The sequence below is a fragment of the Ammodytes marinus genome, assembly GCF_949987685.1.
Source record: "Ammodytes marinus genome assembly, chromosome: 9".
Taxonomy (NCBI): Eukaryota; Metazoa; Chordata; class Actinopteri; order Uranoscopiformes; family Ammodytidae; genus Ammodytes; species Ammodytes marinus.
This window is the reverse complement of record NC_137213.1, coordinates 8,435,524-8,579,702: the sequence shown is the minus strand read 5'-3', so window position 1 is coordinate 8,579,702 and position 144,179 is coordinate 8,435,524. Positions and strand designations below refer to the sequence as shown.

The window sequence follows — 144,179 nt, the reverse complement described above, 5'->3', positions numbered from 1 at the left end:
CTATAGAATTTGTCTATGTACTCCTGTATTAATTGTTTATTTCTGTTTTTGTTTTCTAATAATGATACATCTACTGTAGCATCTGGCAAAATCCACAGTGGAATTATAGGCATCGGTACTGTAGGAACTGCGTTTAATTGATCTATTCTAAATTGTACTGCTCTCTGGTTCGCTGTCCAACCAAAACTTTTTGTTTCCCTTCTCCCCTTTTCCCAACACGGTTTTAAAGTGCTTTGTGCTGGATGATCCTGACTATGGCCCGTATAGTACAGGCATTTTGTGAGAAAATATGGGTGGACCTCTCAAAAATTGCAACAGAAACCATTTCAACTGCTTTTGACTCATGAATATGTAATTAATAACATACTAAAAGTCTTAAGGAATCCAAGTGGTGGAAAGTTATTTTCTAAGGGGTTTCTTAACCATACCTTTATGTCAATTTTCGGCTTCCTAAAGTACTGTTTTATGGTAGAGGGGATATGTGCAAAATTGTTAACCTTTTCAGAAAAGCTTGAAACTTGGTACACTTATACAGTTTGGGGCTCTGAACATTTTCAGATATTAAGCCATTGCAAAATTTAATCATGGTTGCCATGGAGACCATTTTACTTTCCGCCATAGCCTAATTATGCATTTTTCATCATAACTCCTGAACCAAACATAATACCACATAACTAGTGATGTCTAACCCTATGTTTTCATGGTCAGGGATTACTATGATACCACATACAACATCATAAACAGTTAAGGTCAATAGTTAAGGGTGAATCCAATGTTAATTTTTATTTATTTATACATTCTTTTCTGATATCCACACAAATCGTTCATTACTGTCCATATCAACCGACAACTTTGTTTAACAAGAGATATGGTGCAATGCATGTGCAAATAAATGATTAATTATGAAGTCATAATATTCATTTGATTTAATTTTCTTGCCATAAATGTATTAAATGTTTTCAAGATAACAATGTCAAGTTATTTTTGGGTAATTTTTGCCTTTATTAGTTAGAGAGAGAGATCAGAACCATATGACCCGACAGCAGACCTGGAACTCATATGGAAAACTGCCATCCTGTTTGTCTCACAAAGGCCAGCATGGTCTAGTATGATGCAATTTGCACAGCATGGCAATCACCCGGGGTAAACATCCTTTGTGTTTACCCCATTGGTTGATATTAGACGTAGTGACCCTACATGCATCTACTCCGCATGTAAGTTCCTATGTGAACATGCCCACTGCCACAATTCCACCCCAATCATCAAATGTTATCAACCACTGGTGGAAGGCATTTTCTTATGAAAGTAGCTGAGCCAGAGGTTAGTGACTTGGGGGCTTCCACACTGATATGAGTTGTTGGGGTCCATTGGGCATGTTATGGTTGATGCTGGGAAGAGGAAGTGATAATGATTTTCTATGCAGCCGTTGTGCACATTATGACAGGGAAGATGTTTGGATGGGATTTGCATTGAAAGAGTCCTTAATTGCCTGATTCTGCCTGATGCACTTGTTGTAACTCCCCATTAGCTGCAAGGAGATCCAAAATACTATGATGAAGAGATGTCATCAGCAGATGATACCTGCTGGAGATCGGTTATAAAACTCTGGTGTCAATTAAGTTGCTGCAATATATGCAAAGCTGATAGACGATGTCTGCAGAGAAGGCTTGCCATTCTGATGTGATTCTCAGAATAAGATGACTTCTCAAATGCAAAACTGAATCCTTAAAATCCATTGGTAGACATATTTTGCAAGTTTCTGAGAATTGGGAACTTCACCTTGAAACAATATCAGAAATGCTTCCTTTCATGGCAGTATCAGGGCATAATCTCTACACAAAATCAGCTCACATCTACAGTATGTGCAGACAGGGCTGCCCATAAGGGGTAGAAAGTGTGAAAGCTTTCTAGGGCCCAGCCACTTGGGGGGCCCATGGTCTTTGGAAGCCAAGCACCTACCTAGATAACCTTTATTTTTAGATTTTTAGATATTTATGTCAATATCTATTCAAAGTTGGGTGTTTACACAGAGCCGCGGCTTCGCTTAAGGCCATTTAAAAAGCAGTAGAAAAGCTACTTGTGTCTGGGTGTGGATGTGAAAAGTATTTGGACCCCATGAAAAAACAGGTTGGGTACCTTTTGTAGTTCTTCTACATTCTTATAAACAGGACAGGCTAGTTACTCTGTCATTGTCCTGAGTCTACAAACAGGTTTAAATTATCTCTCCCCATAACGTACATTTTTGTGAAAAAGAATTTCCCTTTGGGGACTATAACTTCTAAAGGCTTTGAGGTTGACACGGCCAGCCAGGTCTGACCAGTTTTTCAGAAACCTGGCCAATTGACCAACCAGCCGAGTGATACCACAATGAAGCTGACGAGCAACATCATCCTGTTTTAATCATTGTAACCACCAAGATCCTGCTTTCTGTATTGTTTCTAAAAATAAAAAATGAAAATAGACCTTAAAAAGTTCTTAATGCAAAGAAAGATACAAGGCACAAAGAAGTTGGAAATAACTGAAGGAACAGATTTGTGTTCAAAGATTAAGACATTTTTTGTAATGATTTCAGTAATGTTTTCAGTAATTTTGCAGTGATGAGAGCAGAATGAACTAAGCCTAAATGTTGCAACCAAATATAGGCCAACTTTATAGTTTTGAAGGGTAGGTTGGTTTGGTTATTCATGTAGAGAACCGCCTTTTTTCTTTTTTGTGAAGAATTTGTTGTTGATGTTAATTTTTAACCGTTATTTATTTCAACAATACCACCAAAATATTTCAAATGCTTTATTGTCATGTGCAGAAATACAAAAGAGTGCAATATTTGGTGCAGTCAATTAGTGTACATGTATCTTATACCAGAAACTAGTAGCATAGAAAACGTGCAAATTGTGAAAAAACTTTTAGATTGCTTTAGTGGATACTAAAGAAGAACAATGTCTCTGTGTGAACTGATTATTTTGTAGAGATCTGCTGATCTGTTAAACAATTGTGTGAGTGGGTATTCAAAATAAATTGGTAGGTATGCTGGGCTTAGTCAGAAATGTACGTGCTACTATTGTAAAATAATAAGCCCTTGCTGCCCCAACTGTCCCTGCAAATCCCTGGTTGATAAGATAGTTATTCTCTCTACAAATACATGTATGTGTTTTTTTTTAAGATATTTTTTGGGCATTGTTATGCTTTATTGATAGTGCAGAGAGACAGAGGTGAAATGGGGCAGAGAGGGGAGTGACATGCAGAGACCGACCGCGGGCGGGAATCGAACCAGGATCTGCTGCTGGGCCCGGCCCGGGGGGGGGGACGCCCTACCAACTGAGCTAAGGGCGCCCAACCTTAACTGTTTCTGATGTTGTATGTGGTATCATAGTAATCCCTGACCATGAAAACATAGGGTTAGACATCACTAGTTATGTGGTATTATGTTTGGTACAGGAGTTATGATGAAAAATGCATAATTAGGCTATGGCGGAAAGTAAAATGGTCGCCATGGCAACCATGATTAAATTTTGCAATGGCTTAATATCTGAAAATGTTCAGAGCCCCAAACTATATAAGTGTACCAAGTTTCAAGCTTTTCTGAAAAGGTTAACAATTTTGCACATATCCCCTCTACCATAAAACAGTACTTTAGGAAGCTGAAAATTGACATAAAGGTATGGTTAAGAAACCCCTTAGAAAATAACTTTCCACCACTTGGATTCCTTAAGACTTTTAGTATGTTATTTATTACATATTCATGAGTCAAAAACAGTTGGAATGGTTTCTGTTGCAATTTTTGAGAGGTCAGGTTATATAATGCCTGGACTAGTAGGTTAATCCAGTAGTTCAAGGACAGCTCTACTCTTCTCAACTCTAGAGGCATCTCCCCCATTTCTACCTGTAGTGCTGCTGTTGGGGTTGTTTTTATTGCACCTGTACATACCCTCAAAGCCTGATACTGTATTTTATCTATTTTAAGAGATGTATTTGCAGCTGACCCATACACTACACACCCATAGTCTAACACAGATCTGACTAACCCAGTGTATATAGCCTTTAACACTATTATGTCTGCCCCCCACTCATACCCAACTAAACACCTCATTACATTAAGTGTTTTTTGCACCTGTCCACAACCTTCTTAATAGTCATACAGCAAGACTCTATCCCCGGCTTGGCCCGTCTTAGCTGCGGAGAAGTGGACGGCTAGCTCTATTCGTGCTGGGCTAGCTGCTAGCGGACAGGAGCCAAACTTTTAGCTGACGACGGGATGCCACCGAAGACTCGTCAGGCGGGCCAGCCTGACGAGGCAGAGGATATAATAAGATCGCTTGATTTCTTGTCAGCTGAGGTGACAAAAATCTCTGAGCAACAAACAAAGATCATGAATCTGATGGGTGAAATCCACACACTCAAGTTGAAAAACATGGAAAAGGACACAAAAATCGCGCTACTGGAGAACCGAGTGGACGATCTCGAGCAGTACTCCCGCATGAATGATTTGATCATCAGCGGTCTGAGGACCAAACACCGAAGCTACGCCAGGGCTGCTGCGGCCTCCGAAGACACCGCCGCCGGGAGGCAAGGGACCGACGCTTCCGAGGACGAACGCGAGTCAACAGGTCCTTTGCTTTTTGGAAAGCAAGGGCATCTCTGTTGGTAGTGGAGACATCGAGGCCTGTCATACCCTGCACAGTAAAAACAAAACGGTCGTGCCTGCAATAATAATCCGGTTTACCAACAGAAAGAACACACAAGCAATCATCAGACAAGGAAGGAAACTAAAAGGAACCGACGTCTACATCAACGAACACCTCACCAAGAAGAACGCGGACATCGCAAGGAAAGCACGCATCCTAAGAAAACAAAACAAGATTCAAGCAACATGGACTTCCAACTGCAAAGTATTCATCAAACTGAATGGAAACACTCCTGAATCAGCGAAAGTGCTCCTCGTCAGAGACGTCACCGAGCTGGACAAGTTCGAGGTATGAAAGAAAAAACAAAAGGTAACTGAATATTCACTGAAGTAAACACACCTAGAACACCCATGACAAGTTCGGACTATAACCAATCAACAGAATATGAAAAACTGGACTTGAAATGTTTTGAATACACAGAACACAAATCACAAGACATTGAAAATGACATCGATCCTGAAAACAATTTTTTTTATAATAACACACACAGCCATTGTGAATATTATACAGAAGAACAATTCAGAAAAAGTGTAATAATGGACGGGTCAATATCCATCATACATTTTAATAGCAGGAGCCTTAACTCAAACTTATCAAAAATCAAACACTGTTTAAGGCAACTGGACAAAAAATTCACCATAATTGCAATAACTGAAACATGGCTTAGTGAAGAAACAAGTAACATGGTGGATATTGAGGGATATGAAATGTTTTTTCTTAACAGGACTCAATCGAAGGGTGGTGGTGTTGCACTATATATTGATACCAGCTACAAAAGTAAATATGCCAGTAAAATGACATTTGCATTGGACAACATCATGGAATGCGTTACTGTTGAAATTGAGATGGAAAAATCTAAAAATATTCTGATAAGCTGTGTGTACAGAAAACCTGGTTCTTGTGTTGACACATTTAAGGAAAAGTTAGCTGAACTATATCACAACATAAATAACAAGAAAATTGTGTTTGTCTGTGGAGACTTTAACATTGATTTATTAAACCCGCAAGAACACAATTCAACAGCAGAATTTATTGATTCAATGTATAGCAACAGCTTATATCCTACAATCACACGTCCAACCAGAATTACAACCAGAGCCGGCCCGAGGCATAAGCGAACTAAGCGGCCGCTTAGGGCCCCCGACTGCCTGGGGGGCCCCCTAAAAAAAAAAAAAAAAAAAAATTTTTTTTTTTTTTTTTTTTTTTTTTTTAGTTTGTGTGTTTGATATTAACATCATACTATGCAAATGTGAGTTGTCATACAAAAAAAGGAATAAAATGTTTTGGTCTAGATAATTAATAGCCTAAAAATGTAATCAGTTCATCTGGGAGGAAATCCGAAATTATCTGATCATGTCACGTTCACATCCATGCACAGTGTGTATTGAGTTTATTTAAAAACAATTGGAAATGGGGCTGCCCTCAGTTGCCCATACACTGTGTATAGTCTAAAGCCTATTTCAGCCTTGTCTGTGGAAAAAAAGATACAGTAGCTGGACAACAGAGTTCTTCTGCTTCGTTCCTCACACTGCATTTAAATGCATTCACTATATTACAGAGAAATATGTCCCGTAAAAGAAAAAGAGCTCCAAGCCCAACCCATAATATTTTATTTTATATTAATATTTTTATGGAAAATCCATGTGTCCTTCTTCAATAGCTTCTAATTCATCTGACCCAGTGTCTCCAAATTATTTGTTCAAACAAAATTTCTCAGATTTAGCCTCTTAATTTTCCTCTCAAAGTGCACCAGATTCATGCATTTCACTTTAAAAAGGTTAAAAAAATCTCCCGGGGGGGCATACCCCCGGACCCCCCTAGGAGGGTCTGAATCTCGGCTGTCTAATATTTTTGCACAGCCGCTCAGTGGAGGCACTAGCGGAAAACACTGGGTGTGTGAATGATATTTAACAAAGATCTATAGTTTCAGCAGCGCTAACATTGGAGAGGGGCCCCCTAATCATATTTCGCTTAGGGCCCCCTGAAGGCTTGGGCCGGCTCTGATTACAACACACAGTGCTACACTAATTGACAACATATTCACAAATGTCTGGGATAGGAAAGTTCACAGTGGTCTAGTAATAAATGACACAAGCGATCACCTGCCAGTTTTCGCAACCATACAGAGCTGTACGAGGATAAAAAAAGACACCACAACGGTCAAAATAACCAGACATAAAACACAAAATGCTATTAATTCCCTTAAAGAAGACCTACTGAGACAAGACTGGAACAAGGTATATGTTAAAGGTGCAAATGAAGCCTAAGAATCATTTCTGGAAATTGTAGCAGAACTGTATGAAAAAAATTGTCCTCTAGTAAAGAAAATAGTGAAACCAAAATATGCTGAGAAACCATGGATAACTAAAGGAATATCAAAATCATGTAAAAAGAAAAATTCATTATATAAAGATTTTTTAAAGAAAAGAACAACAGAAGCTGAACAAAAATATAAGACATATAAGAATAAACTAACAAAAATTATGAGACACAGCTAAATGGATCACTATAGCAAGTTACTGGAGGACAACAAAAACAATATTAAAAATACATGGAATATATTAAATGCTATTATCAAAAAACGAAGTGGAAAGGCAGAATATCCCAACTCTTTCATGTCTCCAAATAACAAAACAATCACTGATATGGCTTCAGCTGCAGAAGAATTTAATAAATTCTTTGTTGGGGTTGGTCCTGGTTTGGCCGGGGAAATTCCAAAGACTGGTATTAGTGATGGTGTAGAAAGTAAAGACATATATGTTGATGAAACAATGTTTCTAAGAGGGACTGAGGAAAAAGAAATTATTGACACTGTTAAAAAACTTAAGAGCAAAAAGTCCACAGACTGTCATGATATTGATATGTGCACTGTCAAAAATGTAATTGAATGTATAGCAAGGCCTCTAACCCACATTTGCAATCAGTCTCTTCAAACTGGTGTATTTCCAAACAATATGAAAACAGCTAAAGTCATGCCATTACATAAAACTGGAGACAAACATATACTCTCAAACGACAGACCGATTTCATTGCTTCCCCAGTTCTCCAAAATACTGGAAAAAATATTCTATACAAGAATTAATGAATTCATCACCAAACATAACATACTGTATGAACAACAATATGGTTTTAGAGCAAAGAGAACTACTTCATTTGCAATCATAGAATTTGTAGACAAAATCACCAAGGGAATAGAAAATAAAGAATATGCTGTGGGGATATTTCTGGATTTAAAAAAAGCATTCGACACTGTTGATCATGAGCTGTTAATAAAAAAACTACAAAGATATGGCATTAGAGGCATTGCACTGGCATGGTTATCCAGCTACCTACAGAACAGGAAACAATATGTCGAAATTCAAAATCATAAATCACAATTGCAACAGGTTACATGTGGGGTGCCCCAGGGCTCAGTGTTAGGGCCATTATTATTCAATCTGTACATCAATAATATATGTGAAGTATCAAAAACTGTCAACACTGTTCTTTTTGCTGATGACACAAATTTACTCTGCTGTGGAGATAACTTGGAACAGCTTCTGGATACTATGGAAAAGGAATTAAACAGGTTGAAGATCTGGTTTGATGAAAATAAACTCACATTGAATCTAAGTAAAACTAAATTTATAATTTTTGGGAATAGACCAACCAACACAGAAAAGAAACTCATGATAAATGGCATAGAACTAGAAAGAGTATCTGAAATAAAGTTTCTGGGAGTATTAATTGACAACAAATTAAGTTGGAAACCTCACATAAATTATATTAAAGCTAAAATATCTAAATCAATAGCAATACTCAATAAAACCAAATACCTACTAAATAAAACCTCCCTGTATACATTGTACTGCTCCTTCATACTTCCTTACATGACATACTGTGTGGAGATATGGGGGAACACATACAAAACAAACATACATCCGATCTTCATCCTTCAAAAAAGAGCTATACGAATTATACATAAAACCGCTTACAGAGAACCAACAAATCCATTATTTGTTGAACTAAAAACTCTTAAATTTCTAGATTTGATCGACTATAAAACTATTCAAATAATGTTTAAAGCAAATAATCACCAATTGCCTCGTGGCATCCAGGAGTTGTTCCAACTGAGAGAGAGCAAATACAATTGAAGAGGAACCTGTATATTTAACAAACCATCTATAAGGACCAATACAAAACTGCACTGTATAACCACAAAGGCTGTAAAATGATGAGCTGAAAAACTGTACAACAATATCAAAACTAAAAAAGCTTTTCAGAAACAAAACACTGAATTGTTATGAGCTGGAGCAGTGAATTTCTGTTTTGCTGTTTTCAATTTCATGGTTTTTGTTCATCTGTTCCTTTATTTTATTATTCTATTTTTTTTCCTTTATTTTATTTTATACTTATTGAAGATTTATTTTGTATTTATTTATTTTATTTTATTTTGTAAACAATTATATAAAAAAAGAGGGGGTAGGACCAGAAAAGTTTTTTTTTAACTTCTTCCTATCCCTACATGAACTATATTATTTGAGTTATGTATTTGTTGTTTAGGATCTCATTTGTTTGTTTTTTTTAATTTATTATTCTCCTTTTTTATTGCTCAATTGTTTTATTTATGTTTGTATTATTATTTGTTTAACCATGTTCAATAAAGACTAATAAAAAAAAAAAATATGTACAGCCCATGTAATCCTCTCATCAAACCATAACCTAAGCATTTGTATTGTTTTACTCTCTCCAACTCCTGGTTGTATATTTTTAATTCAACCTCACTCCGAATTCTTCCTAGTAAAAAACATTATCTTTGTCTTTCCCACAGAAAATTTGAAACCCCATTTATATGACCACTCTTCCACCTTTGTTACAGCCCTCTGCAATCTCTGCACTATGAAGCTCACATTTCTTCCCCTTTTCCATAATGCTCCATCATCTGCAAAAAGTGAAACTCCCATCTCATTTACTATCTCTACATATACATCATTTATCATTAAAGAGTAGGGCCCGACCGATATTGATTTTGGAGTGCCGATGCCGATTATTTTCATTAAAAAATAAAAAATAAAATCCCCAAAATATATATTGACAAAATTTACTTTTTTGAACCTTTATATATATATATATATATATATATATATATACCTTTTACTGTTGAAAATATGTACAGGAACATTTTCTTTATTGCAATACACATTGTCTAAAACACATTATGTGTAACAAATATGTCTAAATTCAGACATTATGCATTTTATCTTACTGCACCCAACCCTCTGGAACAACCTCCCCCCAAACATCAGCATCTCAGACTCAATAAACTCATTCAAAAGTCAACTCAAAACTCACCTCTTTGAGGAAGCATAATGACACCTGACTCCAATTTAATTTCTGTATTTTGTTTTCTTTTTCTACATGTATGACTCTATGATGTAAAGTGTCTTTGAATGACCTCCAAAAAAGCACCACATAAATTCTATAAATTATTATTATTATTAACAGTCAATCGATGACCAATGCCTCTGCTATTGGTTGCAGGGTGAACTGTCAAGTGTAAATTAATCCAATGTATTACAACACACCTGCTGCTGCTGTAAATAGACTATAGAATTAATGCTATTCATTTAGGCTACCTCCAGGGCAGCAATACATTTCACACATGATTGCTTGAAGAAAAAAAAAAAAAAAAAAAAACGGCCGATGCCGATAATTCCGAAATATGCGATAATCGGCTGATATAATCGGCCGGCCGATAAAACGGCCGGGCCCTATTAAAGAGAATAATAGAGGACTTATAATACTCCCTTGAGGTGTTCCATTTTCAATACCAAATTTTCCTGAGAATTGATTCTGTCATGGTCTGGGTTTGTCTTGTTTTGGTGTTATCCGTGTTTCCTGTTTTATTTTGGTCTGTTTTGTTCCTCCCCATGTCCTGTCAAGTTTCCCTCCTGTGTGATTGCTGCTCCCTCCCCAAATGTGTTACACCTGTGTCTCGTTGTGTCTTGTGTATATATATACTCCTTGTGTTCCTTGTCTGTGCATGATGGTTTGTTTCGTGTCAGTGTCGGTGAGTCCGTGTCCTTTGTGTTCCCTGCGTACATGTGTTTTCTTGTGCTCCTGGTGTTGAGATAGGCAAGAATATTGCAACTTTTCATTGTACATATCTTATTCTTAGGAGAATGTGAAATGTATATTTCTTGTTTTCGTAGGGAAAAGTATGATATTTTTAATAAGACAGGCAAGGTAACAAGTGACCTTTTAATATTAAGGTAGAATCACTAAAAGTGTTGTATTCAAGTTATTATCCTGAAATATATACATAATTGTGAATTCCTAAGGCCTCTCTGAAAAGGCATGCCTGGGCTTGTCCTGGGACAGGTCAGGGGTGAGAGAGACAAGGGGGGCAGTGGGTCCTTGAGCTGGACACACACACACCCTCATCTTCCCCCCTCCCTCTCTCCTCCTAATACACACACCCACTCTCTCTGTCTTCAGACTATATAAAGCCAGGGTTTTGAGCAAGAAGTTGAGTTTTTTGGGGAAGCTGCTGCTGCTGGGGGTTTTTGGGGAAGTTGACTGTTCCACTTTTTTGTTCTTTTAGCATGGACGAAAAACTTAGAAGAAAAACTCGAAAGAAACACTCTGAATCTTTTTGAGTGCAAAATACTTAGAAAAATTGGGGGGGTTATTTTTTCTTTTCAAAAAGGGGAAGAGGCTCGGAACCAATTCTTCCTTTTCTATTCTGAGAAGTTTGGTAAGGGACCATTTGGGTTATTGATGGGAACTAATCGATGAACCAGGTTGTAGAATAGCATGGAGTTGAGGTTGAAAAACTGTTGAACCAACTTTTCCTGATTGTTGTGTCGCAAAATCAAGCTTGTCATAGCATTTGAAGATATTCAAATATATATGACAAGATTGAAAGAGTCGGCCAACACCCAGAACTATTGAAGTTGTGTAGACAGTGGACAAACTTTTACTCCTGATCTCTTGTGGATCAACCAAATAAACTGTTGAACCAACTTTTCCTGATTGTTGTGTCGCAAAATCAAGCTTGTCATAGCATTTGAAGATATTCAAATATATATGACAAGATTGAAAGAGTCGGCCAACACCCAGAACTATTGAAGTTGTGTAGACAGTAAAGCTTTAAAAAACCTGAAGATGAGAATACTCCTGATCTCTTGTGGATTGGAAATAGGAGAACTCATGAACTAAATTCAATGTGAACACAAGACATACAACACATAAGTTAAGTCTTATACTTCTCTACATATATTAACCACTTAAATGGGAGTGTAGGTACTTATTTTCCTTCCTTTTATTTTATTTTTATTTTTTTTATTTTTATATTGTGAAAGTATAATCTTTTTGTATTGGTTAAATAAAATTTCTTGAAAAGGCTATAACTCTTGAGTCTGAATCTTTAGTTTAGAGTTGGGAACAAGGACCTAATTAGGGTTTTTCTTTAAAGAGACCGCGGCGCCTCTGAGGTAAGCAATTCAAACCTACACTACGGCTACACTACTGATAACAAAGAATACACATCCCATAAACACACTCCTTGAATTAGGAGGGAATTGCATTTATCTATTGGCCTAAGCTCATCCAGGTGTATGGACTTAGTGAGGACTTAACGGTAGTCTTTTGAAGCTAGGGGTAAATGTGAGGTATTCATCCACCAGAAAACTTAAAAACCTATTATCTAATCTCCTCCTTTCTAAACACTTATCAAGGATAAAGGTCTGAAATCTGGACTTAACCTAGGATAAAATTAGAAGAGACAATTGTAAGGGTCGTTAGGGGATCAACACAGGGGGAGATTTGTAGATAGGCAGGGGTCAAAGGGTAACATGCTTTAAAACCAGAGCCTTTAAGGTAATATATGGTGTGAAGGTTTTTGGTGAAAAGTAAAACCTTTTGGGAATTGTGTAAATCAGCTTTTGGTCTTTGTTTGCCATAAATAAAGAGCAGGGGTCGATGAACACATAAACTTTATAGTGGAACAGGTTCAAACCAGGAACAAACGAACCTGGCAGGCTATATATACACACAAACGTCCTGATATTAATTTAGGGGTGTTTAAATCTGGTGAAGGGAATACCGGCATAATCTTTATGGCGCCCAGGCACGTGGGGCTGATAAGATAAATAGACCCATAATCACTGTTTACTTATATTAAAGATACAACAGGGAGGAGAGGGCAACTATTATTCTTTTCGGCTTAAAATACAAAGATCCACAACCCTTAGTGAGGGTCTTTTTCAACCAGCGAAATCAAGCTGAGAGAGTATTCGAAATCTGCCAGGAAGTATAAACGGGGCAAAATATCCTTAAGATGTGTTAAAGTTTCCTTTAATAAAATCAGAACGCATGTACCGGCAAAACTAGGATTGAGTGTTTATTACTTCCTGCTTTATTTAAACTAGGCTAAGACCTTTGGCAAAGGCTTATAAAACTCACCTCTAAAAACTCTGGTCACCCTTTTCACTGGAGGAGGGATTGTCTGTTTAAAAAGGGAGAGCAAAATTGCCATAGGGATAACATTTGGCTAGTTGAGTAAAAAAATCACTCTAAACTAAACGTACTTCAAGGGAGGGCATTTAGGGTAGTTAGTGGATTTTGATTATTTTTGCGTATCAGCTATTCACCAGGGTTTTCTAAATTGTCAAAAATCTAAATTTCTAGACTCAGAGTACAGTGCGACAGTTTTGATCACATTTGCCATTAGAATAAATGATATGCAAAGATAAAAACAAGTTTGCTTGCACTTGTTGCTAGTGATGAGAGTTAGATACATGGTGAAAATAGAAGACAGAAAGTTTGTCATTCTCAAATAGGATACTTGTAGACTCTGTGCTGACGCTAAGAGCTTCTTAAACGTTAGTGGGAGCTGCCAGTCATTTCAGCTGCAAAGAACCGATACATGTGATGTCACTGAAGTTTTTGGTGCTAGTCCAGAGTATATGAATAGGTTTGAAATGAGCCACCATATAGCTACCCCAAAACATCCACAAACAACCAATTTCAATTAGCCCTCATATGTAAACTAATCTATTTAATATAGGTTTAATGTTTTATTGTTAAGTTTTCAATAAAAGAACAAAATGTTCTAAAATGCTTGTTGAAGCAGGTATTTAGAATATAGATATTGTGGTAACACAGAAATAGTAGAAATGGCCCAAGCCAGGCCGGAAATGGCTAAACATCTCTTTGTTATTCCATCAGATAAACACAAAGAAAATCGCACACCTCAGTTATACTTGAGAAAGCCTCTTTAAGTAATTACTGCAGGTGCACACATGAAGGGCCAGGTTGGACACATATTATTTATGTCTCTAAAGAGAACCTGGTTCTCATGCCTAAAATGCACTTACAACACAACTGAGGTCAGAGGTCAACAGGGTGCTATGGTTGATGGGTTAAAGAAACAACTGAAACTACTCTGTAAAGAAACTAAACTAAATTGAGTCACCTTATCCCATTTTTACCTGGTCCTGCTGTTGAATCCCTATGACCTCTATCTACATAACACAAGCCGTGTGGGTATTGTCTTCCTCGGGGGCGCTTTTTGTTTGAAATGTGTAAATACATTTGCATTCAATTGTTTTTTTTTTCAGAGTGCAAAGATCAGTCAAGTGGGTAGAGAGGGATGCCAGTTGTACACTTGCCATTTCTCACTGGCCTAGGCCTGTGACCTTTAACCCTTTTGGGACTGATAACAGCAAGGATGGACAGTCTCTAGTGTGGGTGTCTCCATTGGAGACATCTCATTTTTAACTAATGGCCTTAATTTACGACGTTCACCTCTACCACCTGCACTTGGTGTAACTCTATATTTAGCTTTTACTTTATACTACTTTAGTGTATTTTTTCTTTTCTCTTTTATCTTTTCACATATTCTCAGTCTTCTCGATCATAGAAGATGTTGTTCTCCCAGCACATTCTTTTTTTGTTTGTTTTCCTAGCTGAGGGTAAAACTAAAATCACCAATAGAATGACTTCAAATTTTATTTGATGTTGCTACGGAAGGATGGGACTGGTAACACTGTTTTTCGCGGCTTTATTTGAAGTTTAGCTACTTGTAGGCAGTGTAGAGTCTCTGGTCCGACGGCCCATTGTGTGGTTGGCCAGAGCACCCTTTAATTTTATTTTGCCAGCCCACCCAACCTTTTCCTATATTAGGGTTTTGGGGAAAGTAAATCATATTTTTTATTTATCTTAGTGGCCAAAACGTAATTATGGAGTAGCAGCTTCTAGTTTGTATGCATTGCATGTCTGGAATAGACTCCCAGAAACTATAGGTCTGCTGCGACTCTCAGCTCTTTTAAAACAAAATTTGAAGACTTTTCTACTTGCCTTTTAACCTGTGAATTTTATTCTTTGTTTTATTTTAAAATAAATAAATAAACATGAGTGCTTAACACCAGTATAACCACACTTTTCATAGATTTTTATCTTTATCATATTAAGTTACTACTGAATTTTTGAATGATTTGCTATATTTTTACTCCTGTAATAGGATTTATTTTTCTTTTTGTTTTGCTTACCTGATATTATGTCAGTACCCGGAAAAAAATCAAAATAACCAATAGAAGCATAACACCAGTAAAGACACCTTTGCTACCTTTATTTTATTGATGGATTACTACAGTTTTTGGTTTCATTTGCTACTTTTTTATTGTTTTTCAATCATGAGATATTTTTCCTCTCATGGACAAGAGGGCTCCTTTGCCTGTTCACTAAACATTAAGCTCTATGTTCTACCAAGAATCTACAGGATCCTTTCTATAAATCCCAGATATAGCTTTAGCAGCTTTAGCTGTTGACATGCATTTTTTCTTTAACATGGAATACTATATCACAACCGCTTGGAGACTTTTTTGTCTGCAGAAGAAGCTGACAGGCTTCTGGGGCCTACTAGACCTCTGACTCACAGGCGTCCCCTGACAGCTACATCTTCAGCTGTGACACCTCCAACTCTGATCAACTCCTGGTACATCCTGTTAAACAACACCATGCTTCCTGAAGCTGCAGAATCATCCACTGCTGGGTGAGGTGAACCATTGCACCTCCATCAGTTGCTGTAGGTCGGCAACTCTATCCTGCTGGGGCATCAACTCTACCTTGTCCTGCAGTGGGCCTTTCTTCATCTGCCCATGTTCCTGCTCTCACTACTGGGCAACTGCAGATGTTCTACGATGTAGGCTCGAGACCACACCCCCCCCACGCACCCACACACACACCCCCTTGCACACACACAATGCCAATGTGATGCCAACAGAAGATAAGTAAAGTCACTAAACTGGACCACTGCTTCATGTGACTTATGGGGTTCTAACCGACGCCACCTATACAGCACAGTCCCCTTAATCCAAGCTATACAGTCCACTACAGTCCACTGGTCCTCACCAACATATATGCTATAAACTTGGAGGAGATTATAACAAGGTGTATGCCTGGGACAAACCTTATGTGTAAGCAGACACTCAGATATTGACTCATCTACATGCTCTGTGTTTGAAAAAGAGCCTCAACAGGCTGAAGAAAATGGACTCTGTCTTTATGATTGAATCGTCGTGGGACTGAATTGTTGTTTTTGGACATTGCAAAAGCTTAATAACTTTTGACTATACTGTCTGACGTACTCATTACTCTGAATTTGGTCAAGATGTTGTGATTTTTCTACATGGGTACTCATTTGTATTCTGCTTGAGGAATTTCCATGTCTACTTATCTCAGGGTGGTGTTTTATTGAGACTATATGATTTAGGGGACTCTTTTCATATTATTGATTTGAACTTTGAGGTTGCTTATATAATCCTTTTATTTCTATAAATTAGGTTTTTGGTAATCCATCACTTATTTTTTACAGTTAATTTTTTTTTTGATCTGGTGTTGTGTTTTTGCTCTCTGAATTGGGTTTTACCTTAATATTATGGTATACTGGGTTTATGCTTTTCTTTATTTGTAGTTTCGTATTATGGATACTGTATCCTACTGTTTTGTGGATGTGATATATTGCTATGTTTTGTGGATCAGGTTAAAAGAAAAAAAAAAAAATTATTATTATTTTTTTTAATTTTTTTTTATGATTTTTATTGCAAAAGGCAATTATTGTCTTGATGATGGTTGAATATGTCAATTATGAAGTTGCAAGAGAGGGTGTTGAGATAGGCAAGAATATTGCAACTTTTCATTGTACATATCTTATTCTTAGGAGAATGTGAAATGTATATTTCTTGTTTTCGTAGGGAAAAGTATGATATTTTTAATAAGACAGGCAAGGTAACAAGTGACCTTTTAATATTAAGGTAGAATCACTAAAAGTGTTGTATTCAAGTTATTATCCTGAAATATATACATAATTGTGAATTCCTAAGGCCTCTCTGAAAAGGCATGCCTGGGCTTGTCCTGGGACAGGTCAGGGGTGAGAGAGACAAGGGGGGCAGTGGGTCCTTGAGCTGGACACACACACACCCTCATCTTCCCCCCTCCCTCTCTCCTCCTAATACACACACCCACTCTCTCTGTCTTCAGACTATATAAAGCCAGGGTTTTGAGCAAGAAGTTGAGTTTTTTGGGGAAGCTGCTGCTGCTGGGGGTTTTTGGGGAAGTTGACTGTTCCACTTTTTTGTTCTTTTAGCATGGACGAAAAACTTAGAAGAAAAACTCGAAAGAAACACTCTGAATCTTTTTGAGTGCAAAATACTTAGAAAAATTGGGGGGGTTATTTTTTCTTTTCAAAAAGGGGAAGAGGCTCGGAACCAATTCTTCCTTTTCTATTCTGAGAAGTTTGGTAAGGGACCATTTGGGTTATTGATGGGAACTAATCGATGAACCAGGTTGTAGAATAGCATGGAGTTGAGGTTGAAAAACTGTTGAACCAACTTTTCCTGATTGTTGTGTCGCAAAATCAAGCTTGTCATAGCATTTGAAGATATTCAAATATATATGACAAGATTGAAAGAGTCGGCCAACACCCAGAACTATTGAAGTTGTGTAGACAGTGGACAAACTTTTACTCCTGATCTCTTGTGGATCAACCAAATAAACTGTTGAACCAACTTTTCCTGATTGTTGTGTCGCAAAATCAAGCTTGTCATAGCATTTGAAGATATTCAAATATATATGACAAGATTGAAAGAGTCGGCCAACACCCAGAACTATTGAAGTTGTGTAGACAGTAAAGCTTTAAAAAACCTGAAGATGAGAATACTCCTGATCTCTTGTGGATTGGAAATAGGAGAACTCATGAACTAAATTCAATGTGAACACAAGACATACAACACATAAGTTAAGTCTTATACTTCTCTACATATATTAACCACTTAAATGGGAGTGTAGGTACTTATTTTCCTTCCTTTTATTTTATTTTTATTTTTTTTATTTTTATATTGTGAAAGTATAATCTTTTTGTATTGGTTAAATAAAATTTCTTGAAAAGGCTATAACTCTTGAGTCTGAATCTTTAGTTTAGAGTTGGGAACAAGGACCTAATTAGGGTTTTTCTTTAAAGAGACCGCGGCGCCTCTGAGGTAAGCAATTCAAACCTACACTACGGCTACACTACTGATAACAAAGAATACACATCCCATAAACACACTCCTTGAATTAGGAGGGAATTGCATTTATCTATTGGCCTAAGCTCATCCAGGTGTATGGACTTAGTGAGGACTTAACGGTAGTCTTTTGAAGCTAGGGGTAAATGTGAGGTATTCATCCACCAGAAAACTTAAAAACCTATTATCTAATCTCCTCCTTTCTAAACACTTATCAAGGATAAAGGTCTGAAATCTGGACTTAACCTAGGATAAAATTAGAAGAGACAATTGTAAGGGTCGTTAGGGGATCAACACAGGGGGAGATTTGTAGATAGGCAGGGGTCAAAGGGTAACATGCTTTAAAACCAGAGCCTTTAAGGTAATATATGGTGTGAAGGTTTTTGGTGAAAAGTAAAACCTTTTGGGAATTGTGTAAATCAGCTTTTGGTCTTTGTTTGCCATAAATAAAGAGCAGGGGTCGATGAACACATAAACTTTATAGTGGAACAGGTTCAAACCAGGAACAAACGAACCTGGCAGGCTATATATACACACAAACGTCCTGATATTAATTTAGGGGTGTTTAAATCTGGTGAAGGGAATACCGGCATAATCATTACTGGTCCTGGACCTTTTTTGCCTGTTGGCCTTTTTTGAGCTTAATAAATTATTCTTTTGCTACGACGTCTTGCGTTTGGGTCCTGCTTGCCTGCCTGTCTGCCACACCGTAACAGATTCCCCACTCGCATCTGTATTACCCTGCCAAACAGACATGGGGGACTCGAGTCACATGACTTGACTCGAGTCAGACTCGAGTCGCAAATTTGAGGACTTGAGACTTGCTTGACTAACACTGATAAAAGACTCGACTTGACTTTGACTTGGTCTTCATGACTTGAGACTTGACTTAGACTTGAGACGGATGACTCGAAATGACTTGAATTTTTAAAAGTTAGATTACGTTAGAAATTATGTTTTATTTTGAAACATGATCGGGTCATTTTACAGTGCAATGCATGCAGCGCGCTGCACGGACAAACAGCGTCAGCAGGTCAACACAGGAGCAGCAGTCATGGAGGCGGCTAGACCTTTCTTTATATGTCCATGGGCTAGACCAAGAGTAATTCACGTGAGCCTCCCACACGCTTATCACAGTAAATATGTAGCGCCTTCTTCCCTTCCCTTTTCACGTTGTAACGGCCCCGGGAAGTCTTGTAAAAGAAAACGAAAATAACGAGCGTTTCCTGCAGCGCTGCTGCCTTGATAACGCACGCTTCCTTATCGAGCGCCCTACCTCCACGGACTGTAGGCTTTATATAAGCATCTCTGTGAGACAAAACAGCGGTTATTAATATGGTGCAGTTCAACCTTCCACGTTCACCGGCTCCTTCCGACAGCTCACAGCCGCCGCACCCGCACCGACAGCACAGCAAACTGCCCGTTATGACAGTTCGCCCCCCAGTATGAAAAATTAATTAATCGGGATAAATCAAAATGTGATCCTGCCATAAAATAAAAGGTGATATGATATTTTTGCCATAGCGCAGATCCTTGCCCTGTTTTATTCTAAATGCATTATGGGGATTAAAGGTGCAGTGTGTAATATGACATCATCAAGAAAGTTCTAGAAAGTTCTAGAATGCAACGCTCCCTGGGTAACCCCAACCCTTTCGAATAATAACAGAAGCTACAGTGGCCTTCAAGGACAAGAACAATTCTAAATTTTAAACAATGCACCTGATGACATTCCAACTATGACACTTTCAAGATGGCGGCACTAGGCCTTGGTCCAAAATATGCAGAAATATGGACATATATGAGACCCTTTCTAAGAGAAAAATAAATAATTCAAAACATTTTTTTCAGCTATTATGCACTAAATTAAATGTACTTATGGATATTATAATTACTTTCTACAAAATCTGCTAGGAAATAAAACCCAAAATTCTACACACTGCAGGTTTAAGTGTCTGTTTTGTGTAGCCTAAGTAGTAGGCTATCTGTTACTATTTGCCTTTCTTGTTTTCCATGTTAAAAGTAAGCTACTTGAAAATTGAAAGTAGCCTAAATGTGGTTGAAAGAAAAGGAAATGTGCGGTGTTGATCATATGTGATAGATAAGGGGTCGCTATTGGATGCAGACATTATGAGATTCGGACCTTTGCTGTAAGAAAATGTTGTCAACTGGACCCATTTCAATTTTAGTTGAAGACCCCTCGGTCAGACCAAGAATAATTCAATTGTAGTTCAAGGATGATGTTGTCGATGACGGTATGAAGAAGAGAACTGTGAAATGCAGGTCTTTTAAATGTAGAAACTGGGTTAGATAATATGATTTTTGTATGACTTGACTTGTGACTTGCTTGACCTGAGCAATGACTTGACTTGTGACTTGCTTGATTCTCACCACAGTGACTTGGACTTGCTTGAGACTTGAAGGTTATGACTTGAGACTTGCTTGTGACTTGCACATTAGTGACTTACCCCCATCTCTGCTGCCAAATAAAACATCCTTAATCCATTTATACATTCAACCTTTAATTCCCAATTTCTCCCCACATCATGTCATACGCTTCTCAATATCGAAAAACACAGCCACTATACTTTCTCTGTTTGTTTGTGCCATCCTTATTAGTCCAGGCAATATATAACCTGACCTCTCAAAAATTGCAACATAAACCATTCCAACTGTTTTTGACTCATGAATATGTAATACATAACATACTAAAAGGCGGTTCTCTACATGAATAACCAAACCAACCTACCCTTCAAAACTATAAAGTTGGCCTATATTTGGTTGCAACATTTAGGCTTAGTTCATTCTGCTCTCATCACTGCAAAATTACTGAAAACATTACTGAAATCATTACAAAAAAGTTCTTAATCTTTGAACACAAATCTGTTCCTTCAGCTATTTCCAACTTCTTTGTGCCTTGTATCTTTCTTTGCATTAAGAACTTTTTAAGGTCTATTTTCATTTTTTATTTTTAGAAACAATACAGAAAGCAGGATCTTGGTGGTTACAATGATTAAAACAGGATGATGTTGCTCGTCAGCTTCATTGTGGTATCACTCGGCTGGTTGGTCAATTGGCCAGGTTTCTGAAAAACTGGTCAGACCTGGCTGGCCGTGTCAACCTCAAAGCCTTTAGAAGTTATAGTCCCCAAAGGGGAATTCTTTTTCACAAAAATGTACGTTATGGGGAGAGAGAATTTAAACCTGTTTGTAGACTCAGGACAATGACAGAGTAACTAGCCTGTCCTGTTTATAAGAATGTAGAAGAACTACAAAAGGTACCCAACCTGTTTTTTCATGGGGTCCAAATACTTTTCACATCCACACCCATACACAAGTAGCTTTTCTACTGCTTTTTAAATGGCCTTAAGCGGAGCCGCGGTTCTGTGTAAACACCCAACTTTGAATAGATATTGACATAAATATCTAAAAATCTAAAAATAAAGGTTATCTAGGTAGGTGCTTGGCTTCCAAAGACCATGGGCCCCCCAAGTGGCTGGGCCCTAGAAAGCTTTCACACTTTCTACCCCTTATGGGCGGCCCTGTCTGCACATACTGTAGATGTGAGCTGATTTTGTGTAGAGATTATGCCCTGATACTGCCATGAAAGGAAGCATTTATGATATTGTTTCAAGGTGAAGTTCCCAATTCTCAGAAACTTGCAAAATATGTCTACCAATGGATTTTAAGGATTCAGTTTTGCATTTGAGAAGTCATCTTATTCTGAGAATCACATCAGAATGGCAAGCCTTCTCTGCAGACATCGTCTATCAGCTTTGCATATATTGCAGCAACTTAATTGACACCAGAGTTTTATAACCGATCTCCAGCAGGTATCATCTGCTGATGACATCTCTTCATCATAGTATTTCGGATCTCCTTGCAGCTAATGGGGAGTTAAAACAAGTGCATCAGGCAGAATCAGGCAATTAAGGACTCTTTCAATGCAAATCCTATCCAAACATGTATGATGAAAAATTGACTACAACAAGCGCACGTTTGATCCATGCGTTCTTTTCATATTGATTTTAATCAGGTTGTCGCCAACAGAGTGAGAATCACTCCCATATATCCCAATTCACATGTGGAATAAAAAGAGGCTACACTAATGTTGATGTTGTAATGAACTGCCCCCAGTAACTTCATTAAATGAAGTTGGTATTTTATTTTATTATGGTGTAAATTATGTGCTACGAAAATAACTATTATGATGTTGGTCTTTTATGAGTTCTTTATTATCTTAATGGGGGAGGGGAGGGGGGTATTTTGTTTTAGCCGAGTTAAATCTTCCTCTCTTCTCTTCTCCTCTCCTCTCTTCTGTTTTACCTCTCGTTCGTATTCGTGTAGAGTCGGTAAACTCCGGCGGTGGCCTGTTGCTTTAAATCTTGCCGCCGTAAAGGATTATGGGATACCACTATCTCCCTTCCTTTAGCATAGGTTGGTCGCAGTGGTGTAGTGGTGCCTGGAGAAGTGGGTATACTCTAAGTTGTACTGCGAGCGCATCCGCTTTTGCCGGTCCTATATTTCCCATAATTTCCCACACAGCCACTCCTGAGTAGTGGTCCAACACAGGCCTAATGCATGAATAGCCTATAAGATATTAGAGAGCGTAGCTGGCAGAACGGCTATATGTTTAGCCTCCGTGTCCGCTCCATTTACAGCCATTAGTGCGAGTGGGAGGGGGGGGGGGGGGTTCACTGTCCTGACAGCTGACTGCCGCTACGGTCTGCCGGACCATCACTGTTTGCACAGTAGGCTAAATAGGGAGACGTAGGTGGGGACCCTGGACCTTCTAGGGGGGTCCGGGGGAATGCTCCCCCGGAAGAAAAAAATGCAACCTTTTAAAGTAAAATTCATCAATCTGGTGCACTTTGAGAAGAAAACTGCATGCAACCAGGCCCAGGGGCCCAAGGGCTCAGGGGGGCCCTAAGCCAGAGATACTGATAGTAACTTTACATGTCGCATTGTCAAAGAGCTCAGTCACTCATGTCAATAACAGCCTAGGGTCCAAAAAGGAATAGGAAATAAATCATCATGGCCCCTAGCAGGTGAAAAATAGAAAAGCAAGTGCAAAACAAAAGCATTATTAGCTCTGTCTTATGGGCTTCATGAGGGGCCTCTAAGGCCCCCACACACATACAGGAATAAGCTTTATACGTGTAAATTCTATACTGTTCATAAAAAGTAGCTTTCCATCCTGTATCTGTTGTAATGGGCCCCTCCATCATATAACATGGATCTGCAGACCAATCTACTGAAATGTTTTTACAGTTGCAGAGTAAAGAGTGCTGCCTGTTTAAGAAAAATAATGTTCCTTCTGCAGCTCAAGATTTGATTTAAATCTAAATTTTCCTCTGAAAGTGCATCAGATTGATGCATTTTACTTTAAATCTCATAATCCGTCTATGAACCAACTGGTTTCCACAATCTTTTTTATTTTTGCGGGGAGCATGCACAAGCATTATTCATAGAAAAAAAAATGTGGGGGCCCCCCACAGGGTCTTGAAACGGGCCCCGAGATCGTTAAGACCGCCCCTGCACGCTTGCCGCCTTCTCTCTGCCCGCTCGCCTCTCTATTGAGAATGCATTAGTGGGCGAAACAAACGCCTCGGCCCGTGTGAAAAGGCCTGAACTACTGAACGAAGGAAATCAAATGAGGTTCTGGCATTTTCCCCAAAAAACGGGACAAATTGTGTCCCGGGAGAGATTTTTCTTTTCCCGGGACAGCTGGTGAAAAAAAGAGAACAATTTCGGGGAAAACCGGACGGGTGGCAACAAGTCCCGCAGTCGCGGCCGTTAGAAGTGGGTATACGCAATGTCGACTGAAAAATAAGTGGGTATACGCCGTATACCTGCGTATACCCCCCACTACACCACTGGTTGGTCGGGAGTAACCTATGCTAAAGGAGGGTTAAAGGATGAATCGAGGCTCCTTTCCTATACCTTTCCTAAGCATTTTGAGAATTCGGATCACCTATCCGCCGAGTACTTCCGGTTCATCTCGATAGGAAAGGAAATTTCCTATGCAAAAAATACTTTTCGGATAGGCCCTACGTCTCATATCAACCAATGGGGTAAACACAAAGGATGTTTTCCCCGGGTGATTGCCATATGACCCGACAGCAGGCCTTTGTGAGACAACCAGGATGGCAGTTTTCCATATGAGTTCCAGGTCTGCTGTCGGGTCATATGGTTCTGATCTCTCTCTCTAACTAATAAAGGCAAAAATTACCCAAAAATAACTTGACATTGTTATCTTGAAAACATTTAATACATTTATGGCAAGAAAATTAAATCAAATGAATATTATGACTTCATAGTTAATAATTTATTTGCACATGCATTGTACCATATCTCTTGTTAAACAAAGTTGTCGGTTGATATGGACAGTAATGAACGATTTGTGTGGATATCAGAAAAGAATGTATAAATAAATAAAAATTAACATTGGATTCACCCTTAACTATTGACCTTAACTGTTTATGATGTTGTATGTGGTATCATAGTAATCCCTGACCATGAAAACATAGAGTTAGACATCACTAGTTATGTGGTATTATGTTTGGTTCAGGAGTTATGATGAAAAATGCATAATTAGGCTATGGCGGAAAGTAAAATGGTCTCCATGGCAACCATGATTAAATTTTGCAATGGCTTAATATCTGAAAATGTTCAGAGCCCCAAACTGTATAAGTGTACCAAGTTTCAAGCTTTTCTGAAAAGGTTAACAATTTTGCACATATCCCCTCTACCATAAAACAGTACTTTAGGAAGCCGAAAATTGACAAAAAAGGTGTGGTTAAGAAACCCCTTAGAAAATAACTTTCCACCACTTGGATTCCTTAAGACTTTTAGTATGTTATTAATTACATATTCATGAGTCAAAAACAGTTGAAATGGTTTCTGTTGCAATTTTTGAGAGGTCCACCCATATTTTCTCACAACATGCCTGTACTATATATCATCTTCTAAACATACTGCTGGATCCATTGTGTTTCTACCCTTCCTAAAACCACTCTGGTACTTACATAAATATCCTTTGCTTTCTACATAATATGTTAACCTTTCATTAACCATTTTTTCCATTATTTTACACATGTTGGATGTTAAAGCAATAGGTCTATAATTCCCTGGATTTGTCAAGTCCTTCCCTGGATTCCCTATTGGAATTACTAATGCCTCCTTCCAGTTTAGTGGTAGTTTTCCACCCTCCCATACTTTATTAAATAATTTCAAAAGAATCTCTTTATCTGATTCACTTAGATGCTTTAACATGATGTAACATATTTGATCTTTACCTGGCGCTGACATCTTGGTTTTATTAAGAGATCGGTTCAATTCTATCTTTGTAAATGGTTTATTAAGTAAATCACTAATATTTTCCTCCTGTTCTAAGAACTCTTCATTCTCTGCAATTGTAGTTTCCCTTCCTATCCTTGCCATTTTACTAATATTATCTGAACTGTGAATTTTAACAAAAGTGTTTGCCAACATTTCTGCTTTCTCTTCATCTTTCACTGCTGTATTTTCCCCATTAGATAAGATTGGATATACATATTCTCTTTTGATGCCTTCATTTTCCTAATCATTCACTCGTTTTTCATTAAAAAAATACATTTTCAAACTTTTTAAAAAAATGTTTCACCACTTCATTACTTTTGAAAGGCCAACATTACTCTATAAACCAGGCCCTAATATCACAGTGTATGAAATGCTGGTGGCATTCAGAGGTCGCTGCCCATTAAGGCAATACATGCCTTCCAAACCAGCTAAATATGGGATAAAAATCCAGGCAGCATATGATGCAAACACTAGCTATGCATTGAACATACAGGTTTACACTGAAAAGCCGGTTGGAGGAGCCCCAGAGAAGAAGAATAATGCATAATGTGCCTGGGTTAGTGGAAGCTGCTCTACCCATTTGTCCCACACTGTCCCAACAGCTGCCAGCTTGTCTCTCTCCCATATACCAGCCCTTGTCTCTCGATTATCAAATCTGATTACTCTGGACAAAATGTGAAAAGTTTCAAGAGACATTGTGCCTTGAAATATAGCCCTGCTGTCTCTGCATCCCACAGACTGGCTGTCGATTCATCATTCGACTTATAGACCCCAGCCAGGATGAGGAGCCCCAAATACGCATCTAAATGTGTTTTGTCCAGCTCCTTCCACTTCTCCCCAAAAACAGACCTCCCTTCTAGATTAATCATTTCCAGAATGATTTTCTGTATTGAATCTGGCATGACCAGCTCAAAAGCTGACATGTCAGTCACACGAGTCACTGCCATCCTAGTGGGCCCTGGCACTGTCTGTTTTCTGCAGACAATTTTGCCTGACGCATATTTGGGGATGAAGACCACTGTATTTCACCATTTTGACATGAATGTCTTGCTTGTAGGAATAGGAATAGCAATTCCCTCATCTGGTTCAAAATCAGAATCATTAGAATCAGAATTTAGCTCAAGATGCATCCTCCTCTATTTCACTGTCATGATCAGTGATGACTTCCAGAGCCCCCTGGACTGTTATCCTTTTGCTTCTGCTGCTCATTTTGTAAAGGTCTGCCTGACAGAGTGTAATGTTGTTAGGACTCCCATGCAGATCATCTTTTATATGTGTTGCCCCTCCCCTGTTGAGTGCCCACTGAATGTGGGTGGAGTGTTCCCGCGAGAACGTAAGGGTTCCCGTCAAAAGTCATAACACTTGCACCTGTGTGTGTGTGTGTGTGTGTGTGTGTGATTGGGGTGAAATATGTCTCACAGTTATATAGTAGTTAAATAGTCTGACATTTCTGACACCCTTTTATCTCCAATTTTACTGCTGGGTCAAATTGACCCGAACAGTATCTATGTTTTATTTATTTTATTTTTTTGGTAAACAATAAATACAGTAAAAAATAAGAGGGGGTAGGACCAGAAAAGTTTTTTTTTAACTTCTTCCTATCCCTTTTGAACATGAACTATATTATTTGACTTATGTATTTGTTGTTTAGGATCCCATTTGTTTGTTTTTTTAATTTATTTCTTTCCTTTTTTTATTGCTCAATTGTTTTATTTTTGTCTGTATTATTTTTTTATTTTTTTAATCATGTTCAATAAAGACTTAAAACAAAATGTGATATAAACATGCAGGGGGTGGTTGTAAATATGTGAGATGAATTATTTTAATATTATATGTTGATTACACTAATTAAGGCAAGCAGAAGAAGTTTCATACTGAAAAAATAATTTTAACAATTTTTCCTAGATCTTCAAACTTTAAAACGAGTCAATTTGACCCGGAACATAACAGGAGGGTCATGTGTACGCTCAGCCAGGAACTACAGCTGGCATAGTAAAAACACAGTAAAAAAAATTAAGATATTTTTTTGGCATTTTTATGCTTTATTGATAGTGTAGAGACAGAGTTGAAATGGGGCAGAGAGGGGAATGCAGAGAACGACCGCGGGCTGGAATCGAACCCGGGTCCGCTGCTGGCCGAGGCCCATGGGGGGGACGCCCTAACAACTGAGCTAAGGGCCAGTGTTAATTTTGGCAGCAAATTCTGATTTAGTCTTAGTCTTTTGAATATCACACCATTTAGTCTTAGTCCTATTCTAGTCATCTGAAATCTTTTAGTCTTAGTCTAGTCTTAGTCAACTAAATATAAGCAGATTTTAGTTGACTAAATTTACAGCGGACTTAGTCGACTAAGTGTTTCTTTCTTCATTGAATGGTATTAAGTTTTGAATATGCAATACAGACACAGATCTAATGGTTGCAATACAAAACATGTATTCTATTTCATTCGTAATAATCTCACATAAAATCAGTGTACCTGACTGGATGGGGGGAGGGGGGGCTTTAAGAGCCTGTGCCCGGGGGCCCATTATCTCATGATCTGTCTATGAACCAACTCGATTCCACAATTTTTTTTCTTTTTGCGAGGAGCATGCACAAGCATTATTTATAAAAAAAAAGAAAATAAAGAAAATATTTAAAAAAAAGTGGGGGGCCCCACACTAGGTCTTGAAACGGGCCCCGAGATGGTTAAGGCCGCCCCTGGGCAGCAGCACGCAGTTGAGATGCTGATAAAACTGAGCAACTGCGCTTTCCTTTAAGCAACACTGCTGCCGCTGTGTGTTCGGACTTCTTTTGCATCAAAGCCTTTTTGATAATAAAATGAGAGTTTTTAATTGAACGCTGTCCATGCGTCGGAGTTGATTGTAACTTACTCGGGTGAAAACAGAAACTAACTGAGGGAGGCGGCTGGTTCACAGTTCATTTCCTATATAGGCCTAGTTTCGCAGTCAGTTTGGGGACATGTCGCGGAACTTAGCCGTTCCCCTAGACAACGTTAACGGGCAGGATATCCCTGACAATCATTTTTGTCCATCAAACCGCAGAGTGTTTCTGCACAGCGGCTCACTCCACCCGCTCACACTGGCGCGGTCTCCCGTTGATTTTCACCGACACAGGGGTTGCGTTCCGAATCGCATACTTTCTACTATATAGTATGTAGAAAAAAGATTTAGGATGTCCCGATTCTTGTGGCCAGATTTAGGATGGTTAGAAGTACCCGGATGTCCTACTTCATGCGGCCAAGATTGTTAGTGTTGAAAACTGCATCCTATTTGGGCGATTCTGACCCACAATCCAGTGCGCACGTGAAGTGACGTTACATCGACGAAGCCTCCATATGAAAACAAACAGGGATGCGACGGATATAAAAGCAAGAGGCAAGATCAAGGCGCAGTGTTATGATGAAATAAAAGAGTAAAGTATGTCCCAATAGTATGCCTACTGCATCCTAACTAGATTATTTTTATCGTCGGATGTAGTATGTAGAATAGAAAAAAGAAAGAGTATGTGATTCGGAACGCAACCCAAGTTGCATTTAGCCTGGCTCCGCCCGCCCGCCTACTTCCGGCCAAATTTAATTTTCCCTTCAGTAGTCAGTCTGGGGGTAGTCTCGCAAAGCCAGACCAAACTACAGCAAGTAGTAGGGTCTGGAAGCACTCTGTTTAGAGCCGTCTATTCGGGTGGGGAAACCGGGGAAACTGGGCTAGCCTGTTTGTATTTGTTTAAACCAATCACAATCATCTAGGGCGGGGCTAACCCCGGGAAGCAGCAGCGGTGTCCTGCAAAATAGTGCCGGGGGGGGACTTATTTTGATGGAACGTCTTTACGTCCAGAGACTGTCAGAGAAATGGCTAAACCCGCAAACGCCACACAAAAACTATTAAAGACAAAAGGAATATACATAGTGTGTTGCTTTCTAACCAGCATGTCAAGACACCATACACTTTAGCCCCCGAGGAGCTCACGGGATAACTTAACCGGAGTTAACTAGCCACCCACGTAGTGTTATCTCTGGTAACATTATCATCGGCGGTTGAGAGGACGGCTACGGCGGTCGAGTAGAATTTTTAGCATTCGAGAACTTATGTCACCACCTCCTATCGCTGTAGTCAGAGCCGTAGTCCGTCTGTTTACAGGCAGAACAGGGTTTTGACGTTGTGAGCGCTACACCAACTGCAGCAAGTAGCCGTAAGAGTTGCTAGGTGATAGTGGAAGCCGTTGGAATCTTTCCCCGTCGCTAAAACACCGCTGCATAGTCCCTAATTCACCAAAGAAAGGGAACGGCGGATCTTAATCTAGCTGGTTATAAGGTCCGGTGCTCAATTCAAACCCCCACGCTTCATTTTCCAGAGTTTATGAGGGTATTTCTGCCCGGGGGTAGTTGTACAATGAAGTTGGACAGCTAGGCTAAGCTAGGATGCATCCCGGACCGCCGCCGCCAATATTATTATCCCGAAGTATCGCCACACTTTATATCTGTCTACAGTAATGTGACTTCTCACACCCTGTGTGTGTGTGTGTGTGTGTGTGAGAGAGAGAGCGCTGCACATAAGCACACGGGTTGACTGAGCGAATTGTTTCCGAATTTGAGGGGGATCACAATAGGGGAAAGCCAGCAACCGGGGGCTGCGTAGCTTTTCGACGCAAGCGAATAGACGCTGGCGGAAGTGGTCATGCCAGACTAGTCTGGGGGTGAATCTCAATACAGGGGTTGCGGTCTACGAAGGCTGCATTTGAAGACCGATTGCGTCATAGCGGCGCGCAAAGGTTGTTCCATTTGCTGTTGAGTGAGGTGACCTTGATGCAACTTATTACTTGTGCATATCTTGTGACATTTGTATATCTTTTTGTCATAGGTAAAAGTAGGATAATTTTAATGAAACAGAATAGAGTGTGACTGCTCATCAGGGTAAAAGCTGACCAGAGGAAGAGGAAGGACCTTATATGGCCATACAGTAGGATAAAGTAGAGGGAGGGGGCTACCGGGGTTCACCCGTGCAGGTGTTCTGGGATCATAGGAAGGAGTAGAGGAAGGGGGGAGGATTATATGGCCATAGGAAGGGGGCTACCTGGTTCCCCCATGCAGCTGTGCCTTTTTCACTCCTCCCTCTCTTCCAAGTCTCATTGGTCCTCAGATTACTATATAACAGCTCGTTCTGAGCAGGACAAGGCCTTTTTGGGCCGCTTTTTGCAGGTACTACTATATACTCTATAGTTAGTCACGCTCTGTTCCAGCACACTCTATCTGTCCCTTTAACCATGGAGGCAGAAGAAAAACTTAGAAAAACTTTGTGAGTCCAAAATACTCTGAAAGAATTTTGACTTCGAAGAACTTAGAGGCAGAGTCTTTTAAAACACTTCTTTAAAACTCTTGAAACACAGATGACTTGGTAAAAATCTCTAAAACTTTAGATGGGGATTATTAGAACAGGGGTCTGATAGAATGGTGATTGGAATTAATGGAGATTGGGTTGAGACAAGATCTCCCATTTACTGACTGGTGTCGTTAACAATCTTCCTTAAGTCCTTATCATTTTTACAGATTCAGTGGGATGTTAGATAGGGCTAGAGCGCAAGTTTAAAATCGGAATGCATGCAAAAACTCTGATCTTGGGCTTTAACAAATTGTGAAAAATACCAAGTTAACATCTACTAGGGGATAATGAGCAAATACTCCGTTTTGATGAGTTTATAGGCATATAAACCTCTTTTCATTTCCTTTCTTGTCCATTTTATGTAATATTTCTATACTCTCTTGTATTTTGTAAATAAAATCCCTTAAATGTTGTAAAGCCTCAGTTTGAATTAGTTTATATCTGGAACAGAAGGACCTTAGGTATAGGTTTTTTCTACAAAGAGATCGTTTCCCCCCCGGGGAGGTAAGTACATTGACTCCACACTACGGCACATTACTGATTTAAAACAAACACAACCTCATAACAAATACCTTTTTTTTCCAAAAAAGAATTGTTTTTAATAACTTCCCAGGTTTAACGCGTGTAGTTGAATGCTGAAAATAGTATATCTGTTCTATTTTATAGGAGGTGGAATTAATAAGCATCGGGTACATAAAAATACAGTAAATAACTTGTGAAAGATATCCTTTGCCTAAAATAGGGGAGTGATCATCAGGAGCAAATAGAAAGTGTTACATTTCACACCTAAACGGGATTCATGAAATAGAACAATACGTTTAGAAGAAGTGAAACGCTGAACACAGTGGATTTAAGTAGGACACTTTTATTTATTTAAGAGAATCCCAAGGCAGTCTAGTAGTTAAGATCCCGCGCGCTCACCGCCTGGAGCCCGGGTGAGACGCTCAGCAGAAGCCGTGAGAGTAGGGGAGCTCTTTGATGGTAATAAGGGTTGTAGTTAAAGCATTGTGTTACAGGTTAGTTAATGCAGGTTTAATAGGACATAACTAATAAACTTAGATACTAGCTTTTCATTACAGATCAGACTTTGGAAGTCGAGATCGTAACATTGCAAGGCTCCTTGCAAGGCTCCTCATATGCGGCCGAGAAATGCAGCCTTCGTTTCACGGTTTTGAAGGCTGCATCAGATGTATCCTTCGCAGCCCAACATATCCCATGATTCATTGCGTTTTTTTCAGAGATAACATACAATAAAATAAAAAATAACAAAACAGCAACGTGTTGCTCCATCTTCTTAACTTTTATCTTCCTTTCTTTTTTTCTTGTACTTTTTTTTCTTTTCGTCTGGTAGGCAACTTCTTTTTCTTTTTTCCTCTGTTGACAAGGCTGTTTCCGTTGGCAGCAATCAGGGTTGCTAGGCAGCACAGGAGCGGCGAGTCGTCACGCAAGGTAACGGCTTGTTACGCAAACCGGAAATGCTCGTAAACGGAGACCTGCGGAGACCGTCCCGTTTAACAACGCTCATTCGTCCAATCAGCGAACAGAGCGAGTGGCTGAGAACGATGACGTCGAAGTCGTGCTCCAGTTTCAGTTGAATGCTGCGTTCCTTTATACTCGGAAGAAGGAGATTTCCGACTTGGTAGTTCCGAGTTCCGACCTGTCTGTGTTCCAGTGCATCTGCTCGCGAAAGTATGGACGCCTAAAACCTTTCTCATCCAAATAACTAAACGTTAGGCTCTAACAAGTTACTGTTGCCAGGTACCGGTAGATTCATAGACTACAATATGTAGTGAAGTCGGAAATTTCCGAGTTCCCTGTCCAACTGGAACGCACCGTCAAAAGCCGGCTCATGACACACGTGACGACCAAACGTGATGCAATTGGTTGGCTAATCCAGAGTGGCACTGGGCAGATCCAATAGTTTTAAACTTCGACAGACACCCGCCTCCAAGTGAGTGAACATTTGCCAATTACAGCACTTCCAGACCTTCTGTACAAATGAAATTAAGTATGATGGTCTGGTTGGACCAGGCTAGGTTGCATTCGCTGCTTTGCACTGACTGGAGGGGCAAGAATGATCACAAACTGAAAGTTCCTCGGAGCACCTTTAACCAAACCAAACACCTATCATCGCCCTACTTCCAATGAGCAAAATGTCTTATGTCCTTAACTTATCAAAAATTGTTCCACGGGAAAATGGCTCCTGGGATATGAGAGCAGTCTTTAATTTTACATTTAGAAAAAAATGTATATTAGCAATGTCTATCACTGTAACTAGGCTAGACAGTGTTTTTTCTCTCGTGTTTATGTACAATATTGACTTCTAAAAACCAGTCCTCCCACCCAGGGCCGACGGACTGGGTAGAAAAGCGATACAGTCGTGGGGGGGCCCAAGGCAGAGGGGGGCCCATAAAAAAAAAAAATTTTTTTTTACAAGCTAAATGTGTGGCCCCGATCTTTGAAGGCCCTGAACAATGCCATTCCAAAAAAAGAAATAATTGACTGGCTCGTGATAGGCCCCTGACCCTTGCAAGGAGATCAGGGGCCTGCGCATGACTAAGCCATGTATGCGGGAGAGTAAGCAGGAGCAAGCCAACATTGAATTGAACTGGTGGCGAAAATAAACGCAGCGATGTTTCTATGGGGATATTTAGCTGTACAGAAATAAGTGCTGGCAAAGCTAGGACAGTTTAAGACTCCACATCACTGTGGCAACACAACCTATCTATCAGCTCAGACAGCGCAAAGAAAAGTCTGATGAATACATGAGAGTGATGGCCCCTGCAAGTTTCAGTAAGTTTAAAGAAGTGCCACACTGTTACTGCCTTTGAAATGCATTTCGACATTTTAAGGGGAAAACACATTGTATTTATTATTTCAACTATTGAGTTATTTGTAGAACAGCATGCTAGTGTAGGCCAACAAGATTGATTTTCTGAATTTTCAATGCTGCTTTATTTTTATGTTTTAAATTGGGAAAGACATGTTCCAAAACAACCTGTATTTAAAAAGAAATCAAGCAAGTAGGCTAATAATAACCATTAATTAATTATAGGCTATCGCATCACAGTAGGCCTATTGTCCACAATAATCACAGCCCCCCATCCATAAAGGAACTTTAAAAAGTTTAATTTGCACTTGATGTGCCTACACAAGTGTATGGTCTATTATTTGTATTTAGTGTGTCTGCATAGTATTGCACAAAAACAGTAGAAGTTTTCTTTAATTGTGTTTTGTACTGTCTGTAAAATTATACTTGCACATAGCAAACAAAATTGCACATCTGTATTCAAATAAACAGTTGTTTATTTCTATAGTGCGCATTGGCATCTTTGAGCAAAATACCCCCAAAATTTTCGCCTCCTGTGACCCTGCCCAGTGACCACCTTGACTAAGACATATTATGGGGGAAACACCGGTAAAAGTAATGATTTGGTCATTCATCAGATTAAATATTGTGGAGTTGTCTGGCTCAGAGAGACATGTGTATTGTAAGACCGCTTTTCAGGGGGCCCATCAGGACTTTTTGTATAGGGGCCCAGAATTTGGTGCTACGCCCCTGCTCCCACCACTGGAAGGACTGTTTGTGTGGAGGCTGCAGGGTCACACAGTGTTTGTAGCATGGCATACTGTAGGCTATATAAATGATTGATTTCCAGGCAATCTCATTCCTGCAGATTTGTTGTATTTTTTCAATTGTTTTATTTTGTATTTTCTCCCATGTTCCTATAATGGTCATGGTGTTATCCACAGTCGTGAAGAGCGTTAATTCTGAGGACATGTGTAGATGTTGTGTTCAACCAACTCATTCTGGACAGTTACGCCTACAATGTTTTTTTTTACCGCCCTCCTCTCCTCTCACCTCATCATCCTCTGTTCGTACGCCTGTCTCCTTCCCCTCTCCTCTCCAGCCCTACAACCTGGTCGCTCCCGAAACAAGGTAAAACCTGCTGCGTCTGTTAATGCCAAACACACCGGCTCGCCATCACCCATCCCTCTGCTGCATGTGTCATCCTTCACACATGTAGGCCGATCTGTTCTGTTATGTGTGGACGCCCCGAAGCTTTTTTATCAATGTATCACGCGCTATACCACACCACACCTGTCTAGAGGCGCGTCGCATCAATTGACTCATTATTAGACTATAGCCTACCCTGGCCTTGATTGGGTTGTTCGTCAATTGAATTCGCGAAACCCGCTGTCGTCAACAAGCACTCGGATGTGCATGTCGGATGCAATCATATCTGATTCGCATGACACACACACACACACACACACACACGCACACATACACACACACACACACACACACACACACACACACACACACACACACACACACACACACACACACACACACCTCCAAGGCAAAATCACAAAGGGTTTATGTGAGGAGTCGATGCCGCACACTGTTCTGTTGTTCTGACAAAGAGATTGAGCAACACGTGCGTTCATTCATTCACTGAACGTGTGTAGGCATATGGCATTACAGGGAACTTGGCAAAATAAAAATGTTTTTTTTTTTTTTTGTCGAGAAAGGAAGTGACTGCACGCTTCACAATGCTCTGCTCCATCACCACCATCTGAATCATTCTAATTGTAGGCTATCGATCTGTCTGTGGCACTGAAGTTAAGTTTTAGTCATGTTAATCAAGGCAGGCCAAATTAAATAATAGATCTCTGTATACGTTTTTGGAACATAAGTGGATGGATCACATCCTGATGGCAAAAATCCAACAGGGCGCTGACAGCGAGTCAAACTGGTGCAGCAGCCCTGGGCAACCAACCGGTGCCAGTGACAGGTCGTGTGCGTGTGCGTGTGTGTGTGTGTGAGTGCACTCATGTCGCTGCCCAACGCCTATTTTGGAATGGAGGGAGGGGCCTACCGATAAGTAGTTTGTTGGGGGCGACTGTGGCTGAAGAGAGACATCCCTACAAACATTGACGTGCAGCTCACCTCCACGGTAAGACAGCGCATGCATATAGGGCGGAGAGAGAGAGTGTAAAGTTATGTGTTTAACCCTAACCCATGGCCTCATTATAAAAACCGGAGGGGGAAGGCTAAGTGGTCAATTGGATTAATATGAAAGAGTAACTTTTTTGTGTTGAAAGATTACCTAGCTACCAGGAAGGAGATTTAAAAAACATTCAACACGTGTCCCTGAACAGAAGCGTCATAGTAGTAAGATGTAGTAGTAGGCTAGTTAATAATTTAATGTAGGATGACGGAAGCTGTTTAAGCGATGCATGGGGAAACACGTGGCACCGCTCGTTGAGGCTCAACTCAAAGGAGGAAGGGGGCGGGGCGACTAAAGGGGTCCGTATGTTTCAATGTTTACATTCTTCCGCCTGGGGCTTGTATATAGCCTACTTACTGACCTTTTTAGTTATATTACAAGCGTTTATTGACAATCTTTCAAATGATAGCAATAATGTCGGTCTAAAAGCCAGAAATGTTGCTGTTATAGACTAATGAAATCGATATAAGACACAGTGCGACTTTTTACACTTGTTTATGGGCCTATCATCACGAAACTTTGGCAGTTGTTTACTTAGCCCACATTAAAACAATTACTTTTTGTGTATAAATGTTTTTAATAACAAGACTGTATCAAAAATCAGACAATTAACAACATGTGATAAAGGAATTCTGTAATGACCGGACTGTAATATTCAGAATATTGAATCACTATCATAAAAGAATGATAGTGAGCAAATGTAGGGTGAATTTGGGTAATCTGGGACGTTTTTCGCAATTTTGACTTTAGCGACCTATTGCGATATCTATCTAAGACATAATATACATAGGCCTATATATTATAAATTTCTGAAATCCCTAAAACACCAGAAGAAGAAATAAATAGATATGATACCATAGTTGATGTCAGAGCTTTGAAAGTGTATAAAGAAAGTCTGATGAGTAGACCGTGGCCAACATACATTTTTTAAACATTAACACATACCAACTGGAGTAGGGATGAATTAATCTGCCATTTGCCATTTATATTTGCCATTTGCAAATATACTGTGTGTCTGATACCAGTATTTTGTTTGTTTTCTCTCTTTTCCATTCATAAATGAAAAATGAACAAACATGTCTTTATCACACAACAACAAGTGCACAGCATTTACAACAAACAGGCTGCAAATAGATCACAACACAATGAAAGTGTTTCCAGGTGACAATTATAATGACATCACCATGAGTAACGCACCACAGCAACATGCATTCCAAATACTTTTTATTTTTATTATACCACACATACTGAAGAATGCTGATTTGCATACTGAAAAATACAATTGGATGTTGTAGGGTATCTGGCTCTTTTTGGCAAACTGCATTTGACATGCAAATATTGGGACACCTTAAATATTTTTCTGGCATACTACATACCATGGAAGAAGTATTGGAATGCAGTGCAAGTTAGTACGGACATGTGCATTACTTTTTAGTGTCCTCTGGAGACATTCCCGCCAGTTGTGATCTTTTTGTAGTGCTTGTTGTGGTATGTGCAGCATGTTTCCTAAATGCTGTGCCTGTGTTGTCGAAGTTTTCTTAATTTGCAGTGCATGGAGCTCTCAGGGCAGCCGTATTTATCAGGGCAGTCAAAAAATCTGACTGATTACTTCAATAAATAACAATATAATAGTTGAACTTTTCACCTCTTCCTTATCAACATGAATAGATGTTTATACAGCAGCATAACAGTTATATATGTATATATACAGTTCAGTAAATGTAGTTGTATATACTTTAGAAGCGTAATACATTTGTATAAGTTAGTATCTAATGTGATTCTTCATCCGGCCAATATCTTATCGGATTGCTAAAAAAAAGACTTGAACAACCTTAAATATATATTTATTATGTCAGTGCTTTAGTGTGTGTGTCTTCTTCTTATAATATGTTCATTAAAAAGATTGACCCTGTTTTATTACTTTCTACTTAAAAAAACAAATGTTAGAGCCTAGCAAAATTAGTGTATTAATTTATATAAATAAATAATCATCAGACTAATTGATAAGGAAAACAGCAATTGCTCCATTGGCTCTATTTGTTTCATTTGTATTCCTGTAACATAAGCTCATCGGCCGCTCGACTGAATAGTAAAAGTAGGGTATGTCAACAGAAGTTGTGCATGCATGAATGGCAGTAACCTCAGCCCCCAACACACACACACACACACACACACACACACACACACACACACACACACACACACACACACACACACACACACACACACACACACACACACACACAGCCCCCTCCCTATCCTTAGCCATACACAGGAGGGCCTTCACTTCTTCCAACCTTGGAGTATTCTGTTTGCTTCCCATGTGCGGAGCTCTGTGTAGGTATCTATGAGTGTGTTCCAAGGACAGGGACTCCAATCACAAAAATGTATTAACCTTACATGTGTCTCAAACAGTTATGGTTAGTGTGTGTAGTGTAGTAAAAAGCTCCCAGGTCGGTGCTTATAGTATGATAGAAAAAAAGTTGTATTTTAAAATGTACAACTATCCAAACGTACATAATTACAGCGTTCCATGACCATGTCACCTTTTATAATATTAGCCTCGCTGCTATACCTTCAGTGGACAAAATGAATTTGCTCATTCACTCATCGGAGATTAACGAGATATCAGAAATACAACGATTATCATTTGGGGGCACATCATAACCAGATCTGTGTGATAAGGAATTTAGCTTTTCTTAAATAACTGGAGCTTAATTTTAACAAAACATCTGTGGCAGAGCCTGTTTCAAATCACATGCCACAGCTTAGTGAAAAACAGTTGAGTTTCTCTTTACCTAGTTTGTGATTTAAGCGGCTCAGATCAATAGCAGCCATATTAGCGGACACATCCTAACAAACAAGCTCATGTAGGTACGTATGACAGTTTGAGACATCATGTGGCTGGGATAATGGTCTGTTTTAAAGCCTTTTTTTGAAAAGATCATTTGAACTAGGGATTCAGTTATTATTCATAGCATGTGAGTAATCAGCGATGAGGATGTCAGCTTATTGATTTACTGGTAGTTCTCCTGCAGAGGTGGTGGAGGGGAAGTAGAAGTATTGAGGGAACTTTGGTGACGTGGTAAAATGACTAACTTCCAGTTAAAGGCGTTGTCTTGTAATTACAATTTAATTATCAAAATGTATGTTTGTGAGGTAATAGTCAGGTGATGCGGACGCTGGAAACTCAGCACAATGTCTTCCTCATTGTCAACTTCACGGCCGTATGTCTTCAGCAAAGCCAAAGAATGTTAGGACTGGTTAGGGAGGATAGGCTGTAGATTTTTGGTTAAAGGAATAGTTCAATATTGTTTTTTTTAAAGCTGGTTGTCTCACTCTCAAGGGTGCAAGACAAGGCAACAGAAATCAATACTTTAACTGTGCATGCATTCTTGAAAAAGAAATGGGTAAGGTGGTCGCTCGTCGATAGTTAGCTTAGCTCAAATACTGGTTGTCAATGGCAAGTATTAGCCTGCATCAGCTGACAGTCAGAAGATAAACGGATAGTCGCTGTCATTAAGTCATATTATGTCAATGGGATGTCATAAGGATTGGACAATAGAAAATTACATTTTCATATCATCCCTTTCCTTATTGTTTTACAGCATGTTTGGCCGGACTTGGCTGTTCAGCTCTTAATTCAGATGTGGACAATACACCTCACTGAACTTCCGTAACTGGAAAATTGGTATCGGCCATAAATCATGTGTCGCATAATCATTAAATATGAACACGTATGCTAGGAAGACTGCTAGGCTGGCCTGGTTCAAATACTTGAGGTGTCAAAGACGATATATGGATGCGGAAATGGACAATTTCAGAAAGTATCTGTCACATTTGCACATGTCGTATTTATTATTATGGAGCTTTTCCCATGGCTTGTATCAGACAGTTTTTACAGAAGGCTCTGAGATATTTCGTTGTTATCTTTGGGAAGTTTAGTCCAGACATGTCTGGACCGGTGGAATTCCCAGGTACTGTTTTGACGAGTGCAAAAAGATAAGATACGTATACGAGGGTCAGGACTCAGGAGACAAACATTGATGGGATTGAGTGAAGAGAAGAGAAGCTGGAAGAAGTGATACTGCATCAATCTCTTAAGTAATACAAGGCAATAACACCAATTCAACTCTAGTGTCACAGAGCTCTGGACTTAATAGACAGTTGATATGATCGCAGTTCTTAAGTTTAACAGTGATGGTGCAGCTGGGAAGAGAGTGGAAGGCAGGAGAAAAAAACAGGATGGATCCATATGTTGCAACCACTAGGGGACCCCATAGTATAGTGAGGCTTAGCTGTTTGCTATTTGTTAGGGAGTGCAGCAGTTCATTATTAACATCTCAATGATGTCTCAGGCATGAACCCATCAGATTGGTGTTGAACACAACCTGAGCGGAAGTGTTGATCTAGTCTGACGAAGCAAAAACAATCCCCTCCATTATTAAAAAAACTACCCGAGCTATTAATGACCACCTGCACTGATCTTTGAGATGATATCTGGGTTCTTCAACTCGACGGACCATCAGTTGTGTTCCACTTATTTTCAGTTCTTAAATTCAATTTTGAAATTATTTGGTTGTTGCAGTGATGAAATAATTATTTCACTGTGTGTGAACTAACTGGTCTGGTTTTCCAGATACAGATGAGCTTTCAGGTTGAGTCTGAGGTGTAATACTTAGTAAAAAAAAATATTGTCAGCGACACAGTTGAGCTCCAGTGAACCAAAGTGTGTTTGTGATTGTTGAACATCGTATTGTTCAACTGTAGGATTTTCCACTTGTCTAAAAGTTCTCAGTGCTATAATGTATTCAATGACAAGATCAGTTACATTTTGTATTCTAATAACATTAATGTCAATTATTGTGTCACAACTGTAGCACTTGTCCGGTGCAAACACATGCTGTTTTCTTTTGGTTTACTTGTCCTTGGATTGAGCAGAAAAATGACTTTGGGGCTCATTCGACCACCTACCACACTGTCCTGGTTTAAACACTGCGGCTACTGTTTTGCATTTTAAAGGCTGCAGTAATAGTAGCACGGTGTTACACATGTATGCAAATCAGATTGCTACACATGGAAAGCGAGGTTGACATCTGCATGTGTGCCTGTGTGTTGTAGCACCGTCTATTGATTGATAACCATCAGAATATGCCTTTGGAAAGTGTTTTTTTTTTAAGTTCGTAGAGCTGTTTTATTTCCTGGTAAATAGGCTATACTGCTCTACATGTGATTTTTCAGCGCTGTCCTTCTTTTTCCAATCATTTAAATGCCAATATAAAAAAAGAATCCTCATTCCTGCACTTCATATTAAATCCAATGTGGTCTGATTCCTAATGTCACTGCCTTATTGTAAGCATTCTCATTTTTCCAGCCGTCCAAAATGATTCATAGTCTGCTGGGCTCTATTTACTGGATGCCGAACACAAACGTATAGGCATAGTTAGTGTTGCTTTTTATACGGTCACAATTTCTAAGTCATATTAACCTTTCTGTGCACAGTGTAAGAAAGAGGCTTGTCTATCATGACAAAACAGAGCTGGTGGAGTCCCAATCTCACCGCTGCATATTGACATTACTGCTAAACAGAAACAGCTGCTTTGTAAACCCAACAATATGATACATTCTAAAATGCGAGTAGCAAAAACCGCTTTGTCTTGAAGCCGATGTGTTGTAGAACGTGTCATACAGGGAGCCCAAGGGACCCCAAACTGCTACATTGTAGATGTAGAGTGTTTGGAGAACAGCTTGTGTGATTGTGTGAGTACAGAGGGGTGTACAACGAAGCAAGTTGGACCTGGCCCGACTTTCTTTGCCCTAGCTGGCTTGAAAAAAAAAAATCTAAAACCACGACCATAGATAGTGGTTATCAACTTGATTTGTTAACCCGGATTGTCTACATCAGGCTCTGTGCACGTACCTGTACTAAAGTATAGTATAATAATCATTATATTCCTATTCAAGAGCTGCATTTAAGTCTGCCACTGCCACTGTCCTATCATCAAGGTTACGTGGGAATCATTTTGGTAGAGGCCGGCCCGCACATCAAAGTGCAACTCATTTTATCAAGTGAATATTATCTGTGGTGAATACCAATAGTCCCAATTCAATCATTACAAAGTATCCGCTGTTCGTCAATATTTCTGACGAACGTGAAGTCTACTGTGCAACAGCTTAAGTGGACCTGCAGCAACGTCCTTATGTGACTGTGTCCTTATGTTTGCCCCGACAGAAATAAGTTCCGGATAGTTTACCATAGTATTGATCTCATGTTCCCTTCAGGCTTTGGTGATGGTATGTGGGTGTGTTCTACTGCACCTTTTTTAAAAGAGAATCTAAGGTATTATTTAGCTTACCGCATTGTATATCCCAAGTAAACATCCCATTGAATAATAGTATGATTCATGATGATGATTTATAGCAAATAGTGCACTGATGTTGCATTTTATCAAAGGCTTCTGTTATAGCCGCTGTGTGTAAATGGCCAAGGAACATTGCAAACACAGTAGTTCAGTAAGAGCAAGAACACTGGGAATATCACCGCTGCTGCTGCATATAGTATTTTATATTTGTTGCTGTGATTTCACAGTTTTTTCAGTTCATTAATATATGTATCAAGAAGTTTGCTGACCATACCAGTTCCTTCATTGATGATACAGTTCTATATCGCTCAAAGAATATCGTCAGGTCCATACGTTTTCTAAATTTGTGATACATTGTATATTTTATAGCGGTATGTAAAGAGGGTAGGCATAATAAGCCTCGGCTTCGTCCTATACCCTTTTTCGGCCATTGATACTTTTAAGGAAAGTTGTTTGTTTATCTTCTTTGTGTTGTGTCTTGTGGTCATGGACCGAAAATAAAAACATTTACTACTAAATGAGTAGGTTCATAAAAAGAAGGGGCATTTTAGATCCCATTTCAATCCCATGCATCCTCTTTGGAGCAGGATAGCCATGCAGTCTAAGTTCCCATTGTGATTTATCCAAGCTAAAAGAGAGCCACCTTTGTTTGATGGAAAACGTTGACTTTAGACTCAACAACCTACTTCGCTAACCTGTTAAATCCTTAGTGGTACACCCTTAAGGAGGGCGGTGTTGTAGCATCTGTAGTTAAAATAAAATACATATACAGTAGTGGTCAACGGCATCCTCCCATTTTTTTTTCTACCCCGATAGTTCAAATCAATAATCAATGTCAGTAGGGATGGCCTAAACTTGCTTCTTTGTAATGGTGTAAACAGTTTTTTTTTTTTTTGAGAAAGGGCCCTTTTGTACCCTTTACATTATAAGTCACTATACCCGCAACTATACAGTGAAGGAAATAATTATTTCCTTCACTGATTTTGCAAGTTTACCCACCGACAAAGAATTGAACTGACTACCATTTTAATGGTAGGTTTATTTCAACAGTGACAGACAGAATATTCCCAAAAAATACAGAAAATCACATTAAATAAAATATATTAATTGTTTTGGACATTGAGTGAAATAACTATTTGATCCCCTATCTCCGGTCTTGACCATGACTGGGAGGTTGGAGTCTGATTGATTGATTGGTTGATTGATTGATTGATTGATTGATTCTGTGGACAGGGGTCTTTTATACAGGTAACGACAGGTGTATTTTATACAGGTTACGAGTTGAGATCAGGAGTAATTTCTTAAAGGACTAATCCGTGGGAGAAAGCATCCTTTATGGTTGATAGGGGATCCAATACTTATTGCACTCAATGAAATGCAAATCAACTTATTTATATTTTGCAATGTGATTTTCAGGATTTTCTTTTTGATATTCTGTCTCTCACTGTTAAAATAAACCTACCATTTAAATTATAGACCATTTATTTCTTTGTCAGTGGGCAAACTTACAAAATCAGTGAGGGATCAAATAATTATTTCCTCCACTGTATAAGTCGAATGTTGAACAAACTTGAAAAGCCCATGGGAGACAAGACAAGGTGAGGGGAGGTCAGTGTGCTAACACTTAAATAACTAGCACTGAATACAAGGTAGACAGCTGATAGAAATGAATTGGTTGCTGAATTATTGGATCACCACACAATTTATCCTAGCAGGATCATGAATGTGTAAGTTGCTGAGACATTTCACTGAGAACCACAAACGACTAACAGTTAAGAGATCCCTAGTAAAGGGATTCAAATTAATTATCAGGAAACGATGCATTTATTTACCAAATTCCAGTCATGCCTCTCGAGGCATTAGCTGTTGTATCAGATCAGAACCTTTTCATTGTCCACCATCACAATTAAAGGGTGAAGTCGACGATTCTGAAGAAAGCTTATTGTCTAAATCCCTTTATGTGAAAATAAGTGAATCTTGACAAATGTGACACAGTCTAGGCCCTGTACTTTGCATTGCATTACATTGCTATCGATGTATGCTGAGCTACCTTTGGTTTGATAAGTATTTTGCTCCTGCATCTATTTAAATATTGACCGGTTATCGTCACACTTGCTACAGTACTAGTACTACTAAAAACAAATGCTACCTGTATTTCCATAGCGATGAATCTTAGCCTATATTTATACCATTGTTGCTAGTCAGGACGACGCTGAAGTTGGCAGCTGATTCGCAGCAGCTGATTCGGCAGTTAAGGAAAAGTTAAGGGATTCTTAAGGAGCAGCGGAGCGACTGATTCTCCGTTGTTTAACCTCCTAAATCGCCGCGGTAAAGCCACATTAATTAGTCTAGATTATCTAAGAGAGTCTAACCATTCTTTAAAAACAGTTTAAAATTGATGTAACCTTTATTAAGTTTGTTTAAAAGAAAGAGAGGGGAGATTTCACTGCTTTTTTTTTGCATCTGGACCACATTAGAACTGGTCCTGATTGAAAACCACTGCACCTAGACTCTTCAAATCTGGACTAGAATATCACAGAGAGGCTATACATTATAGAAAACATAGTTTCTGATTTGTGAAACTTTTTTTCTATTTGTGAAAATGCAAAGAATGCACATTTCAATGGTTTTTTGGGGTCCAGACCACATTAGAACTGGTCCTGATTGAAAATCACTGCACCTAGACTCTTCAAATCTGGACTAGAATATCACAGTGAGGCTATAGATTATAGAAAACATAGTTTCTGATTTTTGAAACTTTTTTTCTATTTGTGAAAATGCAAAGAATGCACATTTTAATGGTTTTTAGGGGTCAATGCCGCATTAGAACTGGTCCTGATTGAAAACCATTGCACCTAGACTCTTCAAATCTGGACTAGATTATCACAGTGAGGCTATAGATTATGGAAAATTTAGTTTCTGATTTGTGAAACTTTTATTCTATTTGTGAAAATGCAAAGAATGCACATTTTAATTGATTTTAGGGGTCTAGGCCGGATTAGAATTGGTCCTGATTGAAAACCATTGCACCTAGACTCTTCAAATCTGGACTAGATTATCACAGTGAGGCTATAGATTATAGAAAACCTAGTTTTCGACTTGTGAAACTTTTTTTCTATTTGTGAAAATGAAATAAAGGCACATTTCAAGGTTTTTTTGGGGTCCAGACTGCATTAGAACTGGTCCTGATTGAAAACCACTGCACCTAGACTCTTCAAATCTGGACTAGAATATCACAGTGAGGCTATACATTATAGAAAACATAGTTTTTGATTTGTCAAACTTTTTCTCTATTTGTGAAGATGAAATAAAGGCACATGTCAACGCTTTTTTGGGGTCTAGACCGCATTAGAACTGGTCCTGATTGAAAACCACTGCACCTAGACTCTTCAAATCTGGACTAGAATATCACAGAGAGGCTATACATTATGGAAAACATAGTTTCTGATTTGTGAAACTTTTATTCTATTTGTGAAAATGCAAAGAATGCACATTTTAATGTTTTTTTGGGGTCCAGACCGCATTAGAACTGGTCCTGATTGAAAACCACTGCACCTAGACTCTTCAAATCTCGACTAGATTATCATAGTGAGGCTATACATTATAGAAAACATAGTTTCTGATTTGTGAAACTTTTTTTCTATTTGTGAAAATACAATAAAGATACATTTCAAGGTTTTTTTGGGGTCCAGACTGCATTAGAACTGGTCCTGATTGAAAACCACTGCACCTAGACTCTTCAAATCTGGACTAGAATATCACAGTGAGGCTATAGATTATAGAAAACATAGTTTCTGATTTGTGAAACTTTTACCCTATCTGTGAAAATGCAATAAAGGCACATGTCAACGCTTTTTTGGGGTCTAGACCGCATTAGAACTGGTCCTGATTGAAAACCACTGCACCTAGACTCTTCAAATCTGGACTAGAATATCACAGTGAGGCTATAGATTATAGAAAACATAGTTTATGATTTGTGAAACCTTTTTTCCATTTGTGAACATGCAATAAAGATACATTTCAAGGTTTTTTTGGGGTCCAGACCGCATTAGAACTGGTCCTGATTGAAAACCACTGCACCTAGACTCTTCAAATCTGGACTAGAATATCACAGTGAGGCTATAGATTATAGAAAACATAGTTTCTGATTTGTGAAACTTTTTTTCTATTTGTGAAAATACAAAGAATGCACATGTTAATGGTTTTTAGGGGTCTAGGCCGCGTTAGAACTGGTCCTGATTGAAAACCACTGCATCTAGACTCTTCAAATCTGGACTAGAATATCACAGTGAGGCTATACATTATAGAAAACATAGATTCTGATTTGTGAAACTTTTACCCTATCTGTGAAAATGCAAATAATGCACATTTTAATGGTGTTTAGGGGTCCAGACCGCATTATAACTGGTCCTGATTGAAGCTTGTTTTTTTTTGTTTTGTTTTTTAAAGATATTTTTTGGGCATTTTTATGCTTTATTGACAGTGTAGAGACAGAGTTGAAATGGGGCAGAGAGGGGAGTGACATGCAGAGAAAGGTTGGTTACGTTGTAACCCAGGTTCTCTGAGTGGAGAGACTATCTCTCCACCTTACATAGTTGACGTGGATACTCTTTAAGACACATCACTTGTGGCGGCCACGCATGATTGGCCAGCCGTGGCGGCCACGCATGATTGGCCAGCCGTGGCTATATAAGCTACACGCATGTGTGGCCTCTTCGGTTTGAACTAGGGCTGGGCGATATGGACCAAATCTTATATCACGATATAGGTAATTTTATATCACGATATGGATATACAATCATATGAAAAAGTTTGGGAACCCCTCAGCCGGCATTATAATTGACTCTGCTTTCACAAAAAAAATATAAAAGTGGTATGTCTTTAATTTACCAGGAACAGCTAAGTACTGGGATGTTTTCCAAACAAAGATTTTTTTGAAAAGCAGTATTTGGTTGTATGAAATAAAATAAAATGTCAAAAACTGGCTGTGCAAAAATATGGGAACCCTTGTGGTCTTGCTGATTTTAATGCCTGTAACAGCATGTAAAACTGATGATTTTAAACACAAAGTTGGTTGGATTATGTTGTTAAGCCTTGAACCTCATATAAAGGTCTGTTTAATCATGAGAAAATGTATTTTAGGTGCCTAAATGCAAGTTGCACTTCTCTTTGACTCTCTGCTGAAGTGAGACAGAATGGGATCATCAAAACAGCTCCCAAAAGATCTTAAAAACAAAGATTATTCATTGTCATGGTTTAGGGGAAGGCTACAAGAAGCTTTCCCAAAGGTTTCAATTGTCAATTTCTACTGTAAGGAACGTTGTCAGGGAATGGAAGGACACAGGCACAGTTGCGGTTAAACCCAGGTCTAGCAGACCAAGAAAAGTACAAGAGCGGCATATGCGGCGGATTGTGAGAATGGTTGCACACAACCCAAAGATCACCTCCAAAGACCTGCAAGAACATCTGGCTGCAGATTGTGTATCTGTACATGGTTCTACAATTCAGTGCAATTTGCACCAAAACATCTGTATGGCCGGGTGATGAGAAGAAAGCCCTTTCTGCGCCCACGCCACAGATACAGTTGCATGGAGTATGCAAAAGCTCATTTTAACAAGCCAGCTTCATATTGGAAGAAAATGCTTTGGACTGATGAGACAAAAATGAAGTTATTTGGTCTTTATAAAAAGCAGATGTTTTGGTGCAAATTGCGCTGAATTGTTGAACGATGTACAGATGCACAATCTGCAGCCAGATGTTCTTGCAGGTCTTTGGAGGTGATCTGTGGGTTGTGTGCAACCATTCTCACAATCCTCCACCTATGCCGCTCCTGTTTTTTTCTTGGTCTGCCATGCCTAGGTTTAACTGCCACTATGCCTGTGTCCTTCCATTCCCTGACAACGTTCCTTACAGTAGAAATTGACAATTGAAACCTTTGGGAAAGCTTCTTGTAGCCTTCCCCTAAACCATGACAATGAACAATCTTATTTTTTCAGATCTTTTGGGAGCTGTTTTGATGATCCCATTCTGTCTCACTTCAGCAGAGAGTCAAAGAGAAGTGCAACTTGCATTTAGGCACCTAAAATATATTTTCTCATGATTAAACAGACAATTATATGAGGTTCAAGGCTTAACAACATAATCCAACCAACTTTGTGTTTAAAGTCATCAGTTTTACATGCTGTTACATGCATTAAAATCAACAAAACCACAAGGGTACCCATATTTTTGCACAGCCAGTTTTTCACATTTTATCTTATTTCATACAACCAAATACTGCTTTTCAAAAAATATTTGTTTGGAAAACATCCCAGTACTTAACTGTTCCTGGTAAATGAAAGACATAACACTTTTATATTTTTTTTGTGAAAGCAGAGTCAATTATAATGCCGGCTGAGAGGGGTTCCCAAACTTTTTCATATGACTGTATATCACGATATAGTATTTTTCCTTAAAATTCAATGGATTACAATAACCGTACTGAACTTTAATCACATTAGATCATTTTCATTTTTCCTTGGAACTTAAATTTCCATACAAAAGAAAAACTGGTGCAAAATACCACACCAGTCTGGCTTTAGTCAGTCAGCGCAAAATAAAAATAACAGCATCAACCAAAGAGCCTACATTTTCCAATTGATAGTAGCCTATATCAAAATAATGAAAGACTTGAATTTTCCTGCAGTATTTGCTCATCTTCATTTAAAAAAGCTGTCAAAATTAACTAATGAGCAAATGTCTGGTAATACTTTAACTCCAGCTTCAACACAAATAATATTTTCAAGTTTAACATGCAGGGTGGGAAATTAACTTTTTTGCCCACCTGCCACAGTGGCGGGTGGATGCCAAATTTTACCAGACACTTTTATTTTTTACCTGCCACCTTTTTCCAGAAATCAAATTTATAAAAGAAAATGCACTAGCATATTTTGAATTGCTCTAATAGGCCTACATTCTTTTTCATTATTAAAATTGGAGATTGGCAAATTATAGATTATTATAGCAAAAAAAAATTTAATAAAAAAAACCTTTTTCCCCCCATGAAAATAAATGCATTCCTCCAAAGTGCAAAGACAGTAGCAGTGTCTGTAAAGTTAACGTGCTTGGCCCTTCACTCTCATGCATTAATTTGACTTTTCTCTACGATGTCTCATGTGTTGATAGACCGGGTGTGTGCGGCCACCGGTCGCCACGTGACTATAAGCTTCCAAGTTTTAAACACTTCTATCTCTTCAACGTCACCGTACCCGAATCCTAAATATCCCCATAGCAGACGCTATAATTCATGGGGGGGGGGGGGGACGTTTGTTTTGCGCCACAGTTCAGCTTAGACTCGGCCGTAATGCTACTGCACACACACAGACAAACACACACAGGCACACACACGCTGCATGTCAGAGACGAGGGGCGCTACCAAAAAGACGAGAGGAGCGGTTGGAGCAGTTGGAGCGTTTAGAGACACATGCGCGCACATATTATTTACATTAAATCTTTTTTCCTATCTATAATCTATATCTATAATCGACTTTGATCCGTTGTTATCGTTAGCTTCATGGATGTATTAAGAAGGTTAGCTTCGAATGCTCGCGGCAAATGATTTCCCATGATGCTCTGGGAGAGTCTTGGACCAATCAAAGGTTTGCTTGGTTACGTCATACACCTGTACACCAATGGGCGGCTGCCACGTTTGTGTGACGAAAACTAATTATCCGAGGCAAAGCCCAAAGCCCGGGAGCTTCTATGTTTCTGTACACAGCGCTTGAAACCGTGAACACGTTGTAGTATATTTTGAAAAAATCCACCCGCCACTGTGGCGGGTAGACATGGCAAAGTCACCCGCCAATTTGAAAAAATACCCGCCATTATACATTATGTACACACCCATCGCCAAGGCGCCAGACGCTACAAAGGCTAAGCTGGCCCGCTGGCCCTGCAAGACCCTAAAGCCAGCCATGAATGGGTAGATGGCCTAGCCCAAACGCGCACCGTCCTGCTGCATTGAGCCCAGCACTCGCTGCGAGAATGGGGTGCTGGCTGCCACATTCATGCAGTAGAACTGGATAAAAGTTGACAGGGTCGACCAAGAGGCCGCCGTACAAATCTCAGATAGAGGGGCCCCTCGCCATAGGGCCCATGACGTAGCAATGCCCCGTGTGGAGTGAGCCCGCACCCCTACTGGGGTCGGCTTGGTTGCCCTCTCATATGCCTGCTGGATACCATCCACAACCCAGTGGGCAAGCCTGGCCTTGGAGACTGGCTGTCCAAGACGGTTAGGCTTGTAACAGACAAAGAGCTGGCCCGTTGTCCTATGGCCACGTGTCCGATGCAGATACACTGTTAGGGCCCTGACTGGGCACAGTAGTGACCGCCTACTCCACCCTTCACCTTCCTGAGGAGGGTGGAAAGGGTGCAGCTCAATAGATCGACCGGCGTGGGACTCAGACCAGACTTGAGGGTGGAATGCAGGGTTCGGGCGCAGCACCACCCCGGCACCACCTGGCAAGAAGCGGCAGCAGCCCTCATGCACTGAAAGAGCATGCAGCTCTTCCATTCTCTTAGCAGACACAATTGCGAGCAAAAACGCAGTCTTGAGAGAAAGCCATTGTAGCCTAGTTCTATCCAGGGGCTCGAATGGCTCATTCTGCAAGGCCGACAGCACCACCTCCAAATCCCATGGGGGGACAGCTGGCCTTCTGCGATGTGGAGTAACCCTACGAGCACCTCTAAGAAACTGAGCAATAAGGTTGCAACAGCCTTCTGCCAGCTTCCGAGGTCCAACACTGGCTGCCTTTATGGCTGACACTATTCCCCTCAATGTCAAGGGAGATTTTCCCACCTCCAACATTTCCTGGAGGAACTGGAGAATGTCATGGGCCGTGCAGGCGAGGGGATCCACCTGTCTCGAATTGCACTATGATTGAAACCCTCCCCAACGATGAGCGTATGCCGCCCTCGTTGATGGAGCCCGGGCTCCTTGTAGAGTGCTAACCACCAGGGTTTTTCCTGGCTCAGAATGGGTCTTTGGGGGGGTCAGTATGCGGACCAACTTTTTTTGGGGTTCGCGACTATGTGCAACAGTAAAGGCAAAACGTTATTGTATTTTAAGAGGGGTGTGGGGTTGGGAGAGGGCAGTTTCTGTCCAGCTACAGAGCATTTAGGTTAGCCTGTCAATCGCTGTGTTACCATGGAGCTTACTGACTGATAACATCACAATAAAGAACCTGTAGATATGAAGTCAAAATACTAATAATGACTGTTTCTAATTGATCTAAACCATGGAAATTGCAAGAAGGAAGGGCTGCTCGATTATGAAAAAATCATAATCATGATTATTTTGATTGACATTGTGTAATCACGATTATTAAAGACAGTTAATCATTGATTTAAGAACATCATGCATTTATTTAACTTTTTTTATTTTTATTTTTTTGTGGTTTTACGATTTTACATATATGGACAAAAAAAAAACAAGTAGACACATACAATACCCACACAACCCCCACCCCCCTCCCCCTCCCTCACATAAACAGGCAAGAAAGACACACAACAAAAATAAAGAACAAACAAACAAGACAAAATAATCAAGAAAACAAACTACAAATACATAAAAAACAAAAGCAAAAACAAAACTGGGGCAAATCTCACATGGCACCCGGCAGGGTAAGTGGCACCAAGGGGGCAGACACCTCAGTCCATTTATTTAACTTTTAACAAGGTTGTTTCTATTTACACCATGACTTTGGACTGTAAACATAGGCCTAATTGAACTGAAAACAATGAACATAGAAATAGGCTAAATAAGTGAAACATATTTTTAATAATTGAATAAAACAAATATGTCAAATTAAAAATAACCCGTTGCAAATGGTGTTGATAGGGGACGTATTTTGCTAACAGGGATGTGAGGGCATCATTTATTTATGTCTCAAGGAGCTGGCTGGATATTGTACAGTGTTGACTGTTGTGATCAGGGCCGCCCATAAGGGGTAGAAAGTGGGAAAGCTTTCTCGGGCCCAACCCTTGGGTGGCCCATGGTCTTCAGAGGCCAAGAACCTAACTGAGCCTAAAATTATTTTTAACAGAAATATTCACTATAACCATTTAAAACTTGCACAACCATAACGACAGAACAAACATTTAAAATATTGTAACTTGGGTAAAATGCCAATATCTACTCCACTGCTACCCTCCACTTTATGTCCGTCCTGTGTGCACGGCACGCTGAAAAAAGTCACTAACACCAATTTTAAAAAGCCTGGCTCAGAGCCATTAGCTGTTTATATTTACGATTTTGACATTTCGGGGAACAGGCTAGGCGGGGCACTGGCTCTGAGAGACAAATATTAACGTGGTTAGTATAAACATAAACAAACATTCGCCAAGTATTCGCTAGAGATTAGCTATGCCTTTTAAACATCATAACATGATGTACTCCCCCACTCTTACCCAGGGCAGGTGGACTGGGTACCACAAAACTGAGCTGAGGGGGAATGGAGGCTGGCCAGGGAACTTGTATAACTTATAATTTGACCCCTTATACAGTATATGCCTTGTTGGCTTCCCACCTAGTTGTAGTAATGTGTTAATCACAAAATACATATCAATTTGTTCTCCCAGGAATTGTAGAATCTTTCAGCGCAGCATCCATTTAATTTGAACTCTCAAAATAATCTAGTCTTGAAGAGCTTTTTTAAGTTTGAGTTACAGTAAAATTATTTCTTTGATAAATTCAGGTGTCTCCATATCAGATAAATGGAGTTCTTTAATACAATTATGCATTAATTTCCTTTACTTGTTGTGCCATATGGTCACACAATTTGGTTTTGATATATTGTTGTACAGTTGTGTCTGGATTATTTTACCTGAGTCGTCCTGCTACTTGTGTCTGGGTGTTATTCTATGAATTGTGAAAAGTATTTGGACCCCTCAGGTAAAACAGAAAACATTCTTATAAAGTTGACAAGGTAATTACTTTGTTGTTTAGTCTACAAACAGGTTTAAATGTCTTAACGTACATTTTTGAGATAAAGAATTTCCCTTAGGGGACAATAAGGTCCAAAGTCTTTGATCTATGTCTTCAGGTTGACGCCAGCAGCCAGGTACAATTTGAAAAATGTTCCATGAGTTTCATGTCACATACTGAACATACTGCATAGACAACCAGACCCAGGTGTCACACCATAAGGATGTCTGACCAGTTCTTTACTGCACCTCAGGGGCGGCCCGCGGCATAGGCCATATCTGTAATAGTGTCCTTTGTTGTTGCCTGCTCCTGTGATAAACCTAGTGAATACTCAAGAAAACCAATGTTATTTTGTAAAAATCTGTTGAATATTAAGCGATTGTGTGAGTTTTAGGGTATTACAATAAATTGGTAAGTAAGTCAGAAATGTACTACTATTTTAAAAAACATATACATATAATAATCACAAAAGAGTCCTTTTTCTCACTTGAGCTCCTGCTCCCCAAACTCTCGCTGCACGTCCCTGGTTGATAAGATAGTCAGTCTCTCTACAAATACATGTATGTGTTTATTTAGGGATGAGCGCACACACACACACACACACACACACACACACACACATTGATACAAGTAAAGTATGAGTAAGGGGGGCCCATTGACTGGAGGTTTTCAGGGGCCCAGCCATTTGTGTCGGCGGGCCTGGTTGTGGTGGCAGGAGTCAAGGAGCTTTAAACTCCTGTGTTTTTTTGTTCCTTTATTGCTTGGTCATAGACCACTTTGATTCGACTTTAAGTGAATTAACAAATTGGTCGGGATGTTTTGAGGTGCAGACATATGCATATGCCTTTCCTCTCTCTCTCTGGCGGTCGCGTATGTCACGTGACTCACGTGTCCGCGTGTGACATATCTTGCACCTTATTTTAGTCTGTTGTGAGTCTGAAGTGTTTTCAGACAACACCATTAGTTTTACCTTTCCTCTCGAACAAAGGCTGACTTACTGCCGTCCTCCGAAGTTTTTCAAAACACCCAGCAATGCGCAACATCTCCCTCCTACTCTCTGGACCAGCCGATAGCTAAACTGTCATGTGAGGGAGGGGCCGAGCGGAGCGCAAGGCTGAAAGGGTTCGCTGCATTTAACAGCCTGCTTGCCCCGGCGTGCGGAACAATGACAGTTTAATTATGATTATTTTGTTTTCATGATTGACGGAAGCCGTAATAGTAATCGAAATTGAAGTTATTGCCTAGTCCCTCAAAAGGATGACTTAAATTGGTCTGAATTTGGAGAGGTTTTAAATGGCTATATTTATTCTCAAATTGTATCATTTTGGCGCTGGTGATTTTCCTTTGGCGCTCGGTAAATCCTCTTTGGGGGGCGCCAAAAATGTCTCTATGCAGGAAAAACCTTGGACCCGGGATGTGCATCGCCCTGAGGGACTTGAATCGTGGATACGCCCACTCCCATATTATCTGAGCCAATCTGCAAAGGCGCGGGGAACCCAGGCCCCCCTGCCTGTTTATGTATGCCGCTGCCGCTGTTCTGTCTGTTCTTACCAGTATATGGCGGTTTTCCAGCTCTGGCAGGAAGTACAAAAGAGCTAAATGGATAGCCTGCAATTCCAACTGATTGATGTGCTGTGTCAACCACGGTCCGTGCCATTGGCCACTGATGCCTTGACCCTTGTGTACGGCTCCCCAGCCTACCAGGGAGGCGTCGGCGGACACCACCTGGCGACGCAACACCGGCCCCAGTGCATTGCCCCGTGCTAAATTGGCTGGTTCCTCCCACCAGCGGAGAGCTATGCGCAGTCTGCGTGAAACCAACACTCTGGCATGCAGATCTCTCTGTGGACAAAGACCCAGGCTCAGGAGGCAACGCTGCACTGGGCGCATGTTCAGAAGGGCCATGGACACAATGTGCACCGTGGCTGCCATTAACCCAAAGAGTCGAGGCTGAATCTCCAGGTCACTCTGGCCCCCAAACGAAACTGGGACAAGCACGCCCTGAGGGCGGCCTGTCTCGCCGACGTCAAAAAAAAAAGAGTTCCTGATTTGGCATCCAAACAAATGCCTCTGTCGATTGTGAAGGCTGCAGCCTGCTCTTTCTCTTGTTGAGTCTAGGTGTAGTGGTTTTCAATCAGGACCAGTTCTAATGCAGTCTAGAGCCCAAAAAAGCGTTGACATGTGCCTTTATTGCATTTTCACAAATAGAAAAAAAGTTTCACAAATCAGAAACTATGTGTTCTATAATCTATAGCATCACTGTGATAATCTAGTCCAGATTTGAAGAGTCTAGGTGCAGTGGTTTTCAATCAGGACCAGTTCTAATGTGGCCTAGACCCCTAAAAACCATTAAAATGTTCATTCTTTGCATTTTCACAAATAGAAAAAAAGTTTCACAAATCAGAAACTATGTTTTCTATAATCTATAGCCTCACTGTGATATTCTAGTCCAGATTTGAAGAGTCTAGGTGCAGTGGTTTTCAATCAGGACCAGTTCTAATGCGGTCTGGACCCCAAAAAAGCGTTGACATGTGCCTTTATTGCATTTTCACAGATAGAAAAAAAGTTTCACAAATCAGAAACTATGTTTTCTATAATGTATAGCCTCACTGTGATAATCTAGTCCAGATTTGAAGAGTCTAGGTGCAGTGGTTTTCAATCAGGACCAGTTCTAATGCGGTCTGGACCCCAAAAAAGCGTTGACATGTGCCTTTATTGCATTTTCACAGATAGAAAAAAAGTTTCACAAATCAGAAACTATGTTTTCTATAATATATAGCCTCACTGTGATAATCTAGTCCAGATTTGAAGAGTCTAGGTGCAGTGGTTTTCAATCAGGACCAGTTCTAATGCAGTCAGGACCCCAAAAAACCATTAAAATGTGCATTCTTTGCATTTTCACAAATAGAATAAAAGTTTCACAAATCAGAAACTGTTTTCCATAATGTATAGCCTCTCTGTGATATTCTAGTCCAGATTCGAAGAGTCTAGGTGCAGTGGTTTTCAATCAGGACCTGTTCTAATGTGGTCCAGATGCAAAAAAAGCAGTGAAATCTCCCCTCTCTTTCTTTTAAACAAACGTAATAAAGGTTACATCAATTGTAAACTGTTTTTAAAGAATGGTTAGACTCTCTTAGATAATCTAGACTAATTAATGTGGCTTTACCGCGGCGATTTAGGAGGTTAAACAACGGAGAATCAGTCGCTCCGCTGCTCCTTAAGAATCCCTTAACTTTACCTTAACTGCCGAATCGGCTGCTGCGAATCAGCTGCCAACTTCAGCGTCGTCTAGTCAGGTGGGTCAGTCAGTCCGAGCCATATTGTCTACATACCTGTCCTAGGCTGTGTAACACACAATTTACTTTATCATGCGGAGACATTCCCCAATTTTGACAAGAGGCTAAACCATTTAGCTATTTCATTGACCTGTTTTCAGTCATAGCTTAATTGCCTTCATTACAATCTTCTCACATTTAAAAACCAAAAATTACACTTGATAAGCAGCCAGGGTTTTTCCTGCATAGAGAAATTTTCGGCGCCCCCCAAAGAGGATTTAACCAGCGCCAAAATGATCAAATTTGAGAATTAAATATAGCCATTTAAAACCTCTCTAAATTCCGCACAATTTAAGTCACCCTTCTTGAGGGGCTGGGCAATAACATGAATTTCATTTTCGATTACTATTACGGCTTCCCTCAATCATGAAAACAAAATAATCGTTATTAAACTATCATTGTTCCGCACGCCGGGGCATGCAGGCTTTTAAATTCAGCGAACCCTTTCAGCCGTGAGCTCCCCTCGGCCCCTCCCGCACCTGATAGTTAACTTTCAGCTGGTTCAGAGAGTAGGAGGGAGATGTTGCGCATTGCCGGGTATTTTGGAAAAACTTCGGAGGACGGCAGTAAGTCAGCCTTTGGTCGAGAGGAAAGGTAAAATTAATTGTGTTTTCTTAAAATACTTCAGACTCACAACAGACTAAAATAATGTGCAAGATGTGTCACACGCGGACACTTGAGTCAAATTCAGCGAACCCTTTCAGCCGTGAGCTCCGCTCGGCCCCCTCCCTCACCTTTTTTTTTGAGAGTTCAAATTAAATGGATGCAGGGCCGAAAGATTCTACAATTCCTGGGAGAACAAAATGTTTATTTTGTGATTAACACATTACTACAACTAGGTGTGAAGCCTACAAGGCATATACTGTATAAGGGGTCAAATGATAAGTTATACAAGTTCCCGTTGTAACACTTTTTGCAATTTTTGCGATAAATCCAAACCTAGTAACCAATTTGTTATATTATAAACTTCAATCTGTTAGCTACTGAAACAATGTATTTAAGTGGTTTTATGAAATGTGTAAAGGTTGCAAAATGAATTATAATACAGACTCTCTACTGTTACAACTGTCCCAGTATACAGGGACAGTTGTAACGCATGTCAGGGACAGTTGTAACATGTCTAAAATATTCAGAATTAATCAATCATATACTCAAAATGAAATATATTATTGATCAGTCATATTATTGTGACTATTAATTTCTTGTTTTTAAGTAATCATTACCTTTTTTCATAATGCATGACAAAAAAGAAGTCATCAAATTACAATGTAAGAAATGTTTTAATGAGTATAGATCATACATCCTCAAACATGAGATTGATTTAATAATTATAACACACAACCTCAAACATGAGATCAAGGCCAAGACTCACTACCTCAAACAGGTATATGATGAAATGATTTAATTGTGTGTGTTAATTGTAACAGGGTGTTACTACTGTCCCAGTATCACCAACCATGTTTTCATCTCATGTGAGCTAGTTTGAATATTAGTTTGACACTTGTTAGCCATTTTTACTTTTAGCTTACAAAACAGTGATTCCAATAATACTTGTTTGGATTCATAGACATTTGATATAAGGACAGAATCCAAAAAATATTTTTTTACCTCAAAAACAGACTTTTGTTAATAACTTCTTCTTGAAGTATCTGATGTGGCTCTCCTTTTGAAAGAAAGGAGGGAAACTGACGGAGCACGAGCACAGTGAGTGTCATCACTCTAGCTTGTTTCTGATTGGAGGAATTCAAGGTGTTACAACCGTCCCGTGTTACAACTGTACCGGGTCTCCCCTACATCATGTTATGTTTAAAAGGCACATAGGTAATCTCTATCTATCTCTCCCTCTCTCTCCCTCCCTCCCTCTCTCCTTCCCTCCCTCTCTCTCTATCATGTTATGATGTTTAAAAGGCACATAGGTAATCTCTCTCTCTATCATGTTATGATGTTTAAAAGGCACATAGGTAATCTCTAGCAAACACTTGGCGAATGTTTGTTTATGTTTATACTAACCACGTTAATATTTGTCTCTCAGAGCCAGTGCCCCGCCTAGCCCGTTCCCCGAAACGTCAAAATCGTAAATATAAACAGCTAATGGCTTGTGAGATGTATCATGGAAAATTTGCATATCGTCACCCTCTTAAAATAATGGCCAAAGTAATTTTTTCAGTTTTCAGGAAACACAAAAAAACTTAACCAAAGATTGAATATATGATATTTATTAATCATTTCACTCAAACAGGTTATGTCAAAATATGACTGATGTTTTGATAACAATTTCTGTCAATTGTGTAACAACATAATAGGAATGAACCCTTTTAATTAATGTTTAACTTGCGACTTAAGCCATTTTTCACCCTTGTAAAATTTCCTTTGTCACTAAATATTCCTATATTATATAACACACACTGCACCTTTAAATGAACTGAATTGAGTATGTTCTCAAACAGCATGTGAGATGTATCATGGAAAATTTGCATATTATACTTTATGTGTTTTTGAGTGCAGACGTTCCCACACACCCTAAACATACCAACAAAAAGATGTGCTTGAAGCAGACCCAAAGGCTAGGCTATGTACGTTATGTGACATGTAACTGGGACGTTTACATATTCTAAGGGTTCATAGGGTTTACTCCGACCAATGACACAACCTACACTCCCACCTGCAAAGTTTACAAAAGGTATAAAATCAGTGCATAATGAAATGCATTTTTATTTTATATTTAAGATACTTTTTTGGCATTTTCAAGCTTTATTAGAGTTGAAATGGGGAGACAGAGAGAGAGGAGGGATGACCTGCAGTAAAGGTCCACGGGTCGGATTTGAACCGGCAACCACTGCAACGAAGGCCGGAGCCAATATGGTACACGCTCTATCCACTACGCCACCGGAGCGGCCCAATTAAATGTATTTTAACCGAACAATGGTGCAACTGCATTGAAAACATGACAATTCATAAATGGTATTGGTCATACAGAATGATATACAAAAAACCTTTTTAAAGAAAGTGTCTAGATAATATACAATTGTGGAGTAGGCTACATTAAAAACTGATCTATTGAATATCTGCAAACGTGCGCACACATTAGCGGGCATGACAAGAACAACCAACAACATCTGAGATAAATTGAGAATAACAAAAAAAAAGTCAAGCCAACAATGGACTAGTGTTCTAAGCACTGACTCGAGGGGCCTTGTGAACTGCTTGAGACCGCTACACTGTGGCACTGTATATGCGCTTAATATTATGTGCAAAAAAATATATATATATACATATATATTATATTTGTTTTTAATATAAATATGAGGCCCCAGCACAGGGCGTGGTCTGTGTTTAGGTATGATGAATCCACAGGTGCACTCTAAATACCGACACATTCACGTGTGCTTTTTGCACATTTTGTCTCGTTGGGTTCCTGGAATTGTACATCAAACTGTCATCGCCTCAGAGTAATTACCCTTTCATCAAGAATATAAAACGCCAAAGATCCACCTGTCTTTCATAATTGCTTGGTAGGATTTTTTTTTAAAATGGCTCCTCCCATACACTCATACTTATATAACACAGTTCGTTCAACCACACACAGACACGTAGCAAAACAGCCCATAGTGACAGAGCGGAACGCGTCATAATCGGAGGCCACGCCCATCGTGGGGGAAAACAATGCACAGCGCTCCATTCACTTTATATTGAACGACACAGTATTCTTCAAACAAACTTAATATGACATGCCTTTCACAAATAAACGTTACTTTCTTTAAAGCCACGACTCTAGTCTGTCTATACGAGCTGTTTTTGTGAAAAATTTAGTAATTTTCAATATCGAGACAAAACTCTTAACTAATGTATGCTGTATGCTAGGCTAATGTTAGCCTTCTGCTGTAGGCTAACCCTCACGTATACTCCATCCTCGCCAGGTCGGACGGGAAAAAGCACCTCAATATTGAAAATTACTCAATAATTTTTCACAAAAACAGCTCGTATAGACAGACAAGAGTTGTGGCTTTAAAGAAAGTAAAGTGTTTTTGTTAAATGGATGTTTGATTAAGTTTTAATTAAGTTTGTTTGGAGAAGGTCTCCTTCAATACAAAGTGAATGGAACGGTGTTCAACGGTTTTCCCCACGATGGGCGTGGCCTATTTCATGCACTGTCTCTATTGTAAAATACAATTAATACTCTTTCTGTATTCATTTTATTCATGTAATATTCATATATTTTGAGATACTGGATTTTTATTTGCCTGAGATGTACGCATGGGAATTTTAATTGTTAGTCCAAATGGGAGAAGGGCTGCAAACCCCACACTTTCCTGCTATTAAGTATGGCAGAAAAAGATTCAGGATGTCACAATACATGTGGACAGATGCAGCATGCTGAGAAATGCCCTAATTACATCTGGGTCGGGATTTTTAATGTGGAAATCAGCAGTTTTCTTTTAAGGCAATTCTGACCTATTATCTACCTGAAGTTATGTTACATCGACTGAGCCTCCAAGTAAAAACCAGAATGATATATATGAGACAAGTTCATGAAAAAATAAATTAAATTAAAGTATGTCCCAATTGTGTGCCTGCCTACTGTATTTTCACTATGTACTTTTAATTTATTTATTTTTTATCAAATTTGTATTAATTTATAACATACAGGCAACAACAGTGTAGACATGAGACATACCTACACCCCCTCCAGACAGGACTTGCAGACACATTATACGTTACAGTATAATAAACATGTCATTTCCATTAGCGACATGATCCATTCTGCCATCTCCGGGCCCGAAAACTTATGAAGTTAAAGGGACACTGTGTAACATTTTAAATAATTTATTAGCTAAAATCAATATCCTCATTCATAAATATGTCCTCATTCATAAATGTGTAAAATCACCTCTGCCAATAATCTGAATCATCCTCCTGAGCGGAGAATTACAAATATTAGGCCTAATATTACATTTTGTACATTGAGCAGGTAGGTTTTATGGAGGAATCCATATTGGAAGCGTCATGGTTGTAATGTCATCAGGTGCATTGTTTAGAATTTAGAATTGTTCTTGTCCTTGAAGGCCACTGTAGCTTCTGCTATTATTTAAAAGGGGTGGGGTTACCTAGGGAGCATTGCATTCTCGAACTTTCTTGATGATGTCATTTAACACACTGCACCTTTAAACATGCTAAATCTGTACACAAGAATCAGGACATCCCAAAGTATTTTTTCTACCACAGTAAAAGCAGGAGAAGGTTAAACCTGGGCCGTGTCCGGACTGCCATACTAACGTCCTACTCATACTCATTTTGACTTCAATTTGAGTATGTGACGGTTGGGTATGCGAGTTTGGGTATGCGAGAAATTCCCGGATGAGTACTAACTTCCGGGAAGATTTTGGGTATGAATCGATTGTATACTTTTCCTACTCAACCGCCCCACAATGCACTGGGTCAATTCTACCCACCCAGGAAAATGAAATATTTTCGAGCAAGTTGCTAGGCAACGACATTGTTTGGGGTCCGCGATCTGACAGCTGTACGTGCAGTCATTCATAAACTCTTACATTAGATAAGAGATGAAGATAAATACCTAACAACATTAGAGTTACTAAGTGAAATGAGTGTTGTGAGTCTGATAGTGGAGAGAGATCAGAACAGATCGCTGTTCTGTTCCACACACCGCGGCTCGTCCAGCTCAACTCACAGACAGTTGAGTGCTGTGATGAGCCGGACAGAGAGCGTCGGAGGGATCCTCCGCCTAAAAAAAAACCACAATTATAAAACAAGAGGTCTAAAACACAGATGATGAACACAGGACTGTAAAAATCGAGTTCAATATCTAACCTGTAGAGGGCGGTTATACGATAAACAGCGTCTAAACTGCCTGAATCTTATACGAAGAAGAAGAAATTCTTCATGGCTTGAGTATACTTCAACTGAAAACGTTTCGACGCACCTCGCATACACAATCGATCTTTGAGTAGACAGTATGTAGTATATAGATGGTGAGTATGTAGGATGTAGGACGCTAGTATGGCAGTCCGGACACGGCCCTGCTTTTATCCAGTTCCCTGATTGTGAACACCTGAGTTTGATTGAGTGACTCACACACCTGCTCAACCAATCAGTGGAAGAGGGAAGAGGGAGAGGGAACACACACAAAACTCCAAAAATCCCTATGGCTGCATAGCTACGTGGGCAGCACTTCTGACTTACCTACGGTAGATCAAGGGTTTGATCCCCTGTCAGAGACAGCATGTTATTTTTACGCTGTATTGTATTAATAATCCAAATTACTTGAAGTTGCTGCAAGGAACTTTTTTATATTTCTGATGATCATAAATTACATGTAACAGCAAATGAGACCATCAGTGCAAAGAATGCTATTTTAATATAGTTTTTCTTAACGCCTTTGTCACGGGTACACTCACCCAGGAACAACAGCTGGCATGGTAAAAACAGTACACAAGTGTGTGTGTATCTGTGTGTCAGTTAACACTGTACAATATCCAGCCAGCTCCTTTAGACATAAATAAATGATGCCCTCACATCCCTGTTAGCAAAATACATGCCCTATCAACACCATTTGCAACGGGTTATTTTTAATTTGACATATTTGTTTTATTGAATTATTAAAAATATGTTTCACTTATTTTGCCTATTTCTATTTTCTTTGTTTTCAGTTCAATTAGGCCTATGTTTAAAATCCAAAGTCATGGTGTAAATAGAAACAACCTGGTTAAAAGTTAAATAAATGCATGATGTTCTTAAATCAATGATTAACTGTCTTTGATAATCATGATTACACAATGTCAATGAAAATAATCATGGTTATGATTTTTTCATAATCGAGCAGCCCTACCTTCTTGCAATTTCCATGGTTTAGATCAATTAGAAACAATTAAAGTATTAAATAGGTAGGCCTAGTCATTATTAGTACTTTGACTTCATATTGTGATGTTATCAGTCAGTGAGCTCCATGGTAACACAGCGATTGACAGGCTAACCTAAATGCTCTGTAGCTGGACAGAAACTTCCCTCTCCCAACCCCACACCCTTCTTAAAATACAACAATGTTTTACCTTTACTGTTGCACATAGTCGCGAACCCAAAGAAAGTTGGTCCTTGTACTGTCCCCCCAAAGGCCCATTCTGAGCCACGAAAAACCCTGCACACGCTGTGCATCACATACAGTATGGCCCTAGGGAGGAGGGGGGTGTAATAAAACGACAAATCCATGTAAATGAAGTAGGGCCAGAAGGACAAAGTGGCCAACTCTCCCCCTTAATTGGACCTTTTATGTCAGTGTCAAGGATGTACCATTGGACTATGAAGGGAACATCCCTCATCGGAGCTTACCGAGAGGTCAGGCCCTTCGAGTGGCTTCAATGGAAACCTCTTACTGCCACTCCTCCTTGGATGGCCCAATAGGCTTGGCCCAACTCATTGCCTTGTGTACATACATTAGTAGGTTCAAACAGTGGGATGGAGCCAGAGCACTGTGACTTCAGACTAGTTCACACCAGTGAGTTTCTCACAGCTGAGCTGGTGTCCCTTTTCTTCTAAGGTAGAAGTGTCCCTGCACTTTTTCTCCATCTTCAGACTTCATAACGTGGATGGTAAGGTTCAGTTTTTGATCTATTTGATTTTGTTTTGTTAATTTATTTTTTATTTTTTATGTGCAACCTGTTGGGTAAGATCAATGTCCTGGGAAATGTCTGAGTCCCTCTAGGTTTTTAGTGCATGTGTGAGGCAGCGTGTGTGCATGTGTGTGTTTGTATGTTTTTAACACTTAATTGTATCTTCAACTTTTGCTGGGGTACTTTTGCACACTTTCCTTGGTTTGTCATTCATTGAGTAATTGTTAGGAGTGAGATGAGGGGAAACATGTTGCACAGTGACAGTATGTGAGTCACTCCAGGCTCCACATGACAGCTGACAGGAGCTGATGTAGACATCTGCGTCTTTTGAAATGCTCTTAATACATTTGTGAAGTTAACTAAGAACTGAAGTTGATCCACACCAAAGACATAATGTGATTTAAAAAGTTCCGCTAAATCTAAAATAAGGAATTTATTAATCTCGCATCGGGCTTGCAGATTGCTCAGATAAAGCCTGCCTTTTGAGGGATGGGTAATTCTAGGATTTTATTTAATACTGTTATCGATACTCTTATTGATTCAACTCTTCATAATTTGGTGTTAAAAGATCAAGACATAACATGAAAATATCCATACAAAATCCTTATTACTTTTTCGGCGGAAGTTAGTTTAATTGCTGCTTGACTTAAGTTATTTTTGGGATATTTAGGATATAATTCAAAAGTGCTGAAAACCGATGCTGACTGTTTATAACTACAGACCTAGCTACATAACAAGTGTGAACTTGACTTAACGAGGACAAGACTATCGATTTCAAGTATGCAAAGATCCTGCAGCGCTTCAGATGTATAGACTGCTGTACTTGTGAGTGTTTCATAAGGTTGCTGGTGTGACTCACTGTACACACAACTGCCTATGTTTATGCATGCTTAGCTTCATTCCATTAAATTAATGAATTAATACAAAATCTAACCAGAATTCAAAAAGTCAGCCCACACTTTTTTAACATTTTGAGAGAACAAGTTGTCACACAATGTCAAATGGCCTGAGGACGGAAACATCTCAATATTAGGGGACAGTTAGGCATTTTAAAAATAACCAGCAGTTATAAATTATTCATAAATAATGCTTAGAGTACTTGTTTGTCCACAAGCCTATCATTTTTTGTTCGGAATGCCCGGTCAGGTTCTCGATACCCAACTCTAGCCTTTGGCATATATATAAAAAAATAAACAATTTGTGATGTGTGCCCATAGCCAGGAGACTCACATAATGCGCTCCACAAGAAGTTAGTGTTCTCCTCACCCTGAGGTGCTTTGTAATGTTTCTTTCACACACTTGTGGGCTCCACATATGGCCCGAGCGAGGAAGGGAAGGTGCAAACTAAACAGCAGATCCATATAAATGAAGTAGTGCAATGGCTGAATTACAAACCGGACAGAGAGTCCAATGGTCCTGGAAAGCTCCAGTCTTACCGTTAGTTAATGGGTTTGTGCTTATTTAACTGAAAGTGTGTTTGGGGATATACAGCACTAAAGCAGTTGAAAGTCTGTTCTCCTTCATTACATTATCAAATTTAGTTTCAAGACATTTATCATTTCTGTTTTGTGTATGCATGTTACAGTATATAATCCTAGTAAACAAATGTGTGTTAACAAATTACAACACAATAATTCTGCGTCCAGCGTTGGAGAACTGCACACAGAGAGAGAGAGAGAGGGAAGTGCCCCTTGGCTTATTTGGTACTTTATCTTATTTCTCTGTACCGGTAACTCATTGAATTTAGTTGTTATTAGGGCTGTTTGAGCACAGTCTATTCTAAACCCACTTCTGCCGTCCTCTGCTGATATATGTGGGGTCAGGACAGCCATCTGCAGTCTAAAACTCGCAGCACCATCACGCACGCCTGAATCCTGCACAACCAACAACCTGCTTCACCTCCTGAGCCCCTGTGCCACTGCTGTGTCGGCACCGTCTCCCTTTCTTTGCCTTCCGCTGAGCAAGTTATGCGCTCAGAAACAACACAAAAAAGTTTTGCCGTCGACTAACAGACAATGAATCTGCAATCAATTCGACAACCATTTTAATCGTCTTGAGCTTGGCCTCCGGGAAATTCATTTCTGCCTTATTGAACCACCCTTTTGTCCCAAAATATTTACTGATATTGAAGAGAGAGAAAAAAAAAACGTATCCAATATGAAGATTGGAAGCATTTCCGATACATTTCACCCAATCACACTCGATCTCCTCTAACTTCAGCCGTTTGTGTGTGTGTGTGTGTGTGTGTGTGTGTGTGTGTGTGTGTGTGTGTGTGTGTGTGTGTGTGTGTGTGTGTGTGTGTGTGTGTGTGTGTGTGTGTGTGTGTGTGTGTGTGTGTGTGTGTGTGTGTGTGTGTGTGTGTGTGTGTGTGTGTGTGTGTGTGTGTGTGTGTGTGTGTGTGTGTGTGTGTGTGTGTGTGTGTGTGTGTGTGTGTGTGTGTGTGTGTGTGTTCTTTTCCAGTTTGGCTTCCACACAGCAGCAGCGGTCACTAGGCAGTCTAAACGTTCCCCTAACAGTTAATCTCTTTCCACAAAAGGGCACTTTGTTATGGCAGCTGCTTTGATACCAAATGCAAATCTGTCACTACATGTTTTTCTAAATTCTTTTTTTCCAACCCTGCATTCTTTTTCTATGAAATCTCTGAGACGTTTCGATTCCCACCTCTTAGTTTATCGAACTCTCGGCCTCTGCGAGAGCTCAATTTTATGTCGTGTGTTGATTCATTACCTCGAAGCGGTTTCACATACAAAGACTTTTGGGATTGTTTTGAACGTGGCCAAGTAACTAAAAAAGTGTTTCCTTTGCCACCCCCGCCCACCCCCTTCTCCACTCCCCCCCCCCTCCACCCTCTCTCTCTCTCTCTCTCTCTCTCTCTCTCTCTCTCTCTCTCTCTCTCTGCCTGTCACATGTTCTTTTCACTGCATAGAAAAGTTTCTGGATTAGGGCAGAATTAACACAAAGCGCCGACGCCACTCCAGCTGCACTCGCAGGAAAAAACAACGCAGGAGAAGCACGGGTGGGGGAGACCGGGACACTCGAAACGAACGCCACCTCAGTAAAGCGTCTGATAACCGGAGACAGGCTGACGAGTCCATCCCAGAGAGAGTGAGAGAGACGGCAGGGGAGCTTTGACCACAAGGTCCTGAAGGATGATGGAAGAGAAGCAATTTGCCGGGATCCAGGTACGTTTTTGCATTTGTTTCAGTGAGCAGACACATACATACACACACGCACACACGCGCACACACACACACACACGCACACACACACACGCACTCGCACATGCGCATACACACACTTTTAAAGCCCCTGTAAACCCAAGTCCACAAAATCCTTCTAACTATGTCAACTCAAAAAGAGTTTGCATATTTGTCATTCCAAAGGATATATATTGTCATTTAAGGTTGATAAACTTTAACAGACATTCAGTTAACATGTGACGGGCTATGATCTGCTTCTTATGACACAATAGGTATCAAGGCAGTTCTATCAAAACAATGACTGTTGCCGTGGATACTCTTTGATATGGCCACGCCCACACAGTCCTGTCAAACAATCTAGAAATAGCTGTATTTTTAAAACAAAGTTTTATCATTTTTATGAACATTTATTTTCAAATCGGATTTTTCTTTCTTTGAGATCATATGTTGATTTTTAACTATTTTAGACCAGGTTTCCAGAGGCTTTAAAAGCAGTAACACTTACACATACAAGCTCAAACACCTATGTCATAGAGGGGCAGTTTACTGGTGGGATGCAGCAGCAGCTATTTTCCCCTGACCCTACAGCTCTCCTCAAATTACCCAACACTCGTTTTATCTTTGAAGCCACAAAGATACACAAAGTTTGCACTGCCTGCCTGATAAGGGCCAAAGAGGGACCCACCCCTGTCACAAAGTTCCCCCAAAATGTGTCCGTTATGCTGCCAGTCACAGGGCACTCTCCCCTCATACCTCCTAGCACCAGTCCATCTGATGCAGTGCAAACAATAAACATGTTTTCAGTGTTCTATGGTGGCCGATAAGCGATGTATGTCAAAGAGGTGTCGGTGGGTGGGTCTTTTTCGCTGTCTGTAGTGCTTTAAATAGAGGGTCTGGGGTTATTGGCAGTCCAGTCACTTCTTACTTGCCTCTCTCTCTCTCTGTCTCTCTCTTTATCTCTTTCTCTCTATCTTTCTCCCTTCAGTCCAAGTTCTCCAGTGCGTCTTGAGACGGCGATAAACACAAACCTGGTTTACTTGTGACATTCGCGCTCATTTGAAGCCTCAATTTCCTATCTGTATGTATATGCTGTGTGCCTTTATCCACGTCCAAATGCACACACACTGTCTGAACCTAAATGTGGGAGATGGGGGGTCGGGCTGGACTTGGCCTTATCACACTCTCCTTTCGCTCTCACAACATTTGAAGGAAGATGGAGGTTTTTGTTGTGTTTCTCAAAATGATTATTATTTTTTTTTTTTGGATTTAATCTGTGTTCTCAGCTCAGTGACAGGTTGCCAATCAGTTTTTCTTTGTGTGGTTGGACACTGCTGTAGAGTTGTATTGCAGTTTGTGTGAGCTTATATGCGGCTATGTGTGGGATTCTAATGTAATGAAATGATAGTCTCAGGGAGGATTTGAATTGAGCTGTTGTTATGAACATGTGCCTGTATATTTTTTTTATGAAGTGGTACTCCGTGGTCACTTATAACGTTATAACGTTATGTACACCTTTACTTTGCTTCACCTCACACACTCAAGAGTTGTTTCTGAGGAAGGTATAGAGGCGGCAACTGAACTACCATGGTTCAGTGTGTCTTCTGTAGGGACCGTCACAGCCACTGGGGGCCAACAATGAGTAAATGAATCTACTGCAAAAAAAAAGAGAAGTATTCAGGTGTCATGGTGTGATTCATGGGGCGTTTTGCATCTGACGGCAAATTCTTAAACACAATCATGCAGTAAAAATCGGAAACTATAGTTCATCCCTATAGTTTAAAGTTAAAAGTCAGTTTAAAGTCAGTTTTTTTAAAGGGTCAGTAAGCCCCACTTTTAGAGCCAGATCCTCCTCTTATAACTTATATAACTTATTCTTTATTAAATTGGCTCAAAGAACCACTGCAGTATAGGTGAAGGACCTTGTTGGACTTTGCTCTTGGAATTGGAAAGTTTTTGTTCCGCTGGCCAACAGCTGGTTGTTTGAGGTCAATTCCGGTCACAAAATCTACGCTGTCAAACGGTAGAAGACGTGGTACTAAGCCCTGTTTTAAAATGGGGAAAAACAATGTATATTTACTTAGTAAGTTATACAGTTAGTCTAGTCTCAGACTCTACTCCACCAAAAATGAAGGCATCATTTAAGCTGTGGTCTTTTCGCCCTGAGATCCCACATTTCGATGGCTTTCATTTCTTGGTCACTTGGTTGTCCTCAGAGAGTGCAGCAGAGCACACACACACACCTGTTATCTATGGAGGTAAACATGGCACAGAGCTGAGGCCAGATTGTACAACATCTCCAACAGTGACAGCAGACTGCCGCTCATGCCCACTTACACACACACATTCTGCTCTTGTGATTGGCTGATCATGATGGCCCGGCCGGGAGCATTGGCCCTCTGATAGAATGTGTGTGTGTGTGTGTGTGTGTGTGTGTGTGTGTGTGTGTGTGTGTGTGTGTTTGTGAGAGAGTGAAAACGTACACCTCCCATTGCCAATATTCACTTAAATATTAGTTATTAACAACTAATAGTCAAGTGAATTCTCCTCCTTCCTCCTTTCCGTCTCTCTCCTCATCCGCCTTTTCAAATTAAAGTCCCTGCAAACTCATTTCCACAAAATCCTTCTTACTATTTACTTTTGGGAGTTAGTTGCATGATAGTAAGCATCTGAAAAGAGGGCTGGAATCGAACCCGGGTCCGCTGCTGGCCGAGGCCCATGGGGGGGGGGGGATGCCCTATACCAACTGAGCTAAGGGCGCCCCCCTATCTAATATTTTTTTAACTAAGTTTTACAACATTTATCAACATTTATTTTCAATCAGATTGTTTGTAAAAGCTTGTTCAGAGCTTTGCTACCATATATAGATTATTTTACTATCTTAGAGCAGGTTTTCAGAGGCGTTAACCAGTCATTCATTTAGTCATTTGTCACGTTTTGATCCGCTCGTCTCTTCCTGAGAACGGCCCCCTTCCTGTTGTGTTTATTCCTTCACACACGGTACAACTCCCCCCAGCCCCCTTTTTCTTTACACGGCGCCCAAATTTATGAACGCCGGTCCAGATGGTCGGTGGGTACGGAGCAGTGTCGCCCGTAAATCTCGCCACACACAAGGCGGCCCGCTTCCTGCTACCGCTTTGGCTCAGGCTCTGGTATATAGCCTTCTGCAGGGGAGTCCTTTCCATCCAAACTTAATTCAACCTCTTTTTTTTGCAGTTTTCAAAGGCACCTCTCAATCTTTCGCTACGTTGTCCTTTGACTGATGCCACAACTTCTACTGGACAGATGAGCAGATGGTGGCCGTGGCACTAATAGATCTCACTGGACAGGAGAGCTGTCTCTTTGTTTTCCAACTCCCTTTGACTATACTCTTTCTACTGCTGCATGGTTATACGTCTGGGGATATATGTGAGCGTAGTAGGGGGAGGAGGTTTTGCGCATTTGTCTACATAGCGCGGTATACATATGTCTGGCTGTGCACACCACCGCTGCCCCTCCATCACCCTGAATGCCAAATGGGCGTAAGACAGGGTCGGAGTTTCCTCTTGACTGACCTCTGATCAAAGTGTGACGTTTAACGTTCGCCTGTTAAGTTGATCCATTGTTAATCTATAAATATTAATTGCTGCAGCTGAATTATTTAAAGAACTGAGCTTTTGCTAAAGAGAAAAAGACAAGGAATGTGAATGATAACGGATTCATCAGAGCAGGAGACCAAAGAATCTTGACTTAGAACTAGACCCGACCAGACGTCTCTCTGGTTTGCATAGATAGTTGCATCTGGGTGGGCTATGAAAGTGGTCTAACAATGCAGTTGAATCAGAAGAAATGTCTTGTATGGTTATGTGTCATTACATATTCGTCTTTTGTTTTGTGTGGTAGAATGTGGTAGAAATGTAGCGGTATTTAGGTGATGTGAAAGGTGCAGCAATGCAGCAACAGTGTTTTTGCACGGCTGTGATTACCCCACAGTTCTGTGTACCCCGAGTGAGGAGCGTGTGTGTGTGTGTGTGTGTGTGTGTGTGTGTGTGTGTGTGTGTGTGTGTGTGTGTGTGTGTGTGTGTGTGTGTGTGTGTGTGTGTGTGTGTGTGTGTGTGTGTGTGTGTGTGTGTGTGTGTGTGTGTGTGTGTGTGTGTGTGTGTGTGTGTGTGTGTGTGTGTGTGTGTGTGAGAGAATGAGTGTGTCACTCAGTGTGCGTGTGTGTTTATGTATGTGCGCGACATTTCCCATGGGCCATGTGGCTAATTTGTGCTGTAGGCTGTGAAGTGGAATCTAAACGGACAGAAATAATGGTACCCACAGCCGCAACTTCCCCGAGGTCAGGACACGCACACATGCACACACGCACACAGGCTTGCGCGTGCACACGCACTCTACAACGCACAAACACCCTACAATACCACATAAGCACACACACACACACACACACACACACACACACTTCATATGCACATGCTTACACATTCAAAACTACAAACAAGAGCTGAACACACTGCCCAAACACGGCGAAAGGGATTTTTTTTTAACGCACAATCTGTTTGGTAACTTGGGGCTGTGAGGGCTGTGACTTTTTGCTCTGAAAGCTGTTACAAAGCTGCTCAGCTCCAAATTTGTGGCCCGGGGGCCACGTTTGGACTCGCCGGGGATGTTGTTGAGCCCCTTTTTCAAAAAAAGTTGTTGTTCCGAATGCCAAATATTTTTTATTGCTTATGACCATTGGTGCTGTGTGTCCGGCAGCCAAGTGTTAGCCGCCCGCATGACCGGAGTACGCATCATTACATACAGGTGAAACTAGACCATTTCTCTCCACCATCTACCTCCGTTCTTATGTAAGAAGCATATTGAGTTGCCAGTCAGCCAGTGTACTTAACAGCAGTGCTCAGAAACCGTGTGGACTGCCTCTGGGGTGAGGGGCCAACAAGCAGATGTGAACAGAGAGAGAGAGGGATAGAGAGCGAGAGATATAGAGATGTGCAGGCTGGTGGGGGGGCTGAGTCAGACATGATTTCAGTTTTCTGATTTCGACCCCCCTGACCCCTGACCAGCTGAATTAAATGAGAAAATGAGAAGGGTATAAATGAAAAAAAAAAAAAAAGTTTCAAGCTGCTGCTCGGGGCACAGGCAGCGCCCAACGTCAGCTTAACGGCAGCCACTGTGGCGAACGCACAATTGAGGGACAAGGGCCCATAGATGCCAAACACGTCCACTGCTGGGCAGTCTTTTAAAGGTAGCCCACCACCAACCAACCCCCTCCATGTACTCACACTCACACACACACGGCAAAGGACTCTATTGTGTTTCGGACCATTCAAATTTCATTTGGAAAAACCACTCGGGCTGAAAATGTAGTTTTTCTGATTTTCTTCCTGTCCCTCTTTTCCCGGCTTAATGACTCTCCCTCCCTCCGTGTCAATAATATAAATACAAGCAAGTTAGAAAAAAGGGGGAGGACTTCAGACTTATGGACAGGGCTCTCACATTCTGTCCGCACAACGGGGCTCTTAAATCTCCCCCAGTTTCTTTTAGTATTATTATCATTTTCAACGGTTTCCAATTGAACTCCCTTTAAAGGTCCCTTTCACAACCATTTTTAGGTAATTTGTTGCGCTTGAACCCAACCTGCTCCCTGGCACTGTGTGTGTGTGTGTGTGTGTGGGTGGGTGGGTGTGAGGGTTGAATGGCAGCTATAAGCCTGGGACGAGGGGGGGTCCGCCTTTCTCATGGCAGGACGCACCTCCCCTGTGTTATTTATCACTTTTCCCTAGTTTAGCCCCTTTCGCACAAAAACATTTCTAAGGTTGCAGTGTCGGGTCTGTCTGATGAAATAACGGACTTTTGGCTCTGGAAACATTTTGGAAAAGCTCCATGTTGAATGTCCTTGGGCCGTTCCAGATGCAGGTGCAGCACTGCTGGAGAACAGCTGTTATTTAGAAAACAATGTCATCATGGAAGGAGAACAATCACACAGGCTGCCTCAGTGATGGAATACCAGACTTTTTAATGTTGACTGCTTATTCTCGCAGCTTGGCACAGGGGTGGAGGCTCTCGCCCACCACAGAACCCTACTGGTAGTTTTGAATAATGTTCTGGATACATCTTCTCTGGATTAATTTTGACAAAAAAATCATCTAACAGTTTACATAGACCTTCTTCGGAAGGACTTGAGAAATTGTTTCTTCAAAGGGAGAGATGAAAACATGACTTAAAGGTCACTTACTATGCTCATTTTCAGGTTCAGATTTATAATTCAGTTTTTTTACTAGAATGTGTTTTTGTGGTTTAGTTTTCAAAAAAAAACGTAATATTGCTCACATTCGTATTGCTGTCTCCTCCTTTCTGCCTCTTTCTGAAACGCTCAGGTTTTTCAGTGAAAGTGACACTGAGCGCAGCCTCACCTGCTACCTGAATGTTTTTTTTTTAACACAGACAGTGGCAAAAGTTCTGTCTTAGTTTTACTGGACCTCAGTGCCGCTTTTGACACAGTTGACCACAGCATATTACTAGATCGACTAGCAAACTGGGTTGGACTTTCTGGAACTGTACTAAGCTGGTTTGAATCCTACTTAAAGGATAGAGACTACTATGTGTCAATAGGCAATTTCACATCTGAGCGGACAAATATTGAATGCGGGGTCCCCCAAGGTTCCATTCTTGGCCCTCTTCTATTTAACATCTATATGCTCCCACTAGCTCAGATTATGAATAAGAACAAATTATGCTACCATAATTATGCAGACGACACACAAATTTACATAACCATATCACCAGGAGACTACAGTCCGATACAGGCACTGAGTAAGTGCATTGAACAAATCAATGATTGGATGTGCCAAAATTTCCTTCAATTAAACAACGATAAAACTGAAGTAATTGTCTTTGGTGCCAAAGATGAACAATTAAAAGTCAGCGCACAGCTTACATCCGTTATGTTAGAAGCCACACCCCAAGCCAGAAATCTTGGTGTTGTTGTAGACTCCGACTTGAATTTCAAGAAACACATAAAATCAATTAATAAATCAGCCTACTACCACCTAAAAAACATATCAAGAATTAAAGGGCTTATGTCTCAGCAAGACTTAGAAAAACTTGTCCATGCATTTATCTTTAGTAGACTTGACTACTGTAACAGTGTCCTTGCTGGCCTTCCAAAAAAATCTATCAGACAGCTTCAGCTAATTCAGAACGCTGCTGCTCGAGTCCTCACTAGGACCAAAAAAGTGGATCACATTACCCCAGTTCTGAGGTCTTTACACTGGCTTCCAGTCACTCAAAGAATTGATTTCAAAATACTGATGTTGGTTTATAAAGCACTAAATGGTTTAGGGCCAAAATACATTACTGATATGCTGATAAGTTATGAACCGTCCAGAGCCCTTAGGTCGTCTGGGACAGGTCTACTTACAGTCCCTAGAGTTAGGACTAAACGAGGAGAAGCAGCTTTTAGTTTTTATGCACCAACAATCTGGAACAAACTCCCAGAGAACTTGAGGTGTGCTGCAACTCTCAGTTCTTTTAAATCGAGTCTGAAGACTTTTTTGTTTCCATTTTAACCTGCAATTTTCATTTTATTTGCTTCTTTTATTAAATCCAGTTTTCATGTTTTTATTTTTTACTTTTATTTGCTTCTTTTAATCGCTTTTAAATGTTTTATAATGTGTTTTATGTATTCTAATCTTGCCCCTGTAAAGCACTTTGAGTGGCCTTGTGTCTGAATTGTGCTATATAAATAAACTTGCCTTGCCTTGCCTTGCCTTGCCTATACTGAGCTTTTGCTTAAGAATAAGATGGGAAGCATTAGCAATTAGTTGTATTATTATTTCAGTTCAGTTCCAAGTATTAATCTTGCTAGTGACATATGAGCAGTGCTTGTCTGAAAAGAGCTTTTGCTTTGGAACACTCCGCACTGAACAGCCTGACCAGAGAGAAGAAAATCACTCAACAGCCTTTTTCTGAGTGTGTCTGACTCATTATTAACTTTTAGGAAGACCTCAAAAAGTGAAGTAGTTGCCACTTGGGCTCATATCACATTATCTTCATCAGTTTACGAGCATGTTAAGGACCTCCTTGAAATCTCTTGACTTTTGAAACGGCAGTACCCTCACCGTTTCAAATAACCCACTATTTTCAAGGTCAAGGGTTCCATTTTTAGAAACGAGTATGAGGTATTAATAACAAAACCCTTCATTTAAATCCAAGAGATTATGGAGAGGTGTTGGACGCATGCAAACATCTTTTTACTCTCAAGTCAAACTCAGACAGACTCATGTATGTGGTGTGCGAGTTGTGTATCAGTATACACAATAAAACAATTCTATTCCTGCTCTGAAGGGTTAGTGTCAGGCTTTTCTGTTGCTAGCTTTGCATGCAACTTGAAGAGGATCTTTACTGATGTACACGCAGCATCGACGTCTTTCCATTGAATTGCAATTAAGAAGGCATAGCTCACATCACCCTCTGCGTTTCTCTGCTCTCCCTCTCTGGTCACATTCCAAGTGTGACAGCGACTTCTGCCACGTGAGGGCCAACTTCAGTCACGTGTTTGCCCCGCTTTCATCCCCGGCAAGGGTCCCATATGTTTGTCAAAATGTGTATGTTGTGTGCTTTTTCCGGCCCGATTTGTTCCCATGCCTCCTCTCCAATGAGCCCCGCTCTCCCCCGGGGGGTCCGAGCCGAAAGCCTCACGCTATTTACACAGACCGAACAGCTGGGGCCCTCGCAGCCAAAGCAGAGAGGGGATGGGTAGAGAAATTATCATGGAAAAAAAAAACTTCAGGTTAAACCAAGCGTTGGAAAACGTCTCTCTTCACTCTCTTTCTCCCCCCCCCCTGTCATTTGTCTGTCTCCCCTGGGTGCCCAAGAGTGGCTAGTTGAGGTCACGTTCAGCTCAGGTCAGGTCAGCTGGACCGCCGGACAAACATTCCTTCACTTGGTTGGATCTTTTTCCTCATCCCGTTTGCATGCAATCTCTTTATGTATTTCCTTTTTTTTATGCTCTTGGCAACAGTTTTTTTTGCCCATTTTCTTCCTCACTGAAACACACTTTCTTTCCCTGCTCCCAATTAAAAGAGCTTGCTCTTTTAGACTAAACACGAAAAGGTTGATTTTCCCTCCAACTGCGCCCCCAACACATTTTGCCCTTTGTTGCCGCGGACAAAGCCGACCTGCTGTTACAAAACTGAGCATTTGTGTGTGTGTGAGTCTTCCCTTTTCTTCTGCTCTGTGGCTCCTGCGGTGCTTGTCCTGTATTGTGAAGCTCAGCCCTGTGAAGTTCTCTTCTTCCCTGCTCTTCCCATCACTCGTTCCACCCTGTCTTCAATTATCTTCTCATATCTTGTCCCAACTCTTCTGCTCACACGTGAACCGCTCTGGAGGGAGGAGGGAGTATCGGGCCCATCCATACTTCCTTCAGTTTGAGGCCCCCTTCACAGTCAGACGTCCCATCACAGGCATGCTGAGCTAACGAGGGCTAAAGAGATATTAGCCTAATTGCACTAAGGAGGCAGACATATATGTAGATTGAGGAGGATGTAATGAGCCCAGACATGTCTGTTGGCTTCCCTGTGAGACTTGCCTTTCAGTGTTGCAAAGCAGATTGATCCATAGGATACTAAAGGACAAGAAGCCATGCTGCAAAATGTTAACATAGTTAGTTAAAGCCCAAATGGCCCAAATATTCAAGATCACAAAATTACATTCAGTATTTTAAGGATTTTTTTTATAGTACCTTTCGTTCACAAACGCAATCACAAACGTGGAGCATGCAAGAATGGAACTAAAATGAAAACGTGGGATCAGCTGCAAAAAACCTGCAGTTCAGGTGAATATACTGAATGTGCCCTTTTTCACACCGCTGGACGTTTTCAGGGGGGGTGATAGGGAGCTAATCAGAGTTTTTCTATGACCACACCGGTTAATTTTCCTTCTATTGCATGCATACAAACACATTTCTGAATAAAGAGGGGACAAGTGTGTCTTAAATATGCAGATGATACCAACCTCTTCAGCTAGAGCTTCGTTAGCCATTGTTGATTTGAGCTAAAGCTTTTGTCATCAGTCACACTATAGCGCCCCTATAGGTGCAAGGTTCAGACTGCAGCTCAAACCTGCATGAAATCAATCTGGCAAATCACGTTTTAGTATGTCTTCTCTAAATCAGGTGGAAAACACTGGTGGACACCTCACTGTGTGTGCATGTGTTAAGTTAGAAGGTGAATCATTTATAAACAGTTTAAATCTGTCTTTTTTCTAAGTACAGCAGAATGGGCCATTGTCCCTTCAGATCTGAATGCGCTAGTGTTGCCCTCAGCATGGTGCCATTTTCCACTTGTTCAGGTCAGCCAATGACCACAAACCAGGGTTTTCTGAGGTGAGGTTTGTGTTTAGTGACATTGGCTTTGGAGTTTGCCCTTTTTTTCGTGTGCCTTTCCTGTGTATGAGAGTGAGTGCTTAGTGGTTGTGTATGTGTGTGCGCTGTGTGGACTGTAAGTTACGCTAGATGTTATGTAGTCTGAACTAGTAAGGACAAATAACAGAGAAACCTATCGGGAAAAGTGTTTGTTGGATGGAAAACAACTCAGCATACCACTCAGTCATACCTGTAGTTATCCCCTCTAAACTGTGGAAGGTAACCCATGCAAAATGGAAACAGGGCAGTAGCGAGTCAGCAAAGTTCCAGTTGAAACAATGTTGCATGCAGTTTTGTAACTCTTTGGTGAATATGAATTGCGTTCCATTGGCATTTTGCCTCACAAAACTTCCTCAACCCATTAAAGAAAGGCAAGGGAAATATATGTCTTTCATGAATGTGTTGCGATATTTAAATTTATTTGTCAACACAGATAAGAGCGCTTTGAAAAATCAAAGAGGAGATGAAATGAAAATCATTTCAAAGAAAAGGAGATTATTTTGGTGTGGCACATCTTTGTATCGTATACTACGTTCCTCTGCCAATCCCCCAACCCGGACAGGCTGTGTATTCCACTATGTTTCAGGAGTCCTAGGTTCCCAAAACATCTTTGTCCTTCACAGTCCAAAAGATACCACAGAAAACCACAGAGATGTAAATGACACACCATCAACAGAAATGACACCTTTTCCCTTAAACCGTGGATGGCAATGCACAACCATTTAGGCTTGAGTGGCCTAGCGTTATGGTTATTCAAGTGTAATCATGGTTTGCACCTTTGGGAAAACCCCTACATATCTGTCTTATGTGGACATGTACATGTTGATACCCTTATTAAGACAAAGTCGCTACATCTGCCACCCTATAAAAGCAATAACTTTCCAAAAAAATAATTAAATCGACATCATTTTAAGAGGACCGTAAAATCTTTTTCAGCCCTAAGGGTGTCTTTAAACTAACAGATCAACATCTTTTAACTGAATTTACATTTTCTTCACCACATCTGTCTCCACCATCCCTTTTTACAGCTACAACTCCACAATTACAACCTGATGTGCTTGAAATCATGCTGCCTGCACATTTTATTACTAAAAGTCAAGTCAAAAAAAGCCATGTAAGGAAATGTGAGACCCATGCTTCATTAATCTTCAAATGACTTGCAGGTTTGTTCCGGTCATTAGCGAGGATATTGCTTTGTCAGTGCTGGAGCTTACAAGGGAAGTAGGAAGGAAGCTGTCCTAGCCTTAGATGTGTTGCTTCTTCTTTTTCTTTCACTCTCCCTTTGAATACAGTGACACATCACATCTGTTGCTGTTGTATGTTTAGAGATGGAGTTTAGGATCAATATCTGGGTTTGGCCCTAGGTCTTGCTGTAATGGATGCTGGCATGTTCTTGGAAGTTGACAGCAATGCCCGGAGGGAAGAGGAGATCCACCCTGACCTTATGAGTGTTGTGCTCCGTTACACTCCTGATTGTTTGTCTGTCTGCACTTGTCCTTGTTAGCATGTGAAGGCTCTAGAACCCACACTCACAGTTGCACATCTTTTTTGGGGGTCTGAATTGGGAGAAAATGCTGCTGCTTCTACAGTTGGAACGATTAGTTGGTCAACGAAATAACTTTGTGAAATTGACCGTCCTGCCCTGTTTGTATGTACCACTAAGTGCAAGAATGTCTTGCAGGAGAGACTGTCGGAAATGACTGTCCAGACATTGGCTCAGTGTGATGGGAAGCAATGATAAAAATCAGTGTCATCTTTATATATCCATAAGCAGTTGTTGTTGTAATTAGCTGTAGACCCAAGGCGAACACACTCAGTGCCTCTGACAAGAATGCTCTATTCACTTTGGCACTCAATAAGCAGCGCCATGCCTGCAATAAACACATGCTTCTGTGCAGTGGGTGGACACGGGTTGCACTCAGGAGGGAGGTGTGGGAACAGTTCAGGTTCATGGTGTCAGTAACATCAGCAGGCTTCAGCACCTTTTTGAATATGCGGTGAAAATCCGCAGTGTCCGCATTGCAATTCTCTGTGGCAGCCAATTCTACTATTGTAGCAGGTGTACATATTTTGAAACAAGTGGGTATTTTAAGTTAATTTTAAGTCGGTGTTGTTATCTGCAGCAGCATCTGAACTTCTTTAATTAGAGTGTAATGGCCTAACATAATAGGGCAATTAGTTAACGAAACAAGTCCTTCCCCCTCCAAACAGCCAGCTGCAGCCCCAACAAGCATTTATTTTAGGATCCAAATGAATTTCACTGATTGCCCCCCTGGACTTAATTCCTGCATGGTAAATTTGAAGTAAAGTGTGTGTGTGTGTGTGTGTGTGTGTGTATGTATGTGTCAGTGGGTGCACTTAATTAGATTTGATTTGACAGCGATCCTGAGTACTTGACCTTTGACATATGACCTCCAGCATTTAATCAGTTCATCATTGAGACAGAGTCGACATTTGTGCCAACTTTGAAGAAAATCCCTTGAACTGTTCTTGAGATCCAAAAGCTTAACGGTTCATCCTTGAGTCCAAGTTTGAGTTTGTGCCAAATCTGACGAAAATCCCTCAGAGTTCTTAAATAATGTGTTCATGAGTCATAAGGTCACAGTGACCTTGAACTTTGAGCCTCTAAATCAAATCACTTCATCCTTGAGTCACAGTGGACAGTTGTGCAAAGTTTGAAGAAAAATCCCTCAAAGCTTCATCAGATATCGCGTTGCCAAGAGTGGCCTGGACGAAGGTATACGTACCTAAATAGAGAACATGGTGACAATTTGCCCAGTGTTGCTGTAAAGACTACTAAGTATTTCCTCAACTTGCTTGATGTCTTCTTCACAATTAACAATCTCAACCGGTCTGAAACTGAAAAATCTAAGTCCTCGAGGCCTCCACGATGTATTTTTTTGCAGCTGTTGTAGCCTTGATGTGTAGTAACATTTTAGCAATCGCGTTGCCTACAACATAGCTGAGTAGGGTACAAGACAAAGCTCCATTACTCTGCCATAACTTTAGCCAACTGATGTTGTGTTTACAATTGTTTTTGTTAAGTAATTTTTATGGATTTTCCTGAAACCATGTATCATTGTGACCAAGATACGCTGATATTGAATTATTTTCAATTTCAACAGATTAGACCGATATTCATTGGTCTTGAGCTTTGCGCAGTCGACACTATCTAGTCAAACAATTGAGTGGAACTAAAAACCTAAACCACTTAGATTAACAAACATAAACCATATCATACTTATAACATAGTTTTTAATGTCCTTAGAGTTATCAATTGCTGTTATGAAGAAATACAATAGTAAAGGGGAAAATGCAATAGTGCCTCTCAGACAATAATTTGTCTCCTATAAATGTGTCGACGTGTTCGGCTTTTTGTTGGACAGCACTTGTTTTGATGCCCGCAGTACTTCCTCTCAGTACACTGAAAAGGGCGGTTATATGTTAATGGTTCCTTTATTGGATCCCCCATGTGATTCTAATCCTCTGAATTGACAGACAAATGAATGGCATCCTGTCTGCGTCGCTCGTCTCGTGTTAAACATAACTGCAGGGCCTCCACTCAAGCGGCAGCGGTCATTGTCCCTGGCTATCAAACACCCATTAGGCCGGGCGCCAGTTGCTTGTCAACTTCTGACATCAATCTCACCTCGTCCATCCAGAGAGTTGACGCTGAGTGACACGTTGAAGGACGGCTTCTCATTCCGCTGCATGAGTGATGTTTTGGTCGACCTCCTTGGCAAATCCTTATTGTGGATGCACTTTTCTACCTTTTTCCTCTCATGCACTCACTTCCTCGCTTTCTCTTGGCTCTTTTTGTTGTTGGGTAGCCATTAGCCATATGGTGGCAAATAGGCACAACAATTGTTTGCAACAAAACAGAGGCTCAGGATGGAAAGCGCTTGAATTTGAAAGGTTGTAACTCTGTGAGCACGTCAGGGGACGAGGCGAGGTAGGAGGGCTTTGGCTTGGCCGGCCTCTCGAAGTGACATGGGGGGGGGGGGCCTTGGCAATGTCAGGTTGTAGAGACGGACGAGGATTTGGAAGAGTCAAGTGCGGCTGAAAGGGAAGTTGTTGGTGGTCTGCAGAGTTGCAGCAGCTGCCCCCTGAAAACAAACGGAAGAAATAAGGCAGACAGAGAGAAAGCAGAGGGAGGGGGAGTGCTGGGGAGTCCAGTTGAAGGCGTGCGGGCTCCTCACTTTTTTTTGCCTCCTTGCTTTAATCTGTGGGTAGAAAGAGTTAGGGAGGGGGAGAGAGAGAGTTTGGCTGGAGCCCATGGTGCTCCAGACCTCCCCCACTTTACTCCGGCCAGTTTAACTAGAAGTTCAGCACCCCCCTCCTTCTTGTCCCTGGTCCTCCACTCTCTCCTGCCCACTCGCTCTGTATTCAGCCTAGGTGCTGGAGTGACAACGAGCCATTCATTGTGGAGGTAGAGGGAAAAGACTGTGGATCTCTCCTGTGTCTTTTTTTTCTGGGGGGGGGGGGGTTGGGAAGAGGGGGGTTGTACGGCAGAGGACAAGGAGGGAGGGTGTGTGGGCCCGTATTCCCGAAATGGTGAAATACGACATATATGAAAAAAAGGGGTGGCAGAAAGAGAAAGTAAAGGAAGGAGAGGGGAAAGAGAGGGAGGGGAGGAAGGGGAGCGAGTAGAAAAAGTAAGAGTGCAAAGGAGGGAGGGAGGGAGGGATGGATGGATGGATGGAGGGAGGGGAGGCGAGGCAGTGCTGGAACCACAGAAGGGAAAGGGAGGGGGTAGGGGGAGAGAGAGTGGGCTACCATGCCGAATGAGCAAGAGAGGCGGAGAGGAAGCAGAGCTCCATCAGATGAAATGAGGTGAAAGTAATTCAGGCATTAATCAAGCCAGGGCAAAAAGGGAGGGTATACTGTGTTTTCTCCCCCCCACTTCTTTCGCCGCGGAACTGAAAGGCAAGGTGTGAATGAAGGAGCCTACAGTGGCCAGCAGAGAAGCACCACTGGGTCACAGCGTCAAATCATGTCCGATTCGAACACCATTGCTGCTTGCACCGCAGACCAGGTCAGTTCAAGCTGTCATATTGTTTTTCAGTTTATTTTTTCTTTGTTTCTTTGTTACTTGTTTTTACTTGCGAAGCAAGTGTGCTGATGTTCTTGCTTATTTGGTTGCGCCTTACACCGGCTCAAGCATGCCGGAAACGTCTTGTCAGAAGACTTAGAAACAAGACTTCTAGGTAGTAGGGAGCCTGAATGCACCCCAAGTTCCACTCAGATGTATATTATCTTTAGATCCTCGTTCGGAAGTAGTTAGAGGAAGTTTCTAAGAGCAACCGAGCCGAGTGTGTGTGTTTTCTTGGGACTATCAAAGCAACGATTGTTTTGCCCGGAGCTGCCTGGACAACGGTACAGGGTCCTGAAAGAATTGAATTCATCAAGACGACCTATTGTCTACGCCGCCTTATTTTTCGGTGATCATTCAGGGGGTCGGTGACGACTCAATACCCCCCGCACCACGTGAGGAGGGGGACGCAGCTCTTTAAAAACCAGACCACGTGTGGTGGCCCTGAAAAGTTTTTAGAAGTAATTGCAGTGGGAAGTCCGGGCTGTGCTGTGAGAGAACGGGGTTGGTAAGGAAGTGGGCTGGTCCGCCGTGTGTGTGAAAGAGAGTGACAGAGTAGGAAAGCAGGAAAAAGTGTCCAGAAAAAGAGCCGATATTTATGCCCCCACCTCCCAACCCTCCAGTCCTCCAGCCCTCCTCCCCCCCACAAGCCACTTTAATCGCACACTTTGGCACATACACCCTTTGCTCTGCTTTCTTCTTGTAACCGTCGACTGCCTTAGAAACACTTTAAAACAATTAAATCCTCTGATCTGTTTGAGATAAGATATACAGTTATTTCCTTGATGGCAGGTAGAGACAAAAAGTGTGTGTGTGTGTCTTTGTTTGTTTGTTTGTGTGTGTGTGTGTGTGTGTGTGTGTGTGTGTGTGTGTGTGTGTGTGTGTGTGCATCCGACCCTGCTGCCGGCTTATGTTGTTAGCCAAGTCCTTGTCTCCTGTTTCCGACTGCTACTGTCAAGGCTGAGTCAGCTTGCTATAGCATAGGCACAAAAGTTTTAGGAACACAAAAACATGCCAACACAACAGTTGCTGGAATTGCTCTCAAAGGCACATTTCGGGGATGGGTTGTGGGCGGAAAGGTTGAAGATATTTAGAGCTGCACGATGTGAATGTGCATCTGGCATCACCACATGCACGTGTGTGTGTGTGTGTGTGTGTGTGTGTGTGTGTGTGTGTGTGTGTGTGTGTGTGTGTGTGTGTGTGTGTGTGTGTGTGTGTGTGTGTGTGTGTGTGTGTGTGTGTGTGTGTGTGTGTGTGTGTGTGTGTGTGTGTGTGTGTGTGTGTGTGTGTGTGTGTGTGTGTGTGTGTGTGTGTGTGTGTGTGTGTGTGTGTGTGTGTGTGTGTGTGTGTGTGTTTGTTTGAAGAATGAGAACAATTACCCTAAGCACCAATCACATCTGACAACTCTACAATGGTCCACATGCTAATCTGCTGATGCTGGACAGTTTAGATTTGTTAACACACACACTCACACACACACCATTTTTCTCTCCAAAGCTTTTGACTGACTGGACTGTGTTGACTTTACATAATTGCAAGTGGTGTGCAAAACAGTGGAAATTCTGGTTCATAATTATTGACTGTGATCAGAGGAATCTTCTCTTTATTTGATATGAAATATTCCTTTTCAGTAGCGGTGGAACAGCTACAGACTGGAGACTTGCTTTTGTAATCTGTATCTGTACATATTCACAATCACAAGATGTTATGGGTGTTCTATTCAGAAACCAAATGCAGCTTGTTAACAGGGTTTTGTTGAATTTGATAATTGTGTATCACCATTTTTGTTGGAAGTATGTTTTGTGTTTTGTTTTTATCTTAAATGCTGGATGAAACTTGCAAGCTTTTATTTTTTTCATCTTGGTGTGTCTATTTTCAACTCACCGCAAATATGTAAAAGTCTTTGTTGCTTAATTTATGACATCTTTCTTTGGTAAGAAATGTGTAATGAAAGCATAATGCCTTCAGGTCCAGCTTTGTCACGAGGTAACGGATATGATCTCAACACTTCATTAATGTAAATTGTACTGTACATATAATTATACCTTGTTAATTCTTATTCAACCAAACAATTTTACAAGTTTGAGGGGACATTTAAGTTTATTTTATTTAGACAAGAAGCCTTTGAGTTTGGAAGGGTCGGTTCTTTGACCTTAGTCCGTATATCAAGAACATAGTGTACACTGGTTTATTTAGTGCCCTGTTTGCCTGGCAGTAGGGGCCTCTTCTTTTTGAAACACAAAATGCTTTGATAAATCAGTCTTGTGGGCACGGTACTTTGACTGAATTTGTCAGTCGTACGAAACCCAGGCAGGATTTGAAATCCTTGGTAATTAAAATGTTCAAAAGAAGGTCTGTTGACCGAAACGTTGCCTTACTTTGAATATATTGTCAGCTAGAAAAACGGGACAGTTTGCGGAAGTTTAAAAAAAATAGTTTTACAAAACCTAGGGGATGAAGTAAACATTTAGTTGCGGCATACATCCAGTCCTTGAAGGGGGGGGGGGTGTCTGATGAGGTTGTTGTCACAGAGGTGAAGGGAAGGGTTACCCCGGAATTCCACTGGCTGCGGGTGCGGTGTCCAACGGTTTTGCTCCGTGCGCTCACGTGCGGCAATACCCACCGGCTCCGTTTTCAAACCAGCACGGCCAGCTCCGCTGAACTGCTGGGGTCGCGGGAACGAGGAGTTCCCGTGGTAATAAAAGTGACGGGCGATCGCTCTTGATAATATGATTCTCCTATATGGTATTTACACAACAACGAACGCACGGAAGGTTATTGTTCCCATCCGAACGAGTAAAAGAACAGTGGACATGCTTGTATGTGTGTGTACTGTTTTGAGAATGTCACCTGCAGTGAACACCGAGTGTCTTATTTTGAAAATTAACCGGAGGTTTTATTGTTTTGTCGGCGTCTGTGTTCCTGTCTATCTCGATGTGTTCTGTGCTAAATTGATGCGGTGAGCTCCGGCATCCGGCAGAAATAGAAGCAGTGCGTATTTCACCGGAGAGCTGGAGCAGCAGCGGAGCAGAGAGACGGCGCAGCGGCCGTGGTGGAAACTCACCCACTGACTGCTCTTAATTGTATTTTTGTTTCTGCCGTGCTGGAGCGGAGAAGGACCGGAGACGCAGCCGGTGGAATTCGGCCTTTAGTCTCCAAAGCTAGAATTTGAACGACTAAAAATGTATGAGATTTTTCATTGGCCTTTTTCAACATATTGTCTTTTTTGTAAAATGTCCCGGTAGAAATCGATGTGAGTCAGTACCTTTTTGGGCTGATTACTGTGGGTTGATTACGGTTATGGCGCTTGAAAGCTTTAAATACATTTATTTTTTTTATATTTAGAATTGCTTTGAACATTTGGGAACCCCAAATACTTTAACTGCCAATTACATCCCACCTTCCACTCCACCCAAACATTTCCTTGATTTAAATACTAAACACCATTATTCCAATCTCCCAATATCCTGTCTCAAAAGTAGTTTTTTCTGACTGGCAACACCTAAACAAATTCCCAACACGATCAAAGCCCCGCTCTAAAATGTCCCTTTTATATTCCATGGGTCAGGTCCTCCCAGCGGTATAGAGCGACCTCACCATGTTGAGACAATAGTCTGAGGTCATGTGTGAATTCAAGGCATGCTTGACTAATAATTGGAGTAATAAGGAGTTAAGAAGGATCTGGTAATTGCTGAGTGAGTACTGGCGATTGGCTTTGACATTCGTTTACTGAAATAAAAAGGATCAGATCGGATACCATTTCCATATCCAGACAAGAGTCATTGCTTTCACATTGTGTGGTTTAGGGAAATATTTAGTATTTCATTACTTGATTGTTCACATATTTGAATAGTTCAAATTGTATTCATGTTAACTACGCATATCCATGCAACCTCCATACACCTTGAGATTATAAGGATAGGTGTTTAAGTGTTACAATGTTAGCCGATTCTCTGGGATAGCCATAACCTGAATAAAACAAATGGCTTTAAACACAGTATGACCCATGATGCTTGCTTTGACTTTCTGGGTCATAGGGTGAGCTAAGAAGCTAATGAGGCCGGTTGCATAGACAATTAAGAATTCTGTTGAGGCATTCATCCAGAGTGCCTTTTCTGATTTTGGCTCCTGTAGGAATGTACACATAGACATATTTAACTAGACTGCCCTGCAGGCTGTCACAGTGTTACTATCGGTTTGGCAGGGTGATGCAAAGTTGGCCTTTTTTTTGGGGGGGGGGGGGGGGGGGCAGGAATATGTAAGGAAAATACACCTTATCAGGAAAGTGTTACGAACCTGAATTAAATGGACCTGACTGTGAAACATGCATGGATGTCATAGATAATGTTATGGTAGCTGATAATATAGAGTTCAGTACATTACATCAAGCGTACAAAGCCAGCAGGGGCCCATGCGCGCGCACACACACACACACACACACACACACAGTCCATCTGGGGGCAGGTGTTGCAGTTTATGGAGCAGAAGTGCAAAGTAGCTGTGTTTACTCACTGCACCAAGGCTTTGCAAGCAAGGGAAGAGACACATGTGGAAAACAGAGACAAAAATAGATATAGAGACTAGAGTATATGTTTGTGTGTGTGTGCGCCCCTTGTTCATTTCTCTGTGTTGGGTCCAACCTTCGGTCTCCCTTTGACTTCACTAAGTTAAGCTTCCGGGCTCGCAGCTGGCTCACAGAGGCACACATTCATACAACGCAACACACAGCAAATTGACTAAATATGCACGGTTGGGTGGATGGAGAGTTGCAAGCTTGACTGATAGGTTAGAAGAATTAATCATGGATAATGGCTAGCCGGAGAGGTGGATGAATAGATGACCAGCTAACTGTCTTGCTGAGAGGAGAGCTGGGTAGCTGATAGGACTAGCGAGATATGTTATGAACTGTTTGTGCGTAAATGCAATTCAGAATCTCTGAAGGGGGAGAAATTCCAGGAGCATACTTGTAGCATTTGTAAACAAAAATGGCGTTGGGTTTGAGGGCTAGCATTGTGAAGTCGGTGGAGCTTCAAGTTCTAGAAGTTGGAAGCTGTATTATAGTTGTATCCTTGATGTTAGACACACATTAGACTACTGAATGAGTTGACAATGGCATAGGTTTATGTTTACTTTCTTTGAGAAATTGTGTTTTATCCACAGTTGCTATGGAAAAGAAGCCTTCCAGAGGTCCACATGTGAACTGTATTAATTGAAAACTCTTTGCTGCTGCAATTTGGAACAACACACCCAGCCCATAGCAGCCAACTTAATTGAAAATGTACACAGAATCTGAAAGTGGACACATTTAGGGACGAGTTAAGATAAGTTAAAGGAATACTTCACCTATACGGAACCGGCGTTCTATCATAATAAAATCGCTATTATTATACAATGAATGAGGTTTTCATTCCCTCAGTCTTTCCTCAGTCTTCCCTTGGCCCAGCTGTCCTGTTAATCCTACTCCTACATTTTTACTAGTGTGATGTCACGCTAGTAAAATGTAGGGTTAGACAGTGAGACAATAAAACACTCTTTCTGCCTTTTCTCAGGCTAGGATGAACCGATTTAAAATGTTTGCACATTTATACTACATAGGATCTCAGAGTTCAATACACCTTCATATTCCCACCGGTGAAGTAGGTCTTTTAAATTAAGATTGAAGAACATGTATGGTGTTGGAAAACTGGAACTAATTTTAATGATAAATTACTATACTGAAAGAAGAAACCAGAGGGCACTTCCTTCAGAATGTGCTTCTCACCATGGGGGCGCTAAAAATGCTACAGGCAAGAAGGACAGTACAGGCTGTCTTTGACTGGGGGTTCAGGGGTCAGAACTTGAGGTGGTTAAACAGCCTTCTCTTGTATGTCTTAAAGGCTATCTGATCATTTGTATCGGAACACTGTCACTTTTGTTTCACAATTTGTTGCTATTCCTGTCTTAATGATCCCCTTTCATACGCAGTAACAATCTCAAACAACTGTGAAATAGTAGTTTGTTTCCTAGACTGAGCTAGATCATACATTAACTTGACTTTTTGGCCATACACTCGTTATATAGCTGCCTGTGCTGCTGATGTAGGTTTATGTCGATTCCTTGGTCTGGAGACTGTTCTACGACAGACACTATCAGACAGACAGTATGGCACAAAACCTTCTTTGGTTGCACATCTGTCATTTCGAACCAGAAGTATCCCACACACCACCTGAGTGCCACTTTTTCTGGTGGACTTACTTGTCCACCGTTGCCAGTTGGCTGCATAGGGTTTATCCAGAATACGATTTTGATTTGAAATCCAAGAATCGCTCAGCTCTACCCAACACTGAGTATGAGCAGCTCCAACCCCTCATTTATTATCACTACAAGGCTGTTGAGAGTCACTGTGTTTACATGCCTGGTGTTAAGGAAGAGGCCATTATCTTTGAAATCATTGGAAAACCATAGAACATATTGTGTACATAATATGGAAAGATGGAGGGGGTGGGGTTGTGAGTCAAATGCACATTTGGTTGGGTGAAACAGTGGTAAGTAGTAGCCCAGCTAGAGTTACCCTCCTCAGGCAAAAATACCCTATTGAAGAATGTTTGGGTCAAGGGTGAACTGCCTTCAGTAGCATTGTACAACCTGAAACCTTTAGCTGATGGGATTGTGATTTACATGGACATTGATAGAGCTTAAATTCCATTATCAGAACCAGTTTAAGCACGTCTTTTTTAATTCTGACATCAGGCCAAAAGAAGGAAACACTTATATAACAGACAGAGAGATTGACAGATAAACCACTGAAAGCTATGTTTATGTCCGAATCAACCAATTCAGGGTTGCAAACGTAGTTAAGGTCATATCTGCCATCACACAAGGCATTTCCACATCGATAAAAGTTTATTCAGGAGCCCTTGACCTTTGATTGGACAACATTGGTTTGGTTTCCCATTTATTCAAGTTCCTGGAACTCTCATTACAAACCGGAACTAACTAGACCATTGTGTCAAGTTCAAATCTGCCTTTCTCTGTGAAATGGCAGTACGCCATCTTAAATTCAGGCTAGTGAGGTGCTAAAGAGCAGTTCCAGCACTATGGGGTTTTAGTATGGAAGGTTGAGAAAGAGGAAGACCCCACTTGCCTTTTTGATATGTACTAAGAGGCAAGATGGGAATGAACACTTTCACGCACACACATCATCATGCAAAACTGCTACCAGAGGCGAACCGCACATAATGAGAAAAGTCAGACCAAGGTTTTTTTTGTATCTGCAAATGGCAATGATTTGTGGAGAAAATGTCCTTTTTTATTAAAGAGGACCTATTATACTACTTTTCTGGTCTTAATTTCTTGTTTTACACTGCTATAGAGCAACCTGACACGAATCACATCACAAAAAACTATGTAGATTTTCGGGAAGCTCTTTCTCTTATTTTGGCGATCCAGCACGTCCTGTCAACACTTGAGTGTGTGTGCTTCGGCAATCTCCGCTCCCTCCGCCTGTGCATCGGCCATCTCCGCTACCCTCCCCCCCTCCTGCAAACCCCAATCCGTTGTGATTGGTTACCTTCCTTCCGGAACACTTTCAGTGGCGGGAAGCGCGAGCATGGACCTATAAGGGCGCGAGGCAGACGCGAGGCAGACGCGAACAGGGAAGTGACAGCATTACCATACATGGAAACATCCGCGTGGTGACTTCACAAAGTTACATGCGACGTCACAAAGTTACAAAGGGTAGACCGCTTTGAACACGTGACTTCTCGACTGGCTAGAATAGTGTTTAGTGCTCGGCACAGACACCCCAGACGGTCAGCAGGGAATACGTCGAAATGCATGTAAGTCATTATTTGATAATTTAGTATGGTTAAGCATGACTATGAATCATCATAACAACGTTTATAGGTCATAAAAGTCAAAAAGCATCATAGGTCCTCTTTAAATATAATTCTCCCCTCTGAAATTCTAAAAATAATTTATGAAATGTAATACTGTACATTCCTAATGTTATACATATTTATGATTCTCAATGTTGCATTTTGTGCACTCAACAGCTTTTTTGTTTGAAATGGGAAATCCATTTGGAACCATCCTCCGTTGCAAATAGGTTTTGGCTGACTTACTGACATACTCACCATTGTTAATATGGAGGTGTTCAATTGTTTATTGTGATTGTTAGTCAGTCAGAGTGTGTGGGAGTGTTCTTTTTGCTCTTTTTATTTATTTTTGGTTTCATAGAATGAATTGTGTAGTCCAATATATTTTTCCATATCAGGAGCTAGAATGAGCCCACTTTTCCGGCTGTCTGGTCTCTGCTGCATACCAATCATCAAATGGCATCTACATCTTTTTTTCATCATCTTTTCCATATGTTGTTTTGACTGGATACGTGTGCACAAGGAACAGATAGTGATCCGAAATTTGAATAACATGTTTATATGTCATAGTAGCCATATCCAGGTTTCTTTTCACACAACATAATGACTGTCACATATTAGGCAAATGCACCTTTACATGTTTTTTAATCATTCATATGGGTCCCCGTCCCGGATGTCTAAACTCCCAAAGTATGAGAAAAACCACCCTCTCTCTTTTTTTGCACCTCCACCTTTTAAAACCTGTGTTCAAAAACCCCAGACAGATTTCTCTCTCCTTATGATGTCATAAGAGATGACGCAGATAGATAGATACCCTGAAATCTAAGTGGCAGTTGGGAGTCAGGGCCAATCAGAGCAGACTGGGCTATTTGGAAGGCGGGCCATGTCTGATCAGCTGTTATCAGTTGAGTGCGAGTTGCTGCTCTAACCTTCTAACATTTACAGTGCAGTTGTGCGACTTTTCAGAAAACTAGGGGAAAGTTTAATTCTGAAACGAGGTGAGGAGAAAAAGGCTGATCAGGTTTATTCTTCAGCTTTGTCATGGATTTGTAGGAAGCAAAAACCTGGGGAGAAAAGAGCTAATGATGAGGCTGGTTGAGGCAGTATGCTCACCATGTTGGCAGGGAAAAATGAGGGGGAAAAGGTTGTGTGTGTGTGTGTGTGTGTGTGTGTGTGTGTGTGTGTGTGTGTGTGTGTGTGTGTGTGTGTGTGTGTGTGTGTGTGTGTGTGTGTGTGTGTGTGTGTGTGTGTGTGTGTGTGTGTGTGTGTGTGTGTGTGTGTGTGTGTGTGTGTGTGTGTGTGTGTGTGTGTGTGTGTGTGTGTGTGTGTGTGTGTGTGTGTGTGTGTGTGTGTGTGTGTGTGTGTGTTGGAACACTCTTGTTGAAGCAGCGCACTTGTGCAAGGATTGAGGGCATCTCTACACAGATGATGCTTGTTAATGCTGAAGAGGGCTAAAACATTTAGGAAGTAAAGGACAAAAAAAAGAGAGATGGAGATAGATGGACGATGAGTCTGATTTGCGGTGCGTAGTTGGGAGGGCGAATAATAAAGCAGATACAGTAAATGTGAGCAAGTCATCAATCATAGCAACAGTCACAATTCATGTGCTGTTAATCAACTGCTGGAGGATATCAAAAACAATATTATACGTGTTCGTTGATCGGATATATGGAAGGTAAAAAATAAGGAATGTCTGAAAAAAGTCTCCGAGTTATAATTGTTGTTTTAATATAAATTCACAGGATTACAGAATGCAAGTCAAGAGCATCAGTGACAGTGAAAAAGAGAGACAGATCTTCTCAACATCAAGATCTATATACAAAACTTAAAAAATTTAACAAGACTGATGATTGGATAACTTGTGTCATGTGTTTAATTTGGTTCCTCTTCTGGCTGACGTCATCTTCTGGACTTCTGGGAAAGAAGCATGATAGTCTAGACTATTGTCCTCGAATGTATCAAAATTACAAAAGACTGGTGTTTATAACTATATTCATGTCTGGTTCTTATCGTTATCTCTATGGGAAATGTATGACTGGGCTTTTTATTGCAAAGTCATCTCTGCCTTGCAAAATCCTTTCTCATGAGTCTGGAGTGAGAGAAAAATGAGAGAGTTTAAATCAGGAAAATAATATATTGATTGTTTCTATTGATTATCTGTTGATTAATGTAAATTAATAAGGGGGGGTTATAACGTAATTTAATTAGATATAGGGGGGGCATAATATCAAACTATATTTCCTTACAAGGAACACCGGTAGAAAATGTTTCTTTCATGGATTGCATAGTTTCATCAAATCAATTCATTAAAAATCCACTACGACTGAAAGTTACAATCTTTTTTCCTAGGATTTTCTCGATGATGTCATGGAATATTGCTGCTTGAACCCAGTGTTCACACACCATTTGTTCTAATGGTCTTCTGGATGCCAGTGCTATGTCCATGCACTTGCGCATGCTGAAACACATGAGCGTGTGTGTGTGTGTATGTGTATGTGTGTGTATGTGTGTCTCTCTCCCTACATGTGTGTGTGTTGGGATGAGAGGGATGCAGGTGAACAGCTTGCGAGGGGCCAACAGTTCCGCAGGCCAGTCTCGCGCATCACTTGACAGCCATACACGATGAAGGCCTACGCACAAATGAACTTGTTAAGCAAATGAGTGAACAGGCGAGGGAGGGCGCAGGGCTGAGGGTTTGGGGTGGGGGGCGGTGCACGCGGCTGCGGCAGCTCCAGCTCCAGCTAGACCTGCCCGCCTGTCTTCATACATCACTGCCCCTCGTCCCTCTGTCTCAAACTCTTTTCTCTTTCCCCTTTCTGTCACTCTGTCTTTCCCTCAAAGAGCTCTCAGTATCCCTCTCTATTTCAGCCAGTCTCTTCCCATATCTCTCTCTCTCTCTCGCGCACACGTAATCCCATTGTTTTATTAGAGAACAGCCTATTTCTGAATTGGATTGGGGAGATTATCTTCACTATGCTTCGACAGGGTGCTGTCATCTTGCACACGCCGACAATGGACAGTGGAGGAGACTATACGAAAAGATTGCCACTCTGTGTACAATTTGAAGCTCTTAACAAAACTGTAATGATTCACGGTATTGACAAGGATCCTGCATGTAGCCGATATACACGGGACACGACTGAAAATCCAGTGACAATTGTGGAATTTGTGATAATTTTTCCCGAAATGAAACTCTCAGATCATAGCACCTGAGCGTACACACCCACACACAAACATAGGATAATCTATCACACACACAAAAAATAACACATGAACATTTTCATACCCATATTCTTAAGTGGAAAATCACACAGTCCCACACCTACTTCTCTGTCAGTGCAGGAAAGTTTCAATCTCTGTTGATTTTTGACGTCAAATTCCCTCACCCTCCCCTTTGCCCTGACGGTCCACACCCTGCCTTCCTGGCCCTTCTTCGCCCTGCTTAACCCCGGCCCCCCTCCTTTTTTTTTCTTACAAAGAAGTCCACACAACTAGCCCACCTCCCACTCCCTCCAGAGAAGGTATTTGAGGATTCCAGCCTAAGTTTTGTGCTATAAGTAACACGGGGCACAGAGAAGTCGGTCAGTCGTCTGGCTATTGGGACTATTTGAGTGGCTGATGCTACACTTGCATCAAGTTCCTCACCATGGAAACATGTGTCAAGGTAAGAAGCTGGTCGATGACAGCTTAGGTTCCTAACAGGTGGATGTAGCGTGGTGAAAGTAGTGTCTATTGATCTATACATACAAGTCCTTCAAAATAACTATGGACCACCTGTAGCTTGAGTAAAGGCTTCTTTAAAATGTGTAGCATCAGTTCCCATTTGTAGAAAAGGTACCTTTTTAATCCTTGTGAGCTCTTGTAATTGTAGATTTAGTTTCCATCTATTTCATTGTGACTGAAGACGTCTTGTTTTGCATTTGTGCTTCTGCATTACAAACCTAGTATCCATACTGTTTACCTAAAGGAACTGCAGGTCTGTTTTACCACCATGAAGTTGTACTGATTTAATCTCCTTCATCACTAAGACCCTGTTTCCACCTGGCATTAATATGTGGTTTTTAGGATCCGATCGCGCTAACTACAGGTGGAAACACGCTCAATGCGCATTGAATGCGCATTGAAATTATCCACATTCGGAGGTGGTTTGAGACCACTTATCCACATACCCATTAACAGTGGAAACGCGTATGCGCATCTCATACACATTAGGCCCCGCCCACTCAACTGCGGCGAGTGACTGGGCGGAAACGCGTACTCATTCACGCGACAATTCACGTCATAAGAGCGCACCGTTGCAGGTAAACAGACAACAGAAAACATTGAAGATGGAGTGTATAAGCGGAAATGATGTACGAGCTGATTTCCATACAGCGCGGGGAATTCGAATCCGGATCGCAAACGCGCATAGAAGACGCATTGTTAAGGCCAGGTGTGAACAAGCATATTACATTTACATATAACGATCGGATTCCTCAGAACCACATATTAATGCCAGGTGGAAACAGGGTCTAAGTCTGTTGCCTGTTTTAGCTCACTAGCATGCAGACAGACTGATCTGTTTTGCTTTAATCTCTGAAAATGTCTCTCTCAATTGGTGGATTAAAACCGTATTCAAACACACTGTCTTTAACCTACTGTAGGTTAAACAGATTTCAGTTAGGATCTGGTATCGCAATCGATCTCTGAGAACACCTCTTGAGTAACTTGCCATCAGGTTTCACTTCCCCAAGGGCAGATGTGTGGAAAGGCTGCTGAACAGAGGGAAATTGAGTAGCTGGACTAGAGAACCTTTGGAGGTTATATGCACACTGGATAAAAATAATTCTCTGATTATGAACTGTGTTTGTGATGTTTGGAGGAATCTCTTGATTGTTGCTTGATTAATCAATCTCAATGTGTTATCAGTGAAAGTATAGGGGTTGAATGTACTCACTGTTGGTAGAGCTGTTCACTTGTGATCACAAATAATGCCTTTTGTAATGCCAAGCCTATACATGAAGACTTCTAATGGCAACATTATTTGAATCAAGTGCATCTGCAAATGTTTAAGTTATGCAATCATCCTTAATCTGTTTCAGGTCAAAAACACACCTGGATTTTGATCTTTCCAGTTGGGATAAGATTAACTAAGCCCCGTATTGCACTTGATTTTACCTACTATCCTACAGCTGCTCACATACTTGCCTAGTACTGTAGCCTATATCGGTCACTCCTGTACCATACTAGAATATCTCTCTCAAGATCGGGCCCTAATTTCCAATAAGCTTTTCTTTTTCCTTAAAGAAACTACGCCACATATTCTTTATTCAGGGTCTGCTGTTACCCTTAATGTACATCCTGTTATCCCGCAATGTTCATTGCTTAATTGCAACTTGTGGTTGCGTAATTTCAAAGGATGTGCTTAACCAATACTACGAAAGCAGGGTGGTATTCATGCACACACAGGGGCACATACTCTAAGATGTGTTTTTGTGTCAAGTATAAACTCGAAATGGGCCTGGCTTGCTGAGTTACTTTCTGAATGTATGGTGTGATGTAACCTGTAGGTGACCCCCTAGCTACTGGGCGGCCATCTATCCCACCCTTCATTTGAATGGGCTGACTTTCTCTCATCCTCATCTTCCTCCTCCTCTCTCCTTTCCCGACACCCCATCCATTGGTTTCAATTAATCAGCCGTGGAGGGGATTTATTCAGCCCCTGCCCAATGGGATCCTTTGGTATGTGGCCCCAATGGTAGCAGGTTGAGAAGCCACGGTCTACACTGTCTTTAGGCCGATTACTCTCACCTCACAGCCCACTCATAAAGAGAGCTTTGAGCGGCCTGTTTTTGGGGGGATCCGGTGGGCTTTTTGTCCCATAATAGCCGAGTGGATTCAGTGGCTGCAGACAGACATGTTTACTAAACTCTGCCTAGGTGGAGTGAGGGAGATTACGTGTGCCACTTTGAATTACTGAGGCCTGCGGAAAGTCTTTCAAAATGATAACACGTTTTTGCTTGTCTCACAGGGAAGATTACTCTGGAATGGGTGCTATTTTGAGCTAATTGTTTTTTTGGACATAAAAGTCAATGGTGTAAAAGAGTGATATAAAGAGCTTTGATTAGTTTTGGATGATTGGTGTCTGAACATAACTGAAGGTTGAGCCAAATTGAGTAGAATCCATGGGACTAAATTAATCACTGGGTGCTTATGCTTTGACAAGGTGCAAAATGGGCAGTATTCATCTGAGGATGTCAGCTGAATAACTGAAAAGAGACTTAAGCCTCTTTCACTATCACTAGTGTACTGTAAGCGGTAAGTGTGAACTTACCCATAGTCCTATGTATGGGTCAGCCGGGCGCTGGACATATCGACATTGCGGGAGTAGCCCCTGACCAGAAAAATACAAATGTTCTAGGCTGAATGAGGAGTCATAATAAAACGACGAACACGATGAAAATGTCTGAAACTTGAGGGATGAAGAGATCTGCTCTGTTAAATAAACCTGGATCTGACATGTTTGATACAGTACTTCCTCTTCAAACCCCGTTTTTAATGTTTTTTTTTGTTTATTGAGGTTTGTCTAAAGCAAGAGAAGTGCTTGCATCAAACTGTGGTCCTTTTGACCTTTGGCAGAGCTCTACATAGCCCCTAAAATACAGCCAGGGTGCAAAGAGATCAGATTGCTGGAGCTGCCCATGTGAATGCAAATGAGTCCCTGGCTGCATGAAAGGTCATCTTTGTGGTGTCTGCAGGTATCATGACCATCATACATCTTTATTTCAGCAGCGGTACCTAAAACTGTCAACTTTTATTGTCAACAAATGTGTTTCCTACTCTTTAAAGCAGAAGTTATAGGTTCTTAAAATATGAGCTATGTATTGAGACATAGACCCAGACATACACATAGTGATTGGACTTTTCTCCTTTCAGTGTTTGGACTGGATGTTTCTATAGTCTATCTTGCCAAGACACTTTCTGCATCTCCTTCTCTAATCACCTTCTTTTAACTCCTACTTCTTCCCACAATCAAGATCCGTCCCAGTTCAACATCGAATATGAGTTTGCCAATTCATAGTGCCAAAAGCACTATTACCATGTCCATGTTATGTATGCTATGTCTTTACAGAACAATGCCTGTTTTCTTTGGATGTACTTTGGTAGGAGGGCGTTGTTGGATAATTCATAAATCTTCTTGTCTTAGAACATACTGTAGGAAACTTCTGTTTATATTGATGGCTTTTATTGTCTAATGATTGCCCTGGTGGTTTTCAACTAGTGTGCCATTGCCACAGTGACTCATTTTTTAAATTAGTGTATAATCCCTTGTAATAAGGTGTTTAAGTAACTATCTTCTTGTCCTTAAAGGCCACGGTAGCTTCTGTAAATACTCTGCACGGGAGGTGTAGCAACGTAATGTTGCAATCTAGAATTTCAGTCTCTGAATTTATAACATTAGCTATCGCAACATTAGCACAGCAGCTCAATGGGAGAGACTGTCGGCTTTCAACAAGTTCAATTTAGGGGATATCTGATTCCTTAAGCTTTAAATGTCAGTCATGACCAACAAGCAGGTTGTCATTATTTCCATATGGAAAACTACTAAGTAGAATACAATACTAAGTACACTTGTAAATTGCATGATTTGAATAATGATTTGAAATCACAGTGATGCAGTTATCACCTCATGTAAATTCAAAAAAATAGACATATGACTTATAAAATACGTCCAATATTACGTCTTATACACTTTCTTATTATTTGGGGATGAATGTAGTGTGTGTGTTCAGTAGTACTCGCCGAGAGCACCTTAGAGACATCATAGACATGTTAAAAGATAAAAGGGTAATTGACAGGGTAAGGAAATATTTGGAAATGTCTATAGTATATAAATATCACACCCCTACCTCAGCATATAATCACATTAATAAAAGAAATAACAATATTGCTCAATTCTTTCAAAGAAAACAACCAGCAATCATTTATCTGTTCTCATAACCTTTATGTTCCATATGTGGGTATCTTCCTATTAATGGACGTGTATTGATACAATTTGGTTTTGCTTAAAAAATCAACTCAAACTTCCATTGCGGCAGAATCAGGCATGTGCGCACAGAGAGGCGGCTTCCCCCTGAGAGAGAGAGCAGCAAGCTGTCGGTAAAATGCCATCGCTCTCTGGGAGGTGTCCCTAAAGAAGATTCTTTCAGACAGGAAAAAGGACACGTACAGTCAGCATTTGCATGATATTAGCAATTCAGAATTTTTAACAGGCCTTTGGAGTGCACTGCACTCTACCGTGTGCCTTCTTGTTGCGATTGTATGAAGAATTTTAGAAGCTCAGAATATGCCCAAACTACTTGTGCGAGAGATGCTTAACATTGAGGAACTTTTCAAAATGTAATATTAATTCCAGTACAATAAGTTCTAACATGTCTGCCCTTTTTTGTACATCCTCCCAACCACATTTGTTTATTTGATCCAAAATTCCCAGGAGAGGAAAAGAAGGAAACATGGCCTGAAATGTGTGAGTTGCCAACAACTTTAAGGACGTTTCTAGTCGTTGCTACACTCCAGTGGTCAGTGTCTCTTGCAGACATGGCGGCTGCAGCTGTGTGGAGATGTCGGTTTGAAAGGTGTGTGCTGCTGTCCGTCAAATTGGTCCTCTGTGTATGGGTGTCAACGCATGTGAGGAGTTGTGTGTGTGTACGTCCTCAATTGGTGTGTCTGTGTGTGTGTTCAAACTCAAGAGAGTCTACCAAGGTGAAGCCCGCCATCTTTGGACCATGGGAGGAGGGGGGGTGAGAGGAAACACATGAGGGGAATAGGGCATCTGGAGTAATGCTCAATCACCTTTACTGCAAGACCAACACCAGTAACTTTGATTGTATTCATCTCATATTACAATGTTTACAAACCGCTGAGGTTGTGATATCCTCCACACCGATGCTTCTCTTGCTTTCTTTAATCAGCGCTCTTGTTTCACATTCAAGCATCCTCACACAGGCATGGTTTCTTGTGCTCAGTGACCAGCTACATCATAGACAACTCAATATAGGCTTAATGGAAATCAGTCATTTCTAAAGGGTTACTCATTCAAGCAATTACAAACGGTGGAGCATTTGTTCCTTTCACATTACACCCGTAAGTCTTTGTAGAGTGACATCATTTTGGGGTAAATTGCACTGATCCCACCTTATGTCACTTCCATTCTGAGCCGGCACAACACAGATCAGCGTTTCCCTCTTTGCATTCACTTCTTAGGCACTTTGCATTCACTTTGTAGGCACTGAGCTGGCATTTATTCAAACCCGTGCAATAATGGTTTACAGAACGTAGTGAATTACTTGTTTCCCCTTGTCCTGCTGCCTACAAGGGTGTACTGTTTGTGCTAAACATATAATAGCAGCAGGCCTTGACAATATTGCTTGTACCTCAAAAACAGATAAGGGAGAAAAACTGGACAATATTTCACAAAAGAAACATTACATACAGTACAGTATAATACATATTTACCATATTGTTGGTCATTGGGTGGATGGATTAGGGCATTCATCTAATCACAGTTCCTGTCATTCTCATCAGTCAAGCAGCAACATGTTGATGGATACAACCAGTCAAAAGGTACAGACACAAATGATCAATTTCAATTTCCCTTTAAACCTTGACATTTGACATTCTACAATAGCATCACAAGTATTCTATCAGTGATTCTTGAGAACCGGGACAAAAGGCCGTCTTCCATATGTAACTGCTGTTATGTTTAAAACTAAAAATATTTAAAATTGTAGATGTTATTAGGGATTAAGAATAGAATGTCTGGAGCACAATTATTCCCTTAAATTAAATTGTATCATTTTTATGTCCAATATATGACACTTGTTATCTTCTCACAACGTCCAAAACAGGGTCCTCATCTTTCATGCAATAAAACCTATTAACAATGTACTTTAATTATTAAAAATAGCTTTTTTCATCAAAAGCTACACGAAATAATCTCTCATATCAATAAAAACTGTTTTTTCTATAACACATTCATGTTGTATAAGGATTCTAAGTGGTGGGACCACTTTACTGTAAGTCAACACCGTCAGACATTTCATTATGTAAAATGTAATAAAATCAGGCGAAATAAGGGGCAGCTGTCACTTTGAAGGGCCTCTTGTCAAATTCTACCTCTGCAGAGTACATTAGAGTCAGACAGGCTCTCATAAGTGTTGTAGTTTTAGAATAGTTTACATTCTGAATCTTGAAAGTCCTGTGTCACAACCATGATATGTCAACACCGACTTACAATTTCTGAAATTATTTGACATTTTTTGATAATTTTAGTTCATACTAGCACCTAACATCAACAGAAAAACCAAATGGCTACTAGATAAATTCCATTTGTTATGTTTAAGAAACGTTAAATATGTCACAGAGTTGACATGCTAATAACGGTTTAAAAAACAAAAGCTGGGCGGTTGTGTCAAAGCTTAGCTCTGTATCTTATTATATGTTGGATACATACATGTAAATTAATTTGCCGAATCATAGGGTTTGTACTTTTTTCAACATTGCACCCCGTTTTGTCCCACTTATCAAGAATTACTGCTATATCAAATGGGTCTTTTCCTTTTGTGCCGGGTCTGTTTGCTTTAGCGGAGCCATTCATAGTCAAGCTTTTTATGTTGTGGATTTATCTCTTCGGTTGCGAGGCCTTGCTCACCCTGAAGATGTCGCAACAAATAACATATCAATCCGATTATGGTTCCTTTAATGCAGGACACTTGCATTGTTTTTGCGATAACAATCTCGTTTAGATTGTTTAACATTGCTTCTGTTATAGAAACCCTGTTGAGAAGCCCTAGATAATAGAATGTACATATGTGTTTTGAACAAAAATGTGACAAACCTTGTCATGTCAAATAAGAACAAATTAACAATTTGTTTAGATTCTGCAGAACACACTGGCATTTGTTGCTGCCAGTGTGTTCTGCAGAATACTTTCTTGTATTATATTTTTTGTTATAATTTCATATCACATGTTCACTGTTAATTTGATCATTTTTAAGGAGGTAGTTTGAAATACTTTTTCTAAGTGGCTTTAGTTTACCGGAAATACATTTCTCTCTAGGGTAGCTTTGCAGTCGTACACCATCATCTAGTCTGAAGTCATGTAAACATACTGAATAATCAGTTGTGTGGCAATATGTCTTTCACTATTGTTCTGGCTTTGAAGTCCCCATATTTAAGTCTGCAACACTCTGCTTGCCTCTGGTGTTTTGCCAAGAGGCAAAGCATCAATTTGCATTGCCTGGCGTGCACCTTGACATCTTTCACTAATTGAAACAAACTGCATACTTGCTGCACACGCACGGACATGCAAATGTGTCTGCAGTTTTTTGAGCAACAATTGTCTGTGCAACATGACGTGACACCATTAAAGCTGCGCATTTAAGTAAATCGCTGGGCAACGTTGTCCCAGATAACTTAATAAGTCCTCTTATCTCACAAAGTCTGTCGCCGAAATCAACACGTCTTGCTCTAATTCTGTGTAATGGGCCTCTTCTTCTGTTAATTCTAATACGGCCCTGAAGCAGCAACAGTGAAGTCAACTATGTGACTCGAAGGAGACCTTGGGGAGAGGGAGAGAGCAAAGTTGCAAATTAAATAGAAGGAAAGATGGGTGGGCATGTGTGGTCTTATATAAAGCACAGATGGTCCCAGAGAAGCATGTGACACAGAAATGGAGGGATATGGAGAGAAAAGGATCTGTCTGTTTGTCTTTCTGTCTGTGTAACTGACCAGGGGGCTCCTGGGAGCCAACACCACAGGGTACAGCACCTGGGTGGAGGCATGCAGACATCTAGGTCAGTCAAGGGAGAGAGGAGATGTCATGAAAAGCACACAGTTCAACTTTTGCCCAGAGGGTTTCAGCCAATATACAGAGTTTGATATTGCTCTGATTTTTTCATGATTTATTCTGTATAAGGATAATAAACAGTGGCTTCAAGATTTGGCCCAAAACCCTCTAATACATCTTCAAACTTAAATCTCTAGTGCGTAACTTTTTTCATATAATTGAATGTCGGTTATGTTCAAGCCATCGCCAAAGTAGTTGACGCAAAGGGGATTGAGCCTTTCAGCTCCACAAAAGTCTCTGTGTTTGTTAGTATGGCAGCGTTTTACTAACTGATTGTCGCCCCTCGACACTGCCACATTAGATCTAGAAGTGCTCATGAAATGTTTAAATTGTTGATATTACTGCTAAGGAAAAACCTGGATGTACAGCAGAAGGCATGCAAAATGCACCAAACCAATTTCCTCTTTCCAGAAACCTGATAATAATCTTACTGAAATAACCGATTTACCAAAATAAGTCGGGTGCCTGCATTGACTAGATTAATGATGGAATTATTATTTTAGTTGTAGCAATTAATCTGACAGTTTCTAAATGAATCAATAAATATGTTTATTTTGTCTGAAAAACCTCAGAAAATAGAGGTTGAATAATTTCCCACAGTCCAAGGCGAGGTAATCAAAAAGCTTGTTTTATTCGACCAACATAGCAACAAGAATGCTTGGCAGTTTTTGCTCAAATGTACAATGTGTAATATCAGACTAGTGGCATCAAGTGGTGAGATTGTATATTGTACTCCCTTGCTAATCCCTCCCTTTTCACAGAATTCACAGACGCTACGGTGGCCTTCAATGGCAAGAATCTAGTCACAAAAGTTTTATTTTCAAGCCATTATACACGTATTATAAGATACATATGATTCAAATATTATATTCCAAGTCGGTTCTGAAAGATGCACATACATTCTACCCACTACCTTTAACCTTTACCTTTGGCTTCCCCTCACTCCTTTTCGGACATAGACACTACATTTATTTTATAAATATTGTTTATTATGACACGTTATAATTACTGTTGTTTTTGTGTTATGTGTATTTGTATGATGTGTCATCCTTGCTTTTCTTATTTATTTATTTATTTTTTCGAAATAAAGACGAAAGGAATGAATGAAAGGTGGCGTCAGCGATTCTGGCAATTCTAGTACACACCAAAAGTTTTGTTGACTGGTATGTAAACAAAGGTGGCCCATCATAGCTAACAACATGCCAGTTTACAGAGCCTAGGCTTTTAATCCACACACATTACCATTTCTCTGTGACCGACTTGATGTGAAACTGTGGCAGTCATTCATTAAAACAATCTAACCTTAGCACCAGAGTATAGAACACCTCATCAGAGCCTTCATACGGCAGAATATGTTCTATTAAATACCAGTAACAGCAGTCAGGATTGGGTAAATCCAATAATATCCAGTCAAACTAGCAGCAGCTATATTACATGGTAAATATAGATAATCTCTGATGAATTATGAGGTTTAGTGAATATGGATATTTTAATGCCTAATATATCAGCTGAATGAGGTACACTGCTAGAATGCAGTGGATTGTTTATTTTTAATAAGAATACATACATAGAACATATCATATATTAATTGTATTATTATATGGATTTATATATTTTATTCACACATACAGTATTTGACACTGTTCGTCTTGACTACATCAGGTTGAGCCATTGCGATCCCTGGAGTTTTCTCTGTTTGCTTGTCACTTTGTGAACGTGTGTGTTGTGGTAGTGTGTGTGTGTGTGTGTGTGTGTGTGTGTGTGTGTGTGTGTGTGTGTGTGTGTGTGTGTGTGTCTCTTCTGAACACCTGGTTGCTGATGGGGAGGTCACTTGGACAAGATGTACACACACACACACAGCTGCACATAGTCCTTCCAAAGTCAACTTGTCCAGACGGAGACGCCGTAGTGTGCAACCCTCTGGCGTGGGGGGCTCATTGCTGGGGAGTTCAACTCAACTCAACACACACACACACACACACACACACACACGGCTGGGGCCAAGGCATCACTCTGAGCATGTCTTCACCAAGAGCCCACGTGTTAGTCTGTCCCATCTGCAGCCTTATAGAAAGGTCAAGGATGCTTGACAAAATTGCTCGTTGTTTTGCCCTCCTCCTGACACGCGAACACAGCCAGACTCTGGGACATACTACTGAGCTTTGGGGGAATATGACTGCTGTTTGTTTTTAATGTGGTTGTTGTTCGTTTACATGTGTTCTCTCTCTCTACTCTTGTTAGTCATGTTTGGCGCTGCCTCAAAGTTGAACTTACAGCTCCATGGGGGGCCCAAATGTGGAAGTTGTTTTATAGTTTTAATGGTTGTTTCTGTGGACATTTATTGCTGATGACAAAAATAATTTTTTTCATATGATAGATGTGGCACCAAATGTGTTCTTTTCAGTCCAACTGGATTAATTAAAATAAAATACATTTTAATGTCACTTTATTATGAGCAGTTGTGCTGACAAGGCCTGCAGTTGCGGTGGCGAGGTTGTCTTTAGACATGTACTTTATTATCTAATGACACTTGAAAGAATGTGTGTTTTTATAGCCATCATGACACCTTACTAGTTCATTACTTACATTTAAACAATTATTTTTATCACAGTTTTGTTATGCAAATTTGGCAATATCTAACTAATTATGTGTAAAATTTGCATCTTTTTAAAAACACAAACTATTTAGATATTGGATAAGGCCAAGGAGTTAAACTCTTTACTTCATTTTGAAAACTAAACAGTGTCTAAGGTTTTTACAGAACTGTTTTGGATACAGCATCTTTCATTTTATAAATTAGAAAAAAAAAACTTTTATAGTATACTAGGTCTTAAAAATGCATTTTTCTTCATGGTTTTGAGAACCAAATGTATCTTAAATCAGACAATGAACATCCTATCCTTCTGTAATAACCTAAACCAAAGTTTAATGAACAGTTTTCACATTTTTGTCAGTTTTCTTATTGAGAACTTTAGGCTGTTCATTCAACGAGCCTCTGACAACCAGGCTCTGCTGCTAAACACAGATAACATAGGCAATGGGAAATAATGAATTATGCATTTGTTTCATTATGGGGCCATGCGAACAACTGTTCTTAGGTTGACAAGACGCCATAAATTAATGTAAGCCTGAAGCAGAGGGCAGCGTATACATTTTCAGACATAAAGAATTCCACAAATAGAAACCCAGCTGTCACAATCAGTCATATCTTCAGACTTGACATTCTTTTTTACATCATAAAAAATCTTATTTTACTGTTTCCTACAAGTACCTTTAGTTAAGGTGAGACACTGCTGGCAAAACAATTTGAGATCTCTGGCTTTTTTGATTCCATAACATGCCTTCTTTCTTACTAGTATAAATAAAAGGTCCACAATGTACACTTAAAATCCATTTTTTAAGACCTGTTCATAGTCGATTTGATTTAGAAAATGAAAAAAAGGCTGTATCCATCTGTTCTGTAAAAACTTTGGGCTCTTATGTCGTAATAATAAAAATAATTCGATTTTAACTCTGGCTTTATCTGACATCTAGATTGTTGCTTTTTACAGAGACGCAAATGTGCGCATAATTAGTTAGAATATTGCCAAATTTGCATATTCAAACATTTCTGATTTTATTTATTTTTTTAATTGATTTTATTTTTTTTATTTAAATAATCAACAGGCAGATTATCATATCTAGAAGTTAACCATTTGGCCCTTATCGTCTGCAGTGTCTCGCCCGTAACTTTAATCATATTTGCAAATTGCAAGAAACCTAAATACATTTGCGTTACAGGGAAAGTAAAATGAGCGGTATTTAATTTCATGCAAGAGCACCAGTGTCTTTTTATGCATCCACAAAAACACAGGCAGGCAGGCAGGCAGGCAGGCAGGCAGGCGAATGGACGGACACAGCTGAGGTTATGGAGGAGGTCAGGAGAGAGAGAGGGACCATCTGATGCCAGCAGATGGAGGGAGGAGAGGAGAAGAGAGGAGAAGCTGGGAAATCAGGACGACAAGACCAAATGCTTATGGGCTGTTCTTAAGGCGCTGATTTCACTTTAAATCCTCTCTGCTCCAGCGCGCTCACCTTATGCCCGGCTCAGCCATACAGAAGACACTATGTTATGGAAAATATCCTGAAATTTGTGACCGTGGCTTATGAATAATTCACCTCCGTATGCACCCCAAATATTGCGTGACACTGATGGAAATAATACTCCTAGAATGTGTCTTGGCAGAATAGGAAAAAAATAAAATGCCTTTCAGTATGTTCCTCTATCTATTTGAGATTTCCGATTCAAATGTGTATTTTTAATTGTCGTTGCAGCACTATCCACCTGAAGTCACTCACCTGCCTTGTCTCTTTCTCTTGTATTTTGTCATCTAGAACGGAGCGGTTCCGGGCGAGCCAGCGAAGCAGGATGAAAACTCCAAGAGAGGGAACTGGGGCAACCAGATTGAGTTTGTCCTCACCAGTGTGGGCTACGCCGTGGGCCTGGGTAACGTCTGGAGGTTCCCATACCTCTGCTACAGAAATGGAGGAGGTAATGCAATCTTAAATTCATTTCCATTGTTTTTTTATTAGATTTTCATTGATTTTTAACTCACATACATATTATACAGTACAAACCAACAACAACATGGGACTGACCTAACAAACCACAAACAAAACCCACAGGACTGGCAGAATAATATTACATTATAGTAATGACTTACACTTTCCGTGGCAACAACTAAAACATTATTTTCAATGATTTATTAGTGCAGGCCAATGGCTCAGTTGAAACTACGCGGAATTTTGATACATACTTGCCTAGAGCAGGAAGTGATGAGAAGAGTGGATTGTTACATTGAATTCTAAAAGATTTACAATGGTTGGGTAGTGAATGTATGATGTCATTTGAGCAGCTATAGACCTGTAGAATATCTGTAAGTGAATATGACGCTCAATGAGGCGACGCAGACAATCAAATATAATGTTTTGTTGCACTGGTGGACATGGCCATAAAAAAAAAGTTTCAAAATATTCGATATATTAAGGTTGCTCAAATTCGATAGACCACATCCAGATGCCAAAATACGGTGTATTAAATTCAGATGTAACATCCGAGAACCCAAGGAAAAGATTATAGATCAAGTCAAACCAACCATAGAATAATAGATACTTCATTGGCCACTGCTGTACGTTATCGTCATGTGTCTATATACTGTTCTGTGCTTGATTTGACTTGATGTTACTTATTTTTATTCATACAATAAATGAATCAGTGTGTTTTGTGAGTAATGCTGGGCTTACACTACACAACTTTTCACGCGATTTGACAGTCGCAGACAATCTTCCAATGTCGGACTGAAATCACAGAAGTCGTGCTGGAGTTGTGGCGCGTGCCCGTAATCTTAGTCGTTTGGTGTAAACTGGTCATCCGACCCGATTTCAGCCAATCTTCTTCCCGTCTTGAGGTTCCGACATTATCAAACAGATTTGATATTATCGTTAGTCTTAAGGGGTTCGCTCAAGCGAAATGACGTAAACACTGTCACACTCTCGCATGCACTAAGCACGACGCAGGAGGAGCGGCATTAGTCGCAAGCTGTGTCCAACTGTGAGGCACTTATTTCGGACACTTTTTCCTAGCAGCCTCGGCTGGAGAACCAGGCTGACAGCCGCGCAACCTTAACACTTTACTGTCAAATTTAGGGTTAGGAGTTAAAGTTATTGGGGAACTAGATCAGCAAATAAAGCTGGTCAAAAAACTAAAGGAAGTCCCCCGCTCGGAATATTGAATTAACTTTTTTTTTATTAAATAATCACAATCGCGTGTGCGGAAATAATATTAATCTCAAAAGTTGTAATCTTGCAATATGAGACCCCCTGTCTTTTCTGACTGAAAACTACTGACTAGTTGTCTTCAGGTGTGAGTTGATTGTCTTTTAGATGTAAGAGGGTTTCAGTCTTCAGTCTTTTCAAAGTCCTCTAGTGTAAGCCCAGCATTAGATGAATTCATATAGTATATAAGAGCCACATTTGACTGTTCATTCATATGAACCTTATTCACCTCTTCTCAGTTTAAGTCATTAAACAGGCCTGACCTAGAAACCATATCCCACATTAGTTGATCACTTCACGTCTGCCTGATTTGAACATTGGAGTTGAATCGATGCAGCTGTCTTCACCAGCCACTTCACGTGCACAACAAATCCTAAAGCATCTTTTGTCAACATCTCTTTCAGCTCTGCGTAGCTACATAATTGTTTACTGGGGTGTGGAGTGCTGACTAAAGTGCACTGAAAAGATCCAGCTGCTGCTTACTGCGTCTTGCTGACGTGCTTTAGCTACATAGGCACTGTGTTAAAGGCATACGCACAAAACAAACTATATTCTGTCTGTTAGTTCGTTTTTTTGTAGTCTTTTCTGCCCTTTTGTGGAATGCATCCTGAACACTCTGTATGTACTCACTCAGAAAAGTACAGTGAAAAGATAGTTTGGTCATGGTCCCGTAACTCAGTGGCTCAGACCTTTCTTTGGGTTCATATGTTTACGCTGCAAATATTTGATTTTGTGTTACCCATGTATAAGACATTCTAGAATTCCCGTACATGGGCCCCCCAATATACTGTATATATATGTAGGTCATCCGTTGGCTCACACATAGCTGCAAATAGTGCTGAGTGGACAGGAGAGCTGAGCTTTACCAGCCATTCAAACAGAACGATAAGGTTTTGGTAGTGTGTAGTATGTCAGCTGGTCGTATCGATTTAGTTCGCATGTAAACCCTCATACTGAGGTACACACACACACACACACACACACACACACACACACACACACACACACACACACACACACACACAAACACACACACAGAAAAGGTTCTCTAGAGATGACTGTCTGGACAGACTCAGCTGCACATGCATTGCCATATGTGCTCACTCAGGGGAGGTTACAATAACACATTAGGTTAATGGTTTTTTTTTATTTATTTTGTGTGTTTTCTTTCTTTTTGCAGATTGCCATACCCGTCATTTTTTATATATTGATTCAGATCCCATGACGCAGTAGTTTACGTTAATGTCAGGACACACTCGTCGTTACACAAACATGTAACACGTGCACCAATGTTTTCAATGATAACATGTGGTGTGTTTGTCTTGCTTACATCATGTTTGACACATGTATCTTGCAGTTAAAGATCATATATGTTTCCTAGTTGTAGCCAAGTATGTCAGCCAACACAATGCACTGTCAATTCTTTACAATGCGTAAATTACATGTCAGCTTTCTTTTGTCTGTTGGTGCCTACGAACCAGGTGCCTTGTCAGACAACAGCGTATACTGTGTATCACCTTGCCAGGCTTCTCTGTTGTAGTCTGGAGAAACACAATAGTGTCCTCAAACCAACATTAATGAATCCACAAACTGGACACCTCTTACAATACAATATTCTTTCCTTCGGACACTTCTGTTTAGACCCCTATTAGTCCTCGTGTCTTTCACATACAACTCCCAGTCTTCATAGAAGGCAGACAAAGACAGACAGTGACTGTTAATCTCTGCCCTCCAGGTGCCTTCATGTTACCATACTTCATCATGCTGGTGTTCTGCGGCATTCCTCTCTTCTTCCTGGAGCTGTCCTTCGGTCAGTTTGCCAGCCAGGGCTGTCTGGGAGTGTGGAAGATCAGCCCCATGTTCAAAGGTTAGTGGCAATGTGTTTCTGTACTTGCATACATCACACAAACAGACATTTTGAGGCATCTTATTTTAGATTTTGAGTTATGGTTGTAGTTTATTGGGACTGGGTATTCGCACAAACATCACAATAGGATACGTATCCCGATCATAATGCATTGGGATAAGATGAATATTGCGATATTCCATATACAAAAAAAGGTTGCTGTGTACGATAAGTACATCACATTGATTTATATGGTTCATTCAGCTGAAAAATGTATTGAAAGCAATTTAATTAATAAATACTTTGATTCAGATTTAAAAACAACTGCACATTGAGGCAATTAACATGATGTGCCATCCACAGGAGCCGAGGTTGTAGTTCACAACCCGTTTAAAACTGGGCTGATACACTACAGATATCGTGAAAATTAAATATCACAATATAGTGCCGAATCGATTTTTAAGCACAGCCCTAGTGCATATGAGTTTGTGTAGGGTGTACACAAAGGTTCTAGTGATATCTATCCCGACTGCCTAAGATAGATAAGTAATATGCCTCGCTATCAAGTTCTAAAGTTCTCCCTCTGTCTTCCTCCCTTCCAGGCGTGGGCTATGGCATGATGGTGGTGTCTACCTACATTGGGATCTATTACAACGTGGTCATCTGCCTGGCCTTCTACTACTTCTTCCAGTCCATGACCAGTCTGCTGCCCTGGACCTACTGCAACAACCCCTGGAACACGGCGGACTGCAGCGGGGCGCTCAACGCCAGCCTGGCCAACGTCACCACCAGCCTGGTGAACGGGGTGGCCGAGGTGGTCAACCGCACCAAGAGGACCAGCCCCAGCGAGGAGTACTGGAAGTAAGTCTATGGGGGTGTATCCATAAGCTCTTAAAGACCTACTTCACCGGTGTATTGAAATCTGAAATCCTATGTAGTATAAATGTGCAAAAAAAAAATGAAATCGGTTCATCCTAGCCTGAGGAAAGAGAGAAAGAGTGTTTTATGGTCTCGCTGTCTAACCCCACATTTTTACCAGTGTGACATCACACTAGTAAAAATGTAGGGTTAGGATTAACAGGACAGCTGGGCCAAGGGAAGACTGAGGAAAGACTGAGGGAAGAAAACCCTCATTCATTATATTACAATAGCGATTGTATAATGATAAAACAGTGGTTCAGAACAATCGCAGTTGTGCAGGATGCTTCCGAGTATGGGGATGTTTGACAGCACTTTGTTTTGTCTGCTCCGCTCAAGTTACGTAAGTAAACTTTTTTAACTCTTTCCAACTGGACACACAGGTCGAAATATGACTTGCACCTGTTCGATAAGCATGAGCGCGACATGCTCTCGTGTTTGCGGACAGCGCTCAAATATTTGGACTAGATTTGACCTGGGAGTGCAGCAGCTTTCGGACAGCGTCATCAGCGGTGACATGCAGGAAGTTTCCCATATTAGCACAGATCGACAACTTTGCCATTTGATTACTGAAATTAAACAAATTCTCTTTATAACTGAACATTGATAATTGACGAAATATGTAAATTATGACACTGACAATTGACAACCTTTTGACGACATTTTTATTTATATATATATAGGCTATATATAGTATGGAAGAATAACATTTTTTTTTTTTTTTTAAATTGACCAGTGCTTGAAAATAAAAACGTGTACCATGATTGCCTCATGCTGCCCTGTCTTACTGCACCTAGCCCCCCCCCCAAAAAAAAACTTTGTGTCATGTGTGAGCCACTGGGCATGAAAAAACTCAGAAGGTACAATCCAAAGTACAAATCAAAGGTCAGGACATAACCAGAATCATGACACTGCTCTTTCCGAGGGCCACAGTAAGGTTGTTGCTTTGTCAGTGGATGATGGGCACAAGCAGATCCTCTCCTCATATTTCAAAGTAAATAACACACTATTACATTTTTTGATTGTATGGCTATGTTAAAAAAAAAAAATCCAGAACAGTTTACACAAGTTAAGAGGGATGTTTGCTTGGCTAATCCTGGCTAACAGCTAAGTATTTGAGACAGACTGTAGATCCATTTACATTGGCAGGCTTACATAACTGTTAGAACATATTTCAGTCCAATAGGCATTTTTACCATTGAAAACATCAAATCTCAGATGCTTATAAAACCCCCTGGTTCAATGGCAATTAGCCACATTGTCGAGGCAGGTATGATTCATCCACATTTCTCTCTTTATACTGACAATATTGTAATCATTTGAAGAGAAATGCTGTCGGGGCAGGTGAGGAAACGATGTACGTGAAGATATTAACAATTATCCCCAGTGTTGTACATAATGACGGCCATTTAGTATAATTGACACCTTTTCAGTGGGATTTCAGCGCAGACAATTGTGAATCTAGCTTTGTTACATTTTGTCCTTCTCCGGATGGCATTTTCAGAGCTTTAATCAAGCCACATATTAATATACATTGCCTCTACCTCTATATCCCTGTGAGTAATGGAGAAATACATGGCCAAATTACTAACACTACAAAGAAGAGCATTTGCCCTTTGGATGTATGTGGCCGCGCATGAAAATTGCATTGGCCTCGAACAATTACAACAAAATGACAAGATCATGGTTCAGAGGGACTGCTTAAAAGTAGTGTGTGTTTAGCTAAACGTTGTACAATTGTAAAGTGAAACTGATTTGTGCTTTGAAATGTCTCCGTCTCTTCCTCAGACACTATGTGTTGAACATCTCTGACGGTATCGGCAACTTTGGAGAGGTCCGTCTCCCCATCCTCGGCTGCCTGGCTATTTCCTGGTTCGTCGTCTTCCTCTGTCTCATCAGGGGCGTTAAATCTTCTGGAAAGGTCAGCCTCACCCTCTCTCTATATATCTCTCTCTCGTACACACACACACACACACACACACACACAGGCACACACAAGCTTTATTATAAAAAAATCAATAAATTACGCAAAATCAGATTAATCTAATTTTTAATCAAAGAAGACGCTCAATGTGCATGCCCACAATGCTCTTCTATGGTGTTTGACGTGACACATTATCGCCACCTACTGGCCTGGCGTGATAATGTCAGTGCTTTGCTTTTACCCTGTTTGATTGTAATGCACACTGACTGAATCTATGTCAACTGCAGGGGTTCCTACTGATGATTAGAGACTTTCAGAGGGCAGCCTTATAACAGACATAATACTAGTGTAACTCGCTAACTGGCGTCAACTGATTTCACCACCACCGCCTAATTGTGTGTGTGTGTGTGTGTGTTTTTGTGTGTGTCTGTCTGTCTGTGTGTCTGTGCAGGTTGTGTACTTCACAGCCACATTCCCCTACCTGGTTTTGACCATCCTGTTCATCCGCGGCATCACTCTGGACGGAGCCATCAACGGCATCAAATACTACCTGACTCCACAGTGGGAGAAGGTCCTCGACGCAAAGGTATTCACTCACTCACACACACACACACACACACACACAGGCCCAATGATTGATACTCTGGAAAAATAGAAATGTGTTTATTTTTCCTTCGATTTCCTCCTTCTGACTGCATGTGGGACTTGTTTTTTTTGCAGGTGTGGGGGGATGCGGCCTCACAGATCTTCTACTCCCTGGGCTGTGCCTGGGGAGGTCTCATTACAATGGCTTCCTACAATAAGTTCCACAACAACTGCTTCAGGTTGGTCCCACACGCTACGGACAAACACACAACACTTTAAAGATTTTGTTCAGCATTTGGGAAGATACGCATGTAATTAGATGAAAAGGTTGATGAAAAATAAATAAATAAATAAATTTAAAAAAATAAATAAAATTAGCCGGCTCATAACCCCCCAATAAAAACCACAACCAGTCATTTGTACACCTTTATGGATTATATAAATCAAAACTGTTAAATTAAACATGTTAATTATTGAGCTTTGGAGGTGCCTTTGTTTTTATCTTTTTCACAGCAAGCTAGCTTTATCCCCCTGATTCATGTATTTACTGCATGCTAAGTTAAAGGCCTACTTCACCAGTTGGAATATGAAGGTGTATTGAACTCGGAGATCCTATGAAGTATAAATGTGCAAAAAAAATTGAAATCGGATCATCCTAGCCTGAGAAAAGGCAGAAAAGGCTAGGATTATCCGATTTAAAAACAAACTGCACATTTATACTTCATAGGATCTCCGAGTTCAATACACCTTCATATTCCAACCGGTGAAGTAGGCCTTTAAGCTAATGGGCTGCTCGCTCATATCTTAACATATCTTACTTTCAAAAGCATGTTTTCTATAACAATGTCAAACTATTTATTTAATACATCACTAGTACAACACGGGGAAAAAAGTCAGGTACAGTTTTCCTAATCATAGCCTTCAGATTGTGCAAACACCAGTGTTAATTTCATTGACTAAGACTATGACGAAAGATATTCGTCAATGAACCTTTTTCACGGACGTAAACTAAATAAAAACTAAATAAAAAGGCAGATATGATGACGAAGACTGAGACGAATATAACTGACACTATAGTCTACGAATAGGAACGAGACAAAACTGTTAGGGCGGGACGAATGGAGAAGAGATCCAATCAGAACTACTCTTTTTGTGGGACAAGTTGGGAAGAAATCCAGTCAGTGCAAAGCAGCGAATGCAACCCTGTGTGGGTGAAAATCAACGGGAGACCGCGCCAGTGTGAGCGGGTGGATTGAGCCGCTGTGCAGAAACACTCTGCGGTTTGATGGACAAAAATGATAGTCAGGGATATCCTGCCCGTTAACGTTGTCTAGGGGAACGGCTAAGTTCCGCGTTATGTTTGTAGTAGGCTATGTTTCGAGCTTGAGCCATGTCCCCAAACTGACTGCAAAACTATATAGGAAATGAACTGTGAAATTGCCGCCTCCCTCAGTTAGTTTCTGTTTTCACCCGAGTAAGTTACAATCAACTCCGACGCATGGACAGCGTTCAATTAAAACCTCTCATTTTATTATCAAAAAGGCTTTGATGCAAAATAAGTCCGAACACACACAGCGGCAGCAGGGTTGCTTAAAGGAAAGCGCAGTTGCTCAGTTTTATCAGCACCTCAACTGCGTGCTGCTGCTGCCCAGGGGCGGCCTTAACGATCTCGGGGCCCGTTTCAAGACTTTTTTAAAATATTTTCTTTATTTTCTTCTTCACTTTAGATTTGTGTCTGTATTGCATATTCAAAACTTAATACCATTCAATGAAGAAAGAAACACTTAGTCGACTAAGTCCGCTGTACATTTAGTCAACTAAAATCATCTTATATTTAGTTGAATAAGACTAGACTAAGACTAAAATATTTCAGATGACTAGAATAGGACTAAGACTAAATGGTGTGATATTCAAAAGACTAAGACTAAGACTAAATCAGAATTTGCTGCCAAAATTAACACTGGCAAACACAGCTCTTTTTGTCAAACAAGAAAATACAAAATGAACATTTTGGCTTTGCCACAAACAAAGACGGCTTGATGACACACGTTTGAATTTATGCAGTAGGATTTTCCAAAGCTTAAACAAAACGTTTAAACGTTTCACTGTTATCCTTCAAATGCAGTAACAGCAATACAACTACATAAAGTGGAGGAGGAGGAAGAGACGGATGTGAAATGGGGCAGAGAGGGGAGTGACATGCAGAGAATGACCGCGGGCGGGAATCGAACCCGGGTCTGCTGCTGGGCCTGGCCCGGGGGGGGGACGCCCCCAACTGAGCTAAGGGCGCCCCGTGTTTTACAGTATTCTAACACTACCTGGTACTAGAGCTTGTCTGCTTCTTTAAAGTCAAAACTTCTCCACCAATTTAAAAATCTGCAGAAAGATACTAGGCCAACCACTTACAAAATCAATCATCATACCTTAGAAACATGGTAAAGATGGCCAACAACATTTCTTCTGACCCACACCACGTTCTGAACACAGAGAACAATGTGTTAGCCTCAAACCGGAGATATAGGGTTCCACAATTTTAATGAGGTTTAATTTAATTCTTCAACTTAATACAGCGCTTAATCCCAGATAGAATGCACTCTAATGGGCCTTAAATGTTGTCTTCTGTTGGTGAATGTATGGAGGCTATTTTTGAGTTCTGTCTTGATGACAAATTTCAGACTTTCTCTGTCAACAAAATTGTATTGTATAGTTAAAATCCAAGAGGCTGGGCAAAGGGAAAGAGGCTAAGAGGAGAGGTGAATTGGAAGGAGCAGAACGGGAGTTAGTTGACACTTGAGTGCACCACTTTCTCCTGGTTTCTCCAGGGGAAGAGACCACCAGCGATTTGGTAGAGGAGAGGTTGTTTGAGGGTTGTGTAGGCTGTGTGAAATAGTCGAGAGGCGACTTCAAGGCTAAAAAAAAAAAAAGAGAAAGTGAGATTACGGTAGAACAGAGATAATGCTTTTCAGACCTGTGTGAAGAGTTGGCCGGTTGCACTGCGCTTGAATGGCATGGGAGCGAGGACGGGGGAAGGTTAAGATGGAGGGAAAACCGAGGGACGAGGGAAGAGATTAGGGGAGGAAAAAAAGATGTCACTCAACTCTCCTGAGCCTGTCCCTCCACTGCATGCTGACAAGGCCACGGATGGGGACGGAGACATAGCTTGTTCCTCTGCCAGCAGGTGGAGGTTGTTGCTATCTGTACACACAGCTGTATGGACGGAGGGATGGCCCTAATCAGCTTGTGTTCTAACAGCTCTGTCCATTGGGAAGTGGCTCTATGCACTCCTGTAACACTACAACTTGGTGCACATGCAGAAGTGAAGTGCAGAGTGAATCGCAGGAGGGAGGGGGGGGGGGGGGGGGGGATTGATTGGTGGTTTGGTGGAGGTGCTGAGAAATTCACTGGCATCAAAGTCAACAGAGACAATCCTTTCTGTGATAACTTACTTGCAGGAACTGTGAGGAAAAAAGAGCACTGTGCGACCACACCATGGACTTTTTTTGGTTGTATCAAAACAAAGTCCATGTCGGTGGGGTTCTTCTCTGTGCATCTTCCAGCAGTGTGCAGCCGAAACAAGTGCATACAGAAAGAGAGAAAACGGAAGGAGAGCAAACTTAGACAGAAGAAAGGGATGCACACTGATTAGCAGCCTTTAATTAATAGTGCAATCAGGCTCAATCATTCAGCACCAATTAAGGTGAGACACTGCAGGTGTATAGGGAACGTTTTAAATTTATGGAGTGTCATGAAACATAAAAAAAAAATGTATTACAATTTTTTCAGTAATGCCCCTTATTTTGGCAGATTTTATTACATTTTAATGGATTGGCTGACAGTGGTGACAAAAAGTGTCCCACCACTTTGAAACCATATAAAACAGGAATGTGTTGAAGAAAAACAGTTTTTATTGATATGAGAGATTATTTAGTGTTACTTATGTTGAAAAAAGCACTTTTTAATCATTAAAGTACATTTTTAATAGATTTTATTGCATATGAAAGATTGTAACCTTCTCTGAGGACACACTGTTTTGGACGTCGTGAGAAGATAAAAAGTGTCATATATTTGACATAATAATGCTAAAATTTAATTTAACGGGATAATTGTGCTCCAGACATTTTATTCCCTAATAAAATCTACAATTTTAAATATATACATTTTTAAAGATAACAGCAGTTACATATGGAAGACGGCCTTTTGTCCCGGTTCTCAAGAATCACTGATATTTGAAAACTAAAAAGCTAGATGTTGGATAGAGCTTGAGTTAAAAATTGTATTTCATTTTCTACAACATATTACTGTCCAAGGTTTTTACACAACAGATTTTGGAATGTCCCCAATGTTTTTAAAGAGGACCTATTATACTACTTTTCTGGTCTTAATTTCTTGTTTTACGCTGCTATAGAGCAACCTGACACGAATCACATCACAAAAAACTATGTAGATTTTCGGGAAGCTCTTTCTCTTATTTTGGCGATCCAGCACGTCCTGTCAACACTTGAGTGTGTGTGCTTCGGCAATCTCCGCTCCCTCCGCCTGTGCATCGGCCATCTCCGCTACCCCCCCCCCCCCCCCCTCCTGCAAACCCCACTCCGTTGTGATTGGTTACCTTCCTTCCGGAACACTTTCAGTGGCGGGAAGCGCGAGCATGGACCTATAAGGGCGCGAGGCAGACGCGAGGCAGACGCGAACAGGGAAGTGACAGCATTACCATACATGGAAACATCCGCGTGGTGACTTCACAAAGTTACATGCGACGTCACAAAGTTACAAAGGGTAGACCGCTTTGAACACGTGACTTCTCGACTGGCTAGAATAGTGTTTAGTGCTCTGCACAGACACTCCAGACGGTCAGCAGGGAATACGTCGAAATGCATGTAAGTCATTATTTGATAATTTAGTATGGTTAAGCATGACTATGAATCATCATAACAACGTTTATAGGTCATAAAAGTCAAAAAGCATCATAGGTCCTCTTTAAGAATAAAATAAATCATGAATCGGGTTCGGACAGATGTCACTTTTCTTTGGTAAAATCAGCGTTATTTATCACAAAGAGAGAATTGACAGTTTGAAATGTCAGCCAAAAGTCAGTCACGTATACTGTATAACCACAGCTTCATGAATGAGATTGTAGCTTAAATGTTTAGAATATTAATTTGATTTGATTGACTCAAGTTTGAGCATATGCCTTGTAATGCCTAACGCCTTTGCTCTTCTGTTTCCTACACACAGAGACAGCATCATCATCAGCATAACCAACTGTGCCACCAGCGTCTACGCCGGCTTTGTCATCTTCTCCATCCTGGGCTTCATGGCTCACAACCTGAACGTCCCCGTGTCGGAGGTGGCCGACCACGGCCCGGGCCTGGCCTTTGTGGCTTACCCAGAAGCCCTCACTCTGCTCCCCATCTCACCGCTGTGGTCGCTGCTCTTCTTCTTCATGCTCATCCTTCTGGGACTGGGGACTCAGGTGAGGCTGGTGGGGAGACTCAGAATCTGATCCTGGAGCAGTTTGGCCTGCACTGTTCTCTATTAGGGGACATGTTCCATGATGGGGTGATTTAAAAGGTGCAGTCAGTGATTCTGGAGAACTCTTGTTGTCAAAACCACTTTTTGTCAAAATCAGTGAATATCTCCTCGCGATTTGCTACCTGTCCGTACTGTGTGTGCGCAGGAAAAAAGTTAATACACAGCCTAGGCTCTGTAAACAGGCATGTTGTTAGCTATGGTGGGCCTCCTTTGTTTAAAAAGGCCTGCCAGTTTACAGAGCCTAGGCTGTGTATTAACACCAGTTTTTTTTCTGCGCACAAACAGTATGTAAAGGTAGCGGATCGTGAGGAAATATTTACTGATATTGACTGTCTCCAATCATCTGTTGAATGTGTTTGTCAGCGATTTCGCAGAATGCTTGTTATCAAAATAACTTTTTGTCACAGTTTACGATATGCTACCTGTCCATCCTGTGTGTCATTACACCTTTAAGATTCTTCTAGAACTGTGGTTCATCTGTTCTCATTGGGCGGCTGTGGCGAAGTGGGTAGGGGCGGTCGACCCTCAACTCCAGGGTCGGTGGTTCGATCCCCCATCCCCCCGCCACATGTCGAAGTGTCCCTGAGCAAGACACTGAACCCTAACTGCCCCCGATAGTTAGCCTGCTATCGGTGTGTGTGTGTGTGTGTGTGTGCGTGTGAATGTATAAATAACATGTTAAAAAATAAGAAGACTCACTGAACTGAATCCATAAACCCTTTTCATCCCCGTCCTTGTAGTTCTGTCTGCTGGAGACCCTGGTGACGGCCATCGTGGATGAGATCGGTACAGACTGGATCATAAGGAACAAGACTGTGGTCACACTGTCGGTGGCCATAGTTGGATTCTTAGCGGGAGTGCCGCTGACGACACAGGTAATGACCAAACACACGTGCCTGATCATGTCTTTTTGAATTTGACTGTCGCTTTATCTCGTGGAGATGTGGTTTGACGCTTCTTTTTTTTCATGCGCAGGCTGGAATCTATTGGCTGCTTCTGATGGACAACTATGCTGCTAGTTTCTCGTTGGTCATCATCTCTTGCATCATGTGCATCTGTGTTATGTATGTTTACGGTAAGGAGATCATTTAGAGTATTTTAAACTGTATAAACTGTATATATGTGCAAATTACACATTACCGTTACTCTGAAAGCACATTCACTGTATGGCTTGCAAATGTTGTGTTCCTTTGTGGTTTGGTGTTCTACCTTTGTCCGAATGTAGAGTAGACATAATGATTCCACAGAGAAAGATCTCCAGGTAATAGAGTCTGAAAGTCACCTCAATATCATCGTTGAATGTCAGTCTGTCCGAGTCGAGCTGGAATGAAATTACAGCTGTAGACCCGTGCACGGGAGAAGTACGGTCATTGAAAGAGAGCAGAAACTCTTCTTGGTACTTGAGTTTTGCAATTATTCCTTTTTTTTTTTTACAATCATTATTTTTCTAGCATATTTGACTCAAAATAATTTGAGCTTCCTTGAAAACCCACCACTATACACCAACATTAAAACAATCACAATAAGGATGGCGTGCTGAATAGGCCAGTGCACAATGCTGCCTCTGAGGCCTGTTTTCAGTGTGTGCTGCAAGACCAGAAAACTATTTTTACTACTTTTTTCTTCCCTTTCCTTGCATGAGCTGCACAGCTGTACCGCCTATGGGCTGGAGTAATCGCTTATTTTGGTTCCCTTCCCAACTTTTGACTGTAAACGCAAATTATTGTGTGCGGTGCCATACCAAACCAAACTGCACTGCTCAGTAGATACACAGGCACAGGATAGTCATGGGCACACGTTTTGGCAGTTCACCCATCTTTATACAGGATTCATTCAAACGAATCAAGCTGTCATTACCTAGTGTTTATTTAAAGGCAATAATGTGAATAAGAGGCATTTTTTTCACCTTTGTTATACTACAATTATTGCCTCAGTTTCTCTCAAAATGGGCAAGTTGGTGACAGTCTTATACTGGCGCTAAAAGATAAATGAATGCCAGAGTGGTTCCTTAATGGTATTCATTACGAGGGTTAAGGGTTAGCAAATGGGGATACACTTTCTGCTGAACCTTCAAAGCAGCAGGATGCTACAGGCTGCAGGCTGATCTACTGACAGTCTTGTGAAGGGGAAGCCCGCCAGTCAGATTAAGTCACCACTAACCCTGAGCCCATGGTGGAAAATAAAACGGTAGTGGAGATAAGTGGGCTGATATTACCTCGACTCAACTCCCAAGTCTGTCAACCAATTTTATTTAATTTTATTTTTTAAATATTCATTAGAATATGTAATTGGGAAACTCCTTTGGTTTATGTATTTGGGCCAAGGTACTAACTCAAGGTTTCCCCAAACTTCATTGCACACAGGAACGTCAGTTTTGCACAAATTTTAATCATTTTTATAATTAGCCAGATAAACTAGTAGAAATAGACAAGGAAACTATAAAGGAAACCGGATACATTCAGTTACAACAGCCACAAAATCAGTCTTGGAATGCTTCAGTTTCACAGACTGACGATATGAAACTACCCTCACTTAATTGTATGTGAATATACTGTATGCGTGTGTGTTGAAAATGTAAAATATTAGCAATCACAAACTTTTCCTTTATAACTTTTATTTTTCATTTTTCTCATTTCAGGTCACAAGAACTACTTTAGAGATGTGGAGATGATGCTTGGCTTCCCTCCTCCTCTCTTCTTCAAAGTCTGCTGGAGATTCGTCTCCCCTGTCATTATCTCTGTAAGTCAACACACACACACACACACACACACACACACACACACACAGACACACACACACACACACACACACACACACACACACACACATACACATATACTGTAGGCACATTCACTGGTCTAGGACCACAGTCAAAATGACTGAACCTGCAATCCAAACGTAACTTCTGTTAAATCCACATGAAACTTTGACGCGGTTAAGATTTGATTGGAGAACACAGTGACCCCAATGACCTGGAGTGTAATCTTCTAATCTTCCTTGTGTTGCTGACACATTGTCGGTGCCTCTGGCCTACATTTGAGCTGCCGTCAACACAAATCTGCTTCGTTACCGTTGGTGTTGTTTTCCAATATAAACCTCAAAGCAAATCTTTCTGAGTGAGAAACGGACACATGCAGCCACTATCAATGGTATTTTCCAAAGCAGGCAGCAGCATTAGCGGCCACTAAGCTGCTGGGCCAAGCAATAAATTGTTGCGGATTAGTGGTCAGATTTCTGGCACTTTTGTTCTCTCTTTCATTTCATTACACAGATCAATGCCCTGCTGTATAGGGTCTTTTGCTGGAACTGTGACTAAACTGTTGGGAAACAACATTATAATTAAAACTAATATGTGTGGTGATGGTGTCTGCAGTGATTCCAACTATACTGAGGTGAAACTTTTTGTACAGCAATTACAATCTTTCGGATATACTTGGATTTTGAAGAAATATTAGTATGTCGTCTGCATAAAGACCGATCGTGTGTTATGCTATTGGTACTGATGCCAGTGATGTTTGCTGTTTTTGGCGTATTGCAGCTGCTAATGGTTTTGCTAATGTTTTTTTTAAACACTCATATAGTTCATCCTGGTCTTCACGGTGATCCAATACAAGCCCATCACCTACAATGACTACGTGTATCCCGGCTGGTCCCTGGGTGTTGGCTTCGCGATGGCTATGTCCTCAGTGGTGTGCATACCCATCTATGCCCTCTACAAGATCTCAAGGTCCCCAGGAGCCACCTTCAGAGAGGTATAACAAACTACCATTCATCATTGATTTACTTATTTAGTTATTTTATCATCTTAAGGTCTATATCAGGGGTGTCCAAACTTTTTTCACTGAGGGCCACATACAGAAAAATCTACGAAGGGCCGGGCCACTTTGCAAAAATAACACATTTATCAGGACATGTAGCTGCTCTGATGTTTAGTTTCATAGTGTCTTCGTAAATTGTAATCCTTCTTCACGGCAACACTTTCCTTGCACATTAAACAGACACATTTCCCCTCTTGTTTATATGCCAATGATACACCCAGTGTTTTCTGCCTTTGCGTCCAATGTCCAGCAGGGTGAAAATAGTATCCAGCTGAGCAAGGGCGTAGCCGACGCGGGGGACACGGGGGACGTGTCCCCCGCACTTTTCGTGTCTGTGCCCTCTGTCCCCCGCACTTTCTACAACCACTTAATTCATTTGTTATATGTCGTAACACATTTTTCCGAACTGTCCTTAAACGCACCATGAGAAGCCGGCATCAGCCTGTAGCTTTCATCAAGTGAAGTATGTTCAGTGTGTGGTGTTAATGTATAACTTGCTAATAGTTGTGCCAAAACGTTCTAATAAACCCTTTTCAGTTGGAGCCAGTGCCAGTGCCTCAACTATCCAATCTGTTGTGTTGTTAGTCTTCCAGTGTTTCCCCCACGCAGCAGCGGCGCGCCACCGCTGCTATATTTTCTCCGCCGCTGCTATTAAAATCCTCCTCCTCCTCATTATTCTACTTTTTTTTTCTTTTTTTTTTTTGGTACGTAGCTCATTTTAGAAACGGGGCAATGCCTAACATAAACGCTGTCCATGCGTCGAAGGTGAATGTAACTTACTCGGCGGAAAACAGAAACTAACGGAGGGGAGCGGCTCACTGTAGAGTCCCTTTAGTCGCGCTGTCAGTTTTCCGTCAGGGCTCTGTGTATCCGGGCTCGAGACATACAAACAGATCGCGGAACATTCACTAACGAAACAGTTAGTGGCTGAGCGAAGAATGTGGACTATTGTAGGCTACTGGTGCAAATTCCACAACTCATTACTTGTGTTAGAGTTTAGTACAATATGTATTCATTTATATTTGGCTGCTCCACCAGTCCAGGCAGGACAGGATAGTTAAGTTTCAGTTTCGTTTTTCATCTCCGTGTCGGACAGCTGTTCGCTCAGCTGATGGGCTCGAGCCTCACGGAGCAGACAGCGGGAGTCAGTCTAAAGTCAGCGATGATCACTCACAAATCAAAAAGCTAAATTATAAAATAAAGCTATCTCTTCCTCCCTCTATCTGTCTGTATAGGGCCTATATTTCTCTCTCCACTGCACACTTAGTCACTACCACTAGTTTTAAGGAAGCAGGAGGATTATACCCTCATTTTGCACTTTATTATTTTTAAATATTAGAAGATTGCAGGCAAGTAAAATACCACCAGCCACTACATTCTCAATGATAGAGACGAATAATTACCTTTTTTTTTAACAGTTTAAATCAAATATTTGAACAATACAGGAGAATAAATATTTGAAAGCAATACAGAATGCATGATATTACTGCATTGTATTGTATTCTATTTTTGTCACCAGGAACCTAAATGTTGTCAATTAGCCTACTTTACATACATTTGGTGCATACAAATTCACCAGAATGCAGGAAATGAAGTGTTGAATGCTCAAAAATGTATGGGGGGACACCCCCAAACCCCCACATTAAAATGTGTCCCAAACCAAGGTTTAATCACAACCTACACCCTTGAAATTCATGAATAGTTTTGTTTTATTTGTATCTATAGGCCTTTGTATAAGGATACTTTGTAATTTTAATCACATTATTTTAAATTAAAGTCTTAGGTCCTGCTTATCAATTGCTCATAATAACCAGTAGGCCTACTTCTGTGTTGGACATTACTGAACCTCTTCCCATTTATAGCACCCAATGTCCCTGTCTAGTTCCATGTCCCCAAAAAATCAAATAAAGGAAAACCACCCCCTGATAGAGGGGTCAGGTGTTTGTCACCTTTTTCACCTCTTATGAGTTTGCAGGTCTGGTTTAGGCATTAAGCAAGAACTGTAAATAAATTGTGCAAATCATTTTCTGCGTTGTGGCATTTTGTGTTTAAATATTCATTTCTATACAAAAATGTCAAAATCTGTAAGTAAAGACACAAAAGGCTAAATTGCAACACCAATAATCCCATCTATCTGAATAGTAATAAGTGCATATTCTCCTCTCAAAGTGCACTAGATCAATGCATTCAAATGTTAAGGGTACAAAAAAAATTTGGCCTGGGACGTTCGGGGACCACGCCACCGCTGCTGAAAAAAATCCTGCGGGAAACACTGTTTCTATCTAATTTACAAATAGCACATGGGAATGTAATCTATAGCTAGAACTTAGCGTAACTGCTAATAAGAACAATGTGTTACTGAACTTTCTATGTTCAGTGTTGTCACTCTGGCTATTTACGCTGCAGATGCCTTACCGGCTTTACATGTCAACTCATACAGAGTTTGGCAGCTCAAACTTTTGATTTTGATCATTTTACTTAAGTCTGTGCAGTACTGTAGCTGGTATTTGGTTATTCAGCGACTGAGGAGAGGCTCAATGAATGCGAGGATGATAAATCACTCAATAGACGTCGGCTTACTCCTAAACAATCTGTCCCCCTCACTTCTGAAATGATGGCTACGCCCCTGCAGCTGAGGTCCCGACCCTCCTAGGGGGGTCCGGGGAGATTTTTTAAAGTTTTTAAAGTGAAATGCATGAATCTGGTGCACTTTGAGAGGGAAATTAATAGGCTAAGGCTGAAGAATTTTGTATGAAAAAAAAATGGAGACACTGTGTCAGATGAATTAGAAGCTATTGGAGAAGGACACATAGATTTTCCATAATAATATTAATTTAAAATAAAATATTATGCAGGGTCCTCTGGGATGGGCTTGTTGCTCTTTTTCTTTTATGGGACATATTTCTCTGTAATATAATGAGTGCATTTAAATTATTTAAAAATTAAAAGCGCCATATTACATTATATTTTTCAAATGTGCCACGGGCCAATCAATCAGTTTTGACACCCCTGCACTAGTGGGTTAACTAAGAAATGCAAAAAAAAAAAAAAAAAAAATTCAAAGGGCCATATTACATTATATTTTTAAAATTGGCCGCGGGCCAATAAAAAGCGGGCCGTAGTTTGGACACCCCTGGTCTATATGATACCATGTATAGTTCCTGTATTGAAAAATGTGTGGTGCTTGTTTCATCAAACAACATGTAGTCTAGCTAAACAAAGATCAACTGAGAATAGAAAGGAATCCCACATGTATGTTTGGCTGTTGAATGAAAAACACATTTGGAAATCAAGTTTTATCCCTCACAAAATAAAAGTTCCCCAATTTATTATTTATTATTAGGGCTCCCAAATTTTGGGTTTAACCCCAGTCAGATTTTAGCACTGCCTCCACCCGTGATAAGCACAGATACCCCTGAATCATTCTGGCAGTCCGAGACAGGCTCTCAAAGGAGCGTTTCAGACAGAGGCTGAAAATAGGAGATTCAGCATTGGCACTGTGAGAAATATAAAGAGTTATTTTGGACACTACACCATGAAAACGGTTTCTTGTCGAAGCCCAAATTACAATTTTGAACCTTAAAAAATAACCTTTACATGTGACCTTTTAAACCAAGATTCAAAAGTAAGAACTAATCAAAAGTTGTTGACCCTTGTCCCTCCTCCTTCCTTTTTTAGCGGTTGAAGAACGCTTGCAAAGCAGATCCAAAGTGGGGCCCGGCCCTGAGAGAGCACCGGACGGGCTGCTACGCCCCCATGGCCTCTGAAGGAGAAACCGTGGAGGCTCGTCCCCTCAAGGAGAAGGAGGAGCTGAAGGAGGAGCTGAAGGAGGAGGAGGAGAAAGAGAGGAAGGATGACATCAGCCTCACCATCCAGGGCAGCAACGGCTCCACCAACACAGCAACACACAACAACCCCAACCCCAGCGCATAGACGGCACCCACCCATCCATCCCACTGCTCTGTCAGCGTAACCAGGGGGGCAAATCATCTCCTCCGTCTCTTCTGTCCCTCTCCTTCCCTTTCTCCCCCCTCCTACTTTCCCACAGTCGTCTGTGGGGGAGATCCCATTCGCTGGAGACCTTTACATATTGTAAGGGCTTATTATATCTATCCTTACCTCTTCTATCTATCTATCTATCTATCTATCTATCTACCCGTGTCTTGTCTCTAGATACAGTTAACGAGGAACAAAACAAAAGGAAAATAAAATAAAAAATTGGGTCATCATCATCATCATCATGTATGTCAGTGGGTGTGCGTGCGTGTGTGTGTGGGCGCGTGTGAGTTGTTCATTTGTTACACATAATTTAATAATGGAGTTTGTTTTTTCCTTTCCTTTTTTTCCTTTTTGTAAAGCTTGTACATGTTATCTTCATGTGCAGTTAGAGGTTACGGTAGATCGTGAAAGCTGCATGTGTTTTTATTGTTTGTGCATGCAGTGACATAAGAGACACACACTGTTCTCCCTTGATTCTGTTAGCTGGTTCTGTTTTTCGGGGGGGCATTGGCAACTTTCTAAGCAGCAGCAGCAGCAGCGGTTTTGACAGCCGGAGACCTGCTTTGACGTGAAAACACAGTGGTGCTGTAATAAAAGAGGAGCGAGGCGAGCTGTGCCTGCACTGGCCGTTTTTCCAATTACATGATGGCGAAAGATTGGGGGGAAAATGGGCTCAATTCGACAGCCAGGGGAAAAAAAGACATGGGTACACTCGACTCGCACTCATACACTCAACTCAATTGTACATTTTACAGCACACAGTGACCTCGACCGTAGTTGATCTCAGCTTATGACTAAGCCTGTTTTGTTTTTTTAATGCTGCTTTTTCTCTCTTTTTTAAAAAAGAAGGAACAAAACAAGTTCTACAGAGCACAAATTGTTTAACAAAAACGCCCCGAGATGGAGACTGACACTTTAGGGGCTGATTTGAATTTTTAATTTGTTATGTGGAGATTTTTCTCCATCTTTCACTTTTGCCACTAAAAAGCTGCTTAAAACCCAACAGAGAAAAAATGTCAGTGAACTTGAACCTGTACTGTTACTCTCTGCCTACGCATTCTCTCTCTCTCTCACACACACACACACACACACGCACGCACACACGCACGCACGCACACACACACACACACAGAGAGAGAGAGCAAGCATCGTTGCCAGTATTTTGACAGAAGAGATCCCAGTTGCCCATTGCTCAGGGTGCGGGAGAAGTTACATTTTGTGGTTTGTTGTTGTTGTTCCTTGCCTGTGGAAACCTTGTTCCGAGGTTGCCTATCAAGATAATATGGACTTGAGACTGCCTAGCTTTGCCCAATATAAAAAAAAAAAAAAAAACATACTCACAAAGCAGGCTGATAAAACGCTTCGCTTCGCCATTTCTCGAGTGAAATGCACCTTGGGATGTGAAGTTCGGTCCGGGGCTGGAGGAGGTATAGCTGGCGAAAGGATCGTAGGTGTGTCGTAGTCTGTGTCTGTCCACGTGGGGTCGTAGCAATCTTCCCCGATAAGGCACGTTACCAAAAACTTGAGTTACCTTGGTTCCTGCACACGTTTTTGGTAACATATACATATATATACTGTATATCTCGGACCGGTAAATGGTGTCAGTCTCTTTACAGTCAGTGGAACCTTTTTAATGTATTGACAGGCATTTATTTTTTAAACGCTGAGCCAAGCTGTGCTGTGTGACTTGTAGGGAGACGGAAAGGAAGAGAGAGAGAGAGACGCAGCTCGTTTCCAGACGAATGAAGTGAAAAATCTACTTAAAATGAATTGTGTAGTTTTAAATGTAGCTGTATAGTATTGTTCTCCTTTTTACCTCTCATTATTGTAAAGTAACTTAGTAAATAATTGTAAAAGACGCCGTATGTTTATTTTGTACAAAAGAATAAAAAAAAAACTACAGAGTCCATAATTAACCATTGTTTACCATTCCTCATCTGTGCTGTTGTTGTTTTGCTGGAGGGTGTGTAGGGACAGAGAGGGGTCTCTTTTAGCATGGGGGGTGGAGGGGTGGAGGGGGGGGGGGGCATTCAGGACAACTTTGTGGCGGTGGTCTGAATACAGAACAAATACGTGAAAAGGAGTTGTGCTTTGTTTGTGATCTGGACAACTCTTGATTGCGTGTTCTTTTGTCTTTATTCATCCTAAAATGCTTTGTTGGGACGGACGCCTTGCTCAGGTGGTAGTGCGATAGCTTTTGGCTTCGCAGGCGGATAGCAGGGGAGGTTTGCATTAGGCCCGGCTGTAATACTTTTTCGCATCGTAGTGTCAGTATTATCTTGTTTACGTCATCAATAGAACATGTAATACGTTTGGAGGACTACTGTGGGCTATGATATCATTATATGAGCGTGGAACATATTCACAAAGTGTACAAAAATGTGCATAGTCTATATGGCATATTGACACGTAGAGAAACTTGAAGGAATAGTTTTTTTTAAAGAGGTACACTTTTTATTCGCCTCCGAGTTGGTTGAGAAGATTGAAACCACGCCTAAACATAGAAGTGGTATAACATCTTCTGTTCTAAGTCTCGGCAACAAAGCACTTTGGCATATTTTCCGTATTCTTCATTTATTTAAAAAATGTTTTAATAGTCCTGCTTATCAGGCTTTTATATTGAAGCACTACTTTCAGAACCACATCTGCATCTGTATTCCCACCACAGTCATAAGGATAGTGTTTTTCTGAACAGGACAGTGCAGTTGCTCCACTAGTCCACAAGATGGGGCCACGCTGACTCTCAGGGTAGTTAAAGGCACAAAAAAGACTCTGGCTTAATGTATCGACAGTGACGGCTAAGCACAGCCGCTCCGAAAGTAGTTCAAATAACCACGATGAAGCACAGGGAGCGTTCTGAGACAAGCACATGTTTCTACACAGGGCTTTTTATTTGTACAGAAGAAGAAAAAACGTTCTCAGTTGATAGGAGCTTTTGGCTGGTAGTTAGCTGGTCTGCTTTGGGTTAATTCCTAAACTCTTTTATTTTAAATTAAATGAACTACAAAAACCAGGTGCTCTTTGAAACAATACAATATCATACCCCCCCATCTGCTAATCGTAATACATTGCATCGCTTCCTCCGAGTGGATATTTCCCATCTAAGGAATGCAACACTTCGTAGAATGACGCGTTTTCAGCGGAAAAAGGGTGAATGGGAGCGTATTCTTCTCGGTGTACATAGGGACATGCTTGCAGCTCAGACCGTTTTTCTGTTTGTGATGGCCTGTCTTGTGTGTTCATGCAGTAGTTAAGTGAAGCTTAATAGCCACCATGTTACCATGCTATCTCTCTATATATCCCAACCCTCAACATCTATGCTGGCCCCACAACTCTTCCTCCCTTTGTACAGTAATGTAAAAAAAAACAACTATATAATCGAAACAGTTTGTATGTGTGTGTTTGACTTTGGTTTTTAGGGGGTGGATAAGTGTGTGTTTTTTTGTTTAGCGGGGTCGAGGGAGGGCGGCTATTGTTTGGTTTTTATGTTTTTTTTTATTTGTAATTTTTTTTTTTTTTGTAGCGTAATGTAGACGATGTCGGCTGTATTGTGTACTCTGTGTGTAGTGGATTAGCGCGTACTGCTGAGCCTGCATGTAGGGCAGGCGTAGTGTCAGTATTGATGTCAATGTACCTCTAACCTATCAGAACTAGCCAAGTCCTATTCTGCTAATAATATACAGTCTTATCTTTGAAGAAGAAGAGAAACCTTTTGTACTAAAAGAAGAGAAAAGAAAACTACATATTTTATCTTCAGATTTTAATCATTGTTTTATCCATGTTCAATGGCATTTGACTTTTTTTCTTTTGTTTGTTTGTTTCTTAAAGTTGTATTCATAGGAAGAAAAACAATATCCACATAAAGCCAGCTAATACTAAATGCATTTCCAAACAAAAAAGCTTTGGATCCAAACTTGAACAACAAAAGAATGGTTAGTTTTTACTGTGAGCTCTGGTGTATAGGTGGCGGCTGCAGCTACGCGACGATGGCGTTTTTCTCTTTTAAAATGGCATCGCGTGAACTCAAAGCTGCTTCTTACACAGTGCAGTGCCAACATTCAAACATGGCTGTTTACCTTTAATATTCCGTGGCCCTTAACCCTAACAGTTTGGCTTTTTCTGTCTAGTTGTAACAAAATGTAAAAAGAAAAAGAAAATTAGCAAATTCAATACGCCAAAATTACTCTGCAACCAAGACTGAATTAGCATTGGGACCCATTAAATCACACTGTTCATTCTTGTGCAGCCCTGAAGCGGTACGGTAGCTATATCGGTAGCTATATCGGTACATAACACTATTTTATGTGGACATTTAAGGCAATTATATTACATGTGTCTCACACAAGGGTCCAGTTACTAGTATATGTTTTACTCTTTTTGGTAAAGAAAACCTTAAATCATGTGGCAACCAAAAGAGTAAGACCCATTTATTCCTCCGGGAAAGCTAAAAAAAAACACAATTATGTCTTCAAACAATAATCAAGTGTTGCCTGCTATCATTTTTAGATTCGAGGTGGCTGTGCAAGATGAGCCACTTAAGTTTATGTTTCGGACCATTTTCATGCACAACTACTCTACTGTACTTAAAAAGAACATGACTGTGATTTCACCTTGTTTCAGCGGTTCACTGTTAATCGCAGAACATTACCTCTTGAATTTCTTACTACTGGACACATAAGAATAATCTCATGTTTCAGCACTTTAAAGAAATCATTTGTTTTTGTTTTTACCAGCAACAGGAAAGATATATGTGGTATGGTATATACCGGTAATTACAATATGAATTCATCTACCATTTTGAAGAAAATAGAAAGAAAACGAGTATGGTAGAGACATATGTTTTCCCCACTGTTCTGGCTGTAAGAGTGTGTTGGTGGACAAATGCTGTGTTGTTGCTATGCCAATGGAAATTGTTGTTATTGGAGGAGTGGAGGGGGAAAAAGCACAAGTGAGAAAAGAGGACACAGTTCTTCTCTCGATCATATCTATTTGTCTATCTATCTAACCATGTCTGTTCAACCTTTAGGGCCAAAATCCATTGAAATGTCTTAGTCCTGTCAGCTGTATATCGTAAACTGTTGAATTACAAAAATGGTAAATAAAATCTATTTTAAAGATCAGTGCACTGTGGTGTTATGGTGTTATTTTGAGTCATTTTTAAGTTATAAATTCGATACATATTGGGTATTTGACATTATGCTTCAAATGATCACTTTTTCTGGTTCAGTTATTTCTTCTGTTTTTCTGTGTCACAGAAAAAGGATATAGAAAGGTGTTGTCACATAACATAAACAGCATTTCTCTCATAATTTGCTATTATTTACCATTGATTCCAGACCATTTGGGTTTGTGCTCATAAAGGTAACACATTTTGCTCATTTTCAGGTTCAAAATAGTAATTTGGGTTTCTACTAGAAACAGTTTTCATGATTTAGTTTCTCAAAAAACGTTTGTGTTTCTCACAGTGACGTTTTCAGCCTCAGTCTGAAAGAGCTCCGGTTAAGAGCCTGTCACTTTAAGACAGCGCCTGCTGTGATTGGCCCTGAGTCTTACTGCTGGTTTGACTCTTAAAGCTCCCATATTATACACTTTTCGGTTCTATTATACACCATATTATATGGTCTTAGTGGTCCCTAATACGTTTTTCTTTAATTGTTTGCTGAAAAAAACTTTCAGATAATTTATTGTACTATGCTGATGTTCAGCTAATCTCACAATGGCCTATTTTTTAAAAAAGAGTTGCAGGTCCCCTCGTAAATATACAATCTTTGAGCTCCCCCCGCCCCCTGTCCGGAAGCGAAGCCAGATACGCCTCGCCCTCTGTCTGTCAGGGCCGTGGACCAATAAGAAATAGGGGTGTGGGCTGCACAGTGGAAGCTTCTGGCTTTACGGTTTGTGAGGTCAGAAAAGGGGATAATTCTGACTGGAGTGTTTTTGGGGGGAGGGGTGGGGGTTTCAGAAAAGGGGAGAGTGAGAAAAGGAGAGATTGTTATTTTTTTTGATATTTTGGCAGTCTCTAGGCACACCGTGGACGCATGGATATGTTGGAACACATTTAAAAAGTGCATTTAGCATAATATGGGACCTTTAACTGCCAGTTCCATTCAGGGGTATCTGGGGGAACGCTTATCACATGTGGAGGCAGTGCTAAGTTAGGTTGGTAATGAGGGGCTGTTGCTTCTCCTTTTATGATGTCATATGGGGAGAGAAATCTGACTGGGGTTTTAAACACAGGTTTTCAGAAAGGTGAAGGTGGAGAAAAAAAAGTTGTGTTCTTTTGTTCTCTTTCTTTGGGAGTCTCGACACACCGGGGACCAATATTAATGTTGAAAAAAAACATGAAAAGATGCATTTTGCATAAAAGTTGACCTTTGAGTCGGACTATATAACTTTTAAAACTTTTTTAAATTAGAAGTTGAATTTGTTAACAATAAATCACACCCTTTTGCGTCTCAATACATGATCGTTTTGGTGCTACAGCCTTATGTGGCATGACCAGTTGGTTATGGTGGCAAATGTTAGCAGCTTTAGGCTAGTATTTATTAGGAACACCTGTTCAATGGTTTATAAAAACAAAAAGCTAATCAGCCAATCACACGGCAGCAATTTAATGGATTTAGGCATTTAGACGTGGTCAAGACAATGTACTGAAGTCAAACAGAGTATCAGAATGGGGAAGAAAGGGGGTTTAGGTGTCTTTGAACATGGCGTGGTTGATGGTGCACGGCAGGATGGATCCATACTTTCATGTTGTTTACGCCAAATTCTGAACCTGCCATCTGAATGTCGCAACTGAAATCGAGACTCATCAGACAAGGCATGATTTTTCAATCTTCTATTGTCCAAAATTGGTGATCCTGTGAGAATTGTAGCCTCAGTTTACTGTTTTTAGCTGACAGGAGTGGCACCCGGTGGGGTCTTCTGTTGCTGTAGCCCATCTGCTTCAAGGTTGGTCGTGTTTTGCGTTCAGAGATGGTATTCTGCATACCCTGGTTGTAACGAGTGGTTATTTGAGTAACTGCTGCCTTTCTATCATCCTCCAAAACAGTATCCTCCAGGATACCAAAACAGTATACTATGATTGTTGACCCATATTATAGGCTACTGTATGTTTTGTACTAGTATACAACAGTGAATTTGAATGCATAATATATATACACCAATCTCTTGGGGTTGCGTTGTGGCTAGATGTGGAACATAGCTACTACATAAAAGTAATTACAGTTCAAGTCTTTTCCACTAGATGGGGTTGGAGAGGCTAAATTCACGGGATGCTTTATCAGCTGTTAAATAATCCTTTTCTGTACATTCAGGCATTTTCACGGAAGATAAATACAAGTATTTAGTATATTTATAACCAGAAAGAGACAGAAGACTAGCTTTCATATGAAGAATGACAACAAACAGCTTAGCAATAAATACAAATTTAATCTGGGATAAGAAAGTGTTCTTCGTATCAGCAATGGACAGCAGAACTGGTCAAACTCTAATACTATGTGCAGTCAGAAGAGGGCAGCATGAGCGCAAACCCAGAAATGACTCTATATGAAGGCAAAGCTGCACCGTAACATGGTATGAGTAATTCAAGCTTAAAACATGGCTAGTGACAGAAAACCCAATATACAATACACAATTAAATGCAGCCTTAGCCCCCTCAGTGGAGTAAAGGTAAATGTAATGGTAATGTGCATAAGAAGACCACAGAATAGATTAATGTCATTCTTATCGATGTCATGCAATGCATACAACAACACTATACTATCAACAACATGTACAGCATGTAGAGCTCATGTCTAAGAGAGGAGTCTTTATTTGCCTTTAATAGTTAGACACACTGCATAGAACAGACTTCATTCAACAAAACAACGTGTATAGCCCTGGTTGTGCCTGTAGGTGTGACAATGTTTACTGCATCCCATAATAAACAGTGTTAAAGGAAACATATGGTTTGGTTATTCTTAGCGCATTCTGTCCCCTGAATCTGCAGGACATTTTTAACAATAAGGGAAATTATTATCCAAAGGTGTACTGTTGTACCAGCCGTGACTTGGTTGCAAAAGCAAGAAAAGCTAGTCATCATTCAGTATCCTCACTCTTTGGCTGACTGTTACAAACATGAAGATGCACGGTGTGTTTAGCATGGTACAAGATGTGGGTATCATCAAAGACACAAGTATTTATCTTTGGAACCATGACTCTTCACAGCCTACTTTATGGAAATGTGGTCCATGACAAAGGAATCTTAAGTTTAGTTTGTATTCACATGTCATCATTTAATAAAGAAACAATTTCATGGTAGACTTTTTGGGAAATAATGCGTGAAATGGGAACCCCAAGTATGCTATCAAAAGCTCTTCGGAGGGGGCCCAATAAAACAATCTACAATACACACATTACAGACAGATAACATAATTACAGACAATCCCAGTGAGTGGTAAAATACACAATGAACGATCTTAACCATCACATGTTATTAGCTTAGTTTTCCTTTTAGATTTTTCTCTACCCCAATTTCGTTGCACTTAGTGCAATGACAATAAAGAGATTCTGATTCTAATTATTAAAGCTGAAAACAGAAAGCAACACTTTAATCAAGCTCTTTCCAGATATGTTACCCTATGCACAGTACACTTAAGCCATTGCACTTGAGCCTTAGTTGTTGTAGTTTTATTGGTTAAGTCTTTTTAACCAGTGAAGTATTGGAAGAATGTATGATGTCAGATAGAAATGGCACCCAGATGGTGAAGACAGAGGTTAGATTTCAGGCGGTTTCCTCAATGTTTAGGTGTCATTGAATTAGGCTGATGAATATTCAGGCTAAAGACCGTGGCAAAAAAATAGACATCACGGCCCTTTACGCACTATCAAGTGGGATCAGAAGAGGGCAGCATGTCTGTTGATATAAGGACCACCACCACACTCATTTACAGGCACAGCCACTCAAGCCAAGCCATTTTATCACTGGGCCGTAACATCCATCATGGGTGCCGAAAGGTTACAGGATTACGCCACATTATGAACACAGCTATATGTCAGTGCCTTGTTAAGTGTTGACACAACACACACACAACACGTCCTATTTCTCAGTGTTGGCTTTATGTTATTCTAGTTAACGGAAATCTGCACAAGAAGCTGTTAAGGGGAGATGGGGAAACAACAGGGCACAGAGGATGGCGACATGTTGTTTTTTTCAAGCACTGGTGAATGTTGAGATTTTTGTTTATTTTACTTCCATAACATGTCTTTCATACTAGTATAAATAAAAGGTCCACCATGTACATTACGTTGTTTATTTGACTATACATTGTCTGTTTGGGTCTGTATATTTCTTCTAATCAACCATCTTTAACGGATATATCATCTCAACATTTGTTTTTGTTTTTCAATGAATTAGATTAGATATTGCCCAATTTGAATATGAATTCAAACAATTTTGTAAAACATTGTATTGAAAAAAGTTATCGCTTTTAATGTGAGAAACCAACTGTCCAAAAAGCAACACTGTGTTGTAGTGGTAGAGCAGCAGGGGTGTTTTTAAGGGGGTGGCTGAAGGACATTTCCTAGACTGGAGTAGACTTTTATTTATTTTTTGACACAAAGCAATTTCCCTGCTTGTAGCACCAATGCACAGCTGCGTTTAGTTTGAAAGGTAACTCCAGTTCTGGGAATCCAACCCCTTTCTCCTTATACCTAGAACTGAAATACTGCCACTATACCCAGGGTCACAGCATGCAAGCTGTTGCTCTTCAAATTCTGTCAGCTATAAGACATATCTTCAATGTGACACACCACAACATTGCACTGTCTTGAATATGGTTGGGGAGAGACAGAGAGACATAAGAGACAGAGAGAGAAAGGAGGGGAGATAGAGAGAGCGAGAGGTTGTTATTGCTATTCACATCATCTGACAAGAGCTAGAGATTAATGGCTTAACTGGACAATCTTTCATCCTGATGTCAGGGCGGCATCGATCAATCTGTTTGCCTTACGTGGTCATGCAAAATGCAAAACAAGTACAAGCCGAGCAGAGGGAGGTTTACCATATAGTGCGCTCAAGCTAAACTGTCAGTTCAGGTTCGCCTACTGTAAGGGAGTACTATGACAAGTAGGTGATTCATTGGCAACCCATTTGATGATCAATTAATAATTAAGTAATTTGTCAAAAAGAATCTGTAGCTGCTCCAGCTTCTACTCCTGTTTTTATATTATCTACCCATCCATCAATCCAACCATCCATCCATTTGATTTGATATGATTTGATTGAAATTTAAACCGAGAGGGTCGTACAGAAGAAAAATTAATGACATTACATAAAGTAAAAAATTAAAACGAGATACATTATGAAAAATACATCCTTTATTTAATCCCCATAAGACATTGTTAGTTAGGCATCCTCAGTCAAGATGTGTTTTAAACTCATCCAAGTATATAATTGTACTGAAGTATATCTTACAAAATACAATGTACTGATATGTTCACATCAGATGAATAATATCATGTCTTGCATCTTTATGTAAGATGTTAAAAAAATAGAAAACTCATCATTGATATATCTTTAAGTATCAAAAATATATAAATGTATTCAGAAATTCAAAAAGAAAGAAATCCATCCATCCTACATACATTAATCCATCCATCCATCCATCCATCCATCCATCAGCGTCAGACCTTGAGGTGCGTGCGTGGGCTGGAGCCAATCCCCGCTGACATTGGGCCGGTTTGCCAGAGGTCGTCAGTTCGCCGGGTTGCCAGTCAATCAAAAGGGCTTTCACATAGAGGAAACGGCAACAGTTTACACTCCTTCACTCCTGCGGGCGATACAGTCCAACCAATTAACCTAACCATGGGAGGAAAGCACTGCTCCCCACGCAACAAGCAAACTCCAGGCAGAAGGGGCCTCGCAGGTTTGAACCCTGTGAGTCAACAACAAGGATGCAATGCTGCTAACCCCTGTTCCACTGTGCCTCCGTCTTCTGTATAGCCATTGGACATTTGTATTATCTTTCTGTCTTGGCCAGACGAAAACAATAAGCAATTTGTATTTGTCACCTTGGGCTCTGTTGGAACTTGCAATGGGCATTTTGAGCCATAATGTTATCGACGTGGCTAAAGCACTTCTACACACTTCTCAGAAAACACTCAACTTGTATAATGTGGCAAATATTTCTGTTTTCAATTACAATCTCCTAAAAAAAAAAGAGAGTGTCTTTCCCGTGGTTTAATTAACACACTTGTCAGCAGACACAGGCGGTCGTCAACAAAGTATCGGGGTGAATAAGCAATTCTCATAGTTCCGAGCAGTAGGTTATATAGAGGGTTTTTATATGTGAGGAGTGCTCTCTCAGGTCATAAAAGTCTCCCTCATTCCACCTCTTCCCTGACATTTACCAGCTGCACTGTAGTACCTACTGCACCGTTCTTGCTGATATAATCCAAGACAGTTACGTTCAGGGAATTCATAAAAAACAATATGGCATTAGGTCAACCAAGGTTTAGGAGGTTACACAGAGCTTCTACATAAATGTATATTTCCTTCTAGACATTGTTATACACACCTACATTTACAATAGTGTATTATATTCATTTGTTTACCTTTAGTTGTTCAGCTTTGTCCTCATTGCTTTTAATTATTTGACGACTATTTAAAAAAACAGAATCAAAATCCTTGCATGTGTCAACAACATACTTGGCCAATAAAGCCAATCCTAATTAAGTTTCTCTACAGTTTGTATAATGAAAATGACTGCGCTAGAGGCACAGACAATAATGAATGAGCCATCACACATTCTTCAGACTAAATAGCAGCGTTGACCTTCTGGCAGACGGTTCCAAAATGTAGAGCGAAGAACCGCTATGAAAACAAATGTGTTCCTATTTCCATGAAGTCTTTAGATAGCAGCAGTTATTAGTAATGTATTGTGGAAACAATGGTAAGATCCCATTATGGTAAAGTATACATTGACATGGGCAATGAAGGCTAATATTCCAGTTTTTTGGCTTTGGCATAATTGGCTATAAAAAGAATATATATTTTATGTCTGGATAAATGTAAGGATGCAAGAATGTCCAAGGTGACAGTATTGTAAAACCTCAATATTGTCTTACGGCACAAAAAAAACATTTATATTTTTAGCATGCTGATGTTAGCATTTAGCAGAAACCCTCGTTTTTCTTCACACAGCCAGCTAGCGGGACTGTTACGCTCAGTCTTGATTGAGTCTGGCTGTAATTTTGATGGAACGATGATTAAAATACAGTAATTGTAGGAAGCCTCATTTTAGTCCCTAGCATGGGCTGATCTACAAACACACTGGATGCCATAGCATATTCCTACTACATGGTGTTTTTTGTTAGATTGTACTTCTAAAAACAACTGTGTCAAACTCCATTTCCCCAAATTGTAAAGAAGGTTTTCCGTTACAAAATAATAGTAAAAAGTCCTTGGTGAGATTCAAGCTGAGACATGTCATCTAAGTCATTGTGTCAGCCTTGACAAAGCTGCTTGAAAACCACAGATGACATGACACTGTTTTCACCAGCGTATCAGTACTTCCTGTTCCTGACACCAATCAATTGAATTCAAAATGTCAAATGTAACAATGCAACTTAAATGAGACATGAAATTGATTTGTGCCTTTTTGTAATGGGACCATTGTGTGTGTTAAAGCTTTTCGAGCAAATCTATTCATCATCAGTGCTTCTTTATACCATTTAATGACGTAGTGTAGAACCTTTGAGCAATCATTACCATTCACCACCAACACTAGCGCCGCTCTTTCCTTCCTCACTGACAAAATGTGAACTTTGTTTGAACATTGTGCAGAATTTGTTGGCTTAGCTAAATGTTGGGCTGTGAGCCTGTCACTCACCCGGTAATTGCTTTGCCACTCTGCATTTCTCTTCCCATTACAAAAAGATAGTAGAACTTGTCAGCTGTTAAATAGAAGGAAAATTGTTTCTGGAGGGGGCTGAAAACACTGGCTTTATTAAATTAACGTAGCGCTGCCTTTAACCAATGTTTTCACTGCGTGTCCATCTCTGTTAAATCAGGAAACCAATTCCTCTCTTCTGAAGGCCGACTGTGAATTTTCTACCCGAAATGAAAGAACAGTGTTCTTTTCAGCTGGTAGCCAAGGACACTTATGTTTACAGAGAATATTGTGGGGAAATGTATTCTCTGTCAAGTCAGTTAGTTTAGGTCTATCACCTGGTTGATGCTAGAATGGGATGGAAAAGGACCACCCTTTTACATATTTCTCTTTTGAATCACAATGATCCTTTAGTGTTTAAAGGAGCAGTTTGTATGTTTGTGGCGTCTAGTGGTGAAAAATCTAGATTGAAAAAAAATGTTTTAAAGTAAAATTCATCAATCTGGTGCACTTTGAGGAGAAAACTAAGGCTAAATCAACTGTTTCCTATGTAAGCTATTTAGTACTATTTTCTGGAATAATTTATAGATACAGAATGACCAAAAAGCAGAAAGAAGAAATGTACATGTTTAAAGTCAGCTTCGGGAATTTCTTCCCTTCGTTTGTATTTTTTAATGGCCCAATATAAGCCCCTGATCTTCGTAGCCCCGAACAATGTTATTTAAAAAATAACAAAAATGTAATGACGAATGAAAGGCCCCTGATAACAGTTTTTTTTCCCCTAAATAACATTTATCTGGGCCTTCAAAGATCAGGGGCCTATATTGAGCCAGTAATAAAAAATTAAAAAATAAATTTTTATTTTTTTATTTTCTTTCAGCGTTGCATTATTTAGGCGCCAGCTAAATTCTCCCCTCTTGTAATTCAATTTAAGTTTTACAGAAACGGGCATGATCCGATATGAGAATATTATGATACTTGCAGTCAACTATTTGTGTTAAAAGTTTAGAATCCAGAATGAAATAATCAATCCTAGAATAAGACTCGTGAACTGCTGAAAAGAAAGAAAAGTATTTTGCTGTGGGGCTGAGGAGCCTCCAAATATCTACTAGATTATATGACTGCATTGAATTATTAAGAGTAACACTGCTCTTAGATGAACTGGTTTGGGGGTGTTGTCTGTCTAAGATAGGATCCAAAGCACAATTTAAATCTCCACTCAAAATTATATTTGAGTTTGACATATCGGGTATAGTGTTGAAGAGATTCTGAAAGAAAATGGGATCATCAAAATTTGGCCCGTACACATTTATTAGGGTAACTGGTACAGAGTTAAGCTCCCCTTTAACTATCAAATATATGCCCCTATGATCAGAAATAGTTTGCTTGTGGATAAAAGCTATTGTTTTCTTCATAAGGATCGCTACCCCTCTTGCTTTTGTAGAAAAATTAGATTGAAATACATGAGATGCCCATGAAGGACACAATATTTTTGCTGCCATAGTTTTGCGTTTCTTGAAAGAAGGAAATATCAGCCTTGAGTGTGCGTAGATGTGCATAAACCTTTCTTCTCTTAAGTGGGCTATTGATCCCCCGTACATTCCAACTGACCAATGTAATTCCACCTTCACTGTGTTTACAAGATGTAGGTCTACCTGACATAACATGCTACATAAGGAAATGTGTTACATGACCATAACAAAAAGGAATATACAGTAAACTGAAAGAAAAGATGTGCAGACAAAAAAAGAACATCGAACAGAACACATGAACATAATCAAGGGGAGAGACAACCCCATGGATAACGCTTCCATGCCCCAGACTTAAAGTTAAAGCTAAACTCAGGGGGCCAATAAAGGCCCAAGGTAGCAAACAACTACTCACCTCTCTCCAAGCAAGGGAGAGACACCACCTCAACAATGGATAATCTAACCTTTATTTATATATCCCATTGAGTCCGAAGACTCTTTTGCAAGGGAGACATGTTGCCATTTACACGTTACCATTCACACACTCATTCATACACCAGGCTAACTATCGACATTCACACGAGGCAAGGTGGGTGAAGTGTCTTGCCCAAGGACACAACAACTATGACACAAGTGGCAGGGCAGGGATCGAACCTCCAACCCTTTGATCATTGGCCGACCCGCTCTACCAACTGAGCCACAGTCGCCCCCAAATAATAATTAAAAATAAAACATTTGTCCTCTCAAATCTCAATGCGAGTTTGGTCTTCTTTTTTTTTCTCCTTCATCTTACTTTCAAATTTGCTGAAGATGCAGAGATAAATTAGTCAACTTGCCGGCTTGACCCAACATCCATGTTCCAGTCCCGTGCCTCCCGACTCAGGAATTTTTCGGCTTCGTCCGGGGTGTTGAACGTGCCAGTATTGCCATCCACTGTGACCACAAAGTTTGCTGGGTGCCTGAAACCGCACCTGATTTTCCTGGCTCTGCATTTCTCCTTAATGTGCTGAAACACCTTCCGTTTCTTCATGGTAGCAGATGTTAGATCAGGAAAGATGAACACAGAGTGCCCGTCGTACTGTAGCGGCGTTTTCTCCCTGGCAAGCTTCAGCACCAGCTCCTTCACCTGAAAGTGGTGTAGCTTGGCAATGATAGCCCTAGATTTCCCATCTTTAGCAGGTGCTGCGCTTCGGTGTGCACGATCCACATTCACAGGCCGGTCAAAATTCTCCTCTCCCAAAAGCTTCGGTAACAGCTTGGCAACAAACTCCGTCGGCCTACCGTTTTCAGCTTTCTCCTTGATTCCAATGATGCGGATGTTCTGCCTCCGGGAGCGGGCCTCAAGGTCGTCTAGCTTGGCTTCTTGTAGCGTGTACTGGGATCATGGACATATAAAGAAATGGACACCGTATTGAAACATGGCGCCCATTCATTCCTATGAAAGCTGCTCATAGGCGCAGAGAAGCAACAAGGAAGTATAATCCGGAAATTCCATGCGGCCCAAAGCATTACGTAGCATGGACGTAGCGGCATTATGGACCTATCAAGAAAGAGGGCGGCAAGCGTAGCGGACTGGAGGCGGGTGTCTCGTTATGTAGCATCTAGCCTGGCGAAAACAAACTGAAAGCCGTTAAAAGCCGTTGGGCTAATAAAACGCTTGAGGTGGCGTTTTGAAATGAGAAAACTTACGTTTTAATAGTATATGGTCTAAAGATAAGTATGAGCCTATGATTGATATCCAGAAAAAATGTGCAGAGACACAATCTTGTTCGCTGCTTGTACTGTGTGGACAGGGACATCTGCCTACGGGCCGCATGAAAATAAGCTCCACCCCTTATCATGCAATACCAATGGGTTGGCCACATGTCCATGCTGGCTGCTCGGAGAAGGCAGCATCCTGGGGGCCTGACTGGGATGCAAGGCTAGCGTGTCGCCTCTCCAACTCCTCTAGCCGTTTCTCGTGCGATTCCATGGCAGCCTCGGTTGACGACACACGTTCAGTAACGTCTGATAGAGCCGATTTGAGGGCGGATAGGGACCCTTTTAGCTCGTCGAATCTCACATCTACGGCGCTTTTCAATGCATTTATTGCTGCTAGGACGTCTTCGTTTGTAGCTGGGGCTTTAGCGCTAGCAGCTACAGGGCTAGCTGCAGTAGCGCCAGCTTCTTCAGTGGCCTCGGCATCGAAAAAACCCTCTTCATCTTCATCTTCATTTTTCAGATTTATGCCCCTTGCCTTTTCTTGTCATTTTGTCTTTCTTGTTAGTTCAACCTCGCCAAAATTTGAATTAAGAACAATAAGTGAGGTAAAAAGAAAAGCTGAGGCGGAGATTCCCGCAAACACGTCTACTCCATAGCCAGGGTTGCCAGATCTTAACTTGTGAGTGTTTTTAACAACACCACATTATCTTGAAACCTGAGAGTAATATGTGTTTGTTTTTTATACACATTTGTTCATAAAATGCAATATGTTTACCTGAACCTCAAAACAGTTGAAGTTTAACAACTCTAATAAAACATTATTAGACTAAATAATGTATTTTTTAACTTTATCACTTCATAGTGAGTCTGAAATGACTTTGAAAGTGAGATGTTGAGTTGAAATTAAAAAAAAATCCCTCTCTCTCGCTCTACAGTACGTTTGAGAAATGAATGTTACTATACTAGCTGACTTCTGTTATGGCAGAGGACTGCATGCATTGCCCCCAGGGGAGATTGCCACCAGTGG

General features: G+C 40.6%; 1 protein-coding gene across 2 annotated transcripts; it reads left to right on the top strand.

The window, feature by feature from the left end:
- Positions 1 to 67,392: 67,392 nt before the first annotated feature.
- Positions 67,393 to 127,047, top strand: slc6a9 (solute carrier family 6 member 9; the record flags this gene model as incomplete). 2 transcript variants are annotated; one of them, XM_080034471.1, is made up of 13 exons in its annotated part: positions 67,393 to 67,422; positions 107,052 to 107,208; positions 110,227 to 110,358; positions 110,940 to 111,198; positions 113,044 to 113,176; positions 113,631 to 113,765; positions 113,900 to 114,003; positions 119,000 to 119,237; positions 120,037 to 120,171; positions 120,272 to 120,371; positions 121,935 to 122,035; positions 122,878 to 123,048; positions 126,793 to 127,047. In XM_080034471.1, 13 exons carry the CDS (start codon positions 67,393 to 67,395, stop codon positions 127,045 to 127,047), a joined length of 1,950 nt encoding a protein of 649 aa, XP_079890597.1. The 2 variants fall into 2 exon arrangements, with proteins under 2 accessions (XP_079890597.1, XP_079890596.1); XM_080034470.1 differs by lacking the exon at positions 67,393 to 67,422 and adding an exon at positions 82,836 to 82,877.
- Positions 127,048 to 144,179: the final 17,132 nt, after the last annotated feature.